Source organism: Oreochromis aureus, linkage group 14, assembly GCF_013358895.1.
Source record: "Oreochromis aureus strain Israel breed Guangdong linkage group 14, ZZ_aureus, whole genome shotgun sequence".
In the NCBI taxonomy this organism is placed as follows: Eukaryota; Metazoa; Chordata; class Actinopteri; order Cichliformes; family Cichlidae; genus Oreochromis; species Oreochromis aureus.
In genome coordinates, this window is record NC_052955.1 from 41591559 (window position 1) to 41735737 (window position 144179).

A 144179-nucleotide genomic window follows, 5' to 3' on the forward strand; every position below is an offset into this window, starting at 1 on the left:
CCCTCAGACATCGGTGCGTTGGTGGTTCTGTGTGTCCGGGGATGGGCGCCCAGGTACACACCGGCTCACTCCTTGGCGGCTGCTTGTCGGGGCCTGGAGCCTGGGGCTCGCTCGGGCCACTTTGGAGGTGGGGTGCCCTCGGTCTCTCGGCCCGGGGCTCGGTCACTCAGGCACAGCTGGCTGCCGGCGGAGCTCACGGGCACGTCACTGCAACCCCCCCCCTGCTCCTGCTCCGCGGCTGCTGAGTGACCCCTCATCTGGGACTCTCCTCAACTCTTTCTGGGATAGTGACGCAGCTGCCCCTCTGTTGGTCTTCCTTGGTCTCTTGTGTTCTGGGGGCCTCTGGATGTCTGGAGTCTTGATCTCCTCCATACCTGCGTCATGCCCTGGAGGACGGGGCAGTGGCCCCCCACACCCTCTAGCAGATCATTACATGAAGGAACCTTTTAAAAACAAGCGCGTTCATGCTCACAGGTGTACACACAGGTGCTCACAGACACAAACCACACCCTTTTTGGCTCTTACCTCAAAGCACACTGCGCTGTCGATCTTACGTGCTGCACAATAATGTTTAACATTTAGTATTTACTGTTATATTCCCATAGATCATTGTGATGTTGTTTATTCTATTGCTCTCGTTTTCTTCTGCTTGTTTTCTTTTTTCTTTCTCAACAGGTGATCCAGGTGATCGATATATGTATTTTTTGTCTGCTTATTCTGTTGGTTTTTGCCCTTTTCCCGTCCCTCTTCTCCGCTGTTTTCTTTCCCTCTTTCTTTCTCCCTTTCTTTCCCCAGTCAAGTCTGTCCCGTATTCAGCAAGTGAAAATAAAATAAACAATAAAAGGTGAATCAAATGGACCATTACGGCAAGGCTGGGATGGTCCATTTGGTAAAGTAAATCCGTTGGGCATCTTTCTTCGCCTTTAGACAATAATTCTGATGGCAAAAGAGCCAAACGGGACAGGCAGAAAAGAAAAGAAAAAATATAATAATGTCACACTATTAATCATTAGTCAGGTGAGTAAGTGTGTAATTCATCATTTATATGTCATTACTCTTCCTTAGTATGCCATTTATAAATACAGACTTATCACTATGACTATAATTATGACTGTGATTATTACTAGCAATGCTGATAGCTGTAAATGCTGTAACAGATTAGCAAACATGCCTGTATTTATGAATGACATACTAAGGAGGAGTCATGATAAATAAATGATGAATTAAGCGCTTACTAATACCTGACTAATGCTTAATAGTGTGACATTGTCATAAAGTGCTACCATGTGATTAGCACCAACATGCTATGTGCTACTATCATATGAGAGCTCAGCGGCATTATTAAATGATAATAAATAAATTCAATTCAAAAGTAACTTAGAATTTGGAACATGTGGACAAACTGAGCCGGTCACAGCGTTTCAGTCAGGAGGATGGACCAAGTTTACCTTCTTGTGCACCGAAGACCCAAAAAATGTCAGTTTGGCAGTTTTTGAACATTTGGGTGTAAAAGCAGTGCAGCCATGTTCAGTCTAGTCCCTGAGGCTCTCTGTCTTTCACCTGTTGGATGACTTTCTACATGTTGATCTTCTGCTCGGTATTTCTGCTGTTGTGCCAAAAAAGGATTTTAGGTATTTGGCTAAAAATGACTGCCCACATTTAAACTGCTGTGAATGACTTATTAGACTACAATCTGTCAAACATGTATCCTATGAGGGACGTCAAGTTATTCTGTGACTTAATATTTCCTTTATTTATCTGGTAGCACTTGATAATAATGTCACACCTATAAGGTCCTGTTTTCAGTCACTGACGATGTGAATGTAAGTCCAGAGCAGAGCATGTAAGACACATTTCACTAAGAGCTCCAAATGGGTATCTGCTGATGGTGCAAGGACAAACGGACAAAAACCTCCCAATATATTATCTTGGAAACATAAATAGTGCCGTTCTGTGGTGTCTGCATGTAGTGGGAGTTTGCAGTGGAAGATTCGGGTTTGATGGAAAAGCAGCACAATTAGTCCATAGGATGTATCCTGTGGGAATGAGAAGTTGTGTTGATTCATTTCAGTAGGGATAAAGAAAGTGAACCAAGCTAACAGCATCAAAATCAGCCTGCGTGAACATTTAGACAAAGACAAATGTACCGCATGTTATGTTAACGTTTAATGTGACAATCACAGTTTTAATCTTCCGCTCTGTGGTCGCTCGACTCGAGTGATGACACCCTGAGCACACTTTCTTCATCACATCCCCTCGTCCAATCAAACTCCAGGCGTCCATACCGGGCCTTCCCGCAGAGCTGTGCAGTGAGAAAGTTGTGCTGGGAAGCCATTGGAATGATACGGTAGAAGCAACCGCCGGCTGTCTCCACGGAGTCTTTCAGCTTGATCTTCTGAACCACCCTCTGATGTGCTGCTGCCAGCTGAGGCTGCAGTGGGGGAAAATCTGTCACAAGCTGCACGTCAGTAGGAAACGTGTGTGCATGCTCTGAGGTGTGTAAGCGTGCTGCCCGTGCAGACTGGAATCCATGCACAGAGATGAGTTTGTACAGGTTGGTTCTCCACTCAGTCATGCTTGGTCCCGAGGTTTGGGGCAGCTGTGTGCAGCCCTGAATCTGAGCAGTGGACACTGTACTATTAAATGTTGGGTCACCACCCAAGTCACTGCTTAGACTTCCCCCCAGACAAGTGGCCTGAACTATGGACTGTGAGGGCACATGGGCAGGGGAGCTATACAGTCCACCTTTCAAACTGCTCTCAGCAGCATTAGCCTGAAGTGTAGAGCAGCGGGACTGTGTAGGGTAAGGACGGTGCTCAGTGGGGACAGAGAGTTTTCCAAGATGTGGCAAGTTCTTTCTGAAGACTTTGAAGTTCTTGTAGAGGGCCAGCACTCTGTCGTCGAGGCCAGCCTGCACATGGTTAGCTATGTTGTCATATTTGTGTGAGAAAAGGAGGAACCTTTGATCCTTGATTGGTGACGGTTCTGGTTGTGGTTGAGGATCCTCTGGAGCCACCAGTGGGGAGTAGGTTTCATTTTGCAGCTCTACGAACATGAAAAGGTCCATAAAAAGGTTAAAAAAGAGGGGAAAGGCATTCTGAATGTGCCAGGCTTTTACTTGTATCTGAACTGCATAGACGTGAACTTCTGATATATTTGATGATTTTTGTCATTTTTATGACCACATTAGCTGTACCTACTCCATTTGCACGAAAACACGACTAGTCCCCAAGGCCTATGGTGTGAGGGCCCTCTGGGGGCACCCAGTGTTGATTTCTGGCCTTGCTCTTAGAGCCACATGATTTTAAGTATACGATGAGAAGGTCACAGTCTTCACACTGAAATTATTCTTGTTTCCTTTGATTGGTAAACCTCAGCCCATGTTTACGTCAGAGAAACTCTCTACGATGCTCTTTTTCTACCCAACAATGTTACTGACCTGCTGCCATTTCACCAAATTAGTTGCAAAATGTTTCTCAAGCCCTTTGTTTTTTTCATACCTTTTCTAGCCAATTTAAAGACATGCTGCTGTATCACATTTTCTCGTTTTAAACATTTGGTATTCTTTCCATGTTTGATTGGAAATAAAAAATGGATTTATGAAATTTTCAAATCATTGCAATCTAGATTTATTTACATTTTACACAGAATCCATTTTTAGGTTGGTTTAATAACAGTGAAAATGATCAATATTTGTCCCTGTAAAACTCTACTTTACCTGGTCGTTCTGCTCTGGCTGTTTCGGCTCTGGCTGTTTCGGCTCTGCCTGTTTTCTCCTGCTCGCTCTCTTTCCTCTGAGCACATCACAGTCAATTAATATCAGCCAACAAGTGACGTTTGTTGGAGTGATGTTCACAGAAGTATTGCTGACTTTAATACTTCTGACGGGGAATCATTTTCTCAACGTACTTTTCCTGTTTGGTCGGGCTGCCCCTCGTCCTTCTCTTCACTCACATCATTCACTGTGAATGAACACTGACTGTAAGGAAACTGCCATAGTAACACATTAATAATGACATATGGACCTTAGATGGTTGAAAACATGGACGGAGCTTCTGGGTGGGACAAATGAAGCCAGTGTGGAAATGCCTTAAGCCTGCAGTCTTTGTGATGTCCACTAGATGGCAACAGCTGTGGAGAAAACCAGTCTGCTTCTACAGGAGACTCTGAAACAGGTTTCTGTCTCAGCCTCAGTGGACACTGTCCTCCTGACTTTATGGCCCCTGTCACATTGAATACACATATGAAGTTTTTTTTAAATAAAACTTGGACATACTATGTTAACAGTAGGGATGTGGTATCAGTCAGACGTGCCCCTCCTCGTCACATCCTGTTTTTGTAACCAGGATGGTGGAGGCGGGAACACTCCTCTCAAGGATTCAGACTTCAGAAATAACATCTTGGTAGCTTTTATACAGTTTAACATAGAAAAGTTGTTTCTCTCAGTTAAAAATGTATCGTAGAAACTGAGATTTGCAGTGGGCGTTCTGACAAATGTCACACAGAAAAACAAACTTTTAGAAGAATCTGGACTTAAACTGTGTCCATGTGGGAAACGGCTAGCAGTGATGTATGTGGGACCACATCAGACCGCAGAAAGTCAACAACACCTCAAATGACTGTGAGCAACAACAAAAAAAGTGTGTCCTGAGATAAGTTTGAGTTAGTAGTTTGAGTAATGGCTTAGACGTCACATAAACAGACGCAGCCAACATGATGTCACCTACGTGTGCTGGTTAGTCAAACCTCCTGCTGACTGTTTTAGCCTTCGTTCTCTGACGTAACATTAAATAATAATGATAATCATGGATTGCATTTATATAGCGCTTTTCGAGACCCTCAAAGCGCTTTACAATTCCACTATTCATTCACTCTCACATTCACACACTGGTGGAGGCAAGCTACAGTACGTAGCTTGCTCGTGATACTGCTTGCTCGTGGGCTAGCAGCGTGTCAATGTGACTCTACTGGGGACAATAATCACCAAATGAACATCACGATTTCTTCAATAGGACTTGGAATCAGAGACCGTTTAAACTCATCAGGAAAGCCATTACTGAGGTTCCAAAACAAGTGTGGGTGGTTTTCCATAGACTCTCTTCTTTTACATCCAGAGGACTCGCCCTCTGGTGGCCATTAGAGAGAATGCAGCTTTAAACGTGCTCAGCAAACATTTGCATTCATATTTTTGGTCACACAAATAAGGACACAGTTCCCCTCTAATTAAATGGACTTTCAATGGATTTGATTCAAAATGACAATGTAATCTCGCTAATCTTAACGGTAGGCAGGTTTTTACTGGAAACAAAGAAATAATTATACTTTAGTTGCAGGTCGTATTATAAAGTATTGCCATTGTCATGGTTCTGGGTCATTTTGACCCAGCTTTTTCTGTTTCTTATGTTTTGGTGTTTTTCTGGATTATGATTTATGTTCTGATTAGTTAGTGATACTGTTTTGATTATGGTTATTATTATTTTAGTAGGTTTTGGTCAGTGTCAAGTCTGTCTCTTTCTGTCTAGTCCGTGTCTTAGTAAAGTGTGTTTTGTTTCCTGTTTTACTTTGAAGGATCATGGTCATGTGTGATGTCAGTGTGTTCAGCTTTACTTCTCCCTTGTCTCGTTAGCCTAATTTCTCCCAGCTGTGTCTCCCTCCTGTTTCTCATTCCCTGTTTACTCCCCTGTGTATATAAGCCCTGTGTTTTCCTGTGGTCTCTGTTGCGTTGTATCCTCACTTCCTCTGTTTGCTAACCTGCCACCCTGTTTAGTTAGTTTTGTTCTGTGCCTTCCAGCAAAAAAGCTGAGTACTCTGAGTTACATCTGGCTCTGTGAGTCTTGCATTTTGGGTCCTCTCCTCCTGCCTGCCTGCACACAGCCTTGACAACCATATTTTAAAGTTAATTTATTGTGGGGATACTTTAAGCATCTCTGAGTATTAGGCACCTGCCCCCAAACATATATTCCAAATACTGCTGTGTACCTTTGGGAATGACTTCACAGAGCTCCATTTCTGTCTTCAGCTCTCTCACAGGTTTGCTTCTCTTCTCATCACAGGAAGTTGGTCTAGATTTCAGATAAACACACCAGTAATTCATGAGTTACATGATTACCACGAGATGTTCTGAATGACTTTTTAACACTCACAGGAAGTCCGGAGCATTTGTTGGATCATCTGCTTGCTTTTGAGGCGCCACATTAGCGTCCTCAGAGGGTTTCGGTTGTTCGTTCACAGGACTCGCAGTCCGGATAAACTTCTGCGTCTCGTCTTTGCCATTTTCTTTCTTTGCATCAGTTTTTTTCTTTCTCATCACCTCCAGCTTTTCTTGAGCTTTTTCAGCTTCCTTTTCTGTCTTCTTCTCTGTTTCTTCTTCCTTTGTATCGTCACGTCCTTGCCAGCCTATTTTTTTACTTTCTTTCCTTGTCCTCTCATCTTCTGGTCCGCTCTTCTTTCTTTTCAGCTCACCTTCTTTCTCATTTTCAGTCTGGAACCATAAATAATCTGTGATTTTATCCTGCTTGTAACCTGTGGTGCATTCATCCGTTCGTTGACCATGAAAGAAGCTGTCATCCCAAAGTTTCTTGCCCTTCCTCCTCCGGCTGCGGATCACAGAGTTGGGGATGTAGCCATCGGGAGCGATGGGCCAGGTTAGAGGCTCCCTGTGTGCAACAGCAGCTTCAAGTCTGACTTGAAATTTAGGCCTCTCCATCAGGCTCCAGATTTAGACAGCAGCTAGCACGACACTATAATGTTTTTTGTTTTTTTGTTTTTAAAAAACTTCCTGTGCTCAGGTTAAGCTAACCAGCTACTGGCTCCAGCCTCACAGGTGTCATACAAAGCAGCATCAATCCTCATGTCCCGCTAAGACAAAGACGCTTCCAGTAATGTTAACCTACGGCATTAATAAAACCGACAGTGCCTGTGGCCTATGTTTGAATCATTCATTATATCTGAGAAACACATGAGTTCAAACTCACCCAGACTAGTCTCGTGCTCCCTTTGAGCAGTTTGTAATATCTGATGTCAGGCTGCTGAGGCCCCCTCACTGCTGCTGTTACATACTCAGTTTGAACACAAACACGTGATGGAACTAACAGCAGTGTTCAAAACCACCATGATGCATTCCTTAAATGGGACCAGTTACATGAATTCAGCGATTAACTAACTAACTATGCGCAGAAACACAGTTATTCACAAACCCAGTCCAGTCTCAGTGTGACTACAGACAGCGCTGTGAGCACACAAGCCCCGCCCAGTCTCTGCTAGAATATTCTGTTGGTGAGGGGCAGCCAATCAGAGGACGTTAGCTTAAAGACAGCAGAGCTTTTTGTAGACGGCTGGGTGAACTGAGAGACTGCAGGCCTAGAATAAAACAAATGAGGATTATTTCCACCTGTGACTCATGCTAAGCTCTCATTCTCTCGCAGAATCCAAGAAAGAAAAAAACAACGGCCTTAATAAGCACGAGGCCATTTTTAAAAATACAATGCTCTTTGCTAAAATTTGATTATCAGCACATTTGACAAGTTAAAGTTAGTTTATTTCACTATTAGCAAAGATATTTTTAAAGATTTTGATGAAGGTATTTCAGCGAAAAGTAAAACAATAAGTTGGCTTCTTTGTGGCTGTGGAGGAAAATCAAGGCAGTCCCAGAGTGACCAGCACTTTACCTGTGAGGCAAATGTACAGGATGGCCTGTATGTACAGTATTTTTGTGTTTTTTATAATTACAGTTCTGTGCAAATTCATGAGCCGGACATCATTTTTTCTCTCGCAGCCTCTACTAATCACATGTCTATTACAGGAAAAACAAAGGTGGCATCAGTGTGTTAAAAAATACGAGCCTAAATGGATTTAAAATTCAGCGGTTTTCAGTCCTCAGCCAGATTTGCTGGTTATGAACAATCAATCTTCACACAACAATTAGGTATTGATTTTTATTTGACTCATTCTCCTTTACAGTAATTGCATCAAATCAATCAAGTCAAACAGACAATAACTTGCACACGTGTAGTAAGACTGCAGTTATGGAGAAAAACGATGCTTTTATTTCAGCTTCCATCAGAACAAAACACAAAGGGTCATAGTTCAGTCGTAGGCTGACGCTCACACATTAATCACTATGAAAATATTACAGCCGTTAAAAAGCGCAGCTGCTCTTTATACCTCAGAATGAGACAGAAAATGGAGATAAAAGCGCACACACACACACACACACACACACACACACACACACACACACACACACACACACGCATGCACACAGACACACGCACACACACGTGCACACACTCTCACACACACACACGCACACACACTCGATGTTTAAATTACAAGCCAACATTTTGTTTCCAAAGTCCCTTTAAAATAAGTGCTGTACACATGTGGTGATATAATCAGACAATAAATAAAGAGTAAAGGAACACCATGGCTTCTTCCTTGTCATTTTTCACACAGATTAAGACTTTTTATGTTGCTCCTGAATGTTGGACATTTATTAAACAGGAAGAAACTTTCACATTCGTGTGGGAGCAGTGACTGTCACCCACACACACTTGCATCTGTGACCACTGTGCAGTAACACAGTGACTGAATTCAGCAATGCTACAAGTGTTTAGCAGGTCTGATGTGAGGTCTTCACTGCATGGACTGACTCGAGCATCAGGAGCGTGTCACCACTGCTGTGTTCTTCCTGACTGATGCTTCTCACGGAGGTTTCATTGCAGACTGGTGATACAGTTTTTACAATGCAGGTGTGTTCCTGCAGCTTCTTTCTTTACTCTGAGAGCAAAATTCATTGTTTGGTCTTCATAAATTACAGTTTGACAGAATCCGGTTTACTTTCCTTTCATGCTAGTCAACAAAGGATTAGCCGAGTTTAAAAATCTGATTGAAAGTGACACAGCTTACAAAATAGAAACAAATAGTTTAGAACCAGTCAATCTTATAACAGATTATTAAATTACCAAACGCTGTTGTTAGTCTTGAATTTTCTATATCCACCAGACTGGATTCAGCTGCTTTTACTTGTAATGTGACCGAGTGGAGCTCTACTGTTGTCTGTAGCAGACATGGCACCGTACAGCTGGAGTGTAGCAAACGACTACACTTCCCAGCTGTGCCAAACTGCTTCTTTAAAGGAGCAGTTCTTCTAAAAGTTGGTTGTGTCTAGGCTGCACTCTCCTCACACATTTTTAAAATGATCAGCACTGAGTAGCTTTTCTCAAGCTGTCGAGCTCTTTCTGTGGCGTTTGTGGTGAACACCATGATGCTATATGTGAACACAGCCTTAGCTCTCGTGTTAGCAATGGAAGCTGCTCTGCACTTGGAACAACGCAGACTACTTTGCTAGTGCGTATGAAGAAGCCGGCATTAGATTGCAGTGGGAACTCATTTTGCATTGTCAGCATGAGCCAGGATTCCCCAAACTCAGCGGGATAAAAGAGCAGATGTGTGAATACGTTGTTTCTGCTACAGCTGCTGATGGCAGTCAGTACATCAGTTTAATCTTAGAGAGGGGCAACATCACAGTCAATCAAGGAAACAGTTTTCAAACCACACACCCACAGACACACACTGTGTGTGTCTTAAATGTAGTCAACACCTGAGATACAGAGCATAGGTTCTTGCATGCTGTTAGAAATGATACCTGTTTTTATTATTTTTGCTTGTAACAATAAAGGCTTATAAATAAATACAAATAAAAGTGGAAGACGTTTCTGATCATTGAGAGCGTCTGAACAACACAAACTGCTGCTGGACCAGAATCAAGAAGCTACTGTGTGATTGTCGGTATTGCAGGTTGTGACGTTGCTGCAGAGACACTGGTACCCTCAGTGTGCTACATATGGAGACGACAGCGGGGGGATGCATTGTACGGGGACATCGGGAGGGTGTGACCAAGACTATGAGCTGTGGCGTAAATGTTCTACCTCAGCCAGTGATGTGGCAGCGGCAGGACACGGGACGCCAACGCCATTAAACCTCCAATAATACTAGGCTGTTGTTTGTGCTTCAGTGTCCTTACAAACCGCCCACAGTCTCATTAAACTTTGAGAAACTCCACCACAGAACAAAAAGTGTTCAGGATCCTTCACATAGGTTTACATAAAGCCATGTTTTTAAAGCATACAAATGATGTCATTTATTCTAAGGTTAGAATAAAACAGTATCTGATGCCTTTCTACAATAAACATCGGCGCGTTTAAGACAGATTTTAATTTCACACGTTAAAAAAAATTATAGCCTCAAATGTTATCGATAGAAAACCTTCAAAAACATTTGCACCTATAGCCAGAATGCTACTGTGTGCTAACATCACAACTCAATAGATCAAACTGGGAATTCTCACTAAAATCAATCAAACGTTATTTTTAATACGGGGGGGAGAACAGCTGTCTTATGATCTTGGTGCTAATTTCACAACATTTCCTGAGACTGGGTGGATGATATCTGAGCGTGCTTAATGTTGAGCGAACACTCAGCCACGCTGCCAAACTTTGTCACCACTCACTGGCTGGGTTGGTCACCTGGGGCCGAAAGCCGAGGCTTTCTCTGCTGAACGGGCTGAAAGAGGAAAGTTCCAGTATTTGGAGGAAGGGCGGGGTTGGGGCGGCGGTGCCACTGTATCAGAGGGTCCGATCAGGCTGCTGTCATTCTTGCAGGAGCGTCTCCCTCCAGTCAAAGCTGTGGTTTGGTCCATGTGTGAGGGGCAGGATGGGAGGGTCCACTAACTGCCACACCCCCGTGTCCCCCTGCTCCTCACAGGAGCAAAAGCCCAGGTAGGGGATCTGAGGAGCAAGCAGAGCAAAGGAAACGTGACTCGTATTAAAGACGATGGAGGTCCGACACGAAAACCTTTGTAACATTTTCATGATCGTTTCCTGGATTTCCCCATGTTTGTAAATGCAGCTCCTCATTTAACCTCTGACAGAAAGGAAGCCACGACTCACACGTCATAGGTACTATGTTACAAGACTGACTCTGTTTTACATGTGTACTCACACTAACAGAGCAAAAACATCACAGGATAATAATTACAATGTATCATTTCTTTGTATTTAACATAAACACACATCTCACTGTTTCATTAATTATTTATAAATCGAACAAAAAAGACTCGTTTTTTTGATCCTTTTAATTTTCCACTTTAGTATGAACTGATTTATTTATTTCCTATTTTCTGACATTATCAGCTGTTTTATACTTTACAGTGTCATCCAGCAGAGAGCAGCACAGTCAGTGTGAGTATGAGAAGCAGTTAATGACCCTCAGTGAACATCTCATCAACAGGAACAGGAACCGTGGACAGATACTGTACTGTGATGGCACAAAGCTCCTGTGCTACAGCAGTGTTTGGTTTACTGTTGCTAAAAAACACATAAAACTGCTTTTTTGTTCCGTTTAATTGAAAAGAGAAACCAAAGTAAAACCAGAGGGAAACGCACGCACTTCACTTTTTGACTTTGCGTTATCTGTTGTCATTGGGGCATTTCCAATCTTCCGTATCCATGTTTGGTTTGACCGTTTCACATTAACACCCTGGATAAACACTAAAGCCTCAGTGACGTGAGATACATCAACTCATTTCCCCCTAATGAGCCACCCAGAGAACAAACGTTATCTAAAGAGGAAGTTTAGTCTGGTAGGAACCCACAAACATGATGGTAGAAACTGCGCACATGAGAGTTTCCAGTCGCTTCCCTGCTTTTCAAGTCGGGTCAGAGAGCTGAGGATGAGCGAGCTGGGCACTAAAAACTGTTTAAAGTAAATGCTTGTGATCACAGGTGCACACGTTTCTTATTTAAACTGAAACCGTGTTAGACAGTAGGACTCGTGTCTGTTCATCACATGATTTCAGAAATGTCCCGTTCACAGTTTGTTATTGTCTGATTCTCTATAAACCCGTCAGAGAAACACAGCTTTGACTGTTTTTTCCTCTGTACAGTGAACGCACCCCTGTTTTTGCACAAATGGGCCGGATGAGAGGAGGCTGGAAAGCCAGACGGAAGCAGTGATGGATGGACAGAAAGGTGGAATGTACAAAAGAAAGTAAAACAGATGCACCAGATGCAAAAAGGTGTGTGAGCGGACCTTTCGGACGACTTGGATGAAGTCCTTGGCGCTCTGTGGGCTGCGGCCCTGCAGCTGGCGTGTGCAGGCCTCTAAGGAAGAAGCGTGGGCTACAATCAGCACGTTGTTTCCTACGGAGAGTGGAAACCCAGGCGGGATGCACACATGAACATGCTGATCTTTAAACGCTCCACATCTGCAGCAGCTCTGCTGTGCGTCTCTTACCAGTGTTTTTGCAGTCTGACAGGATGTCTTTGGTTACTTGATAGCTCCGACTCATGTAGTTCTCGTAGGACTCGGACACAGTGAGCTTGCTGACTGGGATCAGAGGTCTGCATTGAGATAAATAATTAGTGAAACATGTTAGGCAGTGGTAAGTGTCTTCTTTGTGTGTTTGAGTGGGCGTGGACTGCGGTTTGGGAGATGGAGTAAGACTCAGTCTAGATACTTCAGTCCATCAGAACTACAGAGGAGATCACTGCAGGCCAGGCAGACATACACAGGGTTTCTGCTGGTGTGTTACAAACCCTGCTGCTGCTTCAACGCCCCAAAAGTTGGGACTCTGTGTAAAATCAGTAAAAGCAGAACGCAACGATTAGCAAACCTCTTAATCCTGTATTTTAATCACAACAGAAGTCACATGCTTACACTACATTTTCTATTTTATTGAAAATATTAGCTCATTTTAAATCTGATGGTAGAAACACATTTCAAAATCAAAGTTCATCTACAAAAAGAGTCAGGGAGTCTGGAGCAGCAGCTGTGCACAAGGCTGAATATCACTAATGCAAACAGTCACGACTCTGTGCACGGGTTCAAGAACACTTCCAGAACACAGCCCGCTGTGCCACGAGTGCAGGTTAAAGCTGTGTCATACACATCGTCTCTGGACCCAAGCTCATTCAACATGGATGGAGTGAAGATGAAAACTGCTCTGTGATCACACAAATCAAACATTTGTAATGTCCTGTGGACTAACGAGCAGCGGGACTGTCAGACTTGTTCAGAAGTCTCCACCTCTGATGGGATGGAGGAGCATCATGGAACTACACAGCAACATGTGCTGCCACCCCGACCATGTCTTTTCCAGGGAAGAACCTTACATATTTCAGTGAAACCACACAGAGTTACGACAGTACGGCTTCACAGTAGAAGAGTGAGTGCTGAACTGGCCTGCAGGTCTTTCACCAGCGGAAACGTCGGGAGCATCGTGAAACAAAGAACACAACAAACAAGACCGAGGAGAGTCGAGCAGCTACGATCCTCTGTGAGACAACAGCGGGACAACCTCGGCCACAGGTCCAGCAGCTGCTCTCCTCACGTCCCACACATTTATGGACTGTTGTTGGAATAGCGGGGACGCTACACAGCAACAGACATGACACGTCGGTGCCATTAAATAAAATATGAGCTAATATTATTCTTAAAATGGTTCTTTCTCTTTTCTAACATCTGATATATTTTCTGCGCTCTACTGTGAGTAAAATACAGTTCATGGTAAATGGACTGATTCTGATACAGAGCTTCTCTCTCGCACTCGCTTCATACAACACATTCACACTTGGCATTAGTATATTTGTATATTAGAAGGATGGAGACTGGCAGGGATCGAACCACCAACCTTCCCATCAGCACATGACCAGCATACCATTGCTTTCTGTGTGGATTTATATTTACACTCATATAGATACGTCTTAGTTTCTCTCCATATCGGAGGTGTGAAATATGCAAACTCTAACACAGCACAGTTAGCATCCTCCCACAAGCAAACATCACCTGTAAGTTGTGTCGACACTGAAGTGTGCAGCAGCCAGGTCGGTGGGAGGTATCCATGCAGGCATTGAGCTCCCAGACACCCACTTGGTCCATTCGAAAAGCCCCGGTTCCACTCGCACCTTCAGCTTGCTGTCCTGCTGTAGGCCTGTTTGCACAAACCAAATGTCATCCGAGCACACAGATAAAAAAGAAACGCACCTTCTCGATGTGTCGGTGCGGCTGCTGGGGTACAGGCCACACAGACCGGTTTTTACCTTTTAGGATGTTCTGTGCTGTCTGAACACATCGCAGAGCGGGAGAGCAGTACACGAAGTCTATGGCTGTGTTGCTCTCTAACAGGGCTTCACCTGCAAAAACAAAAACGTTAGCCTGCTCATTAGCAGCAGGTGTTTTACACCGTTCACATCGGCACCGGTCACGTACCCACAAGCCGGGCCTGGGTGGATCCAAACACAGTGATGGGAGCATCCATGTCATAGTCTCTCTGTCCTCCCCACAGAGGCAGACTGGGAGGCATGTTCAGGTTGGAACGTACGTATCTACCTGCAGAGGCAGGAAGAGAAGTACTGCTGCATGTCCAAACCTCACTGTGAGACGCACAGAGACAGTCATGAATGTGTGTGGACGTGCTCACCTTTACTATCTGAGCAGAGGGAGAGCCAGTGTTTGCCAAAGACCACATCCATCCTCTCACCGTGGCGGCACACGAAAAGAGTCCGCTTGGGTTGCCGAGAGTGACCCCCGCTGATCCGCAGGACCTGCTGAACATCCGAGTGACAGGGCGTTTGAACGTTTGCACAGATAACAGCAACATTAGGGCGCAGTTCACAGGTCGAGTAAAAAGAACTACCTGCATCGGATGACAGATGAGACTTAGTGACGGTGTGTCTCCGGGACTTGTGCTATCGGGACGCCGGCTGTCCAGCAGTCCGTCAAACAGGCCTCTGTCTTTACTGGCCTTGTCACTGGGCTCACAGCTGAAGAACGAGTGGGAGCTGTGGTGGAAAAACACTGTCACTGTAAATCTGGCGGTGAGCTGAGAGATCGTGTGATGTGAACCTTTAAATATACTGATTGTTTTTTGGATCCTGAAAAGTAAGGTCAACGTTGCCATATCGAAACACAGTGGGGCGGGGCGTGGTCTGCGATGCCGCTGCAGGCGAGATGGACGCACCTGCAGCGGCATCGGCAATCACGCCTCGCCGGCTTAAAATCTGTGCTCTGTCTGAGTCAGTGCTGTTGTTGTTGATGTGGATGTCGGGCTGTGAGCTGTAAAACTGCAGCCGAGTTTGTGAACAGCAACCGTGTGTGGCCAATAAAGTGTGTAAGACGCTGAAAAGCATGAACATGTGGACAGGTCCGCCGTGGTTTTCTTACACAGATTCTACACACAGTTTCGGCTAGCTGCAGACGCACCGTGCAAAGCCTGCATTCATCAGTGACACGTGCACGCACATAAACGTTTCAGCAGCAGCGAGACTGTGTGCGACGTTCCTTGTGTGCCACACTCACGCATGAAACACCCAGGTGTCAGATTCATCCGCCAGGCTGACATAGTTCTCAGGCAGCAGGCCGGACAGCCCGGTGGCGAGTGAGGTCCCGTACACCCAGCCCTCGCTGGTACTGTTCTGATCCACGGGAGACATAAAGACGAAATCCCCGGGAACCAGCTCCAGCTCGTCGTCGTTCTGTGGCATGTAGGGGTACATCACCCTCAGGGTCTGCATCAGCCAATCACAGACAAGCAGAACATACAGACATCACTACTCAATAGCTGTCCTCAATGTGCGCAGTCCTGGAACATGCAGGGTTTAGTGTGAATATCAGCTACCTCGTGGTTAGCAAAACGAATGTCCCGGGAGAACAGAACAGCCAGCCAATCACATCCCAGCTTCACTTCAATGCCCTTAGCGAGTTTCTCCAGTGAGGGGAGGTGGTCACTGGGGAAGTTGTAGGCTAGAGTTACATGGAGCTGCTTCTTGTGAGGCTCCACGTGGACTTCTGACAGAGACAGAGGACAGGAGACATGTCACACAGGGACTGCTTTCAGACTAAACGTGCACTTTTCTTTTAATCTGAAGAAATCTGTTTCTTTTTTTCTTTAATGCTAAACAACCAAAATATAACAGAGCATCCTCTGATAAGATGTTGGCGTGTCGCTCTACTAAGGAGCGACAGAATGAGCGAGGGCTTTAATAAGCTGTGAAGAACGCCACAACAATCACAATCACAAAGCCAGTCAGCACGCATTACTCTGTGACAACAGTGACGTGACGCTGACAAAGACACACTGTGAACGATGGAACAGACTGACAGGAAGGGTGCAAATATCCCTTGCGCTTGTACTTCCTACCTGCCTTCCTGACAGCCTCTGCGGCAAAGTCAGCTGCAAACTGCTTGAGGATATCGGCCACCTGCTCCTCCACGAAAAGACCGATGAAGTTAGAAGATGTGTAGAGCTCTAAGGGCAGTGGGCTGGGAAACCGACCCCGCCACTGCTGTACGGTGGCCTGGAGGGCTTCGCACAGAGCTTCTACTTTCTGGTCTGCACACTGTGTAAGCAAGAAGAGATGGGAGTTCAGAGAGTGGACTGGGTCCAATACTGTTTCTACTGATGCACATCTGTGTAGTCTCTGGAATATAACAGTGATGCTGCTCATTAAGAAATGTCTGTTGCATAAAGAAGATGTAAACATGCAGAACGGCAGCATATACTATGATTTTAGAGTGCCCCACATTTGTGTAGTTTGCTTTTTTGTAAAGTTTGCAAACTCTCATGTATCTGGGTGTTAAGCTATTTCCTCTTATTTTGAAAGCTTCTTTTGTGGCTTGCTGTGGTTTATTACTTTCCTTTTTTAACTTCCTCCTTTGATGTTTTCCCACCCTTGTATTTGCCTTGACTGAGTTCACTTGTGTCTTATTATCCCTCCTCCCTGTGTGTCTACAGATATTAGTATTTACCAGAAATGTTTTCAGTCTTAAACATTTTGTATAATTGTGTTCTTCTATTTTTTTACGATTCAGTTCTTAGCAGACACTGCGAGCTCTGATGACACCTTCACACGTATTTCCCAATCCTATTAACACTGTTGATGCTGTTTCAGTGATTAGCCAAAGCTTACCTTAAACTATTCAGTTAATTAACTTTATGCACAAGGACAAAGAAGAAAATAATGTATCCGGATATCGACGAATACAACTCTTGAATTTCAACCATGACAGTTAAATCCAGTTAAACTCACCATGAAGAACTGGCAGAGCGTAATATGGGGGAAAATGTTGTGGGCTTTGTTTTTGCCACAGGTGACCCGGCTCTGCTGCCAGAAATGGGAGAGCTGGTTCTGAAGGGGCCCGCTGGGTCGCAGGTAGAGGACGTACTCTCTCGGCAACGGGTCGTCCAAGAACGGGTCGTCCACGTGTGAAAACAGCCTGTGTGTGACACGGAAACGTCTCACATCGTGCTGCTGTGACATGCCGTACATTTACTTTCACATGAAACCTTGAAAGAAGAAACGGGTAAGTGCACATTATATCTGACAGCTGTGCAGCCAGATGACTGCCCGAGCCCTGTAGCTCACTTCGAAGTGGAACATTTCCTGTTTAGAGACTCTGGGACATAAAACACTCCTCCTCGTCTGCTTATTGGCTCATAATGTTGCTCTCGCCCAGAGCATGGACGGCTGAATAAACTCTTTGGCTTTCAAGAAAAATAATTTTCTTCAGATTATTGGAACAGCCAAATACCTTCATATGAATACTATCCTCCACATCTAGAGCTTAAAAGGCCAAGAACAGTGTTTGTTTTTAGGCCCACAATGATCACACTGACTGTTAGAACGTGAGCACTGACCACGCTAACAATACTCAGTTCAGTTTTATTTCCATACAGCGCCAAATCACAACAACAGCCGGCTCAAGGTGCTTTATACTGTAAGGAAAAGACCCTACAGAGAAAACCACAACAATCATATGACCCCCTATGAGCAAGCACTTTGGCGACAGTGGGAAGGAAAAACTCCCTTTTAACAGGAAGAAACCTCCGGCAGAACCAGGCTCAGGGAGGGGCGGGGCCATCTGCTGCGATGGCGGTTGGGGTGAAATGACAATCAAATGAAAATGAGTCGAGGTCGTCTTTGCACACGAATCATTGAGGTGTTAACATGCACTGCACTAACACTGATTGTGCTGCTTTTCTTTTCCATGTGCAAAGTGCAGCTTGACCCCGCCCCCCACCGCCTCTACCTCTAAAGATAGATTTTTCTTTATCCATCTTTAAATTTGAAAAACAGTCGTGTTTCTCTGACAGTTGGGTAGAAGAAGGTCAGTCGTCACTATTGTGTTTGCTGTTTCTGATTATGATCATCTGTTCACAGTATCGGCTCACACAACAGTGATCTTCGATCCAGTGAACATGGCTCGTGCATCTTTGGGCTTTGTATTCTACAGCGCGCCGTGTGTGGCAGGACGCACTGTGAACAATGGCTGAGTGGGCATGATTCTGGTCATCTGCACTTCTGTGCAAACTTTGATGATCTGTAAAGAAAGCATTCCTGTTTTCTTCACACATGCAGGGGGACTGAGAGAAGAACAGCTGGAGATGAACACTGTGCAGCAGTAAATGACAGTCTGTGACACATCACATCCTGTCACCGCTGATTGTGACTTATTAAAATCTTATCAGACCATCAGTTTGACGCACGTCCAACTGTTTTAATCATGACTGTTTAGTCATTGCTCAACTTTTATCCCACATGAATCAGTTTCACAATATAACAATAACAATTTCACAATATACGAACAAGCTGAGCACACCCATCCCTCTAAACCTACAAAATACAGGAGCACAGCTTTCACTACAGTACTGTGCATTTTAAACTACACCTCATTTCTTCTATATTGAGGATTGAAAAATGGAAAATGAGGATTTAAACATGTGCAGACATAAATGGAAATCCAGTATATAAGATAAAAACACAAGGTCATTAAATGGTAAATGGACTGATTCTTACATAGTGCTTTATGCAACATGCCACATCCACACAAACACTTCCTTCTATGCTTTTAGTGCTTTCTAACATTGGCACACAGAGCAGGCTGGGGGAGCCAGGCGTCGAACCAGCAACCCTGCAATCAGCAGATGACCTGCTCTGTATTTTCTTTAAGTCGTCTTTAGGAATAAGAAGCTCTTCTTTGGATGTTGGCAGCCTTTTTGTTCTGCTCATTGTTAATAATGTTCAAGCACATTTGGACTAATCACTCCATCAGAGCTGTTGCCGCTGGTGTTCAGCCCAGTTCAGTCTGTTTGCCTTTACAAAGACTATGTGACAGCCACTTTCCACTGATGAGTGAACAGCAGGTGATCAGCTGAAGGGCCAGATGCAGCTCTCAGGTTCATGGCCAATGACACGGCTGCCTGATACTCTTCAGATACTTCTTCTTTTGTCTTTGTTTTAAGGGCACACTGCGAGAAAGTCAGAGAATCAAAGGCAAACTTGGAAAGACCTTCAGAAAGCCGGAGACCAAATTTGAAAAATGACAAACGACTCATTGGAAGATGAGGAGTAGCTTCAGACTGGCTGTACTACGCAGTACTGCATTTGTGCCTGTGCTTCCAATCTAAAGAATAAGAATATAACAGCTCTTGTACTTCACTCATGAATAGTTCAGTTCAGCTTATATATATGCTAGAATACAATATGTGGTCTGTGATTAATACAATAAACCTTTAGAACCAGTCAAATGAAATTCAAACTTGACTGAACAAACATATATAAAATAGTTTTTAATATTGTTGAGCCAACCAGCTACTTAAACAAATGAAGTTACACTCATGTTTGAGGTTTACTTATACTGAGTTATTTCTGACTGCATACTGTAGAGTACAGCTGTACACGTTTCATGTAACACTGTACTGGTTTATTTCTAAGTACTGAACGCTTTCCAGTTTAAAGTTATTGCTAACAACAAACTCCAGGTAGTAATCACTGATGTGGGTTGTTGTTCAGGCACTGGTGAAACCAGTGTTGCTGTGCTGCTGTGACAAAAACACAGATCCGTGTCTGCATCGTCCTTTATTTCACAAAGTGTTTGATTTGCACTCAGCTGCAGTTACCTGCAATTATTTAACCCACAGTTGTAACACACGTGTCCAGCAGAGGGCGGTATACGATACATTTCCTCTCTGCCTGGTGATGTGTCCTGTACACATGATGGAAATGTGCTGTGTACACATAGAGTTGAACCTACCAGTCACATGCTGCTTGGACACTCCGACCTCCAGTCGACACCAGAGCTTTGAGTCTGTGAAAGAAGAGAGGAAGAAAAATGAAAGGCACGCCTTAAAGAAAGTTCACCACAGCACTCAGAGACTGACACAAAGGGCTTTTTTGCTCTTTGTTTGTCTTTCAGTTAAGCGGCAGAGAGGAACAAGATGATCTTGTGCACATCCTGAGGAATTTTCTGGCTGAACAACAAAACAGAAAACAGCCACACCTATGAGGACGCACACGAGGGCTCGGAAGGAAAAGAATATGGAAAAGTTGTTGAGCATACCTAACACCGAGGTTTCTACAAACAGTGTGGGAGGCAAAAGAAAGTCTTTGGTATTCTTCAGGTTTTCCTTGTTACTCAATTTGTTTGTTTTTATCATTGGTTAAAACAGCAAGCTCTATTTTTGTACTTTATAAAAATGATAAAGTTTTTTATGCAAATCTAACGATAACTGGTTTAAAAATGTTTGTTTATTTTCTGTCAGACAGAAATGGTCGCAGTGCTGCACCATCATATTAAATGCTGTTTGCCAGAGACAACCAATAAGAACAAATCTGGCTTAAAGCGAGAGGAACAAAAACAGCTGGTCAAGAGCCGCACGGAGGCTGGAGCTCAGGACCAGAGCAGGTCAGCTGCTAATCAGACGGTTGGTGCTTTAATCCCCGACTGCTCCAGTCTGCACACCAAATGGGCAAGACACGAACCCCAAGTCGTTCTCCCATCAGAGTTTGAGTGTTAGATAGAAGGTGTGTGAATGAGGCACGTTGTATAAAATGCCCAGGTAGAGGAGGAAAGTGCTACATAAGAACCAAACCATTTATGAAAAAATAAATTTGATTTTGAACTGGAATTTATGCAGAGACAACGATAAACCTCAGACACGGGGCTGGACCTGACAAGTCTGAATCACATTTTAACTGAAACATCTACAGACGGTACAAACAGCGCAGCAGCCGTTAACCCACAGAATCACTTTTATACTACATTTGTGAGAATATCACAGAAATGTCGGCCAACGTTTCATCAAGAGTGAAAAACTGATTTGAAACTTTTGATTTAAAACATTAAAACAAAGCACGGATGAAAGTTATTCAAACAAATACATGTGGACATAATAATCAATGTAGTTACACACTGAGCAGACATGGAGAAACATTAGCGCTCATGGTAAACGCTCCACTTTCATCAGCTGCTGTTCATGTTAAGGTTGACGGGTGCTGGACGGGCACCAGAGGGCTGACGCCCTGACCACAGGGGAAGAGACAACGCTGTTCACACCGACTCTGAATCGACACGCAAAGTCAGCCAACACACACACACACACACACACACACACACACACACACACACAATAAAAACTTATCAAGGCTGAATGTCTTTCTATAACTGAGACAGGTAACTGTTTATGTCTCTGTCATTATCCTCCCAGGACCTACGTCCACATATATGGGGATCACATTCTGGGTTGTCTAGACCACAAACTACAGAAACTACACCAGGTAAAAAGATAATTCTTTGTTTTTACATTCATCGGGTCCCAATCAGCCCAAAGAGCAAAGAGAAATTAAAAATGCATGCAGGAAGTTAAATTATAGTCAGGTAAAAAAATAGTGACGAGTGCAGCTTTACTTAGAGACGTGCGTTTACTGAACAAACATGTTTAATTTGTTATTCCAAGTTCAAACTGGTGTCTTTATTTAATGTAGTTACATTTTTAAAGCGTGAGACATAAAAGGCGTGATTGTTTTCTGTGATGAAGACTAAGGAGTAAATAACAATAAGAAAGCATCGACTTCCAGCCATGTTGTTACTTTGATAGCAGCAGTCACACACACGCTTAATCATTAACCTTAACAACACTAGAATATTTTTGCAACATTTAAGGAATTTAACCTTCACATTTCTACTGAAACCAACATCGCTGCAGCTCAGTGATGACGACCATTTGTTCCTGATGTACTTTTATATTGGGCACATTTACAAAGAGGGAGCACCTTTTTTTTCCTGTCCCGTGACCGATAAAAATCAGAGTTTTTGCACATTGGAACAGAACATTTTTATAATTCTTTCCACTCTTGCCGTTGGCTCTAAATGTCAGGGTGTGTGTGTGAGTGACTGCATATTTCTGTCACACCAGGGATGGAGAAAGACCAAATGTGAGTAAAGATGAGACGCCAACACGGATCACGAGTCAGAGGAAGCGTCAGTTCCTCAGCAGACATGGGCAGCAACATGGAAGATGATACACAGCGCGTGTAGGATGATATTAACGCCTTTCACTCAGAGTGTGAACACACCACACAGGGCTGACTCCTCTTTACAATAAACTGACACTTCAGAGTTACTTGTAAAAGTGTTACTCACCCGTTCGAGTGATCTTATAGCATCATTTTTGTGTTTCATGTTTTCTGCTTTGTAATTCAAAGTGGGGAAAAGACAGCAGGTTGCAGTAACGTCTGCATCCTCAGTCTGTGTGCAGTCCACAAGTTTTCACGTGGGATGAGCAGTGAAGATGAAAGAGTCACTGACACAGTGTGAACCGAAATGTACCCGTTCACGCCTCCAGCCCAACCTGGAGCTAAAGCTGCCGAGGAGCAGAAACAGCAGCACATCAGAGAATGGAATTAGCCACCGCTCGGAGCTAAGAATCTGGACACGCTAATGTGGTTTTCATCTCCGGGGATTCAGAAGTTTATTCTGTACGCAACAAGCTATTGTTCCTGTGGGACAGGCGTACTGCGCACAGCACGGTCCGAAGGTTTGAAAGCACAGAGCTGGTGAGCAGACCAGACTCCAAATGAACGCTAAGGCTGTTTTTCACCCTCCACAACAAAACTATTACTGCCAGCTTAATAAAGCTGTACTCACATCAAGATCTTTGTGTCGTCTCCTCACTACAGATGTGGAGGAAAGGACTCTGTAAAGATGATGTTTTCCCCCGGTACAAACAGATCTGACCTTACAGTGTCCACTCAGAATAACAGACAGACTGCACATGCAGCTTTTGTACAAACAAAATATAATATTTTGTTATGTTTATAACAAAACACATTATTCACCATTATTCAACCATTTTATCGAAAAGGACACATAAAGTGTACACCGTACTAGAATAAGACCTGCTCTTTAAATTGCTGCGTTTGATGACTTTGTCGTGGATTGAGAATTTATTCCAGTCAAAGCGAAGCAGACTGCAGTCAGGATAAAGTTGAGCTGTTGAGCTAATCTGAGCTGTTAAACATAATCGTACGTATCCCAGAACACAAAGCTTTTTTATGATGCCCCACGCACAGAGAAGGACAAAGCAGTACTGTTGTGTAGACGCTCTGTGAAGGGGAAGAGAAAAGAAGGCAGCTTCACCACAGCGAGCTTGAAAAGCAGCAGCTGAGACCACAGCAGAGACGCTGTTTGGGTTTGACGAAGCTGCTCGTGTCCCACAGGTAAGACCTGCGTATCACTGCACACGTGTGTGAGAGAATCGCAAAGAAGGAAGAGGAAGAGAAGGAAGGAACACCTGGGTGACATTCAGTCTTAATGAACACAAACTAGAGCACATCAGGCTTTCACAACCCTCACAGCGAAAGCAGAAGTGGATTCTGTGAAACACTCGCTGTGCTGACATGTTCGAGTAAAGCCAGCACACTGTCATGTCTACGACATATGTAAATGAACAGATTCAACCGTACATGCAGTCCACACATAAACAAATGCTCCATGATGTAAAGACTGCATATCAGCATTAGAGCACTGATAAATGTGACCTCGGAAACATACCATCACAACCATCCTATACCGTCTTTATTAGTCAGAACTGGAAACATGAGACAGTTTTTCCTGCTTCTTTGTTTGTCATGACAAGTAGGCAGCTCAGTAGGAAAAAAGCTTTTGCATCACAACAGCTTTTAAAAAGACACGAAAGATAAAACGGAAACGCTGCGCTGGACTCAAAAAAACCCAAAAACGGCCGACGCAGAGCAGGAGCGTAGAAACGTCCAAGAACACAAGAGAAGAGTGCAGGGAAGCAAACTGAGAGCAAATAAGAGCGAAACACTGTACGAGCCGACAAAGAAAAGAAGCACAGTGAAGCTTTAAACACACACAGAAGGCAAACAGTGGAACCGTCACAGTAACAAGACACAGCTGAACTCAGACAACAGGAAACAAACTGGCTTCATAACCAAACCTGCCATTCATTGCATTACACTTACATTAAAATACCGTGTAAAGCTGATTATTTATGTGTAACACCATCAATGCACTGAGCTCTGAGGAACACACTCTACAACTGGATGACAAAAAAGATTAATGTGTCCTCAGACTGAACGGTCATATTTCTAAGGTTACACGTGTCATCACCACTACAAGTTTTTAAACACGTTACTTCAGGCTGGTACAACAGCTCGCACAGGTGGTCTGCATCTTTGACCTCAGTACACTTCAACTTTGTTTTTTTACATTTCCCAGTACTATAATGGTCCTAAGAAGCTCTACACTGTGACAGCATGGTTCCTTCTTTGTTTCCACCTTTTAAAATGATGCTGCTAACTGCTAAAGGCTAAAGTTTGCAGCTGAGACCAAAGTACCAAAAACATGAATCAAAGGAAACTGTTGCAACTGTTTTCATCACCAGGTTTATATATGTGGTGAGAACAAAGGAACGACACATTTAGCAAAAGTAAAAAGCCAGTGGTAAAATGAACGATTCTAATAACATCAATGACATTTGATCAAGTCACTTCTGAGAAAAAGCCTCTTTTTGTTTATTCTAGTTGGAACAAACGAGCCTCAAAAGAATCAGGAAGGAGAGAACGACAACACAAGCTAAATAAATATATAATAAACTATCATATCTAATACGTAATCTCAGGTTGTTGCCGCCGCACTCTTGACTTTGGATGAGGCTGTGACGATCAGAGGAAGTTCTTAGATGAAAGTGGCTCCACGGCTTCTTCACATTACAAAAGTGTAAAACATTCATGTGAGCTAAAGTGGCTGCAAGCGCAGCATGTTTCCATGAATGTACAATCATCCAGGAAGTCAGAAAAAGGACTTCCTCAGTGTGACTCAAGCTACAGTCCAAAGCATTTCTTTGTAAGTAAAACACGAGTTTTTAGAGCTTCTGCTGTATGAGCAGGTGAGTAATGGCTGGGTGTTTGGGGCTAGGATGGCCCCCGGTACGTGTGGGGAAAAGCAAACATGGCGTTCCAACATGGACACCCTTCTAATATGGCGTCTCGATCTGCATCAAACCACTGTGACGTTCGGAAATCACACGAGCAACATAACTACGGTGCTGTGAAGAAGGGTTTGCCCCCGTTCTTATTTATTTTTGCATAACTGTCACACTTTTAGATTTCAAACACATTTTCATGTAACACGATGATAATGTGAGTGCAAAATGCAGCTTTTTTAAAAAATCCAGTTAATCACAGTTGATTTACGATTTAACAAAACACAGGACAGCTGGGTTTGGATACTTTGAACAGATCAACATTTAAACATTACACACTTTTTCGAGGAGTGCACATCAGACTGGCTAAAGACAAAGAAACGTCGCTTCAGAAGATAACTTTGTGAATCTGTTGCTGTGACAATCATTTCAACAATTATTTCAAAGAACCAAAACATTTGCGGCACCTTCAACTTGCCCACTCATGATCGCGTCACAGAGCTTAGAACTTCAGAGTCTGGGTGCACATTTAAAGCTGTGAGGTCAGTTTATGAATTCAAACGTTTTATATTTAAACCCATTTAAAGCTGCAGTATTGATTTATACATGTGAAAGAGTTTGTACTAGATCACAGAAACACCATGTTTTAAAATTTGTTTCATAACTAAAAGAAAATAAAAGTGAAACTGTGTCTGGGTTCCCCTCGGCAGCCTCCACTTCCTGTTTCTCGTGCTGCCTCCGAGGGTTTCCAGAGCTGCGGGCTGCCGAGTCAAACGCGTCCATTAGAGGCGAGCGAGATTCGAGGAGGAGCCTAAACACAGTGTCTAGCCTTTTCTGGGAACAAGCTAATGTCAGATTGCATCATGAAAGAAATCAGAGGCAGTGTGTTCAGAGCAGCGATGGTAGCGCAGCCTGGCGTGAGGTTTGCTGATCAAAGGCTGGTGAGATCACTTGGGTCTGCCTCGCTAAAGCCTCAAAGGGCAGCTACTCACCACTCCCTCAGACTTCATGATGACGGTGCAAATCTGCACACACGCTCTCAGCCCCTCTACGCTGTTCATTTTAATGCTGAGCAGCAAAACCGCAACTCCCCATCTGACTGACCCATAAACAGCTGGGCTGTTAGCTTTCATTGCGATAGTTTTAGTTTATTAGTGGACTCCAGGTGATGTCCTGCTCCCTGTAGATAACAGCACTTTAAAGCTATGAACCAGAAATGATAATAGAGGAGAATAAGTATGATGCATCAAAGGTGTATGAAACAGACAATATCAGACTAAGGCACACTGCAGGTCTTAATGCTCAATTCCGATTATTTGATCAAATCTGATTTTTTTTGTCTGGTTGTTCACACTGCAAATAAAATGTGACAGCAAACACGCTCTAGTGTGAACAGTTCACGGCCCTCAAAGCGTCCCGCATGCGCAAAAGAAGACGTCACACACAACGCGCTCTGTTTACGGAAGTAAAAATGGCGGCTACATAGCTAGTAGGTGTTATTGCAGCAGTCTATCAATTTCTCCCCATATGCTAATCAAGTCCAAAACCTCAGTTTCTGTCTCTGCAGTCTCCCCTTCAGACTCTAGACAACGACGGTCTGCAGTCTGAAACCAGTGGAAATCACCATGCTGAGCTTACTCTGTTGCTCTGCTATGTCTTTATTAAACACGCCCATAGTTGCTGCTTGAGGTGACTGACTTGGAGTATCCCATTTCTTTGCCGTCCAGTCTGAGCGTGGAGCTCTGTGCACAGTTCATCCTGCTACTTTTATCAGCAGTCACATCAGCCACAGGTGGCTGTAGCTTAGGTGGTAGAGCAGGTCAGCTACTAACTGGAAGGTTGGGGGGTTCAATCCCAGTCTGCATGCCAAATCGGGCAAGATACTAACTCCATGTTGCTCTCCGATGCCTCCATCGGAGTATGAATGTTAGATAGGCACTAACAGCCAAGCACTTAGGAAAAGGAATGAGGCAGGTTCTGTAAAGCACTCTAAGCGCTCAGATAGAGTAGAAAAGTGCTATATAACAACCAGTCCATTTACCAATAAACAGTCAGACTAGCTCAGACTGACAGATAATTGGCTACGCTTCAGATCACAAGTCTAATGTGGCCTTGGAGCCAGTGATGGTAAACGCTCCGTGTTTCCATTCGTGAAGGCGTCTCCTGGTTGTAGACTCGCTCTTTACGAGTGTTTGTGACTTGGATAGATGGTGTTAAGCTATTTTTCTTAAGTAATAATAATTTAAGAAATAATTGTCTCAGCACACACGTTAGTCGTCTTCCACGTTCCTTCGGGTCTTTTGGTGTTATTGAGCTTGGCCAGTGTTTTCCTTCTTTCCAAGAACTTCCACAGGATTGATCGGGCCTCTCCAAATGTCTTTGCCGCCTCTCTGAGAGCTTGTTTTGTCACTCTGATAAAGTCTCCATCACTTGTACTGACTCACAAGCTTTCAGTGAAAAGCTGTAAATATAAATTCAACAGTTTCAGATAGAGCTGGGCGATAGAACGATAACGATATGTATTGCGAAATAACTTTTTCTCGATAGAAAAATTAAACTATTGCGATAGGCCTCATCTCTCTTGTCCTCTTAAAAGAAAAAAAAGAACAGCCAATCCAAATTAAGTAGCGCAGAGCCGAACCAATCACAGCCGCAGCGTCACGTCACGTGACTTGTTACGTACAGCACAAGTGCCAAGGCGCACATGTGTGTTTGTTTGGGAAGCAGCCAGCCGGGCCGCCCGGGTAATGGAGGAAATGAGTTTGCCGACTAGAGAAAAATCAACCGAGAGCGTGAGCGAAGGTTACCGAAGAGAAAACAGGTGATGGTTCCAATGCCGGAGAGCTTGTTGAACGGAAGGGCCACAGAAGTTCCGTAGTGTGAAGGTATTTCGGCTATTTCAAGTCTGACAAAAAACAGAGTAGCGCGCACTGTAAATTGTGCCGAAAGCAAGTCTGGAAATACAATAAAGCGGTGCATGCTCAGTCTCTGACTGAAAGCGCTGATTCGTCATTCGGCTTTTGTCAGACTAAAGTAACTGTTAAAACTGTTTGAAAAGCTAAGCTATACAACAAGGAGAGATTGAGAATTTCCTTTTAGTTCTCAGTTTATTTGATATTGACAAAAGTTAGTCAATTTTGTCTGTTCTTCTGTAAAACAAACTAAGATTTATTTTTAGAATTAATATTTTGTTTCTAAGTGGAATTGACAATTTAGTCTGTTTTGTTTGTTCTATTTTGAAACTTTTGTGTAGTTTGCAATATTTGCCTTTATTTATCTGAAACTGAAGTCTCATGTTCCTTAAGTACATCTGCCCTGTTGAACTTATTATGGGAAATAAATATTTAAATCAAAACAAGCTGCTAATTATTTCACATTTTACTTGTGAGCAACGGCACATTTAAATCTTACAAATATAGTTATTTGGCTTATATCGTGATATATATCGTTATCGCCTGAAATGAAAAAAACATATCGTGATATGAAAAAATCTTATATCGCCCAGCTCTAGTTTCAGATATTACATCTGCTTCATTTGTCATATAATAACAATAACAGGGGGAAGGGGACAAACTACAGAGATCACCAACTGAATGATACTCAAGTACGTTCTTGTTGGGTGGCCGTCCATCACAACAAACCTTCGATTCAATGGTTAGCCAAAACATTTGAAAATTTCACTGCTCCACAGCTGGTCCACCACCACACAGTCCCAAGAAAAGCCCGAACCCCTCTCCACCTGTGAGTACGCAGCAGGTTGTCCCCATATCATCATTTTCCCCATCAGTGTTGAAACAGACTAAACATGCCCTGTCACCCAAAGCTGGTCCAAAGTGCTGCATATGCACAGAGCAGATTATTGTCAGGCTAAAAACACTTCTTCAGCTCTACAAATGTTTGATATTGTAAATAACACATGCAGGTTCAGTCTGGCAGCTTAAAGGCTTTTGTTAGGAGAAAAAACCCTCGCGCATTCTCACCCACAGAGATGTGAAAGCAAGTTTTCCAACTGCAAAGAGATCCTCTGTTAACAGCTCACAGAGACAGGAAGAGAAACAGACAGGCAGAGAGCAACACGCCCACGCAGCGCTGCTCCGACCTACAGCTCGTGCAGCACGTAAGGTTTCGCTGGAACACAGCATGCCCCAAACAGGTGAATGTAATTAATAGCAAGTTACACAGAAAGACTAATGACATCACAATGATAATAATTCGTGCGATGGAAAAAGCTTGAGACTAAAAGCCAAAGGAAGTGGGTTCTGGTTTGTCAGGCTGATGGAAAAAAAGACCCTTTTGTAAGAAATATGTGGTCAATAATAGTCTCTGATGGTTTGCAACAATACAAACACACACATGAAGCGTACCTGCGATGCACGATTCCTGTTAGCTAGCTAGTTTACGTGTGTTTTATTTGAGCACTTTTGTATGAGACTCTTCTGTTTTCACTAAAGCGTTTCAATTTTTGCTCGTTTCATCTTCAACTCTGAGCTTGTTGCATCAGTTTAGCTGATTTCAGATGCTTAGCTAACCTTAAACAACCTAATGTGTTATAGTGTATCACTGAAACTCCACCTATGTCACTTCTGATGAAAAGTAACACGAGTACAGCTTCAGTCGTGGTTAACTAAGAAAAATGTCTCCAGTTTTCTTCTGTTTCATATTCAATGAATTTTATGGAACAAGTTGTAAGTTAAGCTTCTTTATAAACACTCACATATAAGAAGGTTTAACATTTCAATTTTTTATCTGCAGCTTCTTGCTTTGCAAACACCCAGAGTGATGCTCAAACAAATATCATATATGAAAGCACACGTTATATACCAGAGTCACTAAGAGCAACCATTTATGTGGATAAATATAACTGCAGCGTTTCCCTGAAATTAATATCAGGTTAGCTTTATTGTTGTTTGCTAAATCAAAACCATCCATTTCTCCCTTTAATTTTCACAAACAGATAATAATAACAACAACAACAATAATAATAATGATAATAACAAATAAAAGTTAGTGTCTGTCGAGAAAAGTTGTAGGTTTATAAAAAGCCTGTCTCTTTATGTTTGTGTGGGTGAAAGAATAAAAACATCAAACACAAGAACATTGGCTTTTGAAATCATATGTGTGAATCTGGTTCTAATTTAAAGAATTAAAAACGAAATGAAAAATGTCCTTGTGGTATTTTTGGCTTTGAAGAGTTTCTCTTGTTCTGTTTGAACTGTACTTTTACTGATGTGTCTAAAAGGGCCGCTACGTTTGACATGTTTGACATTTATCTAACATAAATAATTCATCCACTAATGTACGAGACATTTGTTCCATCGATTATTCAGGCAGACAGATAACCTGCAGCGGGGCTTTACTGCCATCACGGAGTACCATGAGTCAGTGTTCAGCAGGAGAAATCCCCCCCGACTGCACCAAACTCGCCCTAAAACTCTGAGTCAACTACGGCCTTAAAAACCTAACAGCTCACCAAACATGTGTGGGACCTTGTTCTGTGTGTGAAATGTGTTAAATGAAGAGTTTATGCTGAAGACCAAAATTTGTTCCCTGCTGGCTGTTAGCTCCTGTTATCATAGGAAACTGTGTGAATTATTGGTTTATTTTTAAAAAGATTTTGTATGGATTTAAACACGTGTTTCCATGGATCATACAATCCATGGAAATATTGTCATGTAAATAATAAAAATGCTTCTTTTTGACTGAACCACTTTCAACAATATTGAGCTGAATGCAGCAGGATGTTCCCGACTCTACACACGTCTGCTGCTATTAATATTTCCATACCACATTGGAAAAACATACTCGTGCATATTAATTTGCTATTCATTTTCCCACTTATGTGCTGACATGAACTTGTTTTGCTGAAGGGGGTTTTGTGAATACAGCTTTGGTTAAATGATCCCCACCGTGTTTAATGTGTTTTTGTGAAGGCGTTCATCTGCTTCACAGCGCAAGTCTTCACGCCTGATGTAGCGCGTCTTTTCTGACTGACAGCACCGACAAAGACAGCAGAGCCAGGAGTGCAGCATGTGCATGAGGCGCGCTGCAGCGCACAGCACAAATGTCACCAGGCTGCATAGCGCTGCAGGTTGATGGGGTGAAATTCTGCTCTGAGCCTCGGCAGAGCTTCAGGCACACGCACCGTCTTCGTACTGCAGCTGTTAGACGGCAACAGCTCTCTTCCACACGAGTGCTTTAAAGTCTGCCAGTGTGCATTTGAAAGTATTGTTGCTTTTAACCTGGTCACACCCAGCAGGTCGGCTGTTGTGGGGCCCGTGGGGCAGGCAGCAGGGCGGCTGTGGACAAGCAGGGGAAAGTTTCACACAGGAGTCACTGACCTTCACCCTAACCCAATGTTTCAGAGGAAAATAAAATAAAATAAAATAAAATGAGAATTTTAAGAAAAAAATGTAAAAAAGATTTGAATGAACACCAGCTGGACTGATTCTGTTTGTGTCATGTGATTGGCAAGACATGAAAATACAGATATCCTGATAGCAGAGGGTTAACCCAGTGATAGTTTGGACCTCACACGGTAACTAAATTATCGATTTTTCTTTCTTAGAATTATAAATTATGAATCGCATTTTTAGTAATTATAAAACCAAAGATAAAAATGTGTCAGAACAAACCCCTGCAGCAAGGCGGCCTGGCATTTGAGCAACATGCTAAACCTGCACAGTTTTCAGGGTTGATTTTTTAAATCAGAATCAGAATACTTTATTGATCCCCAGGGGAAATTATTTTTTGTTACAGTGCTCCATTATAAACAAACATTAACAGAGACAGACACAATATATACAGGCATATATATACATAAAAGTCACTTATTAATAAATAGCTGAAAAGAACATGTGCAAGAAGGGTGTAGCTGTTGCAGTAAACAGTGTGTTAAGTGGAGGAGTTGTACAGGGAGATGGCCACAGGCAGGAATGATTTCCTGTGTCGTTCAGTGGTGCATTATGGGTAATCTCAGTCTCTCACTGAACGTGCTCCTGTGACTGACCAGCATGTCATGGAGTGGGTGGGAGGTGTTATCCAACATTGTCTTTATCTTGGACAACATCCGCCTCTCCGACACCACCTTGAGGGAGTCCAGCTCCACCCCCACAACATTACTGGCCTTACGAATCAGTTTATCGAGTCTGTTGGCATCTGCGACCCTCAGCCTGCTCCCCCAGCATGCAACGGCATAGAGGATCGCACTGGCCACAACAGACTCGTAGAAAGTCCTGAGCATTTTCTGGCAGATGTTGAAGGACCTCAGTCGCCTCCAAAAATAGAGACGACTCTGGCCCTTCCTGTAAAGTGCTGTGGTGTTTTTAGCCCAGTCCAGTTTATTGTCAATGTGGACTCCGAGGTATTTATAGTCCTCCACAATGTCAACACTGACCCCCTGGATTGAAACTGGGGTCAAGTGTTTCCTGGTCTTCCTGAAGTCCACTATCAACTCCTTGGTCTTTGCCACGTTGAGCTGCAGATGATTCTGCTCACACCACATGACAAAGGAGTCGACCACAGCCCGGTACTCTGTCTCATCATCCCTGCTGATGCATCCAACCACCGCAGAGTCATCAGGAAACTTCTGAAGATGGCAGGTCTCTGTGCAGTGGCTGAAGTCTGTGGTGTAGAGGGTGAGGAGGAAGGGGGAGAGGACAGTCCCTTGTGGTGCCCCTGTGTTGCTGATTACCTTGTCAGACACACACTGTGGGAGACGTACATATTGTGGTCTTCCTGTCAGGTAATCAACAATCCAGGACACCAGAGAAGCATCCACCTGCATCGCTGCTAACTTATCACCCAGGAGGGTCGGCCTGATGCTGTTGAAAGCACTGGAAAAGTCAAAAAACATGACCCTCACAGTGCTCGCCGGCTGGTCCAGGTGGGTGTAGACACGACTGAGCAGATAGATGATGGCGTCCTCTGTTCCGAGACGAGGCTGATAAGCAAACTGAAGGGGATCCAGATGTGGTCTGACGATGGGTCGCAGCTGGTCCAGGATGAGCCTTTCCAGGGTCTTCGTGATGTGGGAGGTCAGTGCCACGGGCCTGTAATCCTGGGGGCCACTGGGACGTGGCGTCTTTGGAATAGGGACGAGGCATGATGTCTTCCACATCACTGGGACCCTCTGCAGACTCAGACTCAGCATAAACAGTTGATGAAAGACTCCACACAGCTGGGGGGCACAGGCCCTGAGGACGCGGGGACTCACTCTGTCTGGTCCAGCAGACATGCCTGAGTGGAGTCTCCTCATTTTGTCTGTGCGGGTCGTCTGCTTTAACTCTTCCCCCATAAAGGTGTCATTTAACAACAACCCCTGTATGCTTTGACACCTGAGTCTGTATCAATAAAGATGTGGTTTGAACACCATTAAAATAGTTTCTGAGGGTAGCTGCACAGGCAGAGAGCAGCGCCGCTAACCTCTGTTAGCAGGACAGAAACCGTAAAGAGTCGAGGTTGGCCTTTCAAATTCCAGGTAAAGAGACAGATGTGAAGCCGACACCTGAACAAAGATCTGTGAGTTTTCTGTTATTTAAAAGAATACGACGAAGGCAAACACTGCGCTGCCAGCACAGCCACTTGTCCCTCACAGTGTGTGGATGGCCCACAGAGGCCCTCCTTCTGTTGTCTGAGCCTTAATGTGTTTTGCCTGCTTCCACTGACTAATGCAGCTCTGATACCACCGACTGCTGTGACGCATGTTCCCCTGCACGCCAGCAGCAGACGCCATGACAGAGCTGTTCCTCTGCCTTCGTGTTCACCGTGATGTTTTATTGACTCTCTTTTTTTTAGCTGGAAACTTTCAGCCATCGCTGTGAGTCTGATTAAACTCATGAACAGGCTTCACTGCAATAATCAAACTCTCTGTTGGTCTCACGCAATTTATCATCCATCCAGAATATACATCCACCACAAATGAGCCCACCCATGTGAAAGGAAACACACATGCATACAGACACACACACACACCACCCACTCGCAGCAAGCCTCATTCAGCTGAGCCGTCCTGTCACTGTGGGAAATCCCATGGCTCTGTGTCCTCTGGCTGCATGCATCCTCACACTTCCTGTTTACAAATCTGACAATACACACATTTTCAGAGAGGCCCACATGCAAGCGACCACACGCAATTACTGCAGATGCATGACCGTGGCAGCGAGGGGTACATACACATGAAACAGATACACGAGGCCAGCCGCTGCAGTGTCCGCAAAGGTAAAACCACATGACTGGGTTCCCTTTGCCTATTGTGTTTTACACACACACACACACACACAGTTATGCCTTTCGACCTTAACACAGCTTGCGGCTGCATTTGACCAGAGCTGTAAGCACTTTGATCTCTCAGAGTAAGGGGTTAGGGTAAAGCCTCCAGCTCGGGGAGCATTTATGTAGCGCTACACTAAGCTGATACTAGCCTCTTTGAATTTCACCTTGAAGGGTGAAGGATTAAAGCACCACCTTCTAATAAGGCACAGTTTTACAGGGTGGAGGTTTGATTCATTAGAACTGTAAGCAGAGTGTGTCCAGGGTCTCTCCCACAGAGCCCCCTCCTCCTCACCCTGGGGCTGAGCACCTTGTCTTTGGCCTCACCGCACACAGAATTCATGCTTATTAATTCACATAATCTCCAACAAAAACTAGAGCGGTCCTGGGTTGCAGATATTGCTTTGGCCGTTCTGCTCCTCCAGCTCGGTGCGATTAGCGCTTTATATTCATGAGCTGGTTGGTAGCAGCCTTTCAGTAACATCAGATAACGTGCTCTAACGAAATCTGATTTCATAATCTGATGAAACAAGACATTTTCTATTTTTGGTTGGTTGGTTTTGTAGAACTAGTGCTGTGTGTCAACATGTAGTTTTAACATGTTGCTGGTGACCTGTGTGCAGATGTAATCATATGACAAAGCTCTGGTCCTACTTTTCTGTCTGTTCTACAAACACAACAATGCTAACATGTAAAAGTTGTGAGTCTCTCTCCACGCCCGCACTGCGTCCGTCAGCTCAGTTTATGTTGTTTCCCTTCCACGTCTCATGCAGGTGGAAAAGGGTCATTCGAGCATATATATGTGAACTTTTCACTAAACTGCGTCCCTGCTTCAAATACAGCAGAGTGTGTGTTCAGCACGTCTGTGCGGTGGTGACTTGCTGGTTTTTCCAGGGTAGCTCTAAGCTGTGTAAGTAGCTCTGGTTTTTATTGGCAGAAGTGTGCGTTTGTTCTCTCAGACTGTGTTGCTATAATGAGCCAGCATTGTGCTGCGTGTAGCGGACGGGGATACAAACTTCCGTCCTCACAATAATAGAACCGATAATTGTTTTCCTGTGTTACTGTACATTGTTCCAGGGAGTCTGCAGCTACACAGAGCTCACAAACTGTTTACTCGAGCACAGTGCAAACCATCACAAACCATGTGCTGCTTTAAATATGTACTTTATTTTTTCCACAGCTCTGTTTGATTGACAGCTTTACAGCTACATGAAAACACTCTTTCCAGCTGGGACAACGCTCGCACACTACGACCATAAATCTTTGTGAACAAATGAAACTACGAGTGCATTCAGACTCTGCAGGACTGAGCACAGAAATGTTTATCACGTTACATGACGAGACACACACAGAGCTTCCAAGCAACACAAGAACATGCAGGAAAATTGTTGCACATGCTTGATTCGTAGCTAGCTAACTACAAGGTTAGCCAGCTATGACACACACACACACACACACACACACACACACACACACACACACACACACACACAGTGTCTAGCTAGCTCTGATCCAAGTAAGTTAATGAAAGAGCAGGATGGATGTTGACGCGTCACAGGTTAGGGCTGCAGTTTGTAGCTAAGAGAAGGCAAACAGGAGGAAATCATTACAGGCTTCTGACATCATGATTAACCTGAATAACTACTTCATGTGTTTATCAGTAAAAGTGGAGATATTCTCAACAACAACAGCCCTGCGGGTATCTAAACCAGCAGTAATTGTGCATTCTTGTATCGCTGTCTGTTGAAGCCCACAGGTGTTTCGCCCTTGTTCCACAGAGGCTGAGCGGCTCTGCTCTGCAGTGATGCGAGCTCTGCTGTCTGTAGAGCCGACTCTAAAGCACTCAGTGATAGGAGACTCGGCCTGCGTGTTATTAACAGTTTGTCCAACAACTCGTTTTCTGTGCTGTTTGTCATCCAGGCTCATTAATGCTAATTGGGCCGTGCTGGAGAGAGACGAGACACGTTGGAGCCGCCACTCATTGATTTGACTCCAGATACGCACCCACATTCATACACTGATAAATTAGTTCACACTCACCCACAGATGCTAATGGAAAGAAAAATCTCACTCATATTTCACTGTTCAAAGCTGGGCATTGAGCTAACAGGAAGTCTTCTTACTGATCCTAATCACAGGCTCACTTCTCTTATAACAGTAAGATCTACTGACCTTCTGTGCTTGTATTTAAGACACACAATAGAAAATATACAATGAAAAGAAAAGGTCATAAAACTGAGTTTGTGCTCATTTTCAAAGCTTTGATTAAACTTTTCTTGTCCAGTTCGGGGCAGGAGATCAGCCCACGTTTTACTTCTTTTATGTTTAGACTTGTACTTATTTAGAGTCATGTTTCGAGTTCACGTGCACATCTGAGGAACAAGCATAGTTTTTAATGGTGTATTAAATAACACTGTTTACATTTGACAAATAAATAACAGAGCAACCCAAAATCACTTCACTTTGGTTTTCCTCTTTTTAAGACTGACTTTTATCACTTTTGTTTATCCAGTTTACTTACATGAGGTAAAAAAAAAATACATCCATTAAATAGAAAAAGGAAGTTTTATGTTGCACGTCAAAAATAATCTCCCCCTCTTAAATAATTCACAGTCAAATCTCCGTCCGTGATGAACTCCATATTCCTGCTAACACTGATCTTATCTCTCCAACAGCTAAAGGCCGAGCTCTCACACAAGATGCAGCTCATATGATGACTATAAAAAATTAAAAGGTGTGGAGCTAACATTTCTTCTAAACGATAGAAATACAGGTGTTAGATGTGTGCTATCACTGACACGGGCGAAGATCAGAGAAACAAAAAATGAATAATTTGTTCTACGACTCATCCCTGGAGAGAAGAGTCCACAGAACAATATATATATGAGCAAAAGCATCTCACAGCAAGAGAAGATACAGAGCTGTGGGTGTGGCGGTGTGAGCTGGAAGCTCAAAGGAAATATACCATCGTGCACAGAAAGAGCCGTCACTGCACTCACGGCATCAGACGGCGTTCCTCCCCAACAACAAAGCTGAATTCTGAAACGAAATACGCTTTTGTAAAATGTAATCCTAAATATGACAATAAGAGAATGAAATGAAACCTCATTCATGTAACGGCTCATTTTTTTCTTAGTAATATTGGACATATTGGCCCTCTATACATCATATTTTCATTTAGAATTGAAAACGCGTTCTTGCAAAAATGTTACAAACCGACGGAGCTTTATTTCTGAAATGATTCCAAACTGAAAATAGAAAAACAGATCCGTTATCTCGTGTAGACTGAAAATGTTCACTGGGAAGTTTGAGCTTCAGCAGGCGAAGCTTCCTGCAAATAGCTCCAAATCTGTGAAAATGTACATTCAGTACATCAGTGTTTCAGAAGCAGCTGGATCTTACTGGTGGACACGTGTTTCAGTCACGGCTCAGTTTAGTCGGGTTGGTTGGTCACGCCCACAGAAATGATGCCTGATGGACAGCGGCTGAACTTAAAATCACATCGTGTGCATTATTAAATAACTGAGTCAGGGATCACTTCCTCTGTGCTATGATACCGCGTCTCATTATTGATGCTCTTGCAGCATTTGGATCCACAATCTGGGCTGAAGATGAGATATCACCTAACATTAGACCTGCAGCGGCGTGGGGCTGCGCCGCTTCTCTGCATGAGTCCGGTCTGAGACAGCAGCCTGCTCTCCTCACGCTCTTTGCTCGGCTGTATTTGGCTGCGTTGTGCCGACGAAGCTTAGCTCTGGTAAAAACTAATGAAGATTTTCAAATTGAAGATGAGACCCGGCTTCGGTCTGAATTTCACACAAGTACAATTGGTGTTTACTGCGAAACACTCATTACATCCAAGCCTATAATTAAATGTATCATCAAATCTATTTTCTTCCCCAGTCATTTCAATCCAGTCATCCAGGAGGATTAGTGGAGCTCAGCAGGGGGAGAACAGAGCAGGAAGCTGCTCCAACACGAGCAACTTCCTGTCGTTTCTCAGCGCCGAGAACGCGCGGGGCAGACGGCAGGCGCTGGAGGACGCTGGCTGCTGGAGCCTCTCCAGACGCTGCTTTGGCAAAGCTACTGCGAGCGCAGATGGCTCGGTCGTCAACGAGCACACGCAGCACGACAACACAAACACGTAAAAGCCCCTGACAGCAGATGACACACGAGCACACGCACGCAGCAGCGCACAGCCCCCACACACTGAAACGTGTGAATGAACACTGGCGCACACACAGTGTCCACATCAAATTGGGCATGAGACTAAATGCTACATCAAATCTACTTTAATTCCTGATCCCTTCAACCCTGGAGTGGCCTGCTTTACGGGACCAAAATAAAAACAGCAACTGTGTTCACAGATTAGTTTTGGGCGCTTGTGTTTGTGGTCACGAGAGAGGCTCTCTGACCGAGGCAGAAGCACCACGGGCCGACAACGCTTCCGTCTTTCACTCCCTACCTGCGCTCGCCAGCGCTGCAAATGAAAGCACAAACCAGTGAAAGCCCACTCTGGCATGGGTTATGAATTTTGAGCTTACAGTCCAAAACTGAGAAAGAGATGCTATGCTCGTGAGCAGCAGCAATGAGGCCTGTTCTCAGTAATGACGGTTTGGATACAGCTCCTGAAAGATGCTGCTGTCAGCACTCAAAGCTGTGAAAGAGGTCGGTTATCATCACAGGTCAGAACACTAAGAGAGAGAAATAACACGTCAAACCAGCCGTCAGACTGGATGCTGTGAAGATTTTCTGTGTCTGCCCAAAGGCCCAAACCTCTGCATGCAACAGCTCAGGTTGATCCTTTGGTTGCCATCTAGAGGAAGTAGAAGGTTTACCACTGCTGACTCTGCAAACACATGATTAATGGTTGCCTCCAGTGGTTTTTCATCCGCTCTCAGTGCTGTGCGACAGAGATGAGTCTGTTATGGGCTTATCCGTGCAGGTCCTGAGCCACGAGAATCCACTGCCACCTGGGCCTCTCATTCACCCTGACAACACTCATGTGGTCAGCAGGAACAGAGAGCTGTCCCTGTGTGACACGCGTCACAGTCAATTAACAATAACCCCCCGGTTTGGTTGGTTTGGTTTTGGGTGAATATGTGCAGAAAATATTGTGTTATGGAACAACTTCTTTTCTTAAATGAAACTAAAATAATGAGGCTCCTGGGGTTAAAACAACTCGACAGAAGTCGTTCTGCTCGGTAACCTGTTCTCCATCTGCTGCAGGTTCTGGTTTAAAACTGATCCCACCACAGCTGAATGAGCTGGTCAGCAAGAAAACACCAGCGTCTCACTTCTTCTTTCAAAGTATGAGCAAATGGATTATTTAGAATAAAGCTGATCATGGATATCATTATTATTATTATTATTATTATTATAAGAGAAAAAGGCTAAAATATGGGGCCACATATAATTGTGTGGCCATTAACATGTTTGTGTAACTCTGCATGTGGGAAACACTGTTCTACCTTATTTAACTGTAAAAGAAGAAATGTTGAATGAGTCAAAAAGGCAATGAGTCATTTATCCATCTGAGGTTTGCCTTCACACTTGGTTTGGAACATAGTGAGATTCTGCTATTACTAAGCACACCAGAGTATTGCCTTCAGAGGTGTGAAACTAGCGCACAGGAGAAAACCTTAGCAGTATTGTTTTTGGTCATCAGTCAGCTGGAGGGAAACCCGAGCCTGCATGTACACAAACCCACACTGTAATGCTCTTTCAGATCATCAGACGGTGCGTTTTAAATTTGGGGGAATCCCAGCAGTTTGAAAGTCTAAACTGAAGGTCGTGGCAGCTCTGAAATATGAGATCATCCATGTAGACGGGTCACTCGGTTCAACAACCAAAACAATCACTCTGCTAGGAACTCATTATGTCTCTGTACTAATGAACAGCACAGCTATTAAACTGACATAAAAACAATGTGAGGCTGCAGTCGTGCCATGAATGTATGCTAACAACATCGAGCTGTGAATACCAGCCGCTGCACTCAGCACGTCGGCCTCCAGTTGAATAACGACAAGATAAGTGTTAAAGCCATGGTGACCAGATCATGAACGCAGAAGCAGATTGCAGCAGTCATATTTTCTTCTCATGGTTCAAAATCAAACTGAACAGTTTCAGATTATCTGCCTGCTCTGCTTGTTTCACCCGTGCACATGTAACGGGTGTATTAAAAAATAATTTATATTTCACCAAAGATCCATCCTGTAGTGTTATTTTGCTCTGTCAGTATTGGTTATGTATATATGTTTATTTATATATATTTATTTTCTGTATTTATATTTTGGGAGCTTTTATTTTGTTTGTGTGACCTTCCCACGAAGTCACTTCCTGTAGCTGCGCGCTATTTTCCTCAGTCAGTCGCCTAGAGGCCCGGCCGAGGAGAGGTGAGCGTATGCTAGTGTTCTCGGTTACAGAGCGAATAAACACGGCATTTAAAAGTAATTCAAACACTGCTCGTTCCCTTTGTGCATTTTGTCTCACAGTTCTGTTCGATGTTTTAGTGTGAATTGTTGTTTCTCTGTCAAGTACAGCACTTTATTGTAACATGCTAAGTTAGTCTCAGGTTAGGGCAGGTGGTTTCTCATCAGGTCTGCCATTCTTCTCTCTCCCTTGAAGGTGTCGTGCAGAAGCCCAGTAAAATGAAGATGCTGTACTGATTTATTTTTATTTTGAACAGTTATGGGAGAATAAATCCACCCCAGATGGCAAAGTGAGAGTCGACTCCTTTTGTCATTTGCACAACACAACGCAGAGAACTAACAGCAATCAGAGTTTAAGGCCAGACCGGCTACACACACAAAGCACGCGTTAGACCGAGCGGCCTCACTGCTTGGTCTAACGCGTGCGTGCACATACGTAATAACACCACATATATTATTTGCTCAGATTCTTTTCATTGTTTTCAAAAGTCTTCCATAAAACAGGCAGCCCACCCATCTTCATTTCATTTTCTGCCCTTACAGCCTGCTAACCCAGCCAAGACGGCGGCCACTGCCTCGATCACAGAGCTCAGCAGGATAAGAAATAAACTCCAGAGTGAGACAACGTGAGTGTGTTGCACAACTTTCTTGTGTACACTTGTTTTCACAAACTTCCTCTTGCTAAAAAGTCCGATGATGAGGGGGGAATAATCAGCTCTGAGGTAACATTTGTGACTCCTTGTGTCCTTTTGCCTGTTTCAATACCTTTGACCTGATCCACCCAAGAAGTCTGAAGGAGGCTGAATCAGGGCTCGTCTAGTTTTGCAATCAGTGGGCGGAGCCTGTCACCACAGTTACTACGGACCATCATGAAAAGCATCATCGTCAGAGGCTCTTATGCTGTGCCATCATCAGTGACGACACCGAGAATTTCATTTTGGGACAGACAGGGACAAAACTGGGACAGGGTTAGGGCATTAACCAATAATGTCAGAGCGAGGACAGTGACCAGCAGTACTGCAGTAATGACACCACTGCATGTAGCGTGTCACTAGTCACATGTTTGTGAAAACAGAGATGTGACACAGTGGGTGAGAACAGCATGTGCCCTAAAGTTTAGGCTCGTTAATCGTCACATGCTCGTTCTGATGTAGCCAAACTTGATTTTTATTCTGTAGTTTGGGTTTGTTTATGTTTGCACTTTTACAGATGACTTAATATAACATCTTAGTTTAAATCAACTTTGACAAGTTTGTTAACATTTGATTTTTTTCAGCGGTTAGTTTGTCCAGTTTACTTGGTTGGAAGTCACCTTACTCACCTGTGTTCCAGGAACAAAAGGAGGAAGTGCTGCCTCACTTCCTGTCTTTATAGCTTCCTGTTTAGTGGTGATATCACAGGAAGGGACCAGGTAAGGAGGGGGGGGGGCCTAATTTAATAAAGTCAGTTTTATTTAGAGTTATATGTATTCTTGTAAACTGTAAAGGCTACACCACAGGTGTGTGTTTCACTGCTGGTAAAAATTCATATCATAGGTGTATGATCATGGCTGTGATGTGTAGTCTTGCCTGTTGAATATTCCATAGGAGAACACTGTGTTTGGAGATGTTGAGTATTTTAGAGGACAAGCTCAGTGTAGCCAAGTGCGCGCGACATTCACTTTGGTTTAAGTTCTGTTTATTTGCACCAAGTTAACTTTGGGTTTTCATCACAATTTTGGGTCTCCTGACGTTCTTCAGCCACTTTGGCCAAGCTATCTCACAACTGAGAACTTTAATTTTAGGTGTTTCAGGAAATGACACTGTGAGCCAGCACACACACAGGAAACCTGCGCGCTGCCAGCACCAACCTTCAGCAGTGCTAACTGTTACGCTCCTGTAGGATCCCCGTCTGTGTCCGAGGCCGCATTAACACACAGTTTCTGCTTCTACCAGTACAAGTAGTGCAGTCTCATTTTGGAGCTGGCCATTTGCTTGGAGCTCATTTGAAATGCAAAGCGCCCCTCCTCCCCTCCTCCCCCCGGCAGCTGCACTACCTTGAATTTCATAAATCCACAGTGAGATATCTGAGTGGAGACAATGGCCCCATAATCTGATAGTGCTGTCTGCTTCCCTGCTTCCGGACAGCGCTTCAGATGAAGCTTGATATGATGACTGAGCAGGAGTGCTACATGTGCACAGTGATGCACCTCTCCTATTTCAGGAAGGAGGCTGATGTCATTGATGTGACCTTGTTAGACGCTCCTCCGTGTAATGATGACATGTCAGGTACAACACCGGGGATCTCTTTTGGATTTTGTGTTTTCATCTTTAAATACTCCAGAAAAGATGGAGACAAAGGGAACCTTCATATTCATGTGCACTTCAAAGAGAATGACTCAATAATTCATGAGAGTTACCGACTTCACAGCACTTTGTGGTTCTCTGCAGCGGCTGTGTGCAGCGGGCTAGGACTGGACAATGTGCAGGCCTTTTTTCTTTCCTTCTTTTAAAAGAGCAAATGTGCAACGCTTGAGCTGAGATACACAGAAAACACGTTTCCTCTGCTGACAGCTGGTTTGAAATAACAGAAACATCAGCAGTGTGGAGCAAACACACGGGTGTGGAGGCCGGAATGTACACATTTGTGCGCTGCAGTCCTCAGAAAGACACAACGCAATTTTATGACCAGTAGAGCAAATGTGAAAAAACCACATTATCTTCACAGGAAGTGAGTAGGCGTCCATCTGACAGAACATAAGAAGTCAAATTCTTCTTTGTAGGCTGACGGCAGATGCACACCAAGCCACAGTTATATAGGTTACATCCCCTACGTGCACGAGAAAAACCAGAGTCAATCTTAACGTACTGCAGAAAAAACTGATACGTGTGTCCACTGTCTCATTCTTCTCAACAAAACATGTAAATTCCTGTTATTCCTATGAGGAAAAATGCTAACGAGTAAGTCACAGTGTGAGATATGTCAGTACAGGTTTAAAAGTCATTAACATTATCAAACATCTTTAATTCATTAATTAATGATTTCACGATGCTGATTCCATCATATTAATAACAGAGTACAGAAATTTCCACTTCTATATTTCTCTGCTGTTCATATTATTGGCAGGGCTCGCAAAATCGCTAGCCCGACGTCCCGGGGCTAGCGATTCTTTTGCAATCCTTTTGCATTCTTTCACAAATGTAGCTGAGTAATTATGTCATTGGCATTGTAGCTTGCCATCACCAGTGTGTGAATGTGTGCGTGCATGGGTCGATGACAGGTTGTGTAAAGCGCTTTGGGGTCCTTAGGGACTAGTAAAGCGCTATACAAATACAGGCCATTTACCATCGATGAGCCACTGTCAATATGTGACACATTGAAATCGCGTTTGAATTTGCGCTTGTTTTTTGCTTTCACTTTCACTTTGCGATCGCGCGAACTGTGTGTAGAGAGCGGCAGCACTGATTGGTAAGTCACAGATTAATTGCGCACCAATTCCTCTGACATCGTCTAATCAATCGTTAGCTTACTATCAAACATGACAAGTGAAATCTCCTGCAGCAAGCTTAAACATGTGATAGAGGTTGATTGCGCAGAGAATTGCTGATCGTTATGTGAGTATGTGTGTAAGAGCAGATGGCTTTAGGCAGGTATTTTAGTTCTGCAGAGCCAAACAAGAGAGGTCAGGGTGAAGAAGGGGCAGCCAAAGAAAAGCCTACCACAAAACGGAAAAGTTATGACAAATCAGACAATGAGGGGGAAAAAAAGCGCAGCTTTTTTGGTTTCATAGACAGAAGAATTTATGTGGCTGGAATATGACGAGCTAAATAACATGATGTTCTGCCGGGTGTGTTGTGAGTTTCCCTCGATTTCTGAGTCGACAAGCGCCTTTGTTACTGGGACCAGTCATTTTAAGAAAGACCCCATCAGAACCCATGAAAAATGCAAGAAATACATTATTGCTCAGTCTGCAGTATCTGTCCCAGAACAAACACCAATTGCAAAAAGCATACTAAAAGTAAACCAAGCATAACAAGAAGTCCTGAAAAATCTGTTTAGAACAGCGTACTATGTTGCAAACAGTGAACTACCACTGGCAAAATTTAGCAGTCTTTGCAAACTTCAAAAAGCAAATGTCCTAGATCTTGGTTCCACTTGCCTCTTACCCGTGATTTCAGTGGAAATTTCAAATTCAGGATCTGAGCAAAAAATCCTGGCACAACTTCACCTGCTTCCAAGGTGCATGGAGAAGATGAAAGAATTAAAAAAGCAGGAACTCCAGCAACACTTGAGAAACGAAGAACAGCTTTAATAATTGACCAACGCGTTTCGGCTTGTGGCCTTCATCAGGGTCATAGTAAAACATTGTAAAAAAAAAAAAAAAGGCCACAAGCCGAAACGCGTTGGTCAATTATTAAAGCTGTTCTTCGTTTCTCAAGTGTTGCTGGAGTTCCTGCTTTTTTAAATTCAGGATCTGACACAGACTGATTCATGTTGTACACAGTTCTTGCAAGTTCATAGAAATTTCTGTTCAATTAGAACCAAACATTTGAGTTGATGGTTGAAATTGTTGTTGTAATTTGTGTTTTAAATATTTTTAGATTGATGTTTTGTTTCCTTTACAATATTATACATTAAAGTATAATATTGTAAAGGAAACAAAACATCAATCAAAAAATTGTCCTCTTTTTTTTTTTATTCGGGCTACTTAAATCTATTTTGGGCTACCAAAAACTGAAGAGTGCCTGCCCGAAGGGCTATTAGGGATTTTGAAATTTTGCGAGCCCTGATTGGACATAGGGTTTATGAAAAATACATTCTTACATTTGCAGATATAATTTTTATCAGCTGAACAACAGAGGCATGAATGTAACAAAGACACACAGTTACGGCACAGTCAATCTAAACTACTGATGAAATGAACCGAGGATGAAAACGACACGTTAACTTTCAGTCGTCTCAACAAAAAGAAACGTTAGATTCAAGTTTTAGTCACGTGTGAAATTTAATGTCTTACACGACAGCAGCACAGCCGAGTGTGGCTGACTCGCTTAGCTCACAACATTATGATTAAACACTCTTTAGATTTTTTCTATATAAAAAATATATTTTCACTCCCCCGAAGACGTTTTTGCCTCCAAAAAAAGAAAATCACTTATTTACTCAAGTCTGCACAGACTTACTGTGTATGTGTGCAGACTAGCAGAGTTTAAAGCCACAGTCTTATTCTGGGCCTTTTAAAGCCCTGCTGCTGATAACTGAGGCCGGCTTGAAGTGCACTGGGCATGAAAGCTAACACATACTGGACTACATTATCACCATCTATCAGCACGTGCCTCTGAATGAATGACAACAGACTTTTCATGTGAAATAACCAAACTGTAACTTTGGTGGCTTCAGATACAGAATCAGAGGATGCTGTTGTCCTTCTGATCGCTCGTGCTGACAGCATCTGTGTTCCTCACTGACACTTTGTTTGCAGCTGATAGTGAGCCAGCTCCTTCTTTACTTCTGTCACCATCCTGAGCCAACATGCTCACATTTCAGACTTTTGTAGTGAAACCAAGCCTGACTTGTTTCGTGTGTAACTGAACATTGCACTAACAGGTAGCTGACACACACGAGCTGTCATTTAAAGAGTTGAAGAGCGGCACCTCGTGACTTCCTGGAAGCCAGTTTCTCTCTGGAGATGAGAAAACCGTACGCGATCGATTCGGTGATTTCACTTGGAGTCGACGTACGGGACACGCAGACTAGGTGTCAGTTGATATTTGTCTTTGTGTTATTATTAGTACAGGAACTATGTTTAACATCAGTTTGACATGACGTTATAGGTGATGATGAGTTTTTCTTTACGTGTCTGTCTTTATGATCGATGACAGAGTTACATTTACTGTCACAGCCTCATTAACATTAGACACCACGCAGCAGCGAGGGACCGTGGTGAACAATAGTGCCATGCTTTTAAATGTCATGAGAAAGTGAACAAATGAAATAACTGCATTTTTTAAATGTAGCTAACATGGAAATATTAAAGTATTTAAGTGATCAAATTATGTTGGAACAATAAGCAGTTGATTGTGTCGGGATATTGTGATTACATTTTATAATAATGACAGACTTATTAAATCAAAAAAACTTCACATTCACACAAAGTAGTCGTGATGACTTTTGTGCTGATTTGACACATTTCTGTCAGCTGCTAAACCCAGCGTCTCCCACTGAAAGACCTTGGTTTACATTATGAAGTGCAAATGTTTATGAGGACACTGACATGAGGATCGATATCCAGTAACCTCCTCTCTACTGCGCAGCCACAGCAGATGGATTGAATCTCAACAAAACCGAGATACCCAGATACGTTGTTGAGAATACTGAGTGGGTCACCTCTTCAGACAGATGAAAGCAGTGGACAGACAGATGGACAGAGAGGGATCAGCAGGCGACCATACGAAGGCCAAAGAGTCACGGCTGATATCACCGGGCTGTGGGAGTGGGTTCTACACCAGCGCTGGCCTGCCTGCAGGGCCTGTCATTGTTTTCTGTGTCCATTCATTAAACCACAGCACACTTCCTCTGACACACAGGATGTGTGACATGTGCCTGGACGAAAGCCTCTCAGAGCTGGAGCACTGTGAGATTTGCTCCAGAATGTAGGTTAAGATGATTTCCCTGCTGTGTGCAGCAGCTCGGCTCTCAGAGGTCGCTTTATGGAAAATGTTAAACAGGAAGTAAGGTGTGTTAATGAGAACACACGGCCGTGATTCATGGAGTATTCAAAGTGATGATCATGTGACACGGGAAAGAACCAGTCAGCTGACAGTTACTGCTTCATCGTGTACGTGTAAGTCATGAAAAAGCCCGAGCTACGTTCTTTAACTGACAAGGAAACAAACAGGAAAAGCAAACATCTGCTGCCTTTATTGGTTTAAAGTATGAATATTAATTCAGTTTCAGTCATTGTTCGACAGTTTCTGCTTTTCCAGACATCACAAACCTCTAACCTCCCCGACACTAAAATGTGAAGATGACAAGAAACGTCATGGAGAAGATCTTTTCTGTTTTCTAACATTTTATAGATAAAACAACAGATCACAATAAAAATCAGCTGCTGCCCTTGCCGCTGTGTTATACGTAGGAGTATGGTGCTTTTTCAGACCGCAGCCCATTCAGCATTCTTTGTTTCCTCAGAAGGAAGTAAGCACTAACAACAACACATCAGATAAACGGTGATGAAACCACTGGCACACTGTTAGCACCGGCTTCTTCTGATATCACCATCAATATTATCCTAGAATTTGAAAACGAGTGCATCCATAATTATGTTCTAACCAGTGCTGGTGAGTACGGTACAATGCTCCGGTGGTCGCCATCGTTTCCTTGTCCAGACTACAGCACTGGCTCTCCTCTGTGCTCTCCAGCTCGGCTCCAAACAGTTTTACTCTGTTTGTGACAACTGTCTTGGTTTTCTGACCACACAATCATTATTTTGGGCTGCATCAGGCAGCTGTTTCTAAAACGTTCTCAGAAACCAGCTGTACAATCGCTGCCCAGCCGCAGGACATCAGCCATGTAAGCCGGCAGACTAGCTTCACTAGAAACGGAACAAAGTCTGCGAGCGCTACATGCTTCTGTCTCCTCACGTCACAAACCAAACACAGCCTCCTAATGCGGCGGCCTGCGCCCATAGTAAACTTCCATCTCTTCCTCTGACATGTCGTTGCTGCTGCCGAGCCAAACACCCACCCACGGGCTCCTGCAGGATATTCAGTCATCACTCCCCAATTTGTGTGGATATATTTGAGTGGAGAGATCAGCTCTGAGCCTACAGGCCAAACTAGAGTTTGCTGCTGACTTTTCTAGTTCAGTACTGACTACATTTTGCGCTTGCTAACGTATTTGCTGTATCCACTTTAAAAGAGGTCTCTATACAAGCGTTGAGCTTTCTGCTGAAACCTGCACAAATAATCCAGTGAGCAAACATCAGTGCATGTAAGCCAAGTCAGCTGACAACCAGGGCTGTCCAGGCCCACACCAGATCTTTGAGGACAGTCCATTCAAATACTAAAAACCTGCTGATATGCACGCCGTGTGGACATGCTTGGTTTGAAATTCTATTAAAAATCACAGTGGGTGGCGATCACTGTAACTACACCAGGTGATTCAGTGAGGTGCTTCTCTGCTGCAGACGGTACTGAGAGGATGTTGGGACAATCTAAATGATCTCAATCATATTGTTCTTCTGACAAGAGTTTCCCTACCAGCTAACATCGGACAGGTACAAATAGAACCATGACAGGCCGCTTGTAGGGCAAATGGAAAACATGGACAAAGCTTCCAGGTCTGAAAAATGAAACAAACAACTGAAACCACATTTCTCCTAAAGGCCGGCAGGGCCGACTCATCCAGCAGCGTAAAGCTTTGCTTGTACAAACAGCTTGACTAGTTTCAAGTCTCATTAATGCATCATGATCTTCACGTAGTTTAAAAGTGTCTGTTAGTGTGAAACAGGACAATAACCTGACAGGCTGCTACAATATGAGCGTGCACTTTGGTTTCACAGGCAGATCCACCTCGCACTCTTCATATCTGGTTTCAAAAAAGCTGAGACGTTGATGGTAAAAACGCTCAGATCGATGCTTCAAAACCAGAACTTCACAAACCAAACAGTGACTACATCCACCTTCAGTTATTCAGGTATGTCGGAGCTGCTGACACGACGCATCGTTTAAACTCAGGTCTACTGTATGTGTGACATATTGTTATATGTATATATATGTATATACAGACTGTGTGCCCACACCACTGACACAGTGTCTGTTCAGTCAGTAATGCTTTAAGACCTCACAGTTTGACAAATCACCCGAGTCCCCTGGTCTGTTTATTTAATTCTTACTTATATTCTATCAGCGAAAATCAGCATACAGCAGGGTTGTGTTTACAGTGAGTGCCTGCAGCCGACAGGACAGACGTGAACCCGCTGATCTCGCCAAGTCAAAGACAGTCCCTCCATTCAGTAAGGGCCCAGGACACAGGGTGATCCATATGACCCCTCCACACACACACACACACACACACACACACACACACACACACACACACACACACACAGTGCTTCATCACTTCAGAGGACGCTGAATACACTCACATTCATTTCCTGCACATCCAGCTCGACCTACCCATACTGTTAACCTAACCTTCACCAAAATCATCTTCAGTGTGGATTATTTAGCTCATGGGGACTTCATTTAGATCCCCAAAGAGCGGGAGGTCCACACAGTGTGACTGCCTAAACAGATTACTGTGACTAACACACACACACAGCCATGACTCCTGACTCCAGTTTTCTGAACAGTTGACATATGAAACATGACGAAGTGACCATAGAAAACCTCAGAAATAATTCAACTTCTAGTGTCTGTACTTAGTGGCACAGCTGAGAGCTGCGATTTAAACACCATCCACTCATCCTTCATGCTGACCTCTGTTCATTATGATTCGCTCCACTTGGCTCATGTTCTTCACTCAGTCACGCTCAGTGGACATTATATAAATTTATATTTATATTTCATACATGTACGGGAAACGGGAGAGCAGCTAGCGGCTGTGAGTGAGGCGGTGCGGGGAGCGCGCTGATGCCGTTTGACCGGTCCGCGCACCGTCACGGTGCTCACGGCTCTCTGGACCGCCTGCTGTGACTCTCATGTAATCCTCCAGCGGACACACAAACATGCAGACATGTACCCGCACACACGGGCTACTTACGCCCTTGGTCTGGGGAAGCCCATGGACAGCAGCACGTCCAGGCTGGAGCTGCATTTCATCGAGCCCGCTCGGTTCTGCCGGAGCCTCCGAGGGAGGATTTTGCTGTAGAGGTCTTCTTTAGCAGCCATGTTCAACCGGCCTCACTCAGCCCACTGCAGTCTGACTCAGTCCAGCACTTCACCTCCGGCTAGTCCATGAGCCTCAGCTGGGTCCGCATGAGTGGAGAGATAACGGCAACTGCACGGCAGAGAGAGCAGCGCTGTGCGGCCAGGCAGAGCCCGCTACTCCGCCCACTGGAGGAAGCAGCACAGCGCGGCTCACCCACCGACACTGGCGACTTTATTATTGCGTGAAACACAGACACGACCCGCTGTGGAAGCTGCCTTTATTATGTGTAAAAATACACTTTGATTATGTAGGACAGCAGTGCATCACGTTTCCACGGCTGCACATGAAAGCAGAGCAGCAGCGGGGCCGTTAGTGCTGGGCGGCACTGACAGGCTCCAAACCGGCAGCACAGACACTGTTTCATATAAAACGATTGTTCTGTAAAGGACTGAAAACACATCAGACACATTATAATACTAGATACAAACTGTTGGTTCATTCATCACTTTATTTTCCTCATTATTATGAACACTTTCAGTTGGCAGTACTACAGTCTGACCTGCTGTAGCTACCGTCACAAACATGGATATATTAGGACATTGAAAATGATTTTATTGCACTTCTGGCACATTTTGAATTCTATGAAATACAAAATTATTAAAATGCATAAAGGCCATCTAAACTATATTAAAAAAATGCTTCCTTTTATTTCTGGGAGGAGGGCGGTCCATCCGGTAAAATCCTGAACAAACTATCAGTAAGTGGAGATTATAACTTATTGTTTCCTTCATCTAACTCATCAGGAGCTTTGTTCTCCACTGTAGTGATTCAGTCTTTGAAACGACACTGGAGCTCTTTCAGGCACGTGCAAGGCCACACTGTGCCACGGCCGTGAGTTGGCCCCGAGTGAGGCGACCGAGTCGTGTGGAGATGTGTGAGGTTAGTGTTGGCCACCGACAGCGCTGGCAGATGGGTTATATGGTGAGATGACACAGAACACACAGCCTGCCTCCTGGAAAGCTTGCCTCATCTCCACCTAGCGGGCCAAACACAGACTGCATCAGAGGGAAACAGAGGGGCTCCACACACACAAATCAAACACACCCCAGCAACACAAGTGATCTAAGATGTACATACACTACCATGCAGGGTAACCATCCCTCCAACCATGCTGTTCATTAATGACCGTGACTGAATAACCTATCACAGAAACCAGACAGTATTATTTGTTGTCATTTTATAATTAGTCCTGTTGCTGTTAATGAATAAATCCTGTTGATATCTACAGTGACACAGACTGGTCACCATGTTAGGAATGACAGGATGGAAATGAAAATCATCAGTCTGCAGACGGCTGAATAAAAAACCCCTGAAACCAAAGTGAATGATGCTGGAGACGAGTTTGTTTTACTGAAATGCAGCAACTCAGAATGATGCGCAGCAGTTTGTGTGACCTCCGTGTCTGCATGCCTGATCCTGGAGGATCTCCTCCCACATCTGGGATCTCTGGGTTGCCGTCTTAGGGAAAATACTGGTTTGCTGCCAGTGTCTCAGCCTCCCAGTAGATGCACTGATGGTATAAATCTTATAGTGTTTTTCAGAAACACCGACCTCTGACCTTTAGATCAAGGTCACTGGCAGAAGCCAATATGAAGGCGATATGAGCAGAGAGCAGAAACATGCTGAGGCCGAGTTAGCTCAGTGACAGACTCACAAACTCATGTCTGCAGTTTGATTTTGTTAAACACGAACACAATGAGAGCAGCAGTGCTGCCACGTGTGCACAGACAGAGAGGACCCATGTGTTTGTTTGGTCAATGAAAGGCTTCAGTCAACGGTGAGTTTGCAGTTTTGTCTTTTTATACAATATCTGAAATGTAAACAAACTAACTAACAGTACACTTCAGGAAATATTTGCAGCTGTTTTCTTGTTTGTTTGTTTTGTACTACTTGAACACTAAAGTGGCCCTCAGCTCATTTAGTGTTAGCTGCTGTAGATGGATAGTTTCTAAATATTTGGAAAAATCATGTTAAACAGTCTTTCTACATCATTTAGTTGGAAAGAGAAGAGAAGAGAGTGGGGAAGGTTTCAGTGAATCAAACCTCACATCCACCGACACTCAGTCCACCCAGTAAGAGCACAGAGTGGCAGAGACAGTACACATGATTTGCTGAGACTCATGGCTCTAACTACAGCTCATTCTCTGATCACATCTCACTAACTAAGGTTTCCTATTTGCCTCCAACCTTTGAGTATATCTATTTCAAAGGTGCTCTTCACCTTAGAGTCAGTATTTTTTGCTCTGGTTAAAAAAAAAATCCCTCAATAGTTTTGGTGGAGTCGCCTGAGGACAGTTGCAAAGCTCCACATGTGGAACAAGAACAAAACATAGCTCTGGATTTTTGTTCACTAGTTAGTGAGTTAGCTACTTAGCTCTCCACTGGAGCCAAAGCCACCAATTTACTGTGCAGCGAGTTAAATAATCAAGACGATGAAATACCAAGATTAACATGAAGCTCCAAACCAGAGTTATTAACCATCACATTTACACTTAGTTTTACATTTCTGGGTTAAACTGAGTTTAGTTTTGGTTACATTGAGGTTTAACAGTTCACTGATGTTAGTTTGAGTTTTTACTATTTCCCAGGGAGGCATTTGTCACATGTAAAAGTTTCACAGAGTCCTACAGAGACCTCCACACAGCGCGCTCTTACCAGCCTCGCCTGGTCCAGGCACAGACCCACCACCGCCCCCCCACTGCCGGGTAACTTCACTGCCGATCCAAACTGCAAGAACCAGCGCAGACTTTATGAATGCACGGACACAGAAACACAGCCTGATGCAGCCGGGTCTTTAAACTCCACCCACCTGCCTCGCCAGCTGAACCATCTTGAGATTCCCAGGGCCGAGACAGTCATCAGTGTAAATCGACCTGTGGACAGAGGGCTAATGTTAGCTGTGAATACAGCGAGTGTAGAATGCATGCCTCAAATCAAAACGTGTCGTTTACCGGCGCAGCTCCAAGTTCTGGTCCATCAGCTGAGCCAGGCGGCTCCAGTCTTTGTCCCGGAAAGCCGTCCTGAGGGAGGAAGTCACGTGACACCAAACTCTATATTAAAATGCTGTGAATGGCACAAACTGGCATGGGTACATTAGTGCCAGCAGAGGAGGAGGAAATAAAGCAGCCAGAGCCTGAACTTTCACGGGTAACACACTGAGGAGCGGTCGGATCACCATGGCAACCGCGCTGACCCCGTATATGCTGGTTTTCATCTTCATGCTGTGAGTATTTGGGTATGCGTGTGCGTGTGTGTGTGTGTGTGTGTGTGTGTGTGTCCTCGTCAGGTTCATCCTGCTGAATAATAATTATGAGACATTTTACAGAGAAACGCAAAGATAAGGTAATAAGTTACTTTCTCCTGGGAGTAATTAAGTAACGTACTGCAATACTTCAGAGAAATGTAATAAGTATAATATGTGCAATGAGCCCAACACTGATGACCACACAGCGTGTCTTTGACGTGTTGCTAAGCGACGGCGGTGCCTCTCAAAGCAGAGCCAATGAGAACCCAGTGGAACCGATATGGAATCAGACTGATATGGATACATCGTAGTAACCAGAGACTTTAATGAGACAGTTAAAATTGTTGAAAATGAACAGCGATGCATGAAAACGCTGTGACTGCAGGAGCTGCAGAGTACCAGCCTCCGTGAACTAACCTGGCCTGATCAGTCAGCTCCGCAAATCTCCTCATGGCTTCAATGACCAGCGGCTCCTCTGCAGGACGACACAAAACACAGAAGCAGTCTATTGGATGCACTGGTGTGCGTTTGTGTTTACTGGCAAACACGCTTTCAGTTTAAAACAATCCCATTTACCTTATACTGTAACAGGGCGGCCCTTAGCGGCTGGAAACACAGTGAGATGGACCAAGGCAAGTGTAGTGGAACAAAAAGTATTTATTTGCCATACAGCTCTCCTTACAACAATTCACTCATCAAGCTTCTTCACAGCACAATCAACCCTCTCTAATGACAACCGGCAGCCATAAATATGTTTAGCTGTCACCGACTAAACCATTATTCCACTCTCAGGTAAATTCTTAAATCCCAGCCTTCCATCACAGTATATAATATATCAATCTGAATAAATACATACATAAATGAAAGGAGGAGGAGTGGACGCTGGCGCGTTGGGCTGCCGCTGCTCCCCTCTGTATACATCTATACTTACTGCTTAGTATAGTTACAAAAGTTTGTTTGTTTTGTTCTCTGAATCTACTGTCTCCCAGGTAAAGTGCTTCCCTGCCTGACCTGTTTGGCCGGTGTGCTTTGGACACATTTACTGTCAGCTGTCAGCACCAGCTGCTAGCCGCTGCGCTGTCTTCGGATAGCCGGTATTACATCATGACTACTGCTAAGTTGCTGCTCTTCCGGGCTCTTCTCGCTGGGTTTGTTCTGCAGTCCATACTCCGGCCCGTCTCCTCCACGCTGAGGTACTCGACATCAGAGCTACTCTTCCTGCACTTCCAGCACCTCTCGACCTTTCCGCCAGCTTCACTGCTACACCCTGCGATCGCCTGGCGCCCGCGTCGAAAGTATGTCCACCGCGGATCCAGACGGAATTACAGGATTGACAGCAGGAATTCGATACCATCCCTGTGGTCATCTCACTGCCGCTCCGCTAGGAAGCCTGGTGGACGGACTGCTGACCCTAGTGTGCTTGCTAGCCCTGCCCGGTCGGTTTGCAAAGCTTGCGGCGACTATCCCGTTTCCGTCGGATTGCTTAATATCCAATCCCTCTCCAACAAGGGACCTCTTGTTTATGATCTTCTTAATGATCATAACCTGGACTTTCTATGTCTGACGGAGACCTGGCAGCGTCCAAATGATTTCGCCGATCTCAATCTGACCACTCCGCCTGGATTTGTTTACACCTGCCAGCCCCGTGTGTCGGGACGTGGGGGTGGCCTTGCGATCCTGTACAACAGCAAGTACAAGGTAACCTCTCTTTCTGCTCCTGCCTACTCCTCGTTTGAATCCATGCTGATTCAAATTAATGGACCAACCCCCACAGTATTAGTTGCTGTTTACCATCCACCTAAAATCAACTCTGACTTTTTAACTGATTTTTCTAACTTTCTCGCTAAAATCCTACTCTTATCTCCAAATATACTACTGCTGGGCGATTTTAACATCCACATGGACAACACATCAAATTCAGCCACAAGAGATTTTATATCTTGTCTGGACAATTTTGGCTTACACCAATATATGGACGTTCCCACACACGCCAAAGGACACATTTTGGATCTTGTTTGCTGTATCGGTGTCACCCCGAAGAACTGTGCTGTATTGGACATGCCTTTTTCAGACCATAAATTAGTTTTATTCAATGCTAGTCTCCCACTATACAAAAATAAACAAAACCGCTCAATTACTTTTAGAAATATTAGGGGCATTGATCTATCAGCTCTTTCCCATGGCATTAATAACTTACCTACCATTGATGCCTCAGCTTCCATAGACGACCTGGTATCTCACTATAACAATGAACTTATCAACCTCTTAGATACCTTGGCTCCCCAAAAAACTCGAACTGTTTCTTTCTCTCGCTCTGCGCCATGGTATTCATCTGAACTTCGCCAACTTAAAGCTATTGGACGCCGCCTAGAACGTCTCTCCAGGAAAACAGGACTTACTATTCACAAGGACATGTATCTCAGTCATATACAACACTATAAAGAAGTTATTCATCATGCTAAATCTGCTTACTACACCTCTGTTATTGAATCACTGAAGGAAACACTCACACTTTGTTTTCTACATTGCATAATACTGTTAAACCCCCAGATACCTTTGCCATACATACACACTCTGCCGCAGTTTGCAACAAATTTATGGACTTTTTTTACACCAAGATTGAGAATCTCCATCAACAATTGCCCTCGTCCTGTGAAATGGTCAATTGTTCTATCTGCATTTTCTGCCCTTCTCAGCTGTCATCCTCTCTATCCAATTTTGAACTTCCCACAATAACTCAGCTATCTTCCATAATTACTAACTTAAAGTCATCATCATGTAAACTTGATCCACTGCCGACAAATCTTGTTAAACTCTCATTCCCGTCTCTTGACCCACTGATTGCTAATATCGTACACTCCTCTCTTATATCTGGTTCTGTTCCTTCTTCTCTTAAAACTGCAATAATAACTCCAATACTGAAAAAGAATGGTTCAGATCCCTCCAATCTAAATAATTTCAGGCCAATTTCAAATCTCCCTTTCCTAGCAAAAATTCTTGAAAAGATAGTGGCTGCACAGGTTCATCATCATCTCATTGGAAATAACTTGTACGAACAGTTTCAGTCCGGCTTCCGTTCATGTCACAGTACAGAAACGGCCCTAGTAAAAATCACCAATGATCTTCTGCTTGCAGCTGATTCTGGACTTATATCCATCCTCATTCTCCTTGACCTTACAGCAGCTTTCGATACTATTTCCCACCGCATCCTCCTTCACAGATTAGCATCTATTGGCATCAATGGTACAGTACTCGCCTGGTTTACTTCTTATCTCTCTGGCCGCTCACAGTTTGTTCAATTGCTCCCTCACAGATCAGTATCTACTCCAGTTAATTCCAGTGTACCCCAAGGCTCTGTCCTGGGTCCTTTACTTTTTAATCATCTATCTCCTACCCCTAGGTAATATATTTAGGAAGCATAACATCCAGTTTCACTGCTACGCAGATGACACCCAGCTCTACCTATCCTCCAAACCCACAGCTACTCTCCCACCTACATCCATTTCTGACTGTTTAAGTGAAATCAAGGTCTGGTTTACGCACAACTTTCTTAAACTTAATGGCAATGAAACAGAATTCATTTTAATCGGCACCAGATCAAAACTGACTACAGTTCCAACCAGTCCTTCATTATCCATTGATAACTCTGTTGTCACACCCTCCCCTCAGGTTAAGAGTCTTGGTGTCATCCTCGATAGCACTCTGTCCTTCACAGCACATATAAATAATATCACTCGGTCTTCCTACTTTCATCTCCGTAATATTAACCGTCTTCATCCCTCACTCACACCACACAGTACCGCCATACTTGTCAATGCTCTTGTCACATCTCGTCTGGATTACTGTAACTCTCTTCTCTATGGTCTACTTCATAAATCCCTCCATAAACTGCAGTTGGTTCAAAATACAGCTGCTCGTATTATTTCCAGAACTAGATCCACTGAACATATAACACCTGTTCTTAAACAGCTCCATTGGCTCCCAGTTCACCTCCGTGTCAATTTCAAGATCTTGCTTCTCACTTTCAAAGCGCTTCATAACCTCGCTCCTCCATAACTATCCGATCTTCTCCATACATACTCACCCCTTCGTACACTCCGCTCTTCTTCAGCTTCCCTTCTGTCAGTTCCACCTGCTCGCCTGACTACCATTGGACTCAGAGCCTTTAGTTGTTCTGCCCCGAGACTTTGGATGCACTTCCACTTGCTCTCACGGACCACACACTGTCTCACCTCTTTTAAATCACTACTCAAAACCCATCTGTTCAGAATTGCATACACCTGATCTGTCTTAGGCCATTTTACCTTGCTCAGTTTTTATATTTGCTTTTATGATTGTTTATGTCTAAATTTTATCTACCATGTTTGCTATATATACATCTTTTTAATGTTTTTATGGTATTGTTTATGTGCTACTGTAAGGTGACCTTGAGGGTCTGAAAGGCGCCTATAAATAAAATGTATTATTATTATTATTATTATTATTATTATTATTATTATTATTATTATTATAATAAATACATTTTACATTTTTATATTAATAAATATTTCACCCTTTAATTTTACACCAAACCCAATATTATAAAAACCCAAAAACCCAAGCACAAAACGATTCACCACACTCTCTTAACCCATGGTCTCTCCCGGAACCTTTAACTGGTGTCTGGAGCCCCGGGGACACATTTGCCCAAACACCTTGAAGAGGACACAGGCAAGAAAGGTGAGTAATCATATCTTACAAACACTTATTTGCACCACTTTTATTCCTAGATTCCCCCCACACACACATTTGCATTAGTTTTCCTTACTGGTAAACCTTAATCACAATCTCAATCACCATTCTTCTCTCCTCACAGACAACCACCACATTCCTTGATGAGGAGCAGCTGTGCAGGATCTGAAACAAGGCTACCAACTGGTTTTTTTTGTTTTTTTTTTAAATTCCCAATAAATATTCAATAAATAATTAAACTTCTTGTGTGCAAATGTTTTACTGTGCAAATCCATGCTTAAAGTGCGATGCTAAATAAAGTGCTTGATAAGGTGCTTTTAATAAAGTGAAAGGTGTGCTCTAAAGTGCTATACAGATAATACAATATAAATAAATGTAGTAAGGGAGTCCTCTTCCTTACACTGGGACAGCGACTTTATGGGTGGCTCTGACTGATGAGCTCTCATGCTGCTGAAATGTTTTATTCTGGTTGTTTTTAACATGTTGTTCATTCAGACCACGGACATAATTCAATGTCTTTTAAAAGATCTTTCAGTGACGTGAGCAGCAGCAGCATTTATATGAGCAGCTTACATCGAGCCATGGTTTGGAAATCGAGGCCTTAAACACAGGGTGCACGGTTTTTAAGGATACAGCTGCTGTTTCATTTCAGTTTGTACACGTTACTCATGCTGTCTGATAAAAAACATGACTAGTCTTGTTAATTAGCTTCACTGTTTCCCTCGGTTCACTTCTACTCGTTGAGGATGATCCTGTGAGAATCCCCCGCTGTGCCTGCAATTCAACTACAGCCAGTTTCTGTACAGTGGATCTGTGTGATTGGTCGGCCCTCACCTGAAACGAGCTGCTTTGGCTCCCCTTAATCCAACTTTGATTGGCACAAAGATTAAGCAGCAGGTGTGCACAGCTTCTAGTGTCTGAGATGAACATATTAGCGATATCACCTCTCTATGACATCACACTGAGACAATTAGAAAAAAAAAGTCAGTGTTCAGAGTGGTCTGAAGCTGAGATTACCTGGAGCTGAGCTCGGAGGGTTTTGGTTCGTTTATTTGTAGAAAACATGGACTTTCCCTTCAGTGAACGGCACATGACACTGATTATAGAAATGGGTTTAAATAGTGGGATTACTCCAAAATAAGAGTGTGGTGGGAATGTCACTAGTTTTGGTCACCTTAACTGGACTCATTCATTCTGAGCTGATGGTGAAACAGTATTGATACTGGTGAAGTACAGCAGATGACGACAGAGCACCAGTACAGCAGGAAACAGTGAGATCATCACCATCAGTAGGATTCATCTGCTGAGCACCTGTAACGTCTGATTTGGAAACATACCACTGAGCCAGCGCTGTCGGATGTTGCTATGGATACGGCCAGAATCACTGGGGTCACTCAGGTAGGCCAGCCAGAACGGTGGAAGTTCACTCATGTCCATAGGAGTGTAGCTTCCTGATAATGGAAAGACACACATGAAGACAGTTTGAGCATCAAAATGACAACAAATCCAAACAATGAGAAAAGCTGTGAGTTCTGCAAAAGTCCTGATCTAACATCACACAGTCAGTCTGAGATTATAAAGTTCTCCAGATGCAACGTACATGTGGAAATACTACACACACATGATTTAGCAACAACTTGTATTTTACAGGATATAAAGTTTATGGCACGCTGACAGGGAGGTCAGTACCGAAGCCGTGCTCTTCCATGAACTCCTTGCTGAAATCCATGTACACTAAGCCTTCGTACACCTGCAAGACACAACAGTAACGTCTGTAACTTCACAGTTAACACTCACAGGCAGGTCCACACACCGTGGGTCATCAGACTGACCTGTACAACTCGGTCCTGCAGCCCAGCAGTAATGAACAGCTCATCCGTCTCCACATTGAGGATGAAGTTGGCTCTGATTGGTTTAGGAAGATCCTGTGGCATGAATAAAAAAACCCCAAACAAACATGACTCAGAGGGACACTCTGGGAAACATTCAGTGCAGTATGGTTTTATTACAGTTCTATCAAATTATAGACCAAATTGCCTTTTCTGTCAAAAGTTCAGGAGAAAGTCGTCCTCCTCCAGCTCCAGACCTTTTCAGATAATCACGGCATCGGTGAAGTCTTCCAGTCTGGTTTTAAAACGCATCGTAGCACTGAAACTGCTTTGTTAAACGTTTCTAACGACCTTTTAACTTTTACAGACTTGGGAGATTCCGCCATTTTAATATTACTAGATCTCAGTGCTGCTTTTGATACGGTGGATCATAGGATTCTTATCTCTCAACTGGAACAATATGCTGATATTAAAGGGACTGCATTGCAATGGTTTAAATCTTACCTATCTAATCGATCATTCTCTGTTAGATTCAGAGACACTTCATCCCCAAGGACCTTGCTCTTTTGTGGGGTCCTTCAGGGATCTATTCTTGGCCCGGTTCTCTTCCTATGGGCTCTATTTTAAAAAAAATATGGTATCTCATTTCACTGTTATGCAGATGATTCACAGATCTACCTCCCACTGAAACGCAAATCTGTGAACCCTCTGAAGACACTGTTCGATTGTCTGGAAGATGTTAAGGCACAGGTGTCCAACTCCAGTGCTCGACGGCCGGTGTCCTGCAGGTTTTAGATGTGTCCTTGATCCAACACAGCTGATTTAAATGGCTAAATGACCTCCTCAACATGTCTTGAGGTTCTCCACAAGCCTGGTAATGAACTAATCATGTGATTCAGGTGTGTTGACCCAGGGTGAGATCTAACACCTGCAGGACACCGGCCCTCGAGGCTTGGCTTTTGACACCCCTGTGTTAAGGCGTGGACGGCTTTAAATTTTTTCAATCTAAATGAACAGAAAACCGAGATCATTGTCTTTGGCCCTAGTGACCATTACGACCTTGGCACCTTAGAAAATTATAAAAAAACGTTTGTGAGGAATTTAGGTGTGATTTTTGATAGTAATTTAACATTCAATAAACAGATAAATAATGTGATCAAGACCAGCTTCTTCACCTCAGCTTACTTGCAAAGGTGAAACTATTTCTCTGTCTCAGAGACTTTGAGAAAGCGATCCATGCCTTTATTTCATCTCGCCTCGACTTCTGCAACAGTCTCTACTCTGGTGTTACTTCATCAACTATTGGCCGACTACAGCTGGTTCAAAATGCTGCGGCAAGGCTTCTTACTGGCACGTGGAAGCGAGAGCACATATCCCCTACACTCGCCTCGCTACACTGGCTGCCTGTTAGTTTTCGAATTGATTTTAAGATCTTGACACTTGTTTTTAAAACATTGCATGGACTAGCTCCTATATGTCTTTCTGATCTTTTAAATTGGTATACTCGGGCGAGATCTTTGAGGTCTGCGGACCAAATGCTTCTAGCTGTCCCTAGGTGTAGATTAAAACACAGAGAAGATGGGGCTTTTGCTGCGACTTCTCCAAAACTGTGGAATAAACTGCCTTTACATATCAGGAGCTCTCCAACACTGGATACTTTTAAAACTCGTCTAAAGACCCATTTTTACTCTTTAGCTTTTAAGTCTGTATGAGTCTGTCATCATTTTATTCTTATCATTTTCTTATTCTTGATTTTACTTTCCTTTTAAATTCTGATTATTCTGTTGTTTAGTACTTTGGTCAATAGTTGTTGTTTTAAAAAAATGCTATATAAATAAAATTGATTTGTTTGAAAAGAAGACCCAGATCTGCACTCTAAAACTCAAATACACCTTTCTTTGTCCACACTCCACCTTTCCATTGAATTCCATGTATTTGACATATGTGTGTGGGTAGACTGGCCACACGTCCTTACATTATCTGTGATGTTGTAGAACTTCATGAGACACTTCAGAGTAGCTGAGACGATGGCACTGTGAGAATCGTAAACAAGTCAAATATTACAAAGTGCACAAAATGACCTCTGAGTTTCAAAATCAAGCAAAAATACTCACCTGCTTCCAGCAAGGCCCTTCACACAAACACAGATATATGACATCATCATTAGACTGAATTAGATGCAAACAGGCCACAACTGTTAACGTGTTACACTCGGTAAGTATCTGAAGCCATCCTCACCACTTGTCGGGGAATGTTGGTGTCGTACTTCAGGGTGAAGTTCTGCTTCGTCAAAGCAATCCTGCAGAGAGGAATGCAGAGCGCTGAGCGAGCATTAGCTTTGAAAACCAGTCTGTGTGATCCAAACCTGTAAACAGCTCACAGGGTTCTGGTGGTTCAGGGTTTACGTGTGGGGGGCGGGGCTTGAGCACCCACCCCTTTGAACGTCTCCGCGCGGCCCTGTCTACAACCATAGCACTCTCAGAAAATTCAACAGTGAACTCATGCAGTCACTTACAGTTGTGTCTGTATTACTGAAAGTAAGTGAGTATTTGTACTTTAATAAAATGGGACTTTTATTTCCATATGTTTATTCTTGGACTCCAGGAGGAGCTTCACTTTGACGATCAAACTCCATCAGTTCATGAATGGACTGTTAGCTAACACCAGCATGTCTGCCAGCACAGGTGCCGTCTCGACTGGATGTGAGTGGGTAAGTTTGGCCAATTCATTCAAATATCGCCCATACAGACAAAAGGGCCACTTACACCCACAGGAGCGCACAGAGTTTCAATTCAAGGAATCACAACAATATTAATGACCCCTATTAGCAAACACGTGGTGACAGTAGGAAGGACAAAACTCCTTTTAACAGGTAGAAACCCAAAAAGCTTCCACTTTGCAGCATTACAACTTGCAGTTCATCGTCGATATCTCTGACGGCCTGTGTTATAGCAGCACACTCACATTCAGTGAACTCAGCACAAGGTTGCGCTCGGTCACAAACGTTTGTGAAGACAGACTGAAAACACCTGTATTCAAATATTAAGACGAATGATTTGACACATTTGCTCAGTTACAGCTAACAGGCTAACCCAGGGGTCAGCAACCTTTAAGACCCAAAGAGCCATTTGGACCCGGTTTCCACGGAAAAGAAAACACTGGGAGACGCAAATACTTTTTGACATCTAAAATGAAGATAACACTGCATACATTGTTTTTTACCGTCATGCTTTGTACAAACAACTATAGTGTGTTGCTTATGAAATTCATGAAGTGCTACAAAGAAAAGGAAATTTTATTTATGTAATGAACACATTTTGAACTCTTAAAAAAATATAACATGGAACTTAAATTATCTATGTAGCAAACAAAAACTGAGCCGTCGTCCTTATATCGCCTCTGGGCTTTCGGAGCGTGTAGCAGAGCCTTGACCTAAATTTTAAAAAAAAAAAAAAAATTGGAAAAAAGCACTATGCTCCTAAAAAAAAATGAATAATACATATTCGCAAAATATCTGCATAAATATTTATTCTACCTGGTTAATGTGTATGGCGGGGCGTGGCCTGCAGTGCCGCTGCAGGAGAGGTGGTCGCACCTGAGCGTCATAGGCAATCACACCTCGCCGCCTTAAAGGCTGTGCTCTCTTTGCTGTTGTGTTATGTGTCGGGCTGTGCGCTGGAAAGCTAAAGCCAGCTGCATGTGTACAGCAACAGTGTGTGAAAAGTGGTCAATAAAGAGAAGCTGTCAAGCATGTTCATGCAAACAGAGCTGTGATATGTTTACAATGCGACTCCTGCTCCTGAACCTCTGCACACAGCGTCTGCAGACCGGGGCTGTACGAAGTCACTTCATCTTTACGCAGGACTGTAAGCTGTCGTCTGTGAGGCGTGAGCGGTTTTTGTTTTTATCATAGTTCATGGTGGAGATTAGCTGCTCACATATGTATGTGGATCCGAAGATCGACAATCCACAAATCAGGCATACTGGTAGGCCACTCTTGTCAGAAGTAAATACAAATCAATCTGCCCAGGCATCATTAAATGTTCTATTTTCTTCAGACATTTTTCTTTTCTTACATTTCTCCATACATGGCCTACCCGGGGTTGAAAGTCTCGATAAATGCGCGACATTTCGGCGGGTATACCTGCTTCCGTGAGTGTGACTCTTATTTTGAGCGACGAAAAATAATAAAACATCATTTTATTTTTATACAAACCGGATTCCAAAAAAGTTGGGACACCAAACAAATTGTGAATAAAAACTGAATGCAATGATGTGGAGATGGCAAATGTCAATATTCCATTCAGAATAGAACGTAGGTGACAGATCAAAAGTTTAATCCGAGAAAATGTATCAGTTTAAAGGAAAAATATGTTGATTCAAAATTTCACGGTGTCAACAAATCCCCAAAAAGTTGGGACAAGTAGCAATAAGAGGCTGGAAAAAGTAAATTTGAGCATAACGAAGAGCTGGAAGACCAATTAACACTAATTAGGTTAATTGGCAACATGACTGGGTATAAAAAGAGCTTCTCAGAGTGGCAGTGTCTCTCAGAAGCCAAGATGTGTAGAGGATCACCAATTCCCACAATGTTGCGCAGAAAGATAGTGGAGCAATATCAGAAAGGTGTTACCCAGCGAAAAATTGCAAAGACTTTGCAGTTATCATCATCAACTGTGCATAACATCATCCGAAGATTCAGAGAATCTGGAACAATCTCTGTGTGTAAGGGCCAAGGGCGTAAACCCATACTGGACGCCCGTGATCTCCGGGCCCTTAAACGACACTGCACCACAAACAGGAATGCTACTGTAAAGGAAATCACAGAATGGGCTCAGGAATACTTCCAGAAACCATTGTCAGTGAACACAATCCACCGTGCCATCCGCCGTTGCCAGCTGAAACTCTACAGTGCAAAGAAGAAGCCATTTCTAAGCAAGATCCACAAGCTCAGGCGTTTTCACTGGGCCAGGGATCATGTAAATGGAGTGTGGTGGCAAAATGGAAGACTGTTCTGTGGTCAGACGAGTCACGATTCGAAGTTCTTTTCGGAAATGTGGGACGCCATGTCATCCGGACCAAAGAGGACAAGGACAACCCAAGTTGTTATCAACGCTCAGTTCAGAAGCCTGCGTCTCTGATGGTAAGGGGTTGCATGAGTGCGTGTGGCATGGGCAGCTTGCATGTCTGGAAAGGCACCATCAATGCAGAAAAATATATTCAGGTTCTAGAACAACATATGCTCCCATCCAGACGTCATCTCTTTCAGGGAAGACCCTGCATTTTTCAACAAGATAATGCCAGACCACATTCTGCATCAATCACAACATCATGGCTGCGTAGGAGAAGGATCCGGGTACTGAAATGGCCAGTCTGCAGTCCAGATCTTTCACCTATAGAGAACATTTGGCGCATCATAAAGAGGAAGGTGCGACAAAGAAGGCCCAAGACGACTGAACAGTTAGAGGCCTGTATTAGACACGAATGGGAGAGCATTCCTATTTCTAAACTTGAGAAACTGGTCTCCTCGGTCCCCAGACGTCTGTTGAGTGTTGTAAGAAGGGGAGATGCCACACAGTGGTGAAAATGGCCTTGTCCCAACTTTTTTGGGATTTGTTGACACCATGACATTTTGAATCACCACATTTTTCCCTTCAGATGATAAATTTTCCCAGTTTCAACTTTTGTTCGGTGATTTATGTTCTATTCTGAATAAAATGTTGACATTTGCCATCTCCACATCATTGCATTCAGTTTTTATTCACAATTTGTTTGGTGTCCCAACTTTTTTGGAATCCGGTTTGTATTTCAAAATCATGATAATCTTCCAATTTAGAACTACAAGTTAAAAAAGAACCAACACAAATAAAATACACTTCAGCTAAATACTTATATATATTTTCCCAAACCACCTGAGCCACAGGTTTCCGACCCCTGGGCTAACCGTATAATCTACAGCCTGTTACACAAGCTCAGTCATGTCTGAGAGACAATAGATGGCTAACATGGTCAATCCAATAAATCCACACAGCAAAGAAGTATAATTGATCTTTCTACATCCAGACGGTGGTTGGCTAGCACGCTGTGACATAGCTTCGACTGACACTGGTTGCTTTGTCCAAGTCAACTTTGCTGTCCACATGCTGACACTCAGCTGTGGAGACTTTTCTGGTAAATCTCGTCCACGTCACAGGTTTTGTTGTTGACACCTCGGTGTAAATGCAGTTCACCTCAACAGCTGCGAGTTTTCATTATCAACTTTTCTACAGGTTACACAAGCAAAACTGGCTTTTCAGTCACACAGAGATATAAATACATCTAACATTGTTTTGAAGAAAAGTAAGGTCCACCCTGAGCATCAGATCTTAGTATTGCCTTCAGATGTACCTTGTAAGTGTTGCAACTGTCCACTAGTCTCCACTGTGTAAGCATGTGAGGTCTTGACATTAGTACCTTGTTATTAATTACCTACCTTCTGTATTATCACATTTTCTCTACAAGCTCTTATTTCAAAGCAGGTAATTCTTCACCTGCTTTCAATAAGAGACAAGGCTTTGTTATGAAGTGTTGTAGCTCTTATGAATCAGAGTACATCAGAGATCATCTACACAGACTGATAGCAGCAGGGACCCTCACCCTTGTTTGGAGCAGAACTGGTAAAACTTCTTACATGTCGCCTGTAGCAGTCGAAGACCCCCCAAGTACCTGCAATCAGTAATAAAGACAAAGATTTCCTCACTATGACACCTCCATCCCTCCTTTAGCTCAGTCAGCTGGCTGCATACACACCCTTCCTTCCTGCTGATACAGAACAGATCTTGCAGGCTGCCAAACTCTGTGGGGTCGTTGAGTGGATGAGGCACTAAAACCTGCAAAGGTCACATCACTTTAGGACAGAGCAGAGACATTTTAGTTCATAAGAATATGTGTTCATTTGTATTACCAAAGTCTGGCTGTCCAGCAGAGTAGCCTCAGCCCAGAAGTTAGCGATGGTCATGGCGATTGTTTTTCCATTGAAGCCATCTGAGGGATTCCCCATTAGTCCCACCCTGGGAGCCATCAGAGATTTGGGAAGTATTTTATACCAAAGTGTGCCAGTTGTGTGTCTGCGTTTTCTTACCTGGCATATGACCGGCATGTAATAGGTTTAGCAGGGCTGCCTTGCTGCTTGGTGGAGTAGTGGGTGAGCCACTTGGTGTAGTCTGACAGTCCCTGAGATGTTGTGAGAGAATATGGTGTTAGACTGAATTTAACCAGAAAAAGAATGTAACTGTACGCAGAAATGTACTTACAGATTTATGTTACATTAATGTAAAAGTTACAATAAAGCTTCAGCAACTTGTGCCTCTTGGTTTGAACATGTTCTTCCACATCAGGCCCTTACTATCACCTGCGTCTGATGGCTTCAGCTTCACCTACCTCACCCGCTCCTCGGTCTACACTCAGTGCTATCTGACAAAGATCCAACACGGCTGACTGTGCAGTTGATGTTCATTATGTCTGATTGGGTGTAATGTTCTCTGACAACTTATCAAATCTACATGTTTGAGAAACTGCCAAACTGATGCCAACAGCTCAGATTTGAACTTTATTCATTTGACCTGCAGGATAACCGACTCTGAGACTGTTTGTTCCTGTGGCCACAACATTGCAGGTTAAACGTCATTACTCATCTTTATTGTTCACTGCAAACAGCCGTAATGCAGACGCCAGAGGTCTCTGTGGCCTCATTTGCTGACAAACTCCAGTATAAAATGACTCGAGCACTCGTGTCCGGCTTGTTTGCATTGATGTGGAGGGAAGTGTCGAGCTGAGGTAAGAATACAAACCACTTGTCCGATCAGCTGGAAGCCAGTAGGAAGCTTCATACCAAACACGTGGCGCTGCTTCTCACTGATGAGCCACTCCTGAGGAGAAACAGCCATCAAAGTCAGTCTGAACTTTATTAGTTTGTTATGATGGTGGACAGATTGATGGGTTTACATACAACGATGCAACAAGAATAAAAGGCAGTTCCTGCGTGTTGCTGCCTGCATGAAACGAAGCACGTTTCACGTTAGCTTTACGAACCCAGAACTGTCCGAAAGTCCTGCCCGTGGTCTGAGGCTGTTGGTTCAGGAAGTCCGACATGTAGGACAGCGTGTCCCTCTGGATGCAGTAAAACACCACGCTGGCCAGCCGGGACGCCGTCCGCCCTTCCTGTGGCTTTTCCAAGAAGCGAGTTACCCTGATTCAGAAAAGTGCAGCAGATGAAGCATTCACTCTCAACTGCTAGTTAACACAAATATTTCACAGCCAATCGTAAGTCTGTATTTAGGCCAGACGACCTGCTGAAGTTCAAACTGAGCATCAGGATGGAGATGAAAGGTGATCTAAGTGACTTTGACACGGCTGTTGGTGCCAGGGAGGCTGGTCTGATGGGATTGTCCTGTTCAGTGCTCAGAGTTTACAGAGAACGAAGCGCAAAAGACAAAACATGCAGTGAGCAGCTGGGCTCTTGGTGAAAATGCATTGTTGATGTCAGAGGTCAGAGCAGTCTGAATATTTTCCTTTGAGCTGATGGGAAAGCCGCAGTGACTGAACCACAGAAGAGCCTCTGTGAAAGGACGACAGGTCAAACCTTAGAGCAGATGGTTACAGCAGGTCTCACGCTTAAATGAGCTGTGGGTCACTGCTGCCACTCTCCTCTCATGTGAGGACCACTTCAGTGTTCAAGCAGTACAAAAACAAACAAACAAGACAACAGCCACAAATATTTCCAAAAATGTTTTGTTTGTTTTTTAAAATATTGTACAAGAAGACAAAACTGCAAACGTGAACGCAGATTTTAAACTAGCTGAAGTCTTTCAATGAACTACCAAATAAACACCCAGGCCGCATGTTCGAAACCCGGGGTCTACCACACTGGCTGCCACTCCTGTCAGCTAAGAACAAGACACTGAGGATATATTTCATCTTTCCTGTTGTTGATGAGTGTCACAACATTTGGATGGTAGGCTCACGGTTTGGTGTAAGTTAATGAAAGCTTGGATCCATCCTGTGCTGTCCAGTCAGTTGAGGCAGCTGCTGTCAGGCTGTGGGGAATATTTTCAGCAGCAGCTAAGCATCATGTATAGTTCTGTTCCCGACCGTGTCCATCCCTTTATGATTACTGTGTATTTATCCTCTGACGGCTGCTTCCAGCAGGATAACACAACAAAGCTCAAATCATCTTTTTGAGCAGGACACTGAGTTCAATGTGATCAAACAAACAGATCTGCTTCATGGCTGTGCAGCCAACAACTCTCATGTCAACATGGACCAGTATTTCTAAGGAATGTTTCTGAGACCAACCTCACCTGTGGGAATCAGGGCAGACCTCTACGATGCCTCTGGAGCTGCTCTTCTCCCCTTCTTCCAGCTCGTAGTATATGATCAGCTCTCCGGGCTGCAGCGGAGACACAGCATGGTGAGCTAGCACACATAATTCATCCTTAATCCACAAAAATGGCTTATTAGCAAAACTGCTCCACAAAAGCTCTGAACTGTTATCTCTTAAGCCCATATCAACGTGTGGAATTCATCCCATCAATCCATGGTCCTTCACTATCTTTATCAGGGTCACAGGGGAAGCCTATCCCAGCTGCCACAGAGGCGAGAGGCGGGGTACACCCTGGACAGATCACCAGTCTGTCGCAGGGCTAACACAGAGACACAGACGACCATTCACACCTATGGGAAAGTCACCAGTTAACCCCACTAACTGCATGTCTGTGGACTGTGGGAGGAAGCCGGAGTACCTGAAGAGAACCCACACAGAAAGGCCCCGCCCACACAGTGGATTCAAACCCAGGACCTTGTTGCTGTAAAGCAGGGGTGGGGAACCCCAGAGTCCTGCAGGTGTTAGATACCAGCACACCTGAATCACATGACTGGTTCATTACCAGGCCTGTGTTAGATCGAGGACACCGGCCCTCGAGGCCTGGAGCTCCCACCCCTGCTGTAAGGCAACAGTGCTAACCTCCATGCCACCGCGCTGCATTCACTGTTGCTTTGTATTTAAATTAACCTCATTATGACAAATGTTTGATTTCTATGAAAATAAAAGTGTAATGTTGTCATTTGGAGTTCTACCTCACAGTCAGAGTGCTGTCAGTGTTACAAACCATTAACCCAACACGGCGCTCGGACTGATAGACGATTATTAAGATCAATACCGATATTTGGTGATTTAAAAATGTGACTTATCAGCCAGATTTTTTTAAACACATAAAACATAAAGATATATCCTTAAAGTTGAGTTATTTATGAGTCCTTATGAAGATAATATGATAATGGAGTTTAAAATGGGCTACTTGTTGCCAACAGGGAAGTGGCAGGCTGCCCTCTGGTGGACAAGCAGCAACATTCATAGCATGGTTGAAGGCTGTTTCTAATGTGTCTGGTTTAAGTAACAGCACAGCAGCCATATCATAAAACACAAGCAAACATATTTCCCATGTTTCTTCTCATCTCTAGCGTGCACTGAAATAGCAATATGATCTAATACAGTATATGGCTTAATGTGCTCACCTTTGTTTCAGCTGACAGGTGCTTCATCACTTCAACTTTGAACATTTGGCCAGTGCAAAACTGACACAAGCTAAATATCACCCACTGACACTGGGAAACGTCATCATATCAGCAGATGTCAGTCAAAGAAGCAATGTCGGCCATACGATACACGGCAGTATCCCCTACCACACCACTGCTACACAGAAGTTCACACTGTCCACTCAAAAGACTACATCAAATGTTAAAATTTTAACACCGACTAACAGGTAACATCACTGTGACCATCTTTTATATACAGTCTGTCATGAAAACACAAGGCTTGGTGTCAGTTCACACGAGATAAATCTCACCTTTGACCTGAAGAAGCGAATAACTTGAGCAATGTCAAAGTTTTGGTCTGCACACAGCATGTCTCCAGCAATCTGCTCACACAGAGAAGAAACGCTGTGTCTGTACAGCAGGCGGTGAGATTGTTCAGCGTTATTTAGTCCATTAGCCATGGACAGAGCAATCGTACCACCATGATGTCGTCCTGCAGCTTCCTGCTCCGCACGACCAACTCCAGGTCAGCCACGGCCCCGAGGCGATCCTCCAGCGTAGTACTGCCGTCATTTATGACATTTTCCACAGGGAAGTCGGTAGCTGTGGCCCAGCGCTCGTAGTGCTTATACCTGGTCATGTTCAGAGAACAGGAATGGTAGGAAAAGCAAAGCTATGGCAAAGTTTCCAAACACCAACCGATCCACGCGATCACTGCCACTCACTTATCAGCATTGGTAACCAGATAGACCTCTGTGAACAGCTGGCGCCTGTAGACACAGACAGACACCATCAGTGAGATGTAGGGGAACATGAAAGCTCTCCGGATCATGTGTGGATCATGCTCACGCACATGTTGACAGTTTCCCACCAGAAGTCAAGGATCTTCTTTCCTCCAATTCCAGGAAGCAAGGCCTTTGGTACCCCGCTCAGGTGGCTGTACAGGCCTGTTTCATCACTCTGGCAGCAGAAGAAAGATTTACTACACAAAAACCACAACCTGCTAACAGAGCCCCCCCATTCAGCATGAAACATGGCTATTGGTTTAAATCAGCAGGCCTAATTATCACCTTTGTAGCAACACATGAACAACATGGGCTACGCTGTGGTAACGTGTCTGTGGCTTACTTGGATACTGGACCAATTCAACAATTTCTGTCATCAGAGGTTTTGTGAAAGCAGCTAAAACTGTGATTAGAGACACAGCGCCGCACACTACCTCAATGTTTTCTCATTTTGCACCTTTTATTAATTTCACATGAAATACTGTGATTTTGAGTTTTTTTGCTTGCATTGGTACATCGACATTAGCCCTGTTGTACCTACGTTAGAATTACTGCAGTCCCATAATGAACTGTCATGTGATTGTTGCCATTTCTGCTGCTCTCTTTGTAAAATCTCTCTTGAAAATACGTTTTTCATGTAAACGAGACTTTTTACTTGGAAAAATAAAAAATAGAAAAGTTTCTACCTCGTGACAGGAATGACTTTTTTTTTTTTTTTTTTTTTTTTTACACCAGTTACACGCGTGTAGTGGACAACACACATGCGGTGGCCAAACTCACTCAAATAAGCCATCTCCGTTGGCGTCTGTCATAGTAAAGACGATGTATTTAAATGCTGAATGTCCCATCAGTACTTTATCGCACACCTCCGCTTTAGAAAAACCCTGCCATGTTATCATCACAACGGCCTGTAGGGGGGGCTGCAGACACGTTGTTGAAAATGAACATGGTTTTGTAAACATGCGCTGGTTTGTCAGCCGGATTTCCCACTACATGGTTAATATTTCGTAAACATGCTAAGGGACGTACAAACACTGGCCAGAGTCAAAGCAGCGGTAAAGTGTCCGCTTGTTGAAGCCATTTCGGCCCAGAGCGGCAGCTTCATGACTAACGTGAACTTTGCACTGTTGTTACCGCAACGTTCAACCGACTCACCTTAATCTGGGTCTCTAACACGGTGCCGTGACCGGCTACCAGCAGGATGCAGATCATCGCGGCCAGTCCCGGGGCTCCTCTGAAACCTTTAAACACTGAGCGTGTGTAGGAAACGTCTACGCGATGAGCTTAAACCGTGTCCACAAAGACGCCCACTTCCGGGCGGAGCCTTCAAAATAAAAGTCTTTTAACCGTTTAATAACCACAGCTGAGAGCGGCTCGTGACATGTAGCATAATATTTGTTTTTATTATAAAGACATACATACCCTACATACTATGCAATGCCCCCCCTCCAATTTATTTAGTTAGTTACATTGTTGCAATGTAATATATGTCCCCAGTGACGCTTCATGACACAGTAAAAATACAAAGCAAAGAGTCAGACTCTTGGATAACAAACTCATAGCATCGACTGATCAAAGTGATAAACAACAAGAACATACGAATGAGTGCATGTAATACACAGATACACAGAAAGGAAAAGAAACGTGAGCTTACTGTACTGGAGGCTAACGGTAATGAACAATCATAATGTTTGTGCAGGGAGGCGTTAAATGAGGGCTTCGCTAAATCAATATGATGATTGTACTGTAGATAAAAGAATGCTGTAAAAAGCTTGGAAAACAACATTTAAAGATGTCATTTAGCAAAGAAGTTGGATTTGAATATTAATGACAATATTCACTTATTCCCCCCGTTTCATGCACACTGATCACAAATGAAGTATCTCCAAAGTATTTCAAGTACACCTTTGGCCCACATGTGGTTGATGACTGCAGGTTTCTCACTGAGACTCTGTGCTGGACGATCCCACAATGCCGTGCTGTCGCAAGAGGTTCCTCAGGATCTGATTCTTGGACTTCCAGTCTTCCACCTGAGAAAGGACACAGCAGGAATGCAGCAGGCATGAATAAACGGCTTACATTTGCATCGGGAATAAAACACCATGACTTTATGACGACTGTATTTTGATAGAGGTTACAGTGGAAACTAATAAATCATGAGAAAATGGAGCAGTAATTAGATGTGTTCACGTCTTCTTAAAGCCTTTCAGAAAGTGCAGCCTGCCATTCTGTGAGACATGTTTGATCAAATGAAGTATTATATATGTAATTGGAATGGAAGCAGTCCTGGTTCAAACTTCAGGTGAATGCTACAAAGCAGCAGAGTTACTGGGACACTGGGCAGCTTTAGTCTTCAAGCAGACACACCTCCTGTCTCAGTAGCTGGTTGTCAACTCTTAGACGATCCAGAACGCTGACGTCCTCCCCAAGCTTCAGGTTGTTCTGTCGCAGCTCCTTTATGTACTCGCAGGCTTTGGATAAGATCCCCCCTTTACTCTGAAACAGGAGTTACAATAAAGCTTCAGCTTCTGCTCAAACGGGCTGGAAGCCCACTGGGCTCAACTTCGCCTTTACTGCGTGCCTCAACGCTCACCTGTCCCGTCTTGGTGTAGTCGACGTTACAGTCTGGAATGGCCTTTGACAGCTGTACGATCCAGTTGTTGATCTTGTCCCGGCGCCTCCGCTCAACTGTCGGTGAAACATTTCGCTTATTTACACGTTCACAACAACCACATCAAGTTCCTGCTGCACGTCTGCACTCACCTTCGTTGTGCTGGGCTCGCCGTTTCTCATCTCTGGAGGCCCGCGGAGCGTCCTGCTTCCTATAAAACACGTTACAACAAAGATACTGAGCCGCTTCAGCTAACAGGGAAGTTAAATATCAAGTGCTCGAATTCTGGAAAGGTGAGATGGAATTACGCGATGTACGGCTGAGTTCGAGGTGCAATCGTCCTTTGATTGGACCCTGTCAAAACCTCCTGTGGTGACATCATCACATAAAGCTGCCCTGTAAATCAAAAAAGTCAGGTTCAGAGGACAGGTGTAACCAGATTCATGCTTTTCAATCAGAAAACGATGTGACTGCTGCAGACTGCTGTGTCACAGCATCTTCTGCTCCCTGCAAGTTTCACATGTGTGTTGGATGTCAAAACGCTGATTCTTCAACTTTGGAGAAGTTAATGAAGTTATAGGTGAAGACTAGTGTGCTGGTACTGCTCAGCAGGAAATGTCCCCAGTGTCTCTCACTGCCTCGCTCTGCATATGCAGCGCTGTGAAAACGTTCTCACCTATTCATGATTTATTCCATTTTTGCATATTAGACAAAAATAACCAGAGTAAATACAAACAGCAGTTTCTCTGAGACAAGTGAGGCCTGCAGTTGTTTAGGTGGATTTCTGGGTCTTTTGTGAGCTCCCGGAGGAGTCACTCTTGGGGTGATCTGTGTAGCCAACATCTCCTGGGAAGCATAGCTTTCTCCATCCATGGATGATGGCTCTCACTGTGCTGAGAAATCCTTAGAAATGTCTTCATAATTCCTTCCTGACTGACAGACGTCAGTGACTTTGTTTCTCAGCTGTTTCTTTAGATTGTGGCACCATGTGCTGCTCACTTTGTTCGATAGTTGGACTGAGCAGGTCTGACTGTGGTTGATTCGTGATGACAGTTACTTTTTCAGAGAGGGGGGAATGGTCTGGATAACGTTTTTTCCAATAAACAATGAAATCATCTTTTTTTCTTTTTTTTTTTTAAATTTACTTTGGTTATCTTTGCCCAATATAAAACTTAGTTTAATGATCCGAAACATTTCCGTGTGACAAAGATGCAAAAACTAAAATTGGTAAGGGGACAAATTCATGTTCTAAAGCACTGTACGCAGACCAGTCGACCACCTACCACTGGGGGTAGTACATGAATAAATCGCACTAAAACAATGATGTCACAGTAAAATGAACCAGTGGTCATGATGGGACTGAGAAGTCTGAAAATCAAACGTGTGCTAAAAATCGTGAGAATGTGGCCAGTAGATTTAAATAAGGTGAAGATTTGGATTTTTCTACTTTGTAATTGCATATGAAAAACATTTTATAATGGATAAGACGAAGAATTTGCAACACAAAAGCCTTTAAATTATGGAAAAATCTGACCTCTTCAGCCTTCTGACTCATGGATGTCTTACACCAGGGGTGTCCAAAGTCCGGCCATTTTTAATTGGCCCTCAAGTAATTTTATAAATAGAATAGAATATGGCCCGCACTTCAACTTTTGCTTTAGTGTTAGTGTTAGTGTTTTGCACTTCTTAGTTTTAACACCAGGGGGAGCTACTGTTGATCAAGGCAGTTGCTCCACCAAAAAGGACAATCACAGAAGAAATTTACCCCCCAAGTTACTGAACATGGCAGAACCAAAGAAGCGAAAGGTAGAAAGTGAGTGCAGAAAATTTCAGACACGGTGGGAGAGTGAATATTTCTTCAAAGAATTCAAGGGGACGTGTGTCTGTTTGATCTGCACTGAAACTGTGGCAGTTATGAAAGAGTATAATGTACGACGTCATTATGAAACCAAACATCAGGCCTATGCATCCTACACTGGTGCTGAGCGAGAGCAGGAATTAAAGCAAAGGGTAGCTCTCCTGCGGGGTCAGCAACCGTGTTTTTTTTCGTGCTCAAATTGTCCAGGAAAAGGCTCCAATAGCAGCTATGAGGTCGCCCAACTCATCACAAGACATGGCGAGCCTTTTTCAGATGGAGACCTCATAAAACACGGCCTCATTAAAGTCACCGAAATAATGTGCCCGGAAAAAGTGCAGGACTTCAACGTCAGCATGTCCAGAAATCCAGTTGTGCCACACACTGAAGACTCGCCAGCCAACATTAAACTGCAGCTGTCTGATAAAGCTGTGCTTTTGATTTTTACTCCATCGCATGCGATGAGAGCACCAATGCTACAGACACCGCACAGCTGCTAATTTTTTTTGCGGGGAGTGGACGAGAGCACGAGTGCTTTAGGTGAGTAAAAATATATTCCACAGTACCCGTGTGTTAATAAGCATGCATGTGCAGGTACACATGCTTCAAATATCAATAATGCGCATCAATTCTGTCACTACCCTGCTTTTATGCGCACCACTTTCTTATATGCGTTTTCTTGTTAACACACAGAGTACACACCGCTGTGCACAGCACACGCACACGCAAAGTCAGCTGATCTCATCTGATGCAGATCTGCTCCTTGATCAAGTGACATTTGTCCGGATTTTTGGCACGAGTGGCGTACGATGAGCACCGCGGCTGGATGGCCCGATTTACATACCCAGCGCAGCTGATACTCACCAGAATAATTTACTAAAATTATATGGACTCAGGTTATTAAGTCCAGTTCAGTCTGTTAATGTTGATAACCGTTTCAAACGAACGTTAACAGGTGTGTTGCTAAGCCTAAGAACTTAAATAACAAGCTTGAAATGTCCCCGTCCCATTTTCCCCTTTATTGTTTTTTCTCTGTGCTGTAAATCTGCTGTCCAAGAAGAAATCTGCTGCTGTTCTGAGAATGAGCTACCAAAGCTTTTTCTGAATAAATCAATAAAGATCCATTTATGGAAAGCTGTGATGAAGGCAGTTTTGTTTTTAATTATATTCAACAATATAACACATTTGACCACTTTTAAGTGATTTTTCTAACTTTAATACACTACAGTTAAGGTTATATACCTAATTTCTAGTAAGTGGCCCAGCCCCTCCTATATTTTTATGTATGTGGCCCTCAGTGAAAAAAGTTTGGACACCCCTGTCTTACACGAACTTAGTAAGAGCAGTGACAGTGTATTTTTGAAGAGCACACAAACATCCAGGCCTGATGCAGTGATTACCTGTGGGCGTGGTCTGGCCCAGAAGCGTGTCAGACGCCTGCACGGTGGTTACCATGGTACCAGTGGTGGCATCTGCGATGGTGGCAGGGTAATAAGTGTACTGTGTCTCAGCGCTGCCATCTCCCTCCAATGCCTCTGACTGTGAGAAGACAGCCTGAACAGTAAAGACAGTAAATATGACTGAATAATATCCAATTCCACAGACTTCAGTGACTCACATACACAGTGGCACAGCCATAAAGGCTCCTGTGAAACTGGATCAAAGCACACGTCTCTTTTGTGAGCCAGCAGTTTAGCTTTTTAGGACGCTCTAAATGATTCAGTTTTTTTTTACACATCACTGAGCAATGAACCCTGATACAGTTATCTCAGACCCACAGCAACAGCTCTGAGCACAGAAGCTCCGCCCACCTCCTGCTCAAACCCTCTGCATACGAAGGGCAGCCAATCAGAGAGGGAAGTAAGGGTGCTCGTGCAGCTTGTCTCAGACAGAGGATGACCCTCCGCAGGGCGGGTGTTATTAGTATTATTTTGAACTGAATTATGCAGAGCTACCCAGTGACACTCCAGAATAAAACTGTAGATGGAAGTGAACCAAACGGGTTCCTTTAAAGCGATGGGACGATCGTGGTTCAAGGGATGCTCATCTTGTAACCGGAAGGTTGCCGGTTCGACCCCCAGCTCTGTCTGTCTTGGTCGTTGTGTCCTTGGGCAAGACACTTCACCTACCGCCTACTGGTGTTGGCCAGAGGGGCGGATGGCGCTGGGGATCGAACCCGATACCTCGCTTCTGTCAGTCTGCCCATGTGTTTGCATGTTTAACCACCTTTGGAAATACTAGAACGGTATTCTTATTCAGTTAGTGGTCAGTGTGTCTGTGAAGGTTCTCAGTCATCCAGGTCATGGTAATCCAAGGAAAGAAAAGTGTCTGGACTTCTTTCTTGAAGACATTTCTTCATCCAAGAAGCTTCTTCAGTTCTAACACCAAGACTTGAGCCCTGTTCCATTAGTTCCTGCTCGAATCAACAAGGTTTTCCATTAGGTCATAGTACCTCGTACCAGGTACTTGTTTTAGTACCTGCTCGGCCGGGGTTCCAAGCTAAAATGTGACGTGGTCAGACTGCACACCACCGATTGGCCTGTCAGGAGTGTCGCTCGTTTACGACACGCTGTGCCACAGACCGATCAGCAGGTATATTCTTGGAGGTACTATATTGTAATGGCAAACCAGCCAATCCCAGTAGGTACTAATGGAAAAGGGGATTTAGTGGGACGTTGACCCATTATTGATCATGTGACTCAACACTAGGGCTGCACGATTTTGCATAAAATGAGAATCACGATTTTTTTGCTTAGAATTGAGATCACGATTCTCTCACGATTTTCTTTTCCAATATAAATATTTATTGCACTTATTAACTGCACATCAACTTCGTAGCAGTTGAAACTGAACATAAAAACAATAAATAAACATAAAAACAATAAATGCCTCACATTTTGTGGTTGCGGCAAAATGTTGTACTGCTTGAAATTCCGTCTCCACCGTTGCTCGACACTGCGTGTATAGAGCAGGTAGTGCAACAATAGAAAAATAGTTGCGGGACGGCACTGTGTAGTGTTTGTCTAGGGTGTTGATCATTTTCCTATATCCCTCGTTTTGCACAGTGTTGATGGGAGCCATATCTTTGGTCAGGTGATAAGTAATAGCCTCCGTAATTTCTTTGTGCCTGCGGGAGTTCGACGTGTATAGGGAAGCGCTGTATAAGGTTCCCGTTGTTGATGTTTGGGTGGTTGACTGGGACGGATTTTCTCCTGTCACTTTCTCGTCATCCCTGGCGTGTTCTCCGTTGTTTTTTCCCTGCCAATTTGAGCATCACACGGCACAGCTTCTGTATCACATGGTATAAGGCTCCGCCCATGCATTTGTTGAGCAGGAAGAGTGAGCGCTTGTTTTCATGCAGATTACGTCCTGGATCAAAATGCGGTACAGTCGTCGTCTTTTTTTTTTCTTTTTTTTCCTAATTGTTGTCATTTGGAAATGAGATCGCACATAAGTATGAATTGAGATCGCGATTTTCTAACGATTAATCGTGCAGCCCTACTCATCACAGCAGCCAAGGTGTGAAAAAGGGCGTGGGCCCTTATCCTTAGGTTTCGGGTGAAACCATTGTGAGACCTTGCCCCACCCTATCATGTGACTTATTAAGATCACCTGGTGCAAGACGTGAGTGGTTGTTAAGGTGCCTGGGAAGGATCTCTAAGGTTACGTCCACACTAATGCGTTTTTGTTTGAAAACGCATCGTTTTCTCTCCGTTTTGGCCTCCCGTCCACACCAACGGCGGTTTCCCCAAGGAAAAACGCAGCGTCTTGAAAACGCTCTCGAAAACGAATACATTCAAAACGCAGCTGTCCCGTCGCAGTGTGGACACTCGAAAATGCAGACTTTCTAAAACGATGACGCATTTTAGTCATGTAATGCAGTCACGTGACCAATTAAACAAAGATAGCGGAGGGCGTTATACAGCGGTTGTTTTGATTGCTCTCAATTTTGACAGCCCTAAAAAAGATTAATATCAGTTTGTACATGCTCCAGACAGCTTTTCTTCAAATTCTTTAATTCTCACTGGCTTTTGCTCATGCGCAGGACTGGAAAGTAAGCATTTTCAGCCGTTTCAATGTGGACGCACAACTCTGTGAAAACGACTGAAAACGCTAGTGTGGATGCCGAGCGTTTTCAGACGAAACGCCATTTTCAAATCTATCGGGGCTAGTGTGGACACTAGCCTCATAGCGACCTCACACTGGCATCCTCTGTTGAGGATGCCAGTGTTCACATTTTGGACAGAGGAGACAGATGGTTTGAAAGAGAACTGTAAGAAGCCATCCATGTCCACTGTGAACGACCATCCTTGAACAGAGGTGGTGGTTTACGACACCTTTTCCTTCCAAGCTCCTAAGATTACAGTTAGCTGTCAGTTATTGTTGGCACCTGTGTGACAGTCTGAGTGGTCGCGGGGAAACCAGCGACCAGGCTGACCGCTGCAGCTCCGTCTGTCTGTCCCTCCAACTGGCCATCTGCCACCTGGATCACTCTGTAGGTCACCTGCAACACAACGCATTACACTGAGTGCTTGATATCTCATTACCTCTGAGGTGACAGGTAAACCTCAGGAGAACACACTCCAATCTACCTGAACTTCTAAGCTGGAACCTGTGCATTTGTGCTTAGGTGAACTACATTCAAATTAGAAGTGTCAGAAAACAAACAAGCAAACAGTGACAGAATGAAAGTAAGTCCTTCCTCTCAGCACTCCGTCCTACCTGTCCACCCGCTCCTTCTGTCTTGAACAGATATTTGATGGGTTGGTCAGTAAAGGTGGCAGCAGACTGAATGGTAGCAATAGCTGCTGGATCCTCAGCGGTAGCTACGGACCCTGAAGAAGCAAACGTATAAAATGTAAGACAGCCCTAGAACCATCAGAAATAAGTCTGAGGACACAGCAGCAGTTTAAAAAGACTGAAACTGTGTTACTTATGATTTGGCTGTCCCAAACAACCAGATATGCTCTGGAAGATTACAAAACTGCAAAGACTTAAAGGAAATGTTATAGTAACAACACAATCATGTCGCTCCAGGTCAGCTGAAGTCACTCCTTTATTAATCCATTATTAATGCGATCCCTCTTTGTCTTTTAGTGTATCCTGGAGTCACCCTTATTTAAGATAAACTACACAGCTACAATCACATGGAATTCAGGTTAACCTGCTAGCTAAATATTAAGCTTCTCCACAAACCTGTGTGTAAAGAAGGAAACTCACTTCCTTCACCTCCTCCAACCTAAAAGCTCCTTGTATCCATAGCCATGTGCCAGCAGTGAAAATACGTGTGTGCCTGCCTGTTTGATCGGCTCTTAATGAGTAATGAAGCAGTTTCACTTAATAACTGCTGGTGAGGACGAGATATCTAGCCAGCTGGCCACATAGCTGTGTAACTCATCATAACTGTCAAAATGAAAGTTCAGTCTGCTTTCAGTTGGCAGATACTGACTGGATCTTTGTCAGCAGCAGGACAAAGGAGACTCCAAGTCCCATCAACTCAACTGTACTCTCAGGCAGAACCGCCCGAGTCTGCATCGGATTGTTTAAAGCACATACAAGTACCTCGGCAGTCCCTTAGTACAGTGTTCATAGGAAAACTGTAAAGGCAGTGACACACACACACACACACACACACACAGACAGACAGTTGTATTTCTTTCTTACCTTCCTCGTTGACGGTAACAGTGCCGTCTTGTTCAGGGCTTTTCTGCTGACTTCGCACGTTGGAAACAGAGGATACATAAATTAGCTCATTCCCCAGTTAAATACAAGTCCTTGACTTTGTCGTAACTGTGTAACAATGGCGCGTTTAAACGCCCCACTCACCTCTTCATTGCTCGGGAAGCTCTTGGACGAGGAGACCGCCTTCACTCGCTCCCACAGCCAGACTGAAACAAGTTCATGAGTTTGACAAAGACGTGGGACAAACTTTGCTCACGACTATAAAATATCGTGTGTCGATATGATGTCGTTCGAGCGAACACGCGCTTAAAGCGGGAGACTGCAGCTAAAACGACATTAGAAAAACGTTGGCGGTAGCTAGCAGTTAACGCCGAAGGAGCAGAAACCGTGCGAACGTCACGGTCTGCAGGAAACGAGGAGATGTCGCCTTCAAAGTTAAAGCATCAATACTGGTGGCAGCAAACAAGGCAAGTCACTGAAGTGTTCAACGTCGGTGTCTGTTGTAGTCAGTGTTACATTTAACACTATAGCACGTTATATCTAGCTTATATTTGTATTTTACTGCTATGACTGAGCGAAGTTTCGACTTGTGCGCCAAATCGGCGCTTTTAATTTGACAGTTCTGCCGGAAATCTAATGTCTCATTGCGACTCGACGAGGATCCTGTCTTTTCTGTTACATTACCGTACGGCCCCAGCGGTTTTTGCAGATGTTTAACAAAGCACTCCTCTTCCTGCTGCCTCGGTGAAAACAGTGTCTGCCCTCGCTATAAAGACGACGTTTTTATATAAACATTCTAATGTCAAAATTATGCGCTTAGTTCTAAATGATAGCCAAGATATTCCAGACTGAACAAAGATCTACTTACGCCGCAGTGGTCCCTCCTCCGATATTTGTCAACAGAGCTGTTTCAGCTTTACGCATGCGCCACAGGAGATCAAGTCGGCTGGTTCCAGATCAGTAACAGCTATATACAAATAACTACACTTCCGTTAAAATTGTCTGTCAGCAATATCTAATGAGTCTATGTTACACAACTTCCAAAGATATATTTGCGTCACTATTCAGAGTAAATTGGTGCATTCATGAAAGAGGACCTCACGGAAGTCCTAACGTGTACCAGCTTGACACAGGTAACCTGAAAGTGTGTGCTCTGCGCCCAGGAGGGTTCACTGTTCAGCTCGGATGTCCAGAGCGTATGGAGGCGTCTGTGGGGTGTCCCTCGGTCACTTCAGTGTTGTCTTTATCCTTCGACGACTTCACTACATCCGCAGAGGGTCAACATTCAAAATAAACAATGACAGAAATCAACATGGGTCTCCAGTATTCTGGCGGAAATGCCGTTTTAGTTGCAATAAAAAATGCATTATTATTATTATTCTAGTAGTTTTTACTCGATATAATACTAAGCGTGATGTATTATGAACGTTTTCAAACGAAAAAAAGATGAGTGCTCGGGCCAGGCGAGGTAAAAGCGCTAGACAGCGCCCGTGGTTCGAACCCTCTGACGAAGGCTTGGAGAGTATAGACATTGCTGAGAAGTAACCACTGAGCTAAACCAGCGCGGAAGCCGTAGCGGGAAAAGAGCCTTTTAAAGGCGTCTGTGTGTGGCAAAGTCCTGTCGTGTCAAATCTGACCGACTTACAACTTAAAACACTCATAAATATCCGATTGCCTGAAAGCCTTATGACATCCTCCACACTATGCACTTGAAAAGGCGATGATCACCTCTTTTATTGAATTTTGAGTGTTTTAAGCAACCTTGTTACATCTGTGGTGTTCCCGGCAGGGACATGAATGGCAATCCACTCACCCCGCCCCCATCCCCACTCACTGAACGACCACTGAACTAAATTTTGTGGTGAAAAATGTTTGTTATGCTAACTTAAGAGCTGTTAAAACAGACCGGTCAATTTTGACCGGGAACACTAAAGTAAGGGGGCGTGTGCACAAAACTGGAGGGTTAAGCTTAAGGAATCACTTCCTCATCCACTCTGAGTGGAAGAAAAATAGATGTAAAACACTGGACAGCGCCCGTGGTTCGATCTCTCTGACGAGAGTGAAGCGGTTCAAAGGTGCTGAGAAGTAACCACTGAGCTAAACCAGTGCGGGTGTGGTGGCGGGTAAAATGCCTTCTAAAGGCTTCTGCGTCCGTGGCGAAGTCGCCAGCTTACAGCGCCACACTGCTTTCAGTGAAAGTTGTGGTGTTTAATGTCGGCGTGGAGGAACAACGAACAGGAAAAAAACAAACAAACAAAAAAAACACATCCCAACAAAACCCCAGAGATTCGAAAAAGCGCCTTTTGGAACATAAGAACCTGTTCTCAGCACTCCACTCCATTAAAGAAGGGATCGCCAGCTCCAGTCCTTGAGAGCTACTGCCCTGCAGCTTTCAAACGCATCCCTACTCCCACACAGCTGAATCACATCTTCAGCATGCCATCAAAGGCCTGGTAACAAGCTATTCATTAGATTCAGGTGTGTTGGAACAAGGATGCATCTAAACGCTGCAGGTCAGTAGGTCTCGAGGACTGGCGAAAGAAATAAAGAAAAGGAAAGAAGCACCGGACACCGCCACTGTTACATTCCTGAAATATCCAAAAAGCCCTTTTTGTAGATAGAGCGGTTAGTCAGCGTGTTAGTAAACAGGATACTTGCTCTTTTGATGAAAAAACAAAACAAAACCCTAAACAACTAAAAACGTTTTCTCCCGTTGGCTTCAAATAATAATAATAATTTTTTTTTTAAAAAACGTAACGTCCACGTCTCACAGACAGTGGCGTGTCTAGAAAATTTTTGTTGGGGGGGCCAGGTAGGGGCACAGATTTGGAGAAGGCTGGCAGATGTAATTGGCAGATAATGTTAAAAAAAAATTCTACCAACCGTTAACCATAATTCAATAACCCTATAAACCTAATAACTGAATTAGCTTTTAACTCTTATTAGAATGAGATTTTAACCACTACGGTGCAAAGTTTTTAGATACTGCGTTGATGAAGTACAAGAGATACAATCAGTGCTTTGTCAGTGTTTACTCAGCATTCAAGGACAGCAATATTTGCATAGTTTTTTTACTGACATATAGTGCACATATGTTTTGGGCAAAAACATTTTTGAATATTAAAATACAAACATTTTTAACATACAGTTGCCAAATTAGCCGATGCAAAACTTTATCTGCCTATTAAAAAAAGAAGATAATCTTCTTACAAACTGGTGTTTGATTTTGAAACAGGAAAAAAGTGGGGAAACAAATGAAAAGACTAACATTTGAATGAAACCTGAAAGCAGGTAAATACTTTCTATGCTGCCTTATGGTAAACTTTGGTAATACTGATGTATAAAGAACAACACTGGCTGATGATGAAATACAGTCAGCTGGCATGGTGACACTGCCAGTATTAACCTGCAGGGCTGGACTGGGACAAAAAATTGGGCATTTTGACTACAGACCGGCCCACCAGGTATTAAAGCCATAAAGCCTTTGAATGAAAACAAACGCTGTTGTGACAGTGATGTACAGTCTTGTTGGTATATGATTGATTTCTATACATTTTACGTCAGATAAAAACTTTGTTCGCAAGATTCAGATAATTATTTAATAACAGCCAGATATTTTAAATGAGAATAAGAAAGAAAAGTATTTCTTTGTGCCCCCCTTTCCCTGTTAATGCCCTACCTGGCCCCCTGGCAAAACTTTGCTAGACCCGCCCCTGCACAGTTACCAGCTGTCAGCTACGTAGAAAAGGATCCTGGTGTTATTTGTCTCTCAGAAACAGTTCATAACTTCCCTTCAACTCATTCATGTCACCTAAAAGGTAAACCTGTTTCTCCATCACCTGTTCAGCTCTGATGATTCAGTAAGGACATCTCCTGGTTTCATCTTCATGTTTCCCTCTCATCACATATCCAAACTGATATCATGACCAGCAGCTTTTACAGCTGTGGCTCCAGCAAACATCAGCTGATACTAGAAAGAAATATTAAATAAATTCTAACAACAGCTGATCAAGCTTAAACGTGCTGCTGTTGTTTAGCGCAACATCCGCTGGTTTCCTCTTTCTGGCGCAAAGTGGGCGATAAATAAACAAGAGAGAAAAGCCGATCAGCTGATCATTGATCAGTTTCATGATTGAAGTAGAAACAGGAGAGAGAGGGGAGAGAATGAGAGAAGAAGAGGCAGCTGCAGCGTAAAGACAGAATAACTCCAGCTTTGTGTCTTTTTTTCATTATATCTAAAGTACGGGACAAACTGCGTCTCTTCTCCGCTCAATACCAAAAGTGTAATATTTTCTCTGAATGAGGGACCATTCCATTTTTAAGGAGCCATTGGCAACTCTACTAACTAAACTTATGAATAAAGTTCACTATCAATAACATCACAGCACCCACCCAACTGTATAGAAACTCCGTCATGCTAGCTACGAGTATGAGTTATTGTAACTGACTGTAAAAAGTCAGCACAATGAAAATAAACTCCACCTAAACTTGGTTTATATCTGACCCAGATAGACTGCAGGTCATAATCTCTTACCTGAAGTTCAGTTCGCCTGACGCTCGGACCGGTGGCCGCCTGCCTCCCCTTCCATCATCCACCTGCTGGCCTCTGTGGAAGCTCCGACATAGCGACCACCAAACAACTGAGTTATTTTTACACATCGGCCAGCATCTGGCCAATCCACCACCTCTCACTGTTCATGCCGTTACAAAAAAAATAAATAAATAATTCATCCGCCCACCGGGCAAATGCCCGGTATTCTCGATGGCCAGTCCAGCAATGTTAACCTCTCAATCTTTCGCTGAAAAACTGTTTTCTGTGGTGCTGTCTTTCGTGCTTGGCTCTCCTACCTTTGCTAACATGATGCTCATAGCGCAGAAGCCGATGCTGCATTCACTTACACTCGGATATCTGAGCTTCACTGTGAAAACATAATCGTACATTTGATATTTCATTGAATTTTATTGTTTTAGCTTCGGGGTGGCACCTGGGGTGGCCAGTCTGGTTGGGGGGGTGGCCTGTGCCCCCCCAGGCCACCCCGGTGGACACGCCACAGCTCACAGACCTTGATACTTCACGTGGTTATTGTCATCACCTAGTGGTCAAATTATGATATTACAACATGACCTTTTTTTTTTTTAAAGACATCTGATCAATTTTCCACAGATTTTATTGATATGTAATAAATCTACTCATGGCAGTCATCTTAGGTCACTGCAGATAAAACAAGACGCATGTTTTATGTGGTTCCTGTTTGGCTTGCGATTTTAAATGTGCATTTATGCTAAAATCAAAGCACAAGCCGTGCTGCTCCTCACAGGTTTCAGATAAGTATGAGCACTGACCTTGGGTAGCGTCTTGTCTCCTGCTGGAACACAGACAAACACAAGAAAGCTCACAACTCTGTTGACCACAGACATGGTAAATGGCCTGTATTTGTATAGCGCTTTACATCACTACACTTTAGCCCTGTGAAGCTGGAGAGCAAGAGTCAGATCATTTTGACTGTGTGGCAGAACCAGCAGGTCCCATCCTGCCTTCCACAGGACATATTTAAAGAACTACAGTCACAATCCAGTAGCTACTTATGTTTCCAGCCCCCTCCCCCCGGTGTTTTGCAGAACATGCCTTTCTTTTCTAGATTTATTTTTAAGTCAATTCAGGGTTACATAGAGAAACACTTCTGCATGGTAGTCATGCTGTAAAGGCAAAGGCTAAGAGTTATTACCTACTAACAATCAACAATCTCTCAACAGTCCTCATGAACTGGAAAAATAAAAATAATCTTAATTCTAACCAATATAGAAATTATCTATTAGATTACATTAGTCTTGATACAGCCTCTGCCACCACATCAGATCAATTGCTCTGGGCTCCTTTGATCAGCTCCATCACCTAGTGGGGGTGGGGGGTCTTAGTTTGGTCCCACCTTCACTGTTGTGATTGGTGTGGGGGTAGGGACAGGCTTAGGGCATCAGGGGGTTCCCCAGGAGCATCTTCCTTGAGGGGCTCAACCCGGGGTAGCGGTCATGGCCAATTAAGGGCTCTGTTGGCTCTTAGGTGACGGTTTCCTCGTGGCTGCGTGCAGCAGGGCTAGGGGAGGGTCTGTGCTGACGGACGTGGGTTACTGACCTGGTAGCCTGGCTGCCCCTGGGTGGGTCCGGGATGGGCGTGAGGTTCTGGGGGCACTCCGTCTCTGGGCTGGGGCCCTGGCCAAGCCTCAGGGGCTTGGGTCCTGGTTGGTGTGTTGCCGGGTTGTGGGCGGGTGGGTGTATGGGGGCCCATTCCTGGCGCAGGGTGCCGCCTGTGCATCGAACCACCTGGGGGCTCTTCAACTGGTGGGGGAGGTTGTCAAATCCTGCAGGAGATTTCCTCTCTTCAGGAACTCTCTCTGCAGGAGGGGAGATACAGGAGAGGTGGAGGAAGATCTCAGCCTGGGCGTCTATTGTCTTGTGTAGTCTGGAAGATGAGTGGATGATGGGGTGGGTGCAGTTTTCTCTGTGGTGGGGTCAGGTGGACTGTCCCGGGCTCTGTGGGGCTGGGCGGCGTTGCTGCACTGGGCCCCGGTCCGGATGGGCCTGGGCCCCCCTTTCCCTGGCGGGTTGCAGAGTATGGGGGTGCCTACTGGGGTCAGCGGGGAGCTGGCCCCAGGAGGGGTCACTGCCCCTCCTTCCTTCCCTCCCATCTCCAGCTGCCTCCCTCTTCCCGCTCCACCACAATCACCCACACATGCAGGGCCTTGGGGTAGGGGTGTGTCACCAGGGTGCAGGGGAGACATCCCCCCCCTCTGTCCCCTTCTGGCTGCCTCCACCTCAATTTTATCCCACAACTTAGACATTCACATTACTCACACTCTCATTACACATACATATAGGATCTTGGGGGTGGGCACGCTACACGGATTCCAAATTACCATCAGGGTGTCCAACCTCACCCCTGGCGTCGTTGCCCACCTCTCAATTTTAAATACACGTAGACATTGAGGGCTAGCAGGAGGGGCTATCGCTTACCTGCTGCTCTGGCAGGTAGCTCCATGCCCTCCTGGGTTTTAAATGCACCTTAGAACACACATACATCAACACTACATATGAGCGGGTGGAGGAAGGTTTGGGTCTTCCTACACCCCGTTCTCTGTGGCCTGCTGGAGCGGGGGGGCTAGGAGGAGGAGTTGGCCGTCCGACTGGGGTCTGGAATGTGGGGCCTCCCTGCTGCTGCGGAGTCGGGGCAGTCTGCTTCTCCCCACCGCAGGGAAAAGGGTAACACCACCTGGGTCTGGGCGCAGTTTCCCCTCCAGGGCAAGGGGTACCTAGACCCGGGGCTTAGAGTACGCTTGGGGAGTGTGATTGTGTGTACAGTGTCTCTCTATGTCTGTCTCCACGTTGGGTGAGTGTTGAGTAATTGTATATGAGAGCATGAGGGTGGGAATAGATGTTTGTATCTGTGTGTGCCTGTATGTCTGTGTCTATATGTCAGGTTGGGTATCAGGCGCCACCTCTCTGGGGACATCTCAGGCCCTCCAAGGTTTGGAGGCCCATCTCCCCCACCACTTCCCCTGCCGGTGGCAGACGCCCTCAGACATCGGTGCGTTGGTGGTTCTTTGTGTCCTGGGGTGGGCGCCCAGGTACACACCGCTCACTCCTTGGCGGCTGCTTGTCGGGGCTTGGAGCCTGGGGCTCGCTCGGGCCACTGGGATGGGGTGCCCTTGGCCTCTCGCCCGGGGCTCGGTCACTCAGGCACAGCTGGCTGCCGGGCGGAGCTCACGGGCACGTCACTGCAACCCCCCCAAGCTTCTGCTCCGCGGCTGCTGAGTGACCCCTCATCTGGGACTCTCCTCAGCTCTTTCTGGGATAGTGCGGCTGCCCTCTGTTGGTCTTCCTTGGTCTCTTGTGCTCTGGGGGCCTCTGGATGTCTGGAGTTTTGATCTCCTCCATACCTGCTTCATGCCCTGGAGGACGGGCAGTGGCCCCCACACCCTCTAGCAGATCATTACATGAAGGAACCTTTTTAAAAACAAGCGCGTTCATGCTCACAGGTGCACACACGGGTGATCACACACACAAACTACACCCTTTTTGGCTCCTACCTCAAAGCACACTGTGCGCTGTCGATCTCACGTGCTGCACAATAATGTTTAATATTTAGTATTTACTGTCATATTCCCATATATCATTGTGATGTTGTTTATTACTCTCGTTTTCTTCTGCTTGCTTTCTTTTTCTTTCTCAACAGGTGATCCAGGTGATCGATATATGTATTTTTGTCTGCTTATTCTGTTGGTTTTGGTTTTTGCCCTTTTTCCCGTCCCTCTTCTCAGCTGTTTTCTTTCCTCTTTCTTTCTCCCCTTTCTTTCCACCAGTCAAGTCTGTCCCGTATTCAGCAAGTGAAAATAAAATAAACAATAAAAGGTGAATCAAATGGACCATTACGGCAAGGCTGGGATGGTCCATTTGGTAAAGTAAATCCGTTGGGCATCTTTCTTCGCCTTTAGACAATAATTCTGATGGCAAAAGAACCAAACGGGACAGGTTAAAAAAAAACAAAAAAAACAATCTGGCTTAGAGGAATTTACCAAGCAAAATCAAACATGTCAGTTTCTGTACTACACAAAAGGTAAGAATTAGACTCAGTGCTTTCATGAAAGGTTGCAAGAAGCTCAGAGAACAGTGAATATCATAACCCACAGTGAAAGCTGGAACACTGTAATAAAACAGAATCCCACATAGCCATATTATATTCAATGCAGCAATTACCCTCTCGTCTTTTAACAACAATCCATAAGAGACTTCTGGAAGTTTATTTATGACGTATTGCTGGCATCAAATTTAAAATATGCAATTTTCCTGATATAGTATGACGTCTCAGTTTAAACATCTGGTGTATATCTTATGCTGTACTGTAAATAAAATATGGGTTTCTAAGATTTGCTGATCATTGCATTGTTTTTATTTCCATTTTACACGGTGTCCCAACATTTTTGGAGCTCACAGAAGGACAAAAATACAGCTTCGCCCACTCAGTGAACTCATTTTCCTTGCTATCAGATCTTTGTGACGCTGAGCTTCCCTATCCTCACATCTAGGTTGTTCCACAAACTCTTAACGCTGGAAAACTAAGGTGCTTTTGAATACTGTGTTGCGATGTGCAGCAGGAGCTGGTTTCAATGACGGCCAAACGTCCTATTAAAAAAAAAAAAAAAAGCAATAATGACACAACGGAAGTGAGTTAATACTTCTAATTCATAAGTCTTTAATATATCATATTATCATACATCATAGTTGGAATTCAGTTTATATGTTAACATACTGCATTACTGCATGTACTTGGGGATCAAGCAAGTAATGGAAGCCTGCATAGAAATGTATTTTAGAAAGTTTCTTAAATTTTAAAATGGCTAAATGGAACAGATACATCTGTGTTAGTCAAAGCGGTCAGAGACAGTCCTTCATGCTTCCTTCATCAGGAGTCAACCACTCTCCACAGAGTGAGGAGCACCACAGGCCACAGGGAGGTTGGGCTTGCAGCACAGCACTTTGGGATTCGTTCTGTAAGGATAAGAAGAGCACGTCTCATCTCGTTTGATGGAGCCTGACAGTGATGCTGCTGCTACACAGTTAAGGCTTTCTGCTGGATTTTGAATGAATTAACTGCATTTCTATTGAGCTCGAGTTCTTTTAACTTCTTTGATCTGTTCTCTTGACACATCAAGTTGCATGGATTCAACTGCGGCACTCCACACCATGCATGAGTGGACAACACTCATATTCATTTCAGTGTTGTATCTGGTAAGCTTTAGGATCGAGGAAACGTGATTAGAAAAAGACATGAGCTCATTTATTTTAGATTATTTTAACCACAAATTCTGTCTTTCACCTGCAGATCTATTCTACTGTAAAGATGTATTAAAAATAAATAAATCAGTAACATTGCAAGCACTAGTTATTTAGAATTGTTAAACCTGGCAGTTATTTTCTTTGATATCTGATTAATTATTGAGTGTGCTATTTTTCAATTCAATTTAATTTTATTTATACAGCGCCAAATTGCAACGACAGTCGCCTCAAGGAGCTTTATATTGTAAGGTAGACCCTACAATAATACATACAGTGAAAAAAACAAAACAACATCATATGTTAAGACGTCATATGTTAATGACCCTATGCATATTCATGTAACCTCAATTAAAGAGCAGTGTTACGGGGGGGACAAGAGAAACTGGGGTCAAGCGAAGGAACGGCGTTTGTCCGGTTCTCTCCCGTGCACGGAAACATAAAGAACTTTGCCTACTCGTGTCTTGCTTTGCTGTGTAATTAAATTGTCTTCAACGTTCCAACGAATAGGTTTAAGCTACAAACCTATCATGACCCCCTATGAGCAAGCACTTTGGCGACAGTGGGAAGGAAAAACTCCCTTTTAACAGGAAGAAACCTCCGGCAGAATCAGGCTCAGGGAGGGGCGGGGCCATCTGAGAAGGAAGACAGGATAAAGACATGCCAGGCAAGAGAGACAGAGATTAATAACAAGTACGATTCAGCAGAGAAGTCTATTAACACATCGTGAGTGAAGAAGAAACACCCAATGCATCATGGGAATCCCCCAGCAGCCTACGTCTATTGCAGCATAACTAAGGGAGGATTCAGGGTCACCTTATCCAGCCCTAACTTTATGCTTTAGCAAAAAGGAAAGTTTGAATTTTAAAAGTACAGATAGTGTCTGTCTCCTGAATCCAAACTGGAAGCTGGTTTGCCAGGAAATTGTCAATTATATGCTAACCATCGTCCCCTAAAGCCTAGAACATATTCAAAATGCTTTGAATGCATTAGAGCACTTTTCAAATTTTTTTACATAATAATTATTGATAAATCCATTTTAAATACTAGGACACTGGCAAGTATCAACTTACTTTGATATTTGTGTTAATTAAACAAAATTATTACACTGACAAGCACAGTTGGGGCTCAATACTGGCACAAAATATTGATTTCATTTTCCAGTTTTAGCTATTGTAAGTTTTTAAAATGGAAATAAACAAATCAACAAAAAGAAAACAAAAAAACACAATGGATGAAAAACAATTTGTTAACACTTTGCATATGACTGGGTAGTATTAGCAATTTATAGCCAACAGGAAATCAGGAAATAAATCACTTTCTCTTGTATTTTGATTACAGTGAAGATTTAAGACTGGCTGAGCCACTGACCTTTAAGTGATCACCTGCTGAACTAAATCCTTGCTATGAGTCTCTGCCCACCTGCGAAATTTGCTCAACAGTTTAAAGGTGGCTATATGCTTGTGAAATTTTGCACACATGCAATCCTAAAGTGGACAATGTCTGTTTATAAACAGGCATTCAACACTTCCCAAGGTGCTCAAAATGACCTTTGTGGTAGTTCCAACTAGGCTTTTTACAACTGCGTTGCATCTCTAAAGTAATGATTATTGATTAGTTGATCTCCTTTGTAAAAACATATTTCTCTCCTAACCTAACATGGAACCCATTCTGGGTTATCTGGTGAATAAAATGTTGGTACACTGGGACAAGAGCATCTTGCTAAGAAATCTAGGGGCAAAGTTAGGGTGCTGGGTAATGAATACTTACGTTTTTCTTTTTGTGTCTTGTAGTCTATGGTGATGTTCTTCGTTTCAGTCCTCTTGTTTCTTGTCAGTGTGCATGTGAAGTTTGTCACATTACCAGTCTCTTGCAACTCGCCAGGACTGTGTTCTGTTAATGGGACAGTGTAATTCTTGCACATCACGTTTTTCATTGTAGCTAGTATACCTCCATTCGATGTCTTGAATTTACAGCTGAAGGGTTTATAGGGAGGGTGTGAACAGTCTTGATAGTAGCACTGCAATCTTTGAAAAGATCAAATGGTATGGTTAATATAAAGGCACACTCCATTTAATGTTATGGTTCAGTACAGCATATGCATTCGATGTGATAGTGGCATTAACACTGAAGGCTCGAACCTGAGACTGTTATTTTCCTTTGTGTCGATGCAAGCAGTAAACACACCAAAATCCCCCACCTTTTTGGCAGAGATGGAACCTGTAATCAGATGTTTGGATACATCATGTCATACACAGTCAAGACATTTTTCAGATGTATATACAAAACTCCAGTTCTAATAGTTCCCCCAAACTAATTTGTACAGGTGTTAAATTTATAACTTCTAGTGCTGATGAACTATCATTTAGCTCACACACTTTAGTGCAGGGGAAGGCAACTCCAGGCCTCGAGGCCCGCACTTTTTAGATGTGTCCTTGATCCAACACAGCTGATTTAAATGGCTAAATGACCTCCTCAACATGTCTTGAAGTTCTCCAGAGGCCTGGTAATGAACTCATCATTTGATTCAGGTGTGTTGACCCAGATTGAGATCTAAAACCTGCAGGACACCGGCCCTCGAGGCCTGGAGTTGCCCAGTCCTGCTTCAGTGTTCAGAAAAATCTCACTTTGATTTTTGAAAAAAAAAGCCTTGGCTGACAGCAGGACATTCAGCTGTTCAGGAACTTTATTTCAATAGTTTCCATTCTTATAGGGGGTTCAAGCTGCTCTTGTTCGTAGACTGAAAGCTACCAGCAAACCTGACAATCTCTTAAGTGAGAAAATGAATAAATACATCCATAATCACTACAGCTCTCACATTAACACAAACGCAGGGCTCTAGAGTGCGATCAATTTGTTCGCAAATGCGACCAAATTTTTCAGTGGTGCGACTAAAAAAAAAAATAAAATAAAAAAATTTGGTTGCACCGGTGCGACCAAATATTTTCGGGTAACAAGAAAAAAAATCAAAAAATCAAATCAAATCTCTGCAACTCTCCGTGTGGTCAACAACAGACACACATTATGTCCCTATCGTGGACTAAACCAATCAGAGATAGTCAGGGGCGGGACCTCTCTGATTGGCCGTGGTCCAGTTGAAAGTGCAGGTGGAAGAGAGAGGTGAGTAGCTTGAATAAAGCGATATCAATTCATTAAAGGATTCCACACAAAGACGTAAACACAGAGCGGACCCGACGCATCAGAATCAGCTTTGTCTTTCTCGGCTTTCTCACCCCACGGCCCGAACACGGACACGCTGTCGGAGCTCAGCGATTCTGATGCGTCGGGTCCGCGCTGTGTTTCCGTCTTTTTTGCGCTGATTCTGAGCTGCAGGTTTTGTTTCTCCAACCAAAATTCGCCGAGCCAGCAGCAAAAGAAGCAGCAAACTGCGCTTCACATTTGATCAATGTCGTCATGAATTCCCTCTGACTTTTGCTGTTTTGCTTCCACCACAATAAAAAAAAGAAAAGAAAAAAAAAATCACACTTCATGCACAGCTCTCTCTCTCTCTGTATTTCAAGAACAGTTTCCCGTCTCAAATCTCTGTTTTCTGCATTATTCATTCGCTTATTACCCACCAGTCTACCGTTGTTTACAGCGCTGTCGGCCGCTGTCTTTTTCTTTTCTTTTTCTTTTTTTCACTTAAATGACCTCGGACAAGAAAGCCTAATTTCTGCTGTTCAATACTGAAGAAATTTAAACTTCTTAAAATTATGCAAAATTGCAGAATATTTTTAAGGTTATCTGCTATAAAACGCCAGACCAGGAAAATCTGCTTCATGTTTTTCTGTGTTTTATTCTCAGTTACTTTGACACAAAGGCATCTGCTGTGATGTTCACAATTCTGATGAAGTCTCACATGTATCAGTGCTGATAAATGATCAGAATTATAATATTTCTGACTGTCTGAGGCTAAATTGAATCGAATCAGGACTTTGAGAACCGGAATCGAATGGATTATAGAAATCAGTGATGATACCCAGCTAGGGCTGTTCGATATAATGATATATATCGGATGACGATATAAAAACGTCTATTGTTTCATTTTACGCTATTGTTTGTTTTGTGGTGTCGCAAAATAAACTGTTTACGACAATATTTTTTCATCGTTTTGATGGTCACTGTAGTGGCTGTATTAATTTCCTAAACTTCTCTCTCTTATATTTAATATAACCACACTACAGACGGAAAAGCGCTTGTTTTTATGCGTTGTCATTAGCAACAACGACGGTAAAACCACCTCGTGTCCGCTTGTTTATTTTCCACATAAACCTTTCACAATAAAGCTCAAGATCCTGTTGAGACTTTTCAAAATAAACTGAATCACGTGAAAGATGCAGAGTATTTACGGATAAGAAGCAAAAAAGAGCCGTCAGGTGCTAAAAAATAAACCTTAGACTCAAACGTTAGAACAGGCTTTTCCCCGCAGCACGCTGTGTAATAAATACTCAGAAAGAAAACGGCGGCAACCTATGTCTAAAAATGTATCGTTTCATGCATCAGTTAAAGCACTCGACTCCAGGTACGCGACGCCCAGCTGGAAACACTTCACGCAAGTCGAGCTGCCCGACATTCACAGAATTTACAGAAAAAGTTACATTTTTGTGATTTATATCGTTATCGGACGATAGATGTCTTAATATTGGGATATGAGATTTTGGTCATATCGCACAGCCCTATACCCAGCCCTAGTGAGCAGCCTAGGCCTGACAGAAGTGGATGTAGCTGTGGGTAATAAGAAAAGATGAAAAGAACTATTGATAACTTTTGTGTTAAGTTAAGGCCTGATCCGTCTGAAATTCATAGCCAGCTCTGACACGGTGCCATCAATCTTTGAATGCTGAAAAAGCACCGTGTATCCAGAAAACACATTATATGCTGCAATAAATGCACTGCCCAAGTGTCCCCTCTCCCCACAGCCTTTCAGCAGCAGCAAACAGGTCGTCAGAGAAGGACGAGATAATGATTAAGTTTAACAATTTCTACAATATTGACAAAGCAATTTATGCACAAGTTTGTTAGTTAATAATTTAGAAATGAATATTGTCTGTATGGACTTCCCCCCCAAAGAAAGTGCACATGTAAAACTGCGGTGTTAAGCGATGCGGTTGAAAAATTTGAGTGCGCCTAACTTTTGTGCCGGTACGCCTAAATTTTTAAAGTTAGGCGTACCGTTGCGCCCATGTCAAAAAGTTAGTCTACACTGTAAAATATAACTTGTTGTTTCAACTTAAAAATATCAGGTACAGGGCTGCCTTAAAATTTTAAGTTAAGTCAAGAAATAGAGTTTGTTCTTATAACACAACCAATTGTTATCTTAATGAAAAAAAATCACATGTTGTCTAAACTTTTGTCTTAGTTTAGTTGGCTGAGATTTGTTAGTCAGTTCAACTCCTTTAATTGTCATTTTTACTTGGGAAAACCCTTTCAGCTAAATTAAAATAATCTATTGTTTAAACTCTTGTCCTAGTTCAGCTGACTTGGGTTTTTTAGTTAATTCAAATACTTTAGTAGTTCTTTTAACTTAGTTAAGCTAAAATAGATTCCTAACATAATCTGTTAGCTAAGTTGATTTAAGTTTATTAATTAACTGAGCTCCTTAAGGTAGCTGAGTGAACTTGTAAATCAGTTTCATTTTAATTATCAGAGTTGATTGACTGGATGTAAAGAAAAATGTGTATTAAACATCTTAAGTTTTGTTTTGTTTTGTTTTAGCTTTCTAACATCCATTTCAGCAAAACTACCTGTTAGGTTTATCTTAGAGCTCAGGTTTAAATATCTACATTCCTTTAAATTAATTTTCTGTTTACAGAAAAAAAAAATAAAACCCCACAGATTCCATTAAAGTCTATCTGATCATTTCATACAGAAAGTTTGTTTTAAGAACATGACAAGACAATTACTCATGAGCACCCAACATTCACCATTTATTGTGCCATCTTAGTCATCTGAGAAACAGAAAAATCAGTGACGTAGCTCATCAGGCTCACAATCCATCAAAACTCAAAGGTTGCTCCCTGTGAAACAATAAATTTGAACTTGGTCTTGAGCCCAGTTTGGGTGAAGATTAAATTCTGACCAATACTCCAGGAGCAGTAGTGATTCTTGTGAAGTAACAACATAAAGTCTGCATTAATGTAATGTATCAATGGGACACTTGCTATTTTAGAAAAGTTATTCTTTACATTTGCAAAATTTTTAAACTTCATTGTGCTCAGTCACACCTGTTAGCATAAAACTTGAAATATGAAAATAGTACAAAACCTTTGATAAGTGACAGTAAAGATCAGTTTATAACAACTAAGAAATCAAACTCTTGTATTTGTCTTCGTTTACAATTGCAACAAATTCCACAGAACCAATATCTCTGAAAATGAGTGCATGCTTCTGAAACATTTGATAATATGAATATTTCAGAAACATCAGTTTGAGTCTGCTCAATTGCAAAACAAAGGAAAAACTACTGACTTGCATGAGATAAGCATCTGCAGAGTCCACCATTACATTGTTGTTCACATAAGTTTCTTAAACCATGAACAAATGAGTAATTGTCTAATCTGGAATGTAAAGTGTAGTCATTTAGTGACATACAAAAGTGAGAATGAGAACTTGCAAGAATAAAAAAAAAACAAAAAAAACAAACAGTAAAATAAAAACTGTCCTTAACACTAAGGCAATTGTATGCTGTGAGCATACAATTACAGTTCTGCATGGCTTTCTGCAAGAGTCTGTTTCTTAGACCATGCACTAGTGAGATGCACTGCCTTCCACCAATGTTCATTAGGATGTTCTGAATGACTTCAAAGATGTCCTTAAGTTCCTTTGGATAGTCTATGTTGAGGGCAAAAAGAAGGCCCATCAGCATGGAAATGGCACTTGAGACATCCCTCAGCTTAGACAGGATTACTGCCGCCTCAAGGACGACCAACACATCGATGATGTCTTCTTCTTTCACCATCGCAATGCCAACTTTCATCCTCTTAGAAAACGTGTCTTCAATACCTGTCGGCTATAAAAGGGTTCAAAGACAAAAAAAAAAAAATTTTTTACACAATTACAATTACACAATATCCCTTGTGCTTAAGAATTCATGAAGAGCCATACTGATGCTTTGGATGATGGTGATTGGCTTTGGGTAACACTTATTAGTTGTTAAAGTTTTTTCAGAATGAGATATGCACCCCCATGTTACAAATCCATTTCTTGCTTTAAACAAAGACCATGTTCATAAATAACTGAGCATGTCTTCAATTGCAGAATTCAAACAAAATTTTCAATTTAAATGGTAAATGGCCTGTATTTGTATAGCGCTTTACTAGTCCCCTAAGGACTCCAAAGTGCTTTACACATTCAGTCATTCACACACATGGGTGGATGACTGAATCGTGACTCAAGAGTTGACAGTTCGTCTTATAATTGGAAGGTTGCCGGTTCGAGCCCCGGCTCCGACAGTTTCAGTCGTTGTGTCCTTGGGCAAGACACTTCACCTGTTGCCTACTGGTGGTGGTCAGAGGGCCCGGTGATGGTCAGAGGGCCCGGTGGTGCCAGTGTCCGGCAGCCTCACCTCTGTCAGTGCGCCCCAGGGCGGCTGTGGCTACAATGTAGCTTGCCATCACCAGTGTGTGAATTTAAATCTACTTATGCTAAATATTGGCTGTGCTCTAAACCAAATCTGGCTGAGAATACATGAAATGTGCAAACTGCAGCTACACTACAGGATCAGATTATGGCTCCATAGACAATGCTTCTTTAATCAGTTTATTGATTAAAGTTTATTTTTCCCCCTATATTAACAGCATGAAAAAAGAGCATATAGACATGGCTGAACAGGTTGCATAATTGGCACTGAATATCAACATCCACCTTTACCCAGCTGCCCAATGACTCTCGGCCAGTAACCTTTAATTGCTTACCCAGTCTACACAGTCTCTTTTCCAGGGTCCAGGACATTTCACCAAAGTATTGCCCCCCACAGCTGAAGCAGCCACTGCAGGCCCTTAAATATCCTAATATCTCTGCCATTACAATATACAATGTGAGAAATCAAACAAAGCTGAAGTGAACAGTACAGCAGCGAAATGTCAAAGACCCTGGTGAAGACATGAATAAACACAAGACACTAATAATATCAATGCTAGCTTGCCAGTTAGTTTCTCTGAAACCCAGACCAAATCCAGTGTCAAAGATCTTGTAATAATACATTTGGTGAGGAAAAAGTACACATGTTATCATGTGGCATCTATTGTTTCATAGATGCCACATGTTTCATTTAAAATCCACTGTGGTGCTGTCATTATTAAATTTACTAAAAGAAACAATGCTAACCTTCACAGTCTTGAAAGTGTGTGAGGGATCTTCCTTTAGAAAATGAGGTCCTCTGTCCTCTTCCTTTGTGTAGGGCTCTGGTCAAAGAAGTCAAAAAGAAAACAAAAACACTTTTTAAACAGTGTTTATAAAGCATGTAGACAGCTCCAAATTCACAGCTTTTTGATACATAATTCCATCAATATATGATTATCATTGGAGATTTTGAATCAGGCTTATCAGGACATTCAAGTAGAATATGATATCCAACCTACCACCAATATACATAGATTCTGTAAAGGTACCACACTAAATGTCCGGTTGTGAAATATGATCACAGACTTTACTTATCAGCTTTCTTTCAATGAGTTCATCAGTTGAACTGGATAACCTAAAACTTAAACAAAGGATTAGATTTCGCAGTTGAACACTTACATCATCACCGAAGCATCTTATGAGCCTAGTTAGCCCTCCTATGCCGCTCTTGATTTTGTACAGCTCCACGAACCTCTCCATGATGGTCAAGCACAGCAAAAGGAACCCTTTCAGGTCAACAGATGTAAGACGGGCAAATTCTGCTTCAACCTGAGCAATAGAAGAAGAGGGGTGGAGAGTACAGGCAGAATAAAAAAAAGATTCTTTGAGACCCAAATTTAAGCAAACGGTCATCTGAGGCCCATTAGAGAAAACACAAACACACAAAAGCAAACAAACAAAAAGATGCACTTTACCTGCCGTTCAGCAAACAAGGAAGTTCAGAGAACAATAAGCTCTGTCTCGAAATCTTTTAAAGTAGAATGATTGTGAAAATGACTTATGTGATGTAAAACTTTAGTAAACGCGTGCGATTAAAAGAACACTGAGTAAAAGGACAAGTAACAATTTCCTTATTCCTCAGATGTTTACCTTGATGAGCAATACTGTTTTAGTCCAACTGCCTCATTAAAGTTACACAACAGGCTTTTTACATTAAAGCCAGCAAGTCCATTACATACTCCCTTTTAGATCTGAAATACTGTGCACATTCTGTGTATATGTAGTGGACAGCAATTTACCCAAAAGAGTGCAAAGTTTGCAAGTCCACCTCATTTAAATGACAAAGACAGATGTGATCATCTAGACCTGTGAAAATAAATTAATGACAAACTTGCAGTTATGGATGTTATTACAACCACAAGAACCTAAACAGTCTGCTCCATTGCTTTTGTTAATGAATCATTTGTTGGTAACACGTCTGAATATTTAGTTTATGCCACCTGCATGTGATCATCAATAGTGCCATATTACTTCTTAAGAAGTACCCTGACACTACAATCTTTATATCATTTGTTCTACAGAGCTATTAAGTTACAATATAATCTGTGGTGTTTCCAGTATGACAAAATGCACAAATTGTAACTTACCATTTGACTCCACTGACAAAAATAAATCCCCAGCATCAATTTTGGCTTCACAGACCTAAAATAAGTAAAATAAAAATATATGTTATAATTATATTGTTTTCGCCATTTATTCATGTTGCTAATTTTCTGACATATAAACAATGTTAGTTTTGTTACAATACAGGGAAAGCAGTTTAATTAAAAGCTAAATTATGCAAAAAAAACCCCCAAAAAAACAAACAAACAAACAAACAAAAAAAAAAACACTTCTGCAGTATACCATGCCAAAAATCAGTGTCTCTGATGCCAATTATTTTATCACTACAGCTCTTTTAGTATGGAAACTCACACAGTCTAGTCATACTGATCACAAGAGTTCAAAAATAAGTTAAAATAGTGAGCTGTTGTTAAGCATAAAGCATTTCAGGGTAACAAATAACTGCACAATAGAATTAAAGCAAAAATAAACACACTGCAGGACTATCTGATAAAAACTAATATAATGCTGGTTTGTAGACCATATTTTGTCTCAGTCCTCAGTGCACTCTTGCAGCTTAGCATGCAGCAGTTAATAACAACTTAAGTGATTACATAGGGGTAAACAGATGACAACAAGCATCGGAGTCCTGCCAAAAGTTCTTTTTGAACCCAGTCAGTTATTGGAAATATTGCCAAAATGAACTTCCACCAAAATACAACAGCCTGTGAACTTGAAAGAAATTTACAAGTACAGAGACAATATGAAATAAGCTTTATTAATTAGCTGAGTTAGCTTGCTAATATCGCAACAGTGGTTGAGTGCACAACCTTAAAGCTAGCGGCACAATACTTGTGATTTGGTCAGTGCCACATTAAACCCATAAAAAAGGCCATGTGTCAGTTTATTAGGTCAAGTTTGGTCATGACACACAAGCTGGACCTTGTCGGCTAAAGTTACATTAGCTAAAGCAAACATTTCGGTAAAAGAAAAACACACATCATGCCATAAATTCAAAGCATGTTCCAACTTTTGTAGCTGTCTTTCCTTATAGTTATAACCAATGTTACTCACCTTGAAAGCATATTCCAAAGAAGACGATTAGAAAACGTCCAAGTAAAGTGAGCATGTCGTTAACCGCCAATTCCCCATGATGCACCTCGGTAGCAGTCACGTGAGGCAGTTTTGAATCCTGCTGTGCTCAACTTACCCACATTGTCAAGTTCACATAAGTTGCTGATTTAGCTGGACATGAGTTTTCAAGTTAGCTTTTTTTGGTGTAATTGGGACGTTTTTAACTTATAATTCTATGTTATAACAACAACTTCAGTCATCTATCGTCAAACTGATATAGAATAATATGTTGAAATAACAAACATCTAGAATTACATTTTACAGTGTAGAGCTCTGAAACGGAAATTTGGACATGACAATTTTGCTTTACAGACAGAAGTAGTGTGTGTGAAGGTTCTCAGTTATCAAGGTCATGGTAGTCTAAGAAGCTTGGAAAGAAAAGCGACTGGACTACTTTAAGTTTCCTGAAGATGTTTCGCCTCTCATTCGAAGAGGTTCTTCAGTTCCAACACTGGATGGTGGAGAGTCCCAGGTAGTTAAGCCCTAGTGGGAGTTGTGTCTCATCACATGAGCCAAGGTGTGAAAAGGGATATGGTCCTTATCAGCAGAGTTTCGAGTGAAACCATTGTGAGACCTTGCCTTAATCTATCACGGGACCTATTGAGATCACCTGATGCAAGATGTGAGTGGGCGTTGAACTGCATTGTTACGCAAACAATACGCAGTCTCGATTTCTTCTGTGGGATTTGGATGGTAGGCTCAGAACTCAGTGTAAACCACATATATCATGTATCATTACATTAACAGTTCAGGCTGGTGTTCATGGTGTAATTGTGTAGGGATGGGTTAATCTTTGCACACACTTTGGGTCCCTTAGTACCAACTGAGAATCATTTAAACTCCACAGCCTACAGTGCATCCAGAAAGTATTCACAGCACTTCATTTGCTCCACATTTTGTCACGTTACAGCCTTATTCCAAAAACTGTTCAGTTGGAAGATAAAACTTTGTCTGAGCCTGAGGTCCAGAGCGTTCTGGAGCAGGTTATCATCAAGGATGTCTCCGTCCATTGCTGTGTACATCCTTCCCTCCAGCCTCTCCCAGTTTCTGCTTCCAAAAAAAAGAGATAGACGTCCTTCGGGAATGTTCACCTTTCTTGTCAGAGTAACAATGGAGCTCTGTGAGAGTGACCATTAGATTCGTGGCCACCTCCCTGAGTAAGGCCCTTCTACCCTGGTCCCTCCTGTTAGCTATGCAGCCAGCTCTAGTGAGTCCTGGTGGTTCCAAACTGTGCTCACTGAAACCTTCAAGGCTACAGACATTGTTCTGTAACCTTCCTTAGATCTGTGCCTCGTTACAATCCTGTCTCCGAGGTCTGTAGATAATCCTCAGTCATCCAGGTGAGTAAATCCCAAACAGTTGATTCTGTTCATCTGGACGTTTTCAGTGGAAGAAATGTTTCGTCGCTCATCCAAGTGACTACTTCAGTCTCAGCTGACTGCAGGTTTCCCCACATTTCTATTCCTTTCTAACATTCTTGACAAATATCTGTTGTAATTTTTCTCTTCTTTATATCCAATAATGATCTGCCTACATTAATGTATTGCCATGTCCATGTAGGCCTGAAAGCCACTGTACTGTCTGACTGAATTCTTTGTAATAAACTTTAAATGCTCTAGCTTCATTATCCTCAACCCACCCAAAACTTTTATTTTTTTATTTATTTTTTTTTTTTTTTATCCTTTCCTCTTTCCCAAAAATTTTCTAACATTTTTCTAATAGGATGACTTTTATTATGAACTTTCAAATTTATCCAGTAATTAACCTTTAACTCTTGCCTTGTAATATTTCTCTGGATTTTACTTGTAAAGCACATATTGGTGTTGTTTTAGTCATCCCTAAACAAATTATCAGTGGACTGATCATAATATACCTTCCCTCTAATCCATACCTCTATTCCTACATAGTCCAAATCCCCTTTCCCTTATTTTATATGGAATACCTCACTCAATGAAAGACACCCACCTCCATTCCCTTCTTTCCTATCACATCTGACTGCAATATATCCAAATAAAGTCCAAAAAAAGGCTTCAACCATGTTTCCTGTATACAAATTATGCCAGGTTTTTCTGTCTGATTGTATATAAACTGTTTAAAATCTTGACCGTTTGACAAAAGACTCCTTGCATTCCACTGTAGGATTAATATGGGTATAAATTGAACCACCACATTCCCCTTCTTGACTTGCCCAACTACTTAGTTTAGATATGAAGAATATCAGGTGAACTATGACATTTCTTTCAACCATGTCCACAACCTTTTTCATTACTCGTTTCTTCCCTATCATGGGTTTTTCACTCTGTCTCTCTTGCTCAACAACACGCCTCTGCATCTGTCACTTTCTGCAGGATCCTCGTTTGTTGATCAGTAAATTCCCATCTTCAAGAATCTTAGCATTTTTGATTTGTCCAACTTGTGCTTTAAGTGTTTTTCTTAATTTAAGTGGACCAATTTTCTTTACGCCCTCTTCTTCAAAGCTTGCACTGACATTCACAGATTTGCCTTCTGACATGTCGGTTTCTTCTGTACTACCCTCATGTCTCTCTTTTTCCTCTTCCTTTCACTTGCTCTGCGCATGTTTCCACCCTTCCCCACCTTTCCCCACTCATTCTCTTCACTTGGACCACCAATCACTTCCTCTTACCTACCATCCATACTGTTCCCTTCATTTTTTCTCCTTCCATCAAGGCCATACCCTGGATTATGAGACGAAACCTGCAGGAGATTGTTACCTTCAGCCAACTCTCCTGTGAAACCTCGCTCACTCCTTAAAGCCAAAACACCAATTAACTCCAAAATCCACACTGTTGACACTGAAGCAGTGTTGCCAACTTAGCGACTTTGTTGCTATATTTAGCGAGTTTTCAGACCTGCTTAGCGACTTTTTTTTCCTAAAAAGTGACTAGCCACAAATCTGGTGACTTTTTCTGCTGTTATTGGAGACTTATTTATGATGACTTTTTGACGTGAAAGCGCGTATCGCTCTTACTCTCAACAAGCAGCGGGTGCTGCCATGGGCACCTCACCCGTGCCAAAGCGCTCATGGGCAGAGGATAGTCCTGTTATGACTATGTTATTTTTCTCTCCTACAACATAGGTTACAATTATATTAGCATGAACAATTATGACTAAGGAGCTTGGAAAGAAAAGTGTCTGGACTTCTTTGAGTTGCTTGGAGATGTTTCACCTCTCATCCGAGAAGCTTCTTCAGTTCTAAGGGTCAATTGGTGGGGAGTCCCAGATTTAAACCCAGTGGGAGTTTCCCCCCAAAGAGGGACAAAGGACCCCCTGATGATCCTCTAATCACATGAGCCAAGGTGTGAAAGTGGGTGTGGGTCCCAATCAGCCAGGGTTTCGGGTGAGCTCATTGTGAAACCTGGCCCCACCCTATCATGTGATTTCCTGAGGTCAGATGGCCCAGGATGTGAGTGGGCGTTAAGGCGTCTGTGCAGAAACTCAGGAGAGTTTTCTCCAAGCACGACATCCCAGTGTACTTCAGACCCAGCAACACACTCAGACAGAAACTGGTTCACCCGAAAGACAAGACTCCTAAACACAAACTTAACAACGTGGTGTATGCGGTACAGTGCAGCGAGGAATGCCCAGACCTCTACATCGGAGAAACCAAACAGCCACTTCACAAGCGCATGGCACAACATAGAAGAGCCACCTCCATGGGACAAGACTCAGCAGTTCATCTGCATCTAAAGGATAAAGGTCACTCTTTCGAGGAAGCCAATGTTCACATTTTGGACAGAGAGGACAGATGGTTTGAAAGAGGAGTGAAAGAGGCCATCTATGTCCACTGTGAGCGACCATCTTTGAACAGAGGCGGTGGTTTACGACACCAACTGTCTGCCATCTATAATCCAGTTTTGAGTTCCCTCCCCAGACGCCTTAACGCCCACTCACATCCTGGGCCATCTGACCTCAGGAAATCACATGACAAGGTGGGGCCAGGTTTCACAATGAGCTCACCCGAAACCCTGGCTGATTAGGACCCACACCCGCTTTCACACCTTGGCTCATGTGATTAGAGGATCACCAGGGGGTCCTTTGTCCCTCTTTGGGGGGAAAACTCCCACTGGGTTTAAATCTGGGACTCCCCACCAATTGACCCTTAGAACTGAAGAAGCTTCTCGGATGAGAGGTGAAACATCTCCAAGCAACTCAAAGAAGTCCAGACGCTTTTCTTTCCAAGCTCCTTAGTCTATGATGACCTGGACGACTGAGAACCTTCACAGACACATGAACAATTATGCAAATTAGGCGATGACGTCATTTGGCGACTTCTAGTGACTTTTAGGACAGCCAAAAGCGATTTTCCTTACTGAGGAGTTGGCAACATTGCACTGAAGGCACACAGCTCTCCAGACCTGCCTCCTTGAGTCAAGCACCTCACACCTCTGACAAATACTTTCTACTGTGAGACCTTATATACACAGGCCTATGCCTTTCAAAAGCATGTCCAATTAACTGAGTTTACCACAGGTGGACTCAGATCAAGTTGTAGAAACATCTGACAGACAACATACGCCTCAGTGGATTTTTTCAGGTTTTGCTGTGAATACTTTCCAGACGCACTGTGGCATTTAAATGATTCCCAGTTGGTATTAAGGGACCATTAAGTGTGCTGACGGTGTAGCCGGCAGAGTGCTTAAAGCATGTGCAGACCAACTAGCAGAGGTTTTCACCACCATTTTCAACCTCTCACTGCTACAGTCTGTAGTACCATTCTGCCTTAAGTCAGCCACCATCGTTCCAGTGCCCAAGAAGAACACAGTGAGCTGCTTGAATGACTATCGTCCAGTTGCTTTAACACCTATAATTGCCAAATGTTTCGAGCAACTCATCATGTCACACATTAAAGCTGCCATCCCTTCAGACCTCAATCCATACCAGTTTGCATACAGGGCAAACAGGTCGACAGAGGACGCAATAATAACAGCTCTTCACACAGCCCTCACTCACCTGGACAGTAGTAACACCTATGTGAGAATATTGTTTGTGGACTTCAGCTCTGCCTTCAATACAGTTCAACCCCACAAACTGGTTAATAAACTAAGCAACTTAGGACCCAGCAGCTCACTGTGCAGCTGGATACTGGACTTCCTGAACAACAGACCCCAGAACGTCAGAATGGGAGAGCACACCTCCTCCACCCTCATTCTGAATGTAGGTGTCCCACAGGGGTGTGTCCTCAGTCCCCTCTTATACTCACTTTTCACCCATGACTGTTCTCCAACCCACACCAGTAACACCATTACAAAATTTGTTGATGACACCACCATCATAGGATTGAATGATGACTGAACACAGCCAAGACCAAGGAGATGGTAATCAACTTCAGAAGAACAAAGCGATCTGAGCACTCTACCCTCTACATTGATGGGGAGGAGGTAGGAAGGGTAGAAAGCTTCAAGTTCCTCGGAGTCCACATCTCGGCTGACCTTACCTGGTCCACAAACATCTCCCACCAGGTAGGGAAAGCACAACAAAGGCCGTACTTCCTCAGGAAATTACTTCAGGCCCAATTACCCCAAAGACTGCTAGTAAACTTCTACTGCGCCACCATCGAGAGCCTTCTGACTTACTGCTGCACACTCTGGTTCAACTGCTGCACTGCAGAGGACAAGAGGAAACTGCAGCAAGTGGTGAGGGCAGCAGAGCAGGCAATTGGCACTTCACTAACCCCCCTCAGAGACATCTATACTGGCAGACTTCAGCAGAAAACCAGCATCATCATCAAAGACCCCTCGCACCCTGGACACTCACTTTTTCCCCCCTTCCCTCTGGTAAATGCTACAGGTCCATCAGGTCAAAGACAAACAGACTGAACAGAAGTGTTTACCCACAGGCTGTCAAACATGCCCTACCTCCACCCTGATTGGAGGATAACTGCACTGCCAAAACTCATGGACATTACACCTTATTTATAAATCGTATTTCTATTTATACTTCAATGCAACCAACACCCTTACCTCTTTAAACTGTATTTTTTTTTTTGTAATTAAAGTCTTTATTTGTTTTTAACCTTTATACAAACAAAAACAAACCAAACCAAACAGCAACAGAAAAAAGAAATTAAAAAAAAAAAAAAAAAAAAAAAACACACCACAACAACAAAAAGACAGCTTCCAATCCCATGGTTAATTCAACTTTGCATTTCGGATCTATTTTCAATACTTACTAACTAACTATCAGTACACACACAAAAAAAGGACAATACAATCAAATTCTTAAGTTATTCCGTTACTGAGTGCCTACACAAACATACAACACAGCAAGCATAAAATTTAAAGATAATTGTCCTGACCAAATAAATTTCAACCATCTCAGCCAAAAACACGTCCCCATGATTTGTCAAAACCCTCCCTATCGTCATTAATCCTAGCCAAGAATTTTTCATATGACACCATTTTCAGCATATTTTCTTTCCACCTATTATATTCTGGAGGAGATGGTTCCTTCCATACACTGAGAATAACTCGGGCCGCTGCAATCACCCCCACCTTTATAACCACAAAGTCATATTTTGAAACCCCAGGCAACACCGACCGATCCCCTAATAAGCACAGTCTTGGTGACAAGGGTATTATTAAACCAATCCACCTTCCTATTTTGTCCAATACTTTTTGCCAGAAGGGATAAACTTTCCCACATTCCCAAATAGCATGCATAAATGTCCCTGGATCTGAACTACATTTCCAGCATATATTACTGGGACTGATTCCCATTCTATAAAGTTTGGACGGAGTGAAGTACCATCTGTGTATTAATTTGTACTGAGTAAATTTACCCCTGGCCTCTCTTATATATTTATCAGAGAATGACAAAATTCTACACCAATCTTCTTTAGAAATTGCACAACTCAAATCTCTCTGCCATATAATCCTCAAGTTTTCACATATCTCTTTTTTTAAATTGTTAAACAGTTTGTAGAAAACAGCTGCTCTATGTGCTGTACTGGACAATTCTAAAAACTCCACCACCATATTTGTGTTTTGAGTAAATTTTCCTTTGGTAATACAATCCCTTATTTGTAAATATTTCCAAAAATTATTTTCTCCTATCAAACCATATTTTTGGGTTATTTCAGCGAATGACATAAACACTCCCCCTGAGTAAAGATCACTTATCCTGTGTATGCCTTTGACAAGCCATTCCTTCCAGAACACCGTTTTTTTCCCCAAATCTGTACAGCAGTATTGTTCCATAGTGAGGTATAAGGTTGTCTTAAATGAGATGCTCCACACATCTTGTGCACCTCTACCCAAACAGCCTTAGAGTACCCGAGCACTGGGTTATTATGAAAGTCTTGTCCATTAATTGCTGAGCCCTGTGAGAGAACATCCAAGGGTCTAAAAGGGCTCACTAGTTCCTGTTCGATCTTCATCCAGCTCAGCTCAGAGTCCGAACCTGTCCAGTGCTTAACCAGTCTTGACATTTCAAAAGCTAAATTATACAACTTCACATTTGTGAGGGCCATTCCCCCAATGTCTTTAGCGGCCCACATTTTCTTTATATTCACTCTTGGCTTCTTGTTATTCCACAAAAAATCCTTAATTAGCTTCTCAAATTGACTAAATATATGTAAAGAAATTCTTACAGGTAACATCATGGAAACATAATTGAACTGTGGGGCCACCATCATTTTAATCACATTAATTTTACCCCATTTATCCAGATTTGTTTTTATCTTTAGGAGAGGTTCCATATTTGAAAGCATAATATCCTCCAGTTTGGGGTTTAATAATATTCCTAAATACTTCATACCTGAAGGTAAATACTTCAAATTGAATGGAGTAATGCATCTAGAATGACATGATTCTGATAGTGGCATGCCTTCCGATTTGTCCCAGTTTATCTTATAACCTGACAACCTTGAAAATGACTCAACACATATGAGTAGCGTTGGTAGAGACTGCATGGGATCCGTTAATACTGCTAAGATGTCATCAGCATATAGAAATAACTTGTGCTCCATACCCCCTGCATGAACACCTCTGATGTCCCTGTTAGCTCGAATAGTTAAGGCCAGCGGTTCTAAAAATATTGTGAAAAGCAGCGGGGACAAAGAACACCCCTGCCGGGTCCCGCGAGTGAGATGGAAAGACTGACACCAATCCATTTGTCAAAACTGCTGCCCTTGGACTTGCATATACAGTTTTGACCCAGTTACAAAATCCAGGCCCAAACCCGAACCTTGCAAGGGTTGTCAATAAGAAAGCCCCATTCTACCCGATCAAAAGCCTTCTCAGCATCCAGCGAGAAGGCCGCAACCGGGGCTAGACTAGATTTGCTTTTGTGCATGAGATGAATAAGTCTTCTAATGTTATCACCTGAAGACCTATTCTTAATAAAACCAACCTGATCACCATTGATGATATCTGGTAATATCTGATCTAAGCGGAAGGCCAAAACCTTTGTCAAAATTTTGCAATCGACGCCTAAAAGGCTTACTGGCCGGTAATTTGCTGGGTCCGATAGATCCCTATCCTTTTTAGGAATAATGGAGATTAGTGCCTCATTAAATGTACTCGGTAAGGAGCCTATTTCTAGTGCCTCAAGATAAACTTTATGCAAGACTGGAGCTAAAATATCAATATATTTCTTATAATACTCAATCGGGAAGCCATCCAAGCCTGGCGATTTCCCATTTTTCATTGATGAGATCGCAGCTCTGACCTCTTCTTCAGTTATAGGTGCATCCAGTCTTGTTTTCTGTTCCTCAGAAAGAGTAGGTAATTGTAGACCTGAAAAAAAGTCTTCACCTCCCCCTCATTAACTGCACCAGCAGAAGTATACAAATCTTGATAGAATGATTTGAAAATTGAATTTATTTCTTTTGATGAGGTTACCACTTGGCTGTCTTTCTTAATCATAGATATATTATTTAAATTATCTTGCTTCTTCAGTTGCCTTGCCAATAGTCTACCATTCTTTTCGCCACCTTCATAAAATTTTGTTTTAAGCCTAAATAAGGCATATTCTGCCTTTTTGTTATAAATGTCATTCAGCTGGTATTTTAATTTACTCTTTAAACTGTATTTATTATAACACTGTTTATTATAAAAGCAACAGCACCCCCCCACTCAATGTACAACATCACTGATCACACTGCACCTCACAATGCACCTGCTCCTCAGATGGCATGTATGTGCATTTATATAAAATGGATTACAATGGATTGCATTTATATAAAATTGACAGACAGAGCTGGGGATCAACCGGCAACGTTCCGGTTACAAGATGAGCTTCCCAACCCCATGAACCACGATCGCCCCTTATGACTGGAAACAATGTTTTCAGCTTTCTAATAATGGTTCTTATGGGTTGTTGAGCCCAAGAGTTAAAATATGTGAAATTCTTTTCAAATTACCTTTAAAGCTGAAGCAATGCGTTTCTTTTTATTGTCATTTGGCAACAAACCAGTTTATTTAATGTCTGTGGAGAGCTTTGCTAGGGTACAGCACATACATTACACCGAAGTCAGAGGTGTGAAAATAAAACAAACTTCCAATTTTTATAGAAATGCTCTGCAGTCACTTACAAAGCAACAGCAACATGCGTACGCACTGAGAACAGAATACAGGGAGTGCAGAATTATTAGGCAAGTTATATTTTTGAGGAATAATTTTATTATTAAACAACAACCATGTTCTCAATGAACCCAAAAAACTCATTAATATCAAAGCTGAATGTTTTTGGAAGTAGTTTTTAGTTTTAGCTATTTTAGGGGGATATCTGTGTGTGCAGGTGACTATTACTGTGCATAATTATTAGGCAACTTAACAAAAACAAATATATACCCACTTCAATTATTTATTTTACCAGTGAAACCAATATAACATCTCCACATTCACAAATATACATTTCTGACATTCAAAACAAAACTAAAACAAATCAGCGACCAATATAGCCACCTTTCTTTGCAAGGACACTCAAAAGCCTGCCATCCATGGATTCTGTCAGTGTGTTGATCTGTTCATCATCAACATTGCGTGCAGCAGCAACCACAGCCTCCCAGACACTGTTCAGAGAGGTGTACTGTTTTCCCTCCTTGTAAATCTCACATTTGATGATGGACCACAGGTTCTCAATGGGGTTCAGATCAGGTGAACAAGGAGGCCATGTCATTAGTTTTTCTTCTTTTATACCCTTTCTTGCCAGCCACGCTGTGGAGTACTTGGACGCGTGTGATGGAGCATTGTCCTGCATGAAAATCATGTTTTTCTTGAAGGATGCAGACTTCTTCCTGTACCACTGCTTGAAGAAGGTGTCTTCCAGAAACTGGCAGTAGGACTGGGAGTTGAGCTTGACTCCATCCTCAACCCGAAAAAGGCCCCACAAGCTCATCTTTGATGATACCAGCCCAAACCAGTACCCCACCTCCACCTTGGTGGCGTCTGAGTCGGACTGGAGCTCTCTGCCCTTACCAATCCAGCCACGGGCCCATCCATCTGGCCCATCAAGACTCATTCTCATTTCATCAGTCCATAAAACCTTAGAAAAATCAGTCTTGAGATATTTCTTGGCCCAGTCTTGACGTTTCAGCTTGTGTGTCTTGTTCAGTGGTGGTCGTCTTTCAGCCTTTCTTACCTTGGCCATGTCTCTGAGTACTGCACACCTTGTGCTTTTGGGCACTCCAGTGATGTTGCAGCTCTGAAATATGGCCAAACTGGTGGCAAGTGGCATCTTGGCAGCTGCACGCTTGACTTTTCTCAGTTCATGGGCAGTTATTTTGCGCCTTGGTTTGTCCACACGCTTCTTGCGACCCTGTTGACTATTTTGAATGAAACGCTTGATTGTTCGATGATCACGCTTCAGAAGCTTTGCAATTTTAAGACTGCTGCATCCCTCTGCAAGATATCTCACTATTTTTGACTTTTCTGAGCCTGTCAAGTCCTTCTTTTGACCCATTTTGCCAAAGGAAAGGAAGTTGCCTAATAATTATGCACACTTGATATAGGGTGTTGATGTCATTAGACCACACCCCTTCTCATTACAGAGATGCACATCACCTAATATGCTTAATTGGTAGTGGGCTTTCGAGCCTATACAGCTTGGAGTAAGACAACATGCATGAAGAGGATGATGTGGACAAAATACTCATTTGCCTAATAATTCTGCACTCCCTGTAGAGCCATTTCCTAGCAATGACATAATCCAGTCTCTCACATATGATTAAGGGCTGTTCTGCTGATTGATGAGATTGTTACAGGAGCAACAGACTGCTTTTAGTGTCTTCTTCAATATCACAACTAGACATTCATTCACTAGTACCTAGATTTACATGTACTATATATTATTTTATATGTCTAAACAGATCATTCAAATAGTCTAACATATTCAGACATCAGTGAAGTAAGCTTACCCATGAAGAGGAAGAGAAGACCCACTGGGACTTGCATTTTCCAGATCTAGTGTTTGACAGAAAACAGAAAGAAAGCGTGGTGGTGTTGCCTTGGGAAAAAAAAAAAAAAGTATCTGTAATATTATTTATTATTTTACCCCAAAGTTTTCTTCGTCCCACTCCTTTTCAGGTAAATTTTGTTTTTTGTTTTTGTGCACTTTATGTTTAATATATGTATTTTGTTGTGCCTGAAATGAACAAAAACATATCAGTGATATTTTATCGAGTCTTTACCTTAAAACATTTGTTTTTTACAATTTGAATTAAGAAAGGATTTTAGTCAGTCACAACACATCTTTGGTATCATCAAATAAGAGTGAACCCAGCAAACATGGTTTAAACTGTGACCATCCAATGTTTGCCATGGAAAACATAAATGCATGTGCTTTTGTTTCTTTAGCCCAGTGACATCTAATTTGACACCCAATATCAGCATTATCAAGTGTGGTTAAGTAGGATTGGGCTACAAGGCGTGCTCAGCTAAGGTTTACTGTACTTTCTACATGAGTACAAGGTTGCACTTCTTCTGAGAACTGACAAGGCCGTATATGGCTACAAGTCTAGTCTATCCTTACATGCTGAAGAAGAAGATGTAGAAGCACTCTCACAAAAAACTACATGTGGAAGACGGTGACAGTGCAGTGGCTCTCACTCTCAGACATTTCTGGCCTTGTTTTATTGTTTTGTGCACAAGGGTACTCCATCCCACTGATATGACAAATATATATTGGTATTATTGCAGACGATATTACGTGGCACAGTCCTGCTCATAGCAAAAACAGAATCGGTAAATTATTCGAAGGTGGGTAACTAAGGGGTGATAACTAATTCATAAAACACAATATACAAATGGTGCTATTGTCGTAGGGGTAGTGCATCAATACTCTGCTTTTCTCCAAGTGAAGAACTACAATGTTCAGATAATCTGGGTAAAGTTTAAATGGCACCAAAGGTTATTTCATGAAGGAGAGCCAATAAACAAAAAGGAATAATTCAAGCTGTAAAACTGACATTTAGAACTTACTACATATGTTCTTTAGTACTTTGCTAAATTTTTAAAAAAGGGATTTCCTAAGTAATCTCCCCAAGCAATTTACTGCAACTTGTGCTGAATTTAACGTGGAAAAACTTTTAAAAATCGTGCCTGATGCGGCTGTGCTAACTGCTGTTGCGAGTGTTTGGAATTCAAAGCAGGTCATCTATTAAACTGGAAGATTGATGGTTCAATCTCTGAGCCCATTCTTGGGCAGCTTACTGATCCCCAAGTTGTCTCTGAGTGTTAGCTAGATAGACTTAAAAATTGTGTGGAAAAAATTGCTTGAGACATGCTGTATAATGTGCTTTGATAAGCAGAGCACCGTGTAACATCAGTGTGTAATTGGTGCAGATAAATGGCTATAATGTAGAATTTTAATGAGACAGAATGGACCCGAACTAAACATGTGGAGCACCGGAGAGAAGGGGACTGGTTATTACAGCCACCTTCATTTATCGTAGCTCATGGGTTTGTTTGGGGGTTCAGGGTCTCCTCATTAATACAACCTTTGCAGCATCACATAGCATGCAGAGAAAACGGGGCTCAGTAACTTCAACACAGGTACGATCAGGACCTAAACATAAATGTTGAAATGTTGTGTTCTCCTAAGAACCCAAGGAGAACACAAATCCACATTCAGTACTGGGTTTGCCAATACTTGCGTCACAAAGCGTCTTCAGTATCTGCACGACACGTAAAGAGCATAAAAAGAAAACCGCAAACAAACTTGCAAACAAACGAGCGCGATGGTAATGTGCAAACGCTTCAAACGCTGCCAGGACAGAACAACACAACTTTGGCTCTTTGAAACTAACCCGAATCTGCTCCGGGTACGACGTATAGTCATGTCTGATTCATTCTATAAGAATAGTTTCGGCTGAAGTATAAGAAAAATAACATGAAGCCTTTCTGCCGCAAAAAAATTCTAACAAGGAGCAAATGACGTTCAAGAAGAGGGATGCGTCGAGCCGAGGGGAAGTTACGTCTCAAAATTTAATTGTTATTTTTTTTATTTATTTATTTTTAAATCAAGCCATGAGGAAAAGACCGACCCGTTATGGTAACTCAAGGCAGAAATGTTTGCTGGATGTTGTCACAGCTGAAATGTGCACATGATCACACGTGTCGGCTGAATAGGCGCACAGGACAGCTCTGCCTGAATTAGTGGGTGATGTATGTGAGTGTAAGTGTAGTGTGTCTTACCCTTGGTCTTCCTTGGTTGCCTTGAGTGATTTGCAAAAGTTGGATGGCAGAAATAAAAAGGGAAAGGAAAAAAATCCGTGTAATGGGCAGGGTCGGGCATGATGAAAGCAGCAGCTGGGGTGGAGTTTAAGCAGTGTTGCCAACTCCTCAGTAAGGAAAATCCAATCGCTATTGGCTGTCCTAAAAGTCGCTAGAAGTCGCTAAATGACGTCATCGCCCAATTTGCATAATTGGTCATGCTAATGTAATTGTAACATACCTTGTTGGAGAGAGAAATAACATCGTGGAAGAGACATAAAGTGATTTAAAAAACGTCCTAAATGCAGTTAGAATTTATTTAGAACTACAAATTAAATTTCTTTTAGTAATTATTGTTTTTTAATGTCACAATTCCAACCCTGCTCCTTTATCCGGGCTTGGACCGGCAAAAGTGACCCGAAATTGGCACTCATCTGGTGGAGTTACTTTGTGTGTGTGAGTGTGTGTTTATAAGTAGTTTTAAACCTTGTGATCCACAAAACAGCATAACAGTAAAAGAAGAACTAACTGCGTTACAGTCAGTGTGGGAGCAGCGGCTTCGCTCATGCGCGATTCATTTGCAGTTTGGAGGCATAGGTGTAAACATCTCCTGCCCTGATAGCAGCTGGGGGAGGACTATCCTCCGCCTGTGAGCGCTTTGGCACGGGTGAGGTGCCCACGGCAGCACCCGCTGCTTGTTGAGAGTAAGAGCGACACGCGTTTTCACGTCAAAAAGTCGTCATAAATAAGTCTCCAATAATACCAGAAAAAGTCGCCAGATTTGTCGCTAGTCGCTTTTTAGAAAAAAAGTCGCTAAGGGGGTCTGAAAACTCGCTAAATACAGCGACAAAGTCGCTAAGTTGGCAACACTGAGTTTAAGTGCTGCTGCAGTGCACACATATTGCCCCCCACTCGGCATTTAGAGGATTGATATTGAAATTGCTTGTTAAAAACAGAAGAAGGTTTTTTTTGCTTTTGCTTTATATGGAGACTTTAAGGTTTTGAGCAAAATGCATAAAATACAGGCAATTTATAAAGTGGCAAAAAAGTTCATCTATCCACACTTATTTAATTTTTCTTGTAGTCAGTTATTTATTCAGTTATTCCTATTAGATTTCTAGATTTATTTACGCTTGATATGTATTTTTACTTTCTTTTTAAACTTTCTTTCTAATATATATTTCCACTTTTGCACCCTATAACATCCACTTATATGCCTCCACTACAAAGCGAGGGGTAGCACTTTATTTACTTTTTTAATCTACCAAAATCCCAAGAGGCACAAACTCAGATGACACTTTCACCAGAGTTTGGTGTGTGTGTGACAGATAAAGCTCTCCATGCACTAAGTAAGCACATGCGCATCCATAGGTGTTGATGGTACCACAGTTGAACATTATCTTTACATTTACTGCTGCACATTTTTATTTATTTATGTTTAAGGTCTTTTTTGGTGTCACTTGATTTCCCCAAGGAAAAGTTGGGTGGTTAAATAATTTTGTCACACCATGAAGTGACAGACTCTGGTCTACATTCATCAAAAGACAATGTGAAAAATAAACACCTGCACATTCTTCCTTTATGTTTAAAAAATCAGCTTTGACCTGGCGAGGCACTTCTGTGTTCTGTGGTGTCTGGATGGACATTTACAGCAGATCCAAACAGCCCTTAATAGAAACCACTGAAATATTGTTCATACACATTATTTGCTGACTTTATTTCTGACATATTTATAAGATAAGGTAAGATAGATCTTTATTCTCACTGTTACCAGAACTATGAAACCCAGATGGGCATCTCTCATTGGCAGCTTGTAGATTTTTACTTTCAGATTCTTCAGATAAGAGAATAAGATCAATAAAGATAAAAATAAGTTTAAGAGGTGCTTACACAGGGACTGTATGTAATGCACAATAACATAAGTATCTACACAAAAGGATATGCACATATCTGCAGGTACAGTGTAACCATCAACAGTTAATAAACCCTGTAAATGATATCTATCCAGACTGTGTGATCAAAGGATGAGACTGGCATACCCCATATCATAATCCAAAAATTAATTACATTAAATAATACTGAATTAATGAAAAGACCAAATTCAGATATTTCACACTCTCAGCTTTGCCTCATGTTGTGACACGTTGGTGTTCTCAGCTAGTGCAGCTGCATGTTCTCTCAGCCTTGGAAATGGAAACAATACGTTTTTACTGCCTTACTTTCAGTTAATGTATTTTGTTTTGCACTATGCATATTTTATATGCCATCAAGTCATTTATTGTGAAAATTCTCAAGTAGGAACTATTGTACTGCATGTTGGTTCCACTGGTACACCTGAGGGAGATGCACGCCCATGTTGATGTGTGAGCATGGCAAGTTGAAGAAAGAGAATTTAATTCAGAGAAAGTTGTTTCTTAAAAGTATCTGTAAAGTGCTCATTTCTGCCTCAAAGCATGGGTCAGCCAGCGAGGTATGTTTGTATGTTATATAGATCATTTTATGTCTTTATTTCACTCGTCTTACAATTCCATTGCATTTTATGTTATGTTTTAGTTCGACGGTGGTGTAGTTTGTGATCAAGGTGAAGCTGTAACAACCCCAAGACCTTACAACTAACATTAAAGCCAACTTCATGCCATCAGTAAAAGAACTCTTTATTGCCTTTAAGAAGAGGTAGAAGTGATATACGTGTTGCAGTCATTACATTAATGCATCAGGACTAATGGATATGAACTTATGTCTTCATTTCCTGGATCTCCTTCCCCAAGGACAAATTCCAGTCCTATTTCAACAAATCATTCAGTGCATTACAAAATGTTATTGAAAACAATGCAGTGCTATCCAACTGAAAAGGTTACAAACACAACATCTTTGAAAAATCTACATGCTCATTTTCATTTTCACGTCAGCAACATGTTTGACAGAAATTAAGTGGTAAAAAAAGAGAGAAGGTTGTGCATTGCTTAAAAACAAACATTTCGTATTCAGTGAAGTTCTTTGTCTGCATGATTATTAAAAACAGTGGAAAAGGTGTCCGACCCTCTGTGGCACAACAAGTAGTTCAACAGTTTAAGAGTCATGGCTCTATAGGGTAACGTTTAATTATCTACTGCACATAGTGCAAGATCACACTCTACCATGCAATGAGAAAACCAAAACAACAAGATCCACACATGCCAGCGTCTTCTGTGGTGCCAGCCGGACCAAGGACACCTTAGAATCTTTTTGTGAAGTGTGAGGATATGGGAAGCTTTTTTTTTTTTTTTTTTTTTTTTTTAAAAGAAGGAGGAGGAACTTTTTGAGGTTTTGTTTACATTTTTGATACAGCACAGGTTTGAATAGTTTTTAACTCAATCCATTTGCAGTTTAGACTGTACCATTGTTGTTGTTGTTTTAAATTGTGGGGATCAAGTGACCCATGTATAATCGTAGTTTTGTAATATTTATATTAAAGTGACTGCACAACATAGACCAACATTTCCTAGAATGAGCAGAACTCAGTCACAGTTTGTTTGTCAAACTTGGCCAATGAACTGTGAACACCAAGACACCGAGTGAATGTTACACCATCCATATCTGTCTCAGGACTTACACGGTCACAATCTGGTGATTATTATCATACGATTCTAGTTTTTGCTGTCAATTATGTAGTTTTGTGTGACTCAACTTTAAATGTTGATTTGATTGTCTGCCAGTAGTGTGCCACATTTGTAGGATACTGTATAACTTTATAAGAGAACATAAGTGCAACATATGCAATGAAAACACTTCTTTCCCAGTAAGAAGACAACAGTAATGTAAGGGCAAAGGGAAGATATTAGCTCAGCAGTCAAACTTACCCATGGAAAGCTTTAGACACAGGACACATGGAGGAATGATCAATCATTTGTTGTGTTCAAATTAGATGGAAAATGTCTGGAACTGCTGGATCTTCGATTTATGTGAAAATTTGAAGATGAAAAATGCTTTAAAATTCTAAATGCAGTTTAAAGTACAGACAGACAGTCTGTCTTTCATGTCTTTACTCTTCAACAGATCAATACCAGCAGCAGAGTCTCTGGTTTTATGTGGATACTACACCCAAGCATCTAACAGATCTAAGGCTGTGTCCCAATTCAGGGTCTGCATGCTTGAAGTACGCGCACTACGCGTACTACGTACGGTGTGTACTATAAGTACGAGAAGTGCTGAAGTGAGAGGCTTGTGAAATGGGACGGTCTAGCCTTCGTCGTGCTGCTCAGGTTGCCTAGCAACCATGATACTAACCGCGAGAAACGGTACATACAGCATTGTTTGACAGAAATGAAGGAGAAAAAATGTTTTGTTGGTCATTCATTTTTGTCATGACATCACTTTGATTAGTTGAGTATCTGAGGCTGAGACCACGTGACTGTAAAACATGATTGTTGGGCTTCATTTCTGTAATGAACAGTCATTTAAAGTTTAGTTAGTAAATAACAATTAGCTAATGTTGTTCATGAGACTAAAATCATCTCATTGTGGTAATGTCAATATAATATGGCCAATATTATATGTATTGCCAGATTATTATGATATATATATATATGTATATATGGCATTGTAAAGCGCTTTGGGTGCCATGAAAAGCGCTATATAAATCCAATCCATTATTATTATTATAATATATATATATATATAAAAACAACACCCAGCGCGCCCCTGCAGGTGGTTTATCCTTCAAGCTCGGGTCCTCTACCAGAGGCCTGGGAGCTTGAGGGTCCTGCGGAGTATCTTAGCTGTTCCCAGGACTGCGCTCTTCTGGACAGAGATCTCCGATGTTGTTCCTGGGATCTGCTGGAGCCACTCGCCTAGCTTGGGAGTCACCGCACCTAGTGCTCCGATTACCACGGGGACCACCGTCACCTTCACCCTCCACATCCTCTCGAGCTCTTCTCTGAGCCCTTGGTATTTCTCCAGCTTCTCGTGTTCCTTCTTCCTGATATTGCTGTCATTTGGAACCGCTACATCGATCACTACGGCCGTCTTCTTCTGTTTGTCTACCACCACTATGTCCGGTTGGTTAGCCACCACCATTTTGTCCGTCTGTATCTGGAAGTCCCACAGGATCTTAGCTCGGTCATTCTCCATCACCCTTGGGGGCATCTCCCATTTTGACCTCGGAACTTCCAGGTTATACTTGGCACAGATGTTCCTGTACACTATGCCGGCCACTTGGTTATGGCGTTCCATGTATGCCCTGCCTGCTAGCATCTTGCACCCTGCTGTTATGTGCTGGATTGTCTCTGGGGCATCTTTACACAGCCTGCACCTGGGGTCTTGCCTGGTGTGATAGACCCCAGCCTCTATGGATCTTGTACTCAGAGCTTGTTCTTGTGCTGCCATGATTAGTGCCTCTGTGCTGTCTTTCAGTCCAGCTTTGTCCAGCCACTGGTAGGATTTCTGGATATCAGCCACCTCCTCTATCTGCCGGTGGTACATACCGTGCAGGGGCCTGTCCTTCCATGATGGTTCCTCGCCTTCCTCCTCTTTCTTGGGTTTCTGCTGCCTGAGGTATTCACTGAGCACGCTGTCAGTTGGGGCCATCTTCGTGATGTATTCGTGGATGTTTCTTGTCTCATCCTGGACTGTGGTGCTGACACTCACCAGTCCCCGGCCCCCTTCCTTCTGCTTAGCCTCAGGGTGCTGGACTTGGGGTGAAACCCTCCATGCATGGTAAGGAGCTTTCTTGTCTTTATGTCAGTGGCTTCTATCTCCTCCTTTGGCCAGCCTATTACCCCAGCAGGGTACCTGATCACGGGCAGGGCGTAGGTGTTGATAGCCTGGATCTTGGTCTTACCGTTCAGCTGACTCCTCAGGACTTGCCTGACCCTCTGCAGGTACTTGGTGGTTGCAGCTTTTCTAGCGGCCTCTTCATGGTTCCCATTCACCTGCGGGATCCCCAGGTACTTGTAACTGTCCTCTATGTCTGCAATGTTGCCTTCCCTCTCTTTGTTACCATCTGACTACACTTCTCCAGTCCAAACGACATTCCAATGTCATTGCTGTATAACCTGGTAGTGTGTATAAGTGAATCGATGTCTCGTTCACTCTTGGCATACAGCTTGATGTCATCCATGTACAGGAGGTGGCTGACAACCGCTCCGTTTCGTAGGAGCAAGGCAATTATTGAGGGTGATGCAGCAGGCGGGCCCGAGTCGCCCGCCTGCTGCATCACCGCCTGCTGCATCACCGCCTGCTGCATCACCGCCTGCTGCATCACCGCCTGCTGCATCCGCATCACCGCCTGCTGCATCCGCATCACCGCCTGCTGCATCCGCATCACCGCCATCAGGTCCAGCTTTGTCAGACTCTTCTCTAAAGCACTTTAGGTTCTGTTGTTTAAGTGTGCCGTGAGTGATGTCGCAGTCAACACAGAAAGGCTCAGACATTTTTTTTTTTTTTTTTTTTTTTTTAGTGCGTGCCTGAGGTTTATTTTTTCATTTATAAAAATATAATTAACTTAACACACTTCAGTGAGCTACATAGTGAACGTAGAGGATAGAAACAAAGTATTGATTCTATCATGCTAGTATCAGTCCGATACCAATAGCAGAACTGATATCGATACTGGCATCTGCTCACCTCTAACCCCCAGCTCTTCACCTTTTTCCATCCCAGCAGTGGTGTTGGCTCGCTGTTTCTGTGGACCAGTCCAGGATGATGAAACCTGTATCCTCAGAGGCTGGACGAATGTCAGCCTCAGGTTCAAAACCTGTGAGCAAACTTATCAAAACCTCTGCAGTTCTGTTTCTAAGAGCATTATTGGAATGAATGGAGGAACGGCCGACAGATGCAAACAGATGGTCAACTGGAGTGAACCAGTCACATCACTCGCTATCAAGTCAATGGGACACTGTTATCACTGTTCACCCCGTCTTACTCCTCTTGGGAGCACCCCCCCTCAAACAAACAAACACACACCTCTCTGCTGAAGTTCCACAAGCACACCTGTCACACACCCAACTCCCAGCACGCAACATAGAGCTGATATTCCTTTGTCTGTTTGAGTGTCCACAAATCATTCAACATTCTTGCTTCTGTCAGTCTGCTCCGGGCAGCTGTGGCTACAACTGTAGCTTGCCTCCACCAGTGTGTGAATGTGAGAGTGAATGAATAGTGGAATTGTACAGCGCTTTGAGGGCCCCGAAAAGCGCTATATAAATGCAATCCATTATTATCCATTATTCTCTATTGTTCCTTGATTGCACCGTATTTGCATTACTGTGCAGAGGTTTGGGGCAATACTTTCAAATGTTCGCTATCATCAATCTTTATATTACAAAAAAGGGCCATAAGGATAATCCATGAAACTGGTTACAGAGATCATACAAATCCACTATTCTTAAAATCAAAAATTCTAAAATTCACAGATCTGGTTCATTTTCTCACTGCACAAATTATGTATAAAGCAATAAATAACCAGCTTCCTGACAATATTCTAAAACTGTTTTCTTAAAGGGAACGGGGATACAATTTGAGGGGGGAATTATATTTAAAACATCCTTGTATCCGTACAACATTAAAAAGTTTTTGCATCTCTGTGTGTGGAGTGAAGCTGTGGAACAAACTAAGTAAAGATATGAAGCGATGTCCGAGCATGGCGCAGTTTAAAAAGCGGTTTAAGGATATGGTTTTTACAGGGTACAGGGAGGAGGTAGAGATTTGATAGGGTGTTATTGTCCAATATTTTCATGTGTGTGCAGGTGCATGGGTATGTTGGTATGGGTATATCTATCTATCTATCTACATATCTATATCTATCTATATCTATATATATCTGTAGGTTGTGTATCCTTTGAGGTGTTACTGTCAGGGTTGGCTGTGTGGCAGGCAGGCAAGCAGGCAGGAGTGGGGGACCCAAAATGCAGGACTCAACATGGAAGTCAAACTTAAAGCGCAGCTTTATTGCTGGGAAAAACCTCTTGCTTAACTAAACTCACCAAAAGACAAACAAAAATCCTGGAGGACGAAAACACTGGAACAGAAATACTAAACTGGAGCAGGAGACTAAACACTGGAAACATGGAGGCAAAACACACAGCTTGTTGAGGGTACGACGCGACAGAGAGCACAGGAAAACACAGGAAAACACAGGGCTATATACACAGGGAAGTAATCAGGGAATGAGAAACAGGAGGGAGACACAGCTGGGAGGGTTTGGGCTAACGAGACACGGGGAGCAAAGCTAGACACACTGACATGAGGCACAACCTTTCACAATAAAACAGGAAACAATTTACAAAGATGTAGACAAACAGACTTTACGCGGGCAGAACTAAACCAGAATGAGCTAAAACCTGCTAAATAATCATCATCATCATCATACAATAGATCAAGAAAATACCCCAAAATACAAAATCAAACCAAAACGTGAGAACTGAAAATACTGGGTCAAACTGACCCAGAACCGTGACAGTTACTATGGTTATTGAAAATGTGTATATGTGTGTATGTGTATATACATATGTATGGATAGATAGAAACACATGTATATATATATATATAAAAAAATTAATAATAACAAAAAAAATACACATAACATATAATGTAATTGCAAGGAGGTATTTCTGTAGTCTATTGATTACTAGATAGTGGAAAAAGGGTGGGATTAAATAAGCTTATGCTTCTTCCTGCTCCTTTTTGAACATGAAAGTTATTTGTAGTTGTGGTAGCTCGTTTTCCTTTTGTTTTGCTTTATTTGTCTCTTTTAATTCTATGTTGTTCAGTGTGTTCTGTTCTGTGTTCAGTCTTTCTTTTTTTTTTCTTTTTTTATGTCCAAAGCAAGTTATCAGGAAAAATATAGGAGAAAACTCTTAGGAAGTCGGGGGAGTATTTAAGTCTAAGTAACTGATAAACAATTTATTTTGTTAGGCCTATTTTAATGATTATTGAGCTGCTTGAGAGCAACATTGAGATTTGAAGTAAGGGTCTGGTTGTTTGAGTGACAGAAGGGTCTTTTAACTAAAATAGGAAAATAAATAGTACCATCATTGCCAGACCTGGCCCACATCTGGTTGGCATACACCCTGCCATGACACCAGTCAGTCAGAAGTGCCAGCTTGATGGCGGATCCGGGCCAGACCTGTGTGCTATGTGGGGTTTTGTGTGTGTGATTAGTCCTAGCTGTGTTTCCATCCCCTCATTTTCCTTTTCTGTATTCAGTCCTTTGTCTTCCTTTACCTGTTCTCAGTTCATCTGCTTATCCCGAAAGAGATTTCAGCATTTTCAGTGGGAGAAACGTTTTGTCACTCGTCCCCAATCCCCTTATAGCGGGGGTGTCGAACTCCAGGCCTCGAGGGCCGGTGTCCTGCAGGTTTTAGTTAACACCCTGGGTCAACACACCTGAATCAAATGATTAGTTCATTACCAGGCTTCTGTTGAGGAGGACATGTTGAGGAGGTCGTTTAGCCATTTAAATCAGCTGTGTTGGATCAAGGACACATCTAAAACCTGCAGGACACCGGCCCTCGAGGCCTGGAGTTCGACACCTGTGCCTTATAGAATATGATGTAACACTATAAATCAACTTACCTCAGAATATATAAAGCATATAAACAATTACAGCAATATGATGCAACAAACACAGCAGTGCTACTAATCCAAAATACTCAAAGCTTCATAGAACTGAAACAAACATTTATTTTTAGCTCCATTCTGCTGCTGATACATACTTTAGGTTTCTGAATATTAAACTTGTTGCTGCCTTTCATAGTGTGTAACTTGAAGGCCCTGAGTACTTTCTCCCACACTGAAAACACTGGGATGATAACATTATTTGAACATTACCTAATAAGACTGATTCAGGACAGACAATTAGTTATGTTAAACTTTCCTAGCAGTCCTTCACAAACAGGGAACAGTCTGTCTATTCTCTCCATCTGTCAGCTGCTGCTGGCTCTTCCTCCTCCTCTTCCTCACACACTGCTGAGTTTGTCCTGGTGGATCATCAGGGGTGCAAAGCCTCACAGATGATGTGCAGCAGTGGGTCCCTCAGTCTGTCCTCACTCTGGACACTTGCAGTCGTCACACATAGAAATCAAATGTGTGATAAGCTGCAGGATTCAAACACAAGTGTAACTTATAAATACATGTTAGTAGTAATAAGATGGCACTACTTCAAGATGGCGGCCAGCCAAACTGGTTTGACAACCTGTTTGATCGGTTTCGTGCATGTGCGCATGCGAGTTCATGTGTGGAAACACAGGGTGTCAGTGGGGTTATATGAGTTCATGTGTTTTTAACTGGGTTTTAATTTAATCTAACCATAGGGTTTTTAATTAAACTATTTTTTATCACTTTGGCGTGTCTCAACATCCAGTTATGCAGACATATGTGTTCTTAAAAGCAATTCTTTGTTTTTGCGTGGAGGGGTGGAAGCCGTTTTGGTTCACAGTGCACCTTAACAAAGCGGGAATGCTTTTTATTTACATGTAGTCAAAGTGTTGGTAATAGTGTTTTAATCACACTAATTTTGTGATTCTGACAATGTCTCAGCTTCCAGTGATGCAAGTATTTTATTTTAAAAACGGCACAAGTGGGAATTTCTTCTGTACGGGCAATTTCAGCCTGTTCACAAGTGTTTCATTTAATCAAACCACTAGTTTTAATTTAAACTACTTTTTACACATCTACTGGGGTTTCTTTCACGGGGTGATGTGATCATTTTCTTTAAAAATCGGGATTTCGGAATGTTGAACTAAGAGGGAGACAGAGCCAGATAGTTTTTTAACACAGTAAATGGTCACAAATAACATTCAGCCCATTTAGAAAGTAAATGCTATAAGCAGCCAGTATCGCTCTTTCAAACTAATTGTGTTTTAATCACACTAATTTTATGATTCTGACAATGTCTCAGCATGCAGCGATGCATGCATTTTATTTTAAAAACGGATCAAATGGGAATTTCTTCCATAAGGGGTTCATGGTTTCAGAGTAGTTTGTAACACATAACATTCAGCACTTTAGAAAATAAACGCTATTGGGCTACTTATAAAACACGTTGCACACGATGTCACGTTTTCCCCCCAAAGCAGCCAGTATCGCTCTTTCAAACTAATTGTGGTTTAATCACACTCATTTTGTGATTCTGATGTCACAGCATGCAGCGATGCAAGCATTTTATTTATTTAAAAACGGCTCAAACAGGAATTTCTTCTGTACGGTTTCAGAGGCTACTAGTTTTTAACGCACTAGAGATTGACAGACCACGTGACTTTCGCGCATTGCTTTGTGGGTACCCGTTAGAGAGAGATGGCACGATACCACTTTTTTATGTCCAATACCGATACCGATATCATAAATTTGGATATCTGCCGATACCGATATGAATCCGATATAGTGTGTTTTTTAATCAATAAAACTGTTTTTTTAATATCTTGCTGCATTTTGTATAAGTTCATACTCCAGTTTAAATAAACAACAACACTAAAACTATTCTGTTATACCTGTATGTAAAAAATACACTGCACCCAAAGTATTTCATAGTTCAGCAACACTGATCAATCTAATAAACTTAAACCTACTCCATCCTTCCTATTCTGGTATTTTAAAGAGTACTTAGCAGAAATATTAAGCAACCTAACTAATAGGGTTGCAAACTCCCAGCAAAAAAAAAAAAAATAGGGAACCACCCCCCACCCTCCACCTCATGATGCTTAATCGATGTAATCAACTTTAATTTGATGCAGGGTGGAAAAAAATGCACAGAAATAAATTGTTTTTCAAGAATAATTAAATAGATTCAACATCTTTCTTCAACAGAACTGCAGACTGCACAGATGGTACCTTCCCAAAGGAAAAAGTACTATAGCTTACTAGGGTATATTAGACTTAACAGTTACTATATACAGTAATGGACTTCTATACATTCTAAATCAGATTAAAACTTTGGGTGTAAGATTCAGATAATTATTTATTAAAAGCTCGACATTTTAAATGAGAATAAGAAAGAAAAGTATGTCTTTGTGCCCCCCTTTTCCCTGTTCATGCCCTATCGGCCCCCCTGGCTAAACTTTGCTAGATCCGCCCCTGCACAGTTACCAGCCGTCAGCTACGTAGAAAAGGATCCTGGTCTAGAAAGTAATATTAAATAAATTCTAACAACAGCTTATCAAGGTTAAACGTCCTGCTGTTGTTCAGCCGCTGGTTTCCTCTTTCTGGTGCAAAGTGGGCCAAAAACAAAGAAGAGAGACGGACTCGCGACAGAAAAGCCGATCAGCTGTTAAGCAGTTTCACGATTGAAGTAGCGGCAGGAGAGGGAGGGAGAGGCAGTCGCTCCATATATCGGTTGTTAAGCTTAACGCGGGAATGCTTTACAAACATTCAGAGATGAACTTACACACTTGCTTTACTTCTCTCTGGGATAACTTCCTCGGAGATGAAATGCTGGTTTGGTAGCGAGGCTACCTCTATCACATGAGGCACACTGCTCTGATGTGCTGCGGTTATGAGCCGAGTTACGCTGTGTCGCAAGTTTTGTGAGGTGCTTTTTTGATATTTAATGGATCGGATTACATTTTTTATTTCTCTCCGATATCCAGTAATTTAGGTCAGTATCGGACCGATACCGATACGTAATATCGGATCGGTCCATCTCTAGTACCCGTGGCAACAAAATCAAAACACCCCGTCAAGCGCTAGTATTTCCAGCATCAGTAATCATTAATTCTGCGGTTTTAATCCCTACTTGCATTTTATTTGCCCCAAAAACAGTTATGTACAAAACGATGAAGAACACGGCAGGTCCGTACAAAGACAGACTTGACGAAAAGGCAAAAAAAAAGGGACGAGGAAAAAATCAAAGGAGTGAAAGGGTCAGACCCGTACGAGCGTACAGAGCGGAGTAAGGACGTCAGCGTGCTGCCCAACTTTCATCACGCACATATTTATTATTATATGGTCCTAAGTGTGAGTAGCACTAACTGTGGTAGCAGCTTTAAACTCGGTATGACCCAGGGTGATAGAGGTGCCCAGTCTGGATCACATTCCAGCATTTTGTAGGCTGGTTTTCCTACAAAACACAACAAACATTAGCCCGCAAAGCCACAGTGAACAAAGCAGCATAGCGCAACGAATTCAATTCAAATCAATAAAAGACTTTTTGGTAACCTACATCATCAATTATGTTATGATAAATTACGTAATAACTACAACAGAAGACGTACCTTTGTGGAAATGCTTGGAGCAGACTAACGTGAGCTGAAGTGTTCTGGGACGTTATATTTGGTATTCGAATGGCTGCATCCGTCGGCTCTTTGTTACTTCAGAAACATGGCTTGAACAATTTCTCTTCCACGACGTAATCCGATAACAACCGATCTCTTTACCCGTCGGCTTCCCGTGGCTGTCATGCGACCGGCTATTGCAGTTAATAATACAACAGCTTCTTGCCATTTTTTTGTGTTTCTTTTTATCGGCTGTGTGACTGTTTTCATGTGAAAGCCTGCGTGCGCTAGTACCGCTTGCCACGCATTCCCAGAATCCCTTGCGGTTTTACCCTGGAATGACGTCACATTTTCAGTCTCTATAGGTTGTCACAAATAACATTCACCACCCCTTTAGAAATAAACGCTGCAGTGATACTTCTAAAACCAGTCGCACAGACCCGCTCCGTCTTTTCAACAGCCGGTTAATTGTTTGAAATTGTTCAGGATTGCAAAAGCCCACCGCGTGTACCATTTAATTGTTGTGATTCCTTAGGAAGACAAAAGATAGGTGTATCACTTAGTTGTTGAGAGTACCATGCGAACAAGGGCCCAACCTATTGTCTGAAATGGGTGGTATCGGCTCTTTTTGTAATTCTTCGAGAAGGTAAAAGCCCCGCAGATGTACCAGTCGAACAGGTTCTCGCCTATTTTCTGAAGTAGCCAGCAACAGCGGACCCTTAGGCCTATCTTGGCCAGTTACACCGGAGCTCAGCAACTGCATGCCACACCCTCATTGTTTTAAACTTGCACAGCAAGGTGTGATGCCCTGCAGATGTATTGACCCCAGACTTATCGGCCCCCCATCTATTGTTTTCGGAAACACCCGGTCCTATATGACGCGTTCCTCAGAGCGTGAGACCCTCGCCATTCCGCGTCAGGACCAGCGCCGGTGCAGACCATTTTCTACCCACACAGAGCGTTTCTGACAGGCTTATGCAGTGGCGGTCCTAGCCTGTTTAGCGCCCTGGGCGAAGACTCCTTCTGCCGCGCGGATTTTATATAGCGCTTTTCCAGGCACCCAAAGCGCTTTACAATGCCATTATTCATTCACGCTCACATTCATACACTGGTGGAGGCAAGCTACGGTTGTAGCCACAGCTGCCCTGGGGCAGACTGACAGAGGCGAGGCTGCCATATCGCGCCATCGGCCCCTCTGGCCAACACCAGTAGGTGGTAGGGTGAAGTGTCTTGCCCATGGACACAACGACCAGGACAGAAAGGCCAGGACAGAAAGGCCGGGGATCGAACCGGCGACCTTACGGTTACAGGTGCGCTTCCCAACCCCCCTGAGCCACGGTCGCCCGTATTCTGTAAGTATTCTGATTCTGATTGTTTCAGTATACATGACCTGCCATTATCCAATGACACATCTGCTTACCTGTATCTTTTGCTCGTTTCTCCTCCTCTTCTTTTATCTTTTTTCTAAACTGAGGACCTGATGGCTTTGAACCCAGGATTCAAATCATGAATACATAATGGGTGTCATGATCCTGGGTCCTTTTGACCCAGCGTTTTGTGTTTTCTATTATTGTGATTTTGGTTCTGTTCTTCCTCTGTTTAGTGTTACTCTGTGCTGCCCGTGTGTTCCTGTGTCATGTCCGCGTTTCTTAGTCTGTGTTCTTGCATGGGTAAGTTCCTATTTTATTGTGAAGGTCTGTGTCCTATGTGAGTGTTTTCAGTTTGCCTCCCTAGTCTCGTCACGTTAATCACTCCCAGCTGTGTCCCCCACCTGTGTGTAATCTCCCTTTGTTCTCTGAGTGTTTTTAAGTCGTGTCTTCTGTCTTAGTGGTTGCTGGTTCGTCTGCGTTAGTCCCTTCCGTCATTCTGTGTTGTTTCCCCTCGGTCTCCCTGCGTATCTCCATGTGTATTTCCCCGGACCTCCCTGCATCTTCGTTTCTGGTTTGTTTTGTTAGTTTTACCCAGTTTAGGTTTTCCAGTTTCATGTTCACCCACCATTGCTGTTTGTGCCCACTCCTGTAAATAAATACTCACCTGCACCAGAGCTGCCGCCTTTTGGGTCCTTTCTACAAACTCCACACGTCTGCCACACCGGACGTGACAATGGGCTTATATTTACAACATTATGAATGAAATGTGCTCTATTTGGAAGCAGCTTGCCCCCCTCCCCTTTCCAAGTTGTGTGTAAGACATTAAATCATCAAAATATAAAATATAAATTTTTAATTGTTATTGATCCCTTTACCTCTAGTCCTAAAGTGTATATTTATTTTCTTACTCTTCTTATATTTATTGTTTGTTTACTTGCACTGCTGTAACTGGAGCCTCGTCGTCTCGTCTCTCTATATACTGGACTGTATGTAGCAGAGATGACAACTTTGACTTCAGCAGCGAGCAGGCACACCGAGGCCTCTCACGCTCAGTTTTCGCATATAAAATTTCGAAAAAACATTGGTGCAAATTATAAGTCTGTATTATAATGTCTGCTGTGTTCGTGTTTGTTGGTTTGTTTTTATTTTGCGAGTTAGTTATTAGATGCCGCTCCAGCCAGCCAGAGAATCCCCCACCACCCCATCCTCTCCTCCCTGTGCCGCAAGCAACAGGCGCACCTCGCACGGAGGGCGCCCTTACTCCCAGCAAATGGGTGATAGAAAACCGATATTTGCATATAGGGCTTTGGAGTTGACGTCACGCTGCAATGCATTGTGGGAGCGCGGCGCCATTTTCGGGGTCTACGAATCAAAACAAACACACTGTGTTGGAACGACGACGACAAGAAACATGCTTAAAAGCAGCTCAAAAGAAAACGGACGGTATAGAGACCGATTGCATCCAGAGGCGAAGCAGCGGTACTTGAAAAAAATAGAGTGCATCGCAAATCTGGACCCATATGAAATACGGCAGTGGAGTAAAGACCCAGACGACTTACTGCCACTGTCCTACCCCGATATCTTTAAGTATCTTGTTTGTGGAGTAAGCGCTTACACTGCGAACCAGTTTCGTAATTACAAGTCACTGGAGGCGCACATCCAATTTACAAACGGCTGGGTGCAAGATTTGGCTATTTTCAAGCCACCAAACTGTGAGTACCTCGTCATTCATACCAAGGTAAGTCAGCTGGAGTGCATTAACATAGCACATATGTCTGCAAAGTCACTCCATTCGATGTTTGATCACAATTTTTATAACTTCCGAGACCACCAACGATAATATTATTCAGCTATAAAGTGTGATATGAACATATTTAGAACTTACCGGAATGAAAATGTCTTGAGCACACCAACTGATATCTGGAGATGTAACAGAACTGGATATCAGCTCGTCTCACGGCTGCTATCCAGGCTAGACGCCTTCGTTTGGTAACATCCAATACATAAGCTCCTTCATGTTGCTTCCAGGTTGGGAAAGCATAAAAAGACAACCCAAGCTTATTCCCGTGCCGGTCGTAAGATTGAACATTGCAGCCGACCACACAGCAAGTACGAACCATGGCTGTGCTTTCGCTCCTTTTTCACTTGCGCTTTGTTTAGACCCCCAAAATGGCGGATCGGGCCAAAATCCTTTCCACGCCCACCCCCGTGACATCATGCTCCAAAGCCCTATACCATCCCCAGTATCCGCTGGCATGACATTGGGGCAGCATGAGTACGAGCAATTTCTTTTTTTTTTTTTGCCAATGCCCGTGATGCCGCCCTCCACCACGATGCCGCCCCGGGCAATCGCCCATATCTAAAAACGCTACTGGGCTTATGCATAAGAGAAAAGCAAGAATACAACGCGGTTCTCTGCTCCAAGACATCTGCGGTCCTTTCACACGGTAAGCATGTGTGTTATAGCCAGTGCTTCATAAATGTCTGTCTGTCAGCGCAGATTATTCAAACTGTTTTTAAAACGTGACTCATTTGTTGCCCAAAAAACATTTCCTCTAAATTTGCAAAGTTACTGATTTAAAAATATATATTTTCGATTTTTTAGCTGGATGTCAAACATATGATAGACTCTTGAGCATATTTATATAGCAAAATTCACAGTGGTATAACCATGTTAAATAAAAGATGCCCAACAGTGCACCAGTGCACTCTAATGCAGGCCTTTAAACTGTATGCTGATAAGTGCATGAAGTATACTTTTACCTCAATAGCTGAAAAGAATCTGTATCCATAATTTGTGGATCTATTGATTTGTTTTTAATGTGGCACTTTTTTTTCCCCATGAACTGCAGATGATGAAATCCTCTTTATTTGAGAAAGTGTCCCTAAGCTACTGCGGCTCATATTTACTGAGTTCCTTTTTTCATCATAAAGACTGTGATATGAAGCATTGTTAAAGTGTCACTTCAGTAATGCTGCTGAGAGAAACAAGTGTTGACTCTTTTTTTTTTTTTTTAAATACATAACTTAAAACACTAAACTCTAATTTCAAAGGTTTATTTTAAGTTTAAAGAATATAAGAGCTGGTAAGACGATGAGTTTTACTTCTCACTGTCCGTGTTATGTTGTAGTATCCATTATCATGTATGCTACTCTGCTCTGTGGACTGTAAAATGTTTCATTGTGTTCATGAAATAAACCAGACTTTCAATGTCTGAATCTTTTACTGTTTTTCTGCTTTTGTTCACCCCAAGTTGACAAAACCCACAGACATCCAGAGTTAACTCACTAAAATGTGGAGCAATCTCAGTGTATTTAGCTGCTTTTACCCTAAACACAATCAGCTGACTGAGAGAAATGTCTGTAGTCATCACTTTGGTCATTATGAATGTTGAAGGAGATTTGTTCCATAGACACCTTATACTAGTGTTTTCTACACTTAATCCAACACTACTATGTTCTATTTAAATCCAGATTCCTTTTATAGTTTGCAGTGAAATTTGTTAAACCATTGCTTAATGGGACAGAAGTACAAGTTGCTCTTTACTAACACATTGTAGATAAGTTTATTGCTGGACAACACAGCTAACAGTCTCACATTCTTTTTAGATTTTTGAAGTATTGTGCGTAATGGTTTAGTCTCGCACACCTTACCCTTTTCTCCCCACTATTACAACAGTATGACTCCCAAAGTACGGCTCAGTAAACAAACAATTACTCTAAATTCAGAACAGAAACATACAGTTGGAAGATTAATGATTGCGTTATTTGTTGTTGTTGTTGTTGTTGTTTTTATATGATGCATAGTAAACTACCCCCTCTTCTTCTTCTCTGTGTTGTTGTTCTTGTGCAGTGATGGGAATAACGGCGTTACAAGTAACGGCGTTACTAACGGCGTTACTTTTTTCAGTAACGAGCAATCTAACTAATTACTATTCCTATCGTTACAACGCCGTTACAGTTACTAACAAGGAAATGCGGTCCGTTACTATTTTTCAACAAACAGACGGTTGAAGCTGTGTTCAGCTTACCGCATCTTATATCAGCTGCACGGAAGTAGCTGTAAGTAATCTGGACGCTACAGCTTTAAGCAGCTGCGCGCTCCCGCGGACGCTAATCACGATCACTGTCTAGCACAACACCTGGAGCTCAGGGGGCAAAACAATCACATGAGTGCTGCTGTTTGACTGAGGAAGAATAAAGTAGTCAATCACATGACCACTTAAAGACAAAGCAACAAGGTGACATATACCAGTTTATAAACTGTGTCGATAGGCCACGTAAAACCAGAGTCATGATAAACTATATATACGCGGCGTTTTTGCCTCAATAGTTTCGCCACATTAGCGCTAGCAAGCACTCTCTGCTTATGAGCAAAAAAACAAAACAAAACAGGGGAAGTTTTAATAGTGACAGCGAGAGAGAGAGAGAGAGAGAGAGAGCAGAAAAAGAGAGAGAGAGAGTTTTGAGATGTGAGATTTGTGACGTTTAGCGTGTTTGGAGTGTGTAGTTAATGTGTTGTCTTGTGTAGTTAGTGTGTAGTGTTGTGGATAGTTTTGTGTTGTGTGTCAGAACAATGAGGCGACTGCTGTCTCCAGGTACACTGTAAAATATAACTTGTTGTTTCAACTTAAAAATATCAGGTACAGGGCTGCCTTAAAATTTTAAGTTAAGTCAAGAAATAGAGTTTGTTCTTATAACACAACCAATTGTTATCTTAATGAAAAAAATCACATGTTGTCTAAACTTTTGTCTTAGTTTAGTTGGCTGAGATTTGTTAGTCAGTTCAACTCCTTTAATTGTCATTTTTACTTGGGAAAACCCTTTCAGCTAAATTAAAATAATCTATTGTTTAAACTCTTGTCCTAGTTCAGTTGACTTGGGTTTTTTAGTTAATTCAAATACTTTAGTAGTTCTTTTAACTTAGTTAAGCTAAAATAGATTCCTAACATAATCTGTTAGCTAAGTTGATTTAAGTTTATTAATTAACTGAGCTCCTTAAGGTAGCTGAGTGAACTTGTAAATCAGTTTCATTTTAATTATCAGAGTTGATTGACTGGATGTAAAGAAAAATGTGTATTAAACATTTTAAGTTTTGTTTTCTTTTTGGCTTTCTAACATCCATTTCAGCAAAACTACCTGTTAGGTTTATCTTAGATCTCAGGTTTAAATATCTACATTCCTTTAAATTAATTTTCTGTTGTTTACAGAAAAAAAATAAAACCCACAGATTCCATTAAAGTCTATCTGATCATTTCATACAGAAAGTTTGTTTTAAGAACATGACAAGACAATTACTCATGAGCACCCAACATTCACCATTTATTGTGCCATCTTAGTCATCTGAGAAACAGAAAAATCAGTGACGTAGCTCATCAGGCTCACAATCCATCAAAACTCAAAGGCTGCTCCTGTGAAACAATAAATTTGAACTTGGTCTTGAGCCCAGTTTGGGTGAAGATTAAATTCTGACCAATACTCTAGGAGCAGTAGTGATTCTTGTGAAGTAACAACATAAAGTCTGCATTAATGTAATGTATCAATGGGACACTTGCTATTTTAGAAAAGTTATTCTTTACATTTGCAAAATTTTTAAACTTCATTGTGCTCAGTCACACCTGTTAGCATAAAACTTGAAATATGAAAATAGTACAAATCCTTTGATAAGTGACAGTAAAGATCAGTTTATAACAACTAAGACATCAAACTCTTGTATTTGTCTTCGTTTACAATTGCAACAAATTCCACAGAACCAATATCTCTGAAAATGAGTGCATGCTTCTGAAACATTTGATAAGATGGATATTTCAGAAACATCAGTTTGAGTCTGCTCAATTGCAAAACAAAGGAAAAACTACTGACTTGCATGAGATAAGCATCTGCAGAGTCCACCATTACATTGTTGTTCACATAAGTTTCTTAAACCATGAACAAATGAGTAATTGTCTAATCTGGAATGTAAAGTGTAGTCATTTAGTGACATACAAAAGTGAGAATGAGAACTTGCAAGAATAAAAAAAACAAACAGTAAAATAAAAACTGTCCTTAACACTAAGGAACATACAATTACAGTTCTGCATGGCTTTCTGCAAGAGTCTGTTTCTTAGACCATGCACTAGTGAGATGCACTGCCTTCCACCAATGTTCATTAGGATGTTCTGAATGACTTCAAAGATGTCCTTAAGTTCCTTTGGATAGTCTATGTTGAGGGCAAAAAGAAGGCCCATCAGCATGGAAATGGCACTTGAGACATCCCTCAGCTTAGACAGGATTACTGCCGCCTCAAGGACGACCAACACATCGATGATGTCTTCTTCTTTCACCATCGCAATGCCAACTTTCATCCTCTTAGAAAACGTGTCTTCAATACCTGTCGGCTATAAAAGGGTTCAAAGACAAAAAAAAATAAATTTTTTACACAATTACACAATATCCCTTGTGCTTAAGAATTCATGAAGAGCCATACTGATGCTTTGGATGATGGTGATTGGCTTTGGGTAACACTTATTAGTTGTTAAAGTTTTTTCAGAATGAGCTATGCACCCCATGTTACAAATCCATTTCTTGCTTTAAACAAAGACCATGTTCATAAATAACTGAGCATGTCTTCAATTGCAGAATTCAAACAAAATTTTCAATTTAAATGGTAAATGGCTGTATTTGTATAGCGCTTTACTAGTCCCCTAAGGACTCCAAAGCGCTTTACACATTCAGTCATTCACACACATGGGTGGATGACTGAATCGTGACTCAAGAGTTGACAGTTCGCCTTATAATCGGAAGGTTGCCGGTTCGAGCCCCGGCTCCGACAGTTTCAGTCGTTGTGTCCTTGGGCAAGACACTTCACCTGTTGCCTACTGGTGGTGGTCAGAGGGCCCGGTGGTGCCAGTGTCCGCAGCCTCGCCTCTGTCAGTGCGCCCCAGGGCGGCTGTGGCTACAATGTAGCTTGCCATCACCAGTGTGTGAATTTAAATCTACTTATGCTAAATATTGGCTGTGCTCTAAACCAAATCTGGCTGAGAATACATGAAATGTGCAAACTGCAGCTACACTACAGGATCAGATTATGGCTCCATAGACAATGCTTCGTTAATCAGTTTATTGATTAAAGTTTATTTTTCCCCCTATATTAACAGCATGAAAAAGAGCATATAGACATGGCTGAACAGGTTGCATAATTGGCACTGAATATCAACATCCACCTTTACCCAGCTGCCCAATGACTCTCGGCCAGTAACCTTTAATTGCTTCCCAGTCTACACAGTCTCTTTTCCAGGGTCCAGGACATTTCACCAAAGTATTGCCCCCACAGCTGTAGCAGCCACTGCAGGCCCTTAAATATCCTAATATCTCTGCCATTACAATATACAATGTGAGAAATCAAACAAAGCTGAAGTGAACAGTACAGCAGCGAAATGTCAAAGACCCTGGTGAAGACATGAATAAACACAAGACACTAATAATATCAATGCTAGCTTGCCAGTTAGTTTCTCTGAAACCCAGACCAAATCCAGTGTCAAAGATCTTGTAATAATACATTTGGTGAGGAAAAAGTACATATGTTATCATGTGGCATCTATTGTTTCATAGATGCCACATGTTTCATTTAAAATCCACTGTGGTGCTGTCATTATTAAATTTACTAAAAGAAACAATGCTAACCTTCACAGTCTTGAAAGTGTGTGAGGGATCTTCCTTTAGAAAATGAGGTCCTCTGTCCTCTTCCTTTGTGTAGGGCTCTGGTCAAAGAAGTCAAAAGAAAACAAAAACACTTTTTAAACAGTGTTTATAAAGCATGTAGACAGCTCCAAATTCACAGCTTTTTGATACATAATTCCATCAATATATGATTATCATTGGAGATTTTGAATCAGGCTTATCAGGACATTCAAGTAGAATATGATATCCAACCTACCACCAATATACATAGATTCTGTAAAAGGTACCACACTAAATGTCCGGTTGTGAAATATGATCACAGACTTTACTTATCAGCTTTCTTTCAATGAGTTCATCAGTTGAACTGGATAACCTAAAACTTAAACAAAGGATTAGATTTCGCAGTTGAACACTTACATCATCACCGAAGCATCTTATGAGCCTAGTTAGCCCTCCTATGCCGCTCTTGATTTTGTACAGCTCCACGAACCTCTCCATGATGGTCAAGCACAGCAAAAGGAACCCTTTCAGGTCAACAGATGTAAGACGGGCAAATTCTGCTTCAACCTGAGCAATAGAAGAAGAGGGGTGGAGAGTACAGGCAGAATAAAAAAAGATTCTTTGAGACCCAAATTTAAGCAAACGGTCATCTGAGGCCCATTAGAGAAAACACAAACACACAAAAGCAAACAAACAAAAGATGCACTTTACCTGCCGTTCAGCAAACAAGGAAGTTCAGAGAACAATAAGCTCTGTCTCGAAATCTTTTAAAGTAGAATGATTGTGAAAATGACTTATGTGATGTAAAACTTTAGTAAACGTATGCGATTAAAAGAACACTGAGTAAAAGGACAAGTAACAATTTCCTTATTCCTCAGATGTTTACCTTGATGAGCAATACTGTTTTAGTCCAACTGCCTCATTAAAGTTACACAACAGGCTTTTTACATTAAAGCCAGCAAGTCCATTACATACTCCCTTTTAGATCTGAAATACTGTGCACATTCTGTGTATATGTAGTGGACAGCAATTTACCCAAAAGAGTGCAAAGTTTGCAAGTCCACCTCATTTAAATGACAAAGACAGATGTGATCATCTAGACCTGTGAAAATAAATTAATGACAAACTTGCAGTTATGGATGTTATTACAACCACAAGAACCTAAACAGTCTGCTCCATTGCTTTTGTTAATGAATCATTTGTTGGTAACACGTCTGAATATTTAGTTTATGCCACCTGCATGCAATCATCAATAGTGCCATATTACTTCTTAAGAAGTACCCTGACACTACAATCTTTATATCATTTGTTCTACAGAGCTATTAAGTTACAATATAATCTGTGGTGTTTCCAGTATGACAAAATGCACAAATTGTAACTTACCATTTGACTCCACTGACAAAAATAAATCCCCAGCATCAATTTTGGCTTCACAGACCTAAAATAAGTAAAATAAAAATATATGTTATAATTATATTGTTTTCGCCATTTATTCATGTTGCTAATTTTTCTGACATATAAACAATGTTAGTTTTGTTACAATACAGGGAAAGCAGTTTAATTAAAAGCTAAATTATGCAAAAAAAACCCCCAAAAAAACAAACAAACAAACAAACAAAAAAAAAAACACTTCTGCAGTATACCATGCCAAAAATCAGTGTCTCTGATGCCAATTATTTTATCACTACAGCTCTTTTAGTATGGAAACTCACACAGTCTAGTCATACTGATCACAAGAGTTCAAAAATAAGTTAAAATAGTGAGCTGTTGTTAAGCATAAAGCATTTCAGGGTAACAAATAACTGCACAATAGAATTAAAGCAAAAAATAAACACACTGCAGGACTATCTGATAAAAACTAATATAATGCTGGTTTGTAGACCATATTTTGTCTCAGTCCTCAGTGCACTCTTGCAGCTTAGCATGCAGCAGTTAATAACAACTTAAGTGATTACATAGGGGTAAACAGATGACAACAAGCATCGGAGTCCTGCCAAAAGTTCTTTTGAACCCAGTCAGTTATTGGAAATATTGCCAAAATGAACTTCCACCAAAATACAACAGCCTGTGAACTTGAAAGAAATTTACAAGTACAGAGACAATATGAAATAAGCTTTATTAATTAGCTGAGTTAGCTTGCTAATATCGCAACAGTGGTTGAGTGCACAACCTTAAAGCTAGCGGGCTACATTAAACCCATAAAAAAGGCCATGTGTCAGTTTATTAGGTCAAGTTTGGTCATGACACACAAGCTGGACCTTGTCGGCTAAAGTTACATTAGCTAAAGCAAACATATCGGTAAAAGAGAAAAAACACACATCATGCCATAAATTCAAAACATGTTCCAACTTTTGTAGCTCTTTCCTTATAGTTATAACCAATGTTACTCACCTTGAAAGCATATTCCAAAGATGACGATTAGAAAACGTCCAAGTAAAGTGAGCATGTCGTTAACCGCCAATTCCCCATGATGCACCTCGGAAGCAGTCACGTGAGGCAGTTTTGAATCCTGCTGTGCTCAACTTACCCACATTGTCAAGTTCACATAAGTTGCTGATTTAGCTGGACATGAGTTTTCAAGTTAGAATTACAAGTTAAAAACGTCCCAATTACACCAAAAAAAGCTATGTTATAACAACAACTTCAGTCATCTATCGTCAAACTGATATAGAATAATATGTTGAAATAACAAACATCTAGAATTACATTTTACAGTGTAGAAACAGCAGTGATACACCTGCTGCTGTCAGACCTGCAGGTATCAGGCTGTGATGTTCTCCTTTATAGTGGACACAAATTATGTTTTGCAGTGGCACAAATAATTTGTGTGGCATCTTATTGAAGAACAGCTGATTGTTCTGTAAATAGTTTGAAATGGTTATTTTTAAAAAGGGTAAAAGGTAAATGGATGCAAATAACTTTTGTAACGTTGTTTGCAAAACTTGTGCATAGGATTTTAACATTAAATGCAAATATAAATTGTCAAAGTTATGAAATATGATTCATTAAAGATGTTTGTGGTTGTTACAGTAAAAATATAACTTTTTCTACTCTGATTTTATGGTTTTTGTTTGATTTTGGATCAATTGTGTTAATACAGTATGTCAACATGAAAACATGACTGTAAATTCAGACACGTGAGGTTGTGCTGAAAAGGATGATACCAAACAAGGCAAAGTAAATAGTTTTTAAAGGTAAAATGTGGAGGGAAAATCAAAAGTAGTAAAAAATGGCCGATTATACCCTGGACGCCAGAGGGTTAAACGTTTTTTTTTTTTTTTTTTTTTTTTTAAAGTAACACAATAGTTACTTTTAAAGTAATTAATTACTTTTAGAATATTGTATCTCAGTTACTAACTCAGTTACTTTTTTGAAGTACTAACTAGTAACTATAATTGAATTACTTTTTCAAAGTAACTTGCCCAACACTGTTCTTGTGTGTGTGAATGCCTTACAAGTCAAAGTATACATTAGCCGTACTTACAGAAAACATTTTTAATTTCATTTAGAACTGAGATTCTACGTTGTAAGCAAACAAAACAAAACAAACAACCTATAAACTAACCCCCTTCTTTAGAGGTGATTGTCAGTTTGGTGGGTTTTTTAGAGACACTGAGAGTGAGAGAGATCATGTTCTACATTACTTTAAAAGTGATTTTCAGAGCTGTTGATGTATGAAACAGTGTCCATACAGACATGGATCAACTCTATTTATGGCATTGAGTGTTAAATTGTGACAGTTTCAATAAAGCCTGCAAAATTCTTGCATTTATACTGGGGAGCAAAGAAAAGTTAGAGGGTGGTTGTACTATTGAAAATCAGTTTCATAAAAACCATGTAAACAGACATGAAGAAGAATGTGTTTGTAAAACTAGTAGTAAAGTATGGGAACTAAAAGGCAGACTGTTTCTGCTATCAAAACAGTTTGTGTTGTTAATCCTGAATGATTCTTGGTCACAACATTTTACTCCACACACATTTGGAAAATCGCATAGTTTGACAATAAATATCCCAGTAAAGATGCTTCATTTCTTAAGAAATATGCAGAGGGAGTGATCTTTATCAAAAGTAGAAGTTATATCTGTAGCTAAACCGTTGTACCCAAGAACTTTAAAAATCTATAGTGTGTGAGGTTGTGTAAGTAAGGGGTGTCTTGCCCTTCTCGCCCGCGTGTGACAAACCATCTGTTGGATCATGGATTTGACACCTCAGCATTGTGAAAGTGGGGAAACATACTCCTGGCTGAGCATAAGATTTCTGCTTACAACTTAGAATCTCAGTTCTAAATGAAATTAAAAATGGTTTTTGTAAGTACGGCTAATGTATACTTTGACTTGTAAGGCATTCACACACACACACACACACACACACACACACACACACACACACACACACACACACACAGAGAAGAAGAGGGGGTAGTTTACTATGCATCATATAAAAACAACAACAAAAAACCCCGCAATCATTAATCTTCCAACTGTATGTTTCTGTTCTGAATTTAGAGTAATTGTTTGTTTACTGAGCCGTACTTTGGGAGTCATACTGTTGTGATGCTGGGGAGAAAAGGGTAAGGTGTGCGAGACTAAACCATTACGCACAATACTTCAAAAATCTAAAGAGAATGTGAGACTGTTAGCTGTGTTGTCCAGCAATAAACTTATCTACAATGTGTTAGTAAAGAGCAACTTGTACTTCTGTCCCATTAAGCAATGATTTAACAAATTTCACTGCAAACTATAAAAGGAATCTGGATTTAAATAGAACATAGTAGTGTTGGATTAAGTGTAGAAAACACTAGTATAAGGTGTCTATGGAACAAATCTCCTTCAACATTCATAATGACCAAAGTGATGACTACAGACATTTCTCTCAGTCAGCTGATTGTGTTTAGGGTAAAAGCAGCTAAATACACTGAGATTGCTCCACATTTTAGTGAGTTAACTCTGGATGTCTGTGGGTTTTGTCAACTTGGGGTGAACAAAAGCAGAAAAACAGTAAAAGATTCAGACATTGAAAGTCTGGTTTATTTCATGAACACAATGAAACATTTTACAGTCCACAGAGCAAAGTAGCATACATGATAATGGATACTACAACATAACACGGACAGTGAGAAGTAAAACTCATCGTCTTACCAGCTCTTATATTCTTTAAACTTAAAATAAACCTTTGAAATTAGAGTTTAGTGTTTTAAGTTATGTATTTAAAAAAAAAAAAAAAAAAGAGTCAACACTTGTTTCTCTCAGCAGCATTACTGAAGTGACACTTTAACAATGCTTCATATCACAGTCTTTATGATGAAAAAAAATCATGTTCTCTCATTAGCAGATGTAGCAGAATACATTTATTGCAATGTATGAGCTACACTTCTTGTAAAAAAAAAAAAAAAAAAAAGCTCCTGCCTTGACCTTTGTTCTGCGAGCACACACACTCACATAGTAGCACACGTAGCACGCACGCGGCC

The 144179-nt window shown here is 42.4% G+C and overlaps 4 protein-coding genes and 1 long non-coding RNA gene across 12 annotated transcripts; 1 reads left to right on the forward strand and 4 right to left on the reverse strand.

Annotated features, from left to right (window-relative positions):
• Positions 1 to 1896: 1896 nt before the first annotated feature.
• On the reverse strand, positions 1897 to 7185 carry LOC116329942 (translation initiation factor IF-2-like). Of its 3 annotated transcripts, XM_039598222.1 has the most exons (6): positions 6144 to 7185; positions 5980 to 6062; positions 3910 to 3962; positions 3719 to 3794; positions 2961 to 3045; positions 2303 to 2431 (listed from the first exon to the last, which is right to left on the reverse strand). In XM_039598222.1, exons 1-6 carry the CDS (start codon positions 6704 to 6706, stop codon positions 2383 to 2385), a joined length of 909 nt encoding a protein of 302 aa, XP_039454156.1. In that variant the 5' UTR covers positions 6707 to 7185; the 3' UTR covers positions 2303 to 2382. The 3 variants fall into 3 exon arrangements, with proteins under 3 accessions (XP_031607945.1, XP_039454155.1, XP_039454156.1); XM_031752085.2 differs by having other exon boundaries at positions 1897 to 3045; XM_039598221.1 differs by lacking the exons at positions 3719 to 3794; positions 3910 to 3962 and having other exon boundaries at positions 1897 to 3045.
• An 832-nt stretch (positions 7186 to 8017) lies between these two features.
• On the reverse strand, positions 8018 to 51018 carry LOC116329947 (ubiquitin-associated and SH3 domain-containing protein B-like). 3 transcript variants are annotated; one of them, XM_039622843.1, is made up of 14 exons: positions 50728 to 51018; positions 20092 to 20145; positions 17088 to 17274; positions 16199 to 16397; positions 15677 to 15843; positions 15358 to 15566; positions 14696 to 14840; positions 14480 to 14606; positions 14269 to 14388; positions 14100 to 14192; positions 13846 to 13990; positions 12295 to 12401; positions 12091 to 12200; positions 8018 to 10787 (listed from the first exon to the last, which is right to left on the reverse strand). In XM_039622843.1, the coding sequence occupies exons 1-14, from the start codon at positions 50853 to 50855 to the stop codon at positions 10650 to 10652; spliced, it is 1929 nt and encodes a 642-aa protein (XP_039478777.1). In that variant the 5' UTR covers positions 50856 to 51018; the 3' UTR covers positions 8018 to 10649. The 3 variants fall into 3 exon arrangements, with proteins under 3 accessions (XP_039478777.1, XP_031607952.1, XP_039478778.1); XM_031752092.2 differs by having other exon boundaries at positions 15677 to 15846; positions 50728 to 51016; XM_039622844.1 differs by lacking the exon at positions 50728 to 51018 and adding an exon at positions 29266 to 29345 and having other exon boundaries at positions 15677 to 15846.
• LOC120443660 lies at positions 20100 to 22981 on the forward strand. 3 transcript variants are annotated; one of them, XR_005615575.1, is made up of 5 exons: positions 20100 to 20447; positions 20600 to 20742; positions 21322 to 21415; positions 21545 to 21614; positions 22253 to 22981. It is a non-coding gene; the product is annotated as an uncharacterized LOC120443660 (long non-coding RNA). The 3 variants fall into 3 exon arrangements; XR_005615574.1 differs by having other exon boundaries at positions 20600 to 21415; XR_005615576.1 differs by having other exon boundaries at positions 20604 to 21415.
• Positions 51019 to 51323: 305 nt separating the features above from the next.
• LOC116329939 (glucuronokinase with putative uridyl pyrophosphorylase) lies at positions 51324 to 73385 on the reverse strand. Its single transcript, XM_031752082.2, has 23 exons — positions 73212 to 73385; positions 72125 to 72231; positions 71997 to 72041; positions 71750 to 71903; positions 71583 to 71654; positions 70038 to 70126; positions 68770 to 68926; positions 68529 to 68606; positions 67820 to 67911; positions 67643 to 67748; positions 67489 to 67568; positions 67336 to 67404; positions 62938 to 62998; positions 62814 to 62830; positions 62675 to 62732; positions 60703 to 60795; positions 60560 to 60620; positions 60208 to 60321; positions 54557 to 54614; positions 53847 to 53915; positions 53705 to 53768; positions 53551 to 53622; positions 51324 to 51871 (listed from the first exon to the last, which is right to left on the reverse strand). Exons 1-23 carry the CDS (start codon positions 73266 to 73268, stop codon positions 51776 to 51778), a joined length of 1869 nt encoding a protein of 622 aa, XP_031607942.1. The 5' UTR covers positions 73269 to 73385; the 3' UTR covers positions 51324 to 51775.
• A 48-nt stretch (positions 73386 to 73433) lies between these two features.
• Positions 73434 to 83185, reverse strand: usf1 (upstream transcription factor 1). Of its 2 annotated transcripts, XM_031752091.2 has the most exons (11): positions 83073 to 83185; positions 82349 to 82410; positions 82187 to 82236; positions 81245 to 81357; positions 80913 to 81026; positions 77923 to 78076; positions 74976 to 75063; positions 74820 to 74878; positions 74650 to 74744; positions 74424 to 74552; positions 73434 to 74086 (listed from the first exon to the last, which is right to left on the reverse strand). In XM_031752091.2, the coding sequence occupies exons 2-11, from the start codon at positions 82354 to 82356 to the stop codon at positions 73997 to 73999; spliced, it is 900 nt and encodes a 299-aa protein (XP_031607951.1). In that variant the 5' UTR covers positions 82357 to 82410; positions 83073 to 83185; the 3' UTR covers positions 73434 to 73996. The 2 variants fall into 2 exon arrangements, with proteins under 2 accessions (XP_031607951.1, XP_039478779.1); XM_039622845.1 differs by lacking the exon at positions 83073 to 83185 and having other exon boundaries at positions 77923 to 78061; positions 82349 to 82861.
• Between the last annotated feature and the right edge of the window lie 60994 nt (positions 83186 to 144179).

Bases quoted from the DNA above. Each gene is read 5' to 3' on its own strand.
- LOC116329942 (XM_031752085.2), bottom strand. From the start codon at position 6,706: ATGGAGAGGCCTAAATTTCAAGTCAGACTTGAAGCTGCTGTTGCACAC. The intron at 3,795-3,909 runs GTACGTTGAGAA...TGATGTGCTCAG, and splicing joins AGCCCGACCAAACAGGAAAA to AGGAAAGAGAGCGAGCAGGA. The intron at 3,046-3,718 runs GTAAAGTAGAGT...TCATGTTCGTAG, and splicing joins AGCCAGAGCAGAACGACCAG to AGCTGCAAAATGAAACCTAC.
- LOC116329947 (XM_031752092.2), bottom strand. From the start codon at position 50,855: ATGGCTGCTAAAGAAGACCTCTACAGCAAAATCCTCCCTCGGAGGCTC. The intron at 14,389-14,479 runs GTGAGCACGTCC...CTGCCTCTGCAG, and splicing joins CCTCTGCTCAGATAGTAAAG to GTAGATACGTACGTTCCAAC. The intron at 12,201-12,294 runs GTAAGAGACGCA...CACTCTCCGTAG, and splicing joins GTCAGACTGCAAAAACACTG to GAAACAACGTGCTGATTGTA.
- LOC116329939 (XM_031752082.2), bottom strand. From the start codon at position 73,268: ATGATCTGCATCCTGCTGGTAGCCGGTCACGGCACCGTGTTAGAGACC. The intron at 68,927-70,037 runs GTGAGGTTGGTC...TTTCTGAATCAG, and splicing joins GTCTGCCCTGATTCCCACAG to GGTAACTCGCTTCTTGGAAA. The intron at 67,749-67,819 runs GTAAGAAAACGC...GATGGCTCCCAG, and splicing joins ACATGCCGGTCATATGCCAG to GGTGGGACTAATGGGGAATC.
- usf1 (XM_031752091.2), bottom strand. The intron at 78,077-80,912 runs GTGCCAACAATA...TTTACTGTTCAG, and splicing joins CCACTCAGACTGTCACACAG to GCTGTCTTCTCACAGTCAGA. The intron at 75,064-77,922 runs GTAATCACTGCA...TTTGATTTACAG, and splicing joins GGGCCAGACCACGCCCACAG to GGCAGCTTTATGTGATGATG.